The 111020-nt window shown below is 49.9% G+C and overlaps 1 protein-coding gene and 1 long non-coding RNA gene across 21 annotated transcripts; both read right to left on the bottom strand.

Moving 5' to 3' along the window:
* Positions 1-486: 486 nt before the first annotated feature.
* On the bottom strand, positions 487-101063 carry PLCG1 (phospholipase C gamma 1). Of its 20 annotated transcripts, none has more exons than XM_043527423.1 (36): positions 100442-101063; positions 99610-99738; positions 97143-97280; positions 96516-96691; positions 95254-95606; positions 55730-55882; positions 54499-54592; positions 53726-53773; positions 41054-41138; positions 39383-39466; positions 36025-36047; positions 33813-33885; positions 32511-32612; positions 31614-31732; positions 30756-30841; positions 29395-29515; positions 26616-26784; positions 24513-24635; positions 23511-23612; positions 22312-22499; positions 20985-21185; positions 20357-20476; positions 18944-19124; positions 18427-18504; positions 15996-16099; positions 15192-15288; positions 14908-14977; positions 14212-14369; positions 13605-13701; positions 12554-12778; positions 11428-11576; positions 8348-8462; positions 6310-6471; positions 5079-5167; positions 3480-3658; positions 487-2153 (listed from the first exon to the last, which is right to left on the bottom strand). In XM_043527423.1, the coding sequence occupies exons 5-36, from the start codon at positions 95453-95455 to the stop codon at positions 2111-2113; spliced, it is 3840 nt and encodes a 1279-aa protein (XP_043383358.1). In that variant the 5' UTR covers positions 95456-95606; positions 96516-96691; positions 97143-97280; positions 99610-99738; positions 100442-101063; the 3' UTR covers positions 487-2110. The 20 variants fall into 20 exon arrangements, with proteins under 20 accessions (XP_043383358.1, XP_043383362.1, XP_043383356.1 ...); XM_043527427.1 differs by having other exon boundaries at positions 3480-3655; positions 14908-14980; positions 100442-101052; XM_043527421.1 differs by lacking the exons at positions 99610-99738; positions 100442-101063 and having other exon boundaries at positions 14908-14980; positions 97143-97254.
* Positions 71363-89759, bottom strand: LOC122462772. Its single transcript, XR_006285525.1, has 3 exons — positions 89750-89759; positions 83638-83647; positions 71363-71606 (listed from the first exon to the last, which is right to left on the bottom strand). It is a non-coding gene; the product is annotated as an uncharacterized LOC122462772 (long non-coding RNA).
* Positions 101064-111020: the final 9957 nt, after the last annotated feature.

Raw genomic sequence — 111020 nt, forward strand, 5'->3', positions numbered from 1 at the left:
CTGATGTCACCCCCCTTCCAGTGAGCCTGGCTACTCCCGAGAGTGCAGTTTGCCCAACAGAGCATGAAGACACACACTGGCAGTGCCCAACGCCCAGCAGCAATGCTGCTAGACTCCCCTACATAGACTTAAAAGAAAGTGATGGCTCCTAGGGCGCATGGGAGGGTCTCAAATGCTCAAGGACCGTCTGGGCTTCCTACTGCATTGGTCCACGGAATCAAATAACTTACACATCGTGCACTCTTCCATCCCCTTGGAAAACAGCACAGAATTTCCTCAAGCAGCCTGGTCCAGGCTTTGCAGGATCCATATTCCTCTGCAGCCTTCCTAGGTGTCTTGTGCTACGTTCTCCCTGACTGTTTATCACTGTTTCAGCTATTTGTCTGCACTTGTGCTCCTTGTTATAAGAACATATCAGGGCATATTGTTTGCTTTGCCGATTCTCCCTACCCAGCCCCCTCTGCACAAAACACAATGAGGAAAAAGTAAGTTGAGGACTTTTATTGGACATTCTGGTCTTTAAAAGCGTGACCTGAACACAATCCTCAGGCTGAGTGGGGAGTATGGCTCTTAAGTAACACCAGTCAAGAGTCAAACACAATATAGTGCACTGCAGTGGAGCATACAGCCTGCCTCAGGGGCTGTAGCATGGTCTGTTATCCTGCCTTGTCTTTCCACCCCCATGATAAATACAGTCCCTTTGGAAGGCTGGAATAACCTATCTTTCAGGCACCAGCCTAGAGAGCAGGTACGAGTTCCTGTTGTGCAATTGAGTAGCCATTTATCACTAGCCCTGGAGCAGCTGTGTTTGGAAAAGGACACATTCACTCTGCAGATCATGCAAGCGCTCGGCCACAGTTGTTCTTCCTCTCACTCTAAAAGAACAGACAAAGCTTTGCCACCTCCAAAATAAGGGTGGCAACAACTTGTCTTAATCTCAGCTGGAGAAGCCACCAGTCAAAGCAGAATTTGCAACTGCCAGCTCCTAACCTAAACCAGAGCTACTCAGTCACGTGAGTTTCAGCAGCCTGGAGTGTTCCTTTAGAGGCAGCACTGCCAGAAACCACCAGACAGGTGGCTGCACGGCAAATAGGAAGAAACTTCTGTGGAGCTGCACCTGCTGCCAGCAGGGCTCCATTTGGCTCAGTATCTTGTGTAGCTTCTCTGGTGAGCCTCAGCTTTCTGCACTCCATTTTCTTGCTACATGGTCAGTTGGAAATGCAGGGCCTCCGCAGCGCACGTTCCCTACCTGGTGTGCCGTTTGGGTGACAGAGAGCGAGAACCCACAGTACTTCAGACCTCGTGCCTGAACTGTTTACAAGGCAACATGAGGGCAGAGAGAGAGAGAGAGAGAGAGAGAGAGAGCGCGCGAGCTCCAGGGTCTGCCTGAAGGCGTGAAAGAGACTGCCCGCAAAAACCACAGCTAGCTGCTGGCGTGAAACACACTGAAGAGTGGCCACTAGCCCGCAAGGTGCTCTTCTGCAGTGGAGCATGAACTCGGCAGCTTAGGGCAAACCTCGAGAAAGTGGAGACGTTACACACTTAACACTGACTTTTTTATTGTAACTTAAAGCTAGAGGGGCCTTGTAAACTTTGAGTTTCACTACTGGACCCAGAGGCAGAGGCTATACAGGTACTTTGATACAACAACAATAGGACTGAGGTGCATCCTGCCTGGTTCTTAGGAAGTACCTCCCTATGGGGGCATGTAAAAGGAGGGAGAAGAGGCAGGTCCCTCAAGGGAGTGGGAAACATTTACATTGAGTTAATGCTGTAAAAAGCTTCCCTACCAGCTTCCGAGCAGGGCTGGGATCTAGATTTCTCAGGATATAGGCTCAAAGGGAGTTTGTTTGATTATAGACACAGTTTTGTCTCCAGCCTTAATAGCTGACAGGCTATACACATTAATACACTTCATTATGGGCGTAGTAGGAGGAGGTGGTTGGGTGGTGGGGTTTTTTTAATTTCTCCACTCAAACACACACCAGCAGAGAAACTGGAAAAGCTGCCTGAAAGTAGGCCAAAGCAGTGACGTTTCCATAGAAACCAGTTCACAGCGTTCCGTGATAATCACAAGCACTATTGGTGCTTTTCAGCAGGCGAAGTTGGGCTAGAGCCGGTTGTCCCCATTCACCCTGGTCCTTCGCAGTACCCTGCAGGGGAAGAGAGGAAAGGGGAGGGGCTTGAGATGAATTCTGTGGCAGCGACCTTAACAAGCAACTGTGCACTACTCATAACCCCAGTCATTGCAAGGTCCCCCGGCTCCAGCGCTGGGCCGCAGGCTGGGCTGCTAAGCCCTTATGCGTCTGTCTCAGAATTGTTCGATAGAGCTGGCAGAAACGTGTGTTTTGGGGTTTGAGAGACATTTCAGGTGTTTGAAATGTGGGCTCTGACGCTGAATGAAACCCAATTTGCTGAAGTTTCTTGGCAAATAGAAAATTTTGTTTCAGAAACACCAAAACCTTCTGGTTCTCAAATGAAACATGAAACTGACATTCTTGTCAGTTTCATGGCTGCTAGTCACTCAATGTCCCTTTCACAGAGCTGCTGCTGGGGCTCCCAGGGTCTGTTGCTCTGGTGCAGCCCCATAACATGGACTGGCCAAGGACCTTGGCTTCCAGACTCCTGGCCCAGGAGGCTGCATGGGTTGTGTGACTCCTAAGCGGGGCAGCCCAAGCCGGGAGTCTGGAAGCCCTGAGGTCTCCAGCCCCAGGGCAGTCTGCATGGCTGGGCTTCCCCAAACCTTGTACGCCAGTCCCAGAAATTCCAGGCTCCCAGCTTTATGGAAAGGAGCCCTCAGAGACTCAGGTTAAGCCAGGACTCTCAGAGCTTTCAAGGTTCTCAGCTCCCAGCCAGGAGCCTGGTAACCCGACTGTGTGACAGGAAGCCTGGCAGAGCTGGAGTATAGCCAGCCCTGAGAGCCCCAGCTACTCCTCGCTTACTGTTAAATAGCATGAGGACTTCCTTCCTGCCCAAGAGGGTGAATGGCAACCTGTGAGATACACACCTATCCTGCAGGCCAGGACTCTGCAGATGAACCTCGCTCCTCCACCCTTCAATATGAAATACAGGCACTTTGCAGGTACCTGACGCACCAGCGTGGGCAGAGAAGTCGCATTGCCCGCTGGGCAGGTGGGGACTGTGCTGCAACAGCCCTGACACAGGACCTACATTATGACAACAGGCTCTGGTGCCTCTCCATGAATGGTAGGATGTCCCCTGCCTTAGCTCTGCCACTAAACCAAACGCCTCCCTGGTTCACACTGGACTCCTGGTAACTTTCTCCGTGGGCTGTTGAGATCAGGGCGCTTACATTCAGACAGCGTCACAGGGAGACAATACGGAAAACTGACAACTAGGCAATAGAAGCTGCACTGATTAAAATCAAGGGTAGCTTGGATCCAAGGCCATGCTTGGTTTGCATTATAGGAGCTCAAGGTAGAGAGAACAAGTCCCTTTCCAAAACTCCACTGCGTTACCTTCGCTCTCGGCTGTCAAAATGGTCTGCTAGCTGCTCCCGGAAATCCTCAAACGGCTGTTGGTAGCGAGCGTCGAAGGACCCTTCCCGGGCTCGGTTTGTCAGGAGCTGACTTGAAGGGTCTCCTGTCCGTTCTCGGAGGGCCGAGGCACCGAAGAGGTGAATTTCTCCATTTTCCTGCTTCAATCAGAAACAAGGGGAAGTGATTTTTAAAGCACAGCACTGGGACTGCATGCACATTCTCTACCAGGGGAACTGTGCTGCAAGGAACCAGAACTGTCTGTGTAGTTGTGCAAGCATGAAGATGGTGTGACCCAGTCAGATGTGCAAATGCGCATGCAATCGTGTGCTGATGCTCTTGAGACATCTGCCCCAATTTTAACAGACAAACACTGGCTTTAGGGCAAGGTTTTGTTTTTTCAAAGACCTTCTGGTAGAAAGAGAATTACCAACCCTTCAGGCAAAACTTGTGCATGGCAGAACTACATGAATCAGCCCAATGGAGATGAGATACCAACCTCTCTCCCTCTTCCCTGCCCCAGAGGGAATAAGTTTAGAAGCCAGCGGGGCTCCTGGGCCTGGAAGCTAGAACTATACCTGGTCAGACGGGAGGTTTAGAGTGGAGGATCCAGTGAAAACCAAGTGCAGCACAGGTAGGTGTGTTCAAGCTTCATCCCCAGAGCTCTGTTCAGCCCTGCCTCCCCTCACTGGGATAAACCCCGCTCAGGCCAGAGGGGCCCACGATGTGCCATGCTTGTTCCCTGAGCAGGGGCTGCCAGTTATTCCCAGCTGTGTGGTGGGTTTTGCACAGGGACCAGCTTGGAAGAATCAAGCTGGTTTGCTGTGAGAGACGAGGGGGATGTTCTGGGCTAAAGAACAACACCTGTTAAGTCTTTAGGATGGCGGAGGCCATTCAAAACCCCGCTTGTGCCGCTGTGCAGTAGGCGTGGCAGAGAAAGCAGTGGACTCTTTAACCAGCGCCAAGAGGTCGGGGCCTCATCCTTAAGAGCCACCCAGGAGATCGCACCTCCAGCACAGAGGGCGAGTCAGTGCTGACTCACAGCGGGCAGTGCCACCCTGCTTCCTGGAGCGCCAAGCTGCTCAACAGAGGTCTCTCCTCCAAGCACGGACCAGACGTACCCCGGCTTAGAAGGGAGATCTGTTGAGATGAGACGCTCAGGCTGTACAATAGCAGATGGGAAGTACGAGGAAACAAGGAATCACAGTCTCACTTAGAGTGTGGGTACACTGCAGTCCGAGGCGCGAGGGCAGCACGTGCAGACAAACCCGAGCTAGCTCTGATCTCGCTAGCCCAGTGACAGCAGTGAAGAGGTGGCGAGCTGCTTGAGGGTGCAGGCTGGCCTTGTACATCCGTGCTGCTGCGGTTTTGCTGCTGTTATCGGAGCTAGCTAGATCAAAGCTAGCTCGGGTACGTCTCCTTGTGCTGCAGTCACATCTCTCATTGCACTGCAGACGTACCCTTAGTCATCAGGGGAGCTCAAAGCCTTCTGGACCAGCCAACCTTTGGTTTCTAAGCCCATCGGTGTATCCGCTCTCCTGTGTTGCGGAGAAGGACAATATTCAAGTGGACCAGCCTTACCTTGCCAGGGAAGATCTCTATTTTAACAAGCAGGGAGGCCAGCTCCAGGTTCTCGCTGTAGTTGTTCTTCAATGGCACGGCTCTGTACCCTGATACAAAGAGAGCACAACCGTTACTGTGGGAAAAACCAGGGAAGGGCTGGCTAACGGGGGCCATGCACAGCACAAGCAGAGCCTCATGCACACGGCCACTCCCTACCGGGCACACACCTGCTTGCTCTAATCAGCACAAAGCAGATGGGGCATTTCTTACACACCCCTGTGCAGAGGAGCCAGCACTACGTCTGTGCCCACTTAATCCTTAGGTAGAGGCTGTCAAGGAAGCTTGAGTGGTGTACAGACTTCATGCTGGCCCCTCGGCATAGGAGGTGAAATTCATCAATTTTAGGGCCAGAAGGGACTGGTCTGACCTTCTAGTGTGACCTGCATAGCACAGACCAGAGGCTCTCACCCAATATGTCCTGCATCAAGCCCATCACTTCTGTCTGAGTTACAGCATCCCTTTTAGAAAGACATCCCATCTGGATTTAAAGATTGCAAGGGATGGAGAGTCTACCATGTCCCTAGCCACATGGTTCCAATGGGTAAATACCTCTGTTAAATGTCCACCTTATTTCTAGTTTGACTGTGCCTAGCTTCAGCTTCCAGGCAGTGGATCTCATTAGGCATTTTCCTGCCGGATTAAAAAGCTGCCTACTATCTGAAAAGCTCTTCCCCATTTCAAGCCCTGTGAGCGTGACCCAAGGCAACAATGGGTGCTTGTTGCACCAAGGCCACATGCTCAGAAGTAAATTGAAGGAATACAGGCCTCATCCTTCCCCCAGTGCCCTCCTGAACCCAGAAACCAAATAACTGATACATCCCTAAAGGCAGCAGGGCACCAGTGGAGCCCTCCACACAATATGCATGGCCCTGCAGTTAGGAGGCTAGGAGAGCAAAGCTCAGTCTGTTGGTTGCATCCCACGTGCAGCAGAATCCTAGTGATTTCCTATGTAGGAGGGTTTGGACACAACCCAGGAAGAGGGTGAGTTGATGGACCTGGAGCAAGGACCGCTGGCCTACGCCATCCCCAGAAGGTGACCAGGGGACTTAGGGACAGAGGGGCAGATCAGAGGGGATGTGAGCACTGTTTTCTGCCGTGCTGCCGACCCACCCTGAGACAGGTCCTTCCGCCACAAAGTCTGCGTGACAGCAGGAAGGACACACACATGCGTGGAGACACACAGCTTTACCCGTCTTCAAGCCTTTCACTGGGAACGTGGCCTGTGCCAAGAAATTCTCGTCACTGAACATGTCCTCCTCATACACCACGAAGCGCAGGAAGGCGAAGTCGGGATTGCTGACCTGGAAGTTGAAGAGCTTCTGGGGCCAGAATGGGTTCAGGCCATTGTCCGCTATTTAAAAGCACAATCAATCAATCAAAAACCAGCCCCAACATTCACGTTGCTGCGGTATGGAGCATCCCCACGCTTCTCCCCGTTTGATTTCTCAGAAAAATATACTTGAAGTTTGGCTCATTTAGTGTCTGGAGTGAACCCTGGAAACTGCTCCCTTCCAGAAATCTTGTTTCCTTTGGCACATACAGATCTAACAACAATTGTCCAGGAGCTCTGGGCTTTGAGCTCTGTTTGTACAGCACCTAGCGCAACAGGGTCCTGGCCCATAACTGAGACTTCTAGGTGCTACCACAATACAGCTTTCCTTTCTAGCTGGCCTTGCAGTTAGCCTACTGTATATTCAGGACACAAAATCAAAACATAAGAAACAGCAACCAGAGTCACCTTTGTTTGTGGAGCGCCTCAAAAGAAAGTAGCCAGCAGCAGACCAAAGGTTCTCAAAGCTATTTACAAGCATTCATTAATCATTCTGCTCAGTCAGGCAGTTCAGCGTTTATAAACCTCAGAGAGGGAAACTGAGGCACAGACAGCTCAAGTGACTTGCCCCATTTCACGCCTCAAGTCCATGGCGCAACAGGGAGTGAACCCAGGACAGTGGACACCCACTCCCCCGCTGTAACGGTTAAACAAACATTCTTTCACGCCTCCTTCGACGGTATGGCACAAAATTCAAAACCCTGCCACTGGGCCTTGGCGTGTGACTGAGTCCAGCAAACTTGCCAGTCACCCTCAGTTCTACATTAGCTGGCATTTCAAACAAATGGCAAATCATTCAAAGAGTCTCCGAGCAGCCCAGCATGCTTTGAGGCGAGGAAGAATTCTCCTAACGCTTCCCTCAGGAGAACAAGCACCTGCAATGTGGCATGGGTTACACTCTTTAAAGGGACAATGTCAACTGGAATTCTTTAATGTCGGCCCCTTTAAAAATAGATATCCATTTTCTGACGGTGCCCTTCCCCCCCTTTAAATAGCAAGTACTAGAATTAAAAGTTATCCCTTCAAAGGGAACACAGATAAGGGTTTCTGCTCCTCTGATGGAGGTTTCTTTGGATCTTTTCAGCCAGAGGGGCAAGTGACTCATGGTGAATTTCACCCCAGCTGTCTATAGAGGGGAAAACCATGAAAATGGCTATCCCCGAAGTGCTCTCAAATACAGAGGAAACACATTGAAATAACAGAGAAAATGTGTGTGTGTTGGGGGGGGGAGGAGGGGGAGGGCAGGTTTGCTAGCTTCTTTCATTTACAGTCTTGGTCTCTACAGGAACTGTGGTGTTTGCAGGTGGAAATGTGCTTCTCACATTGACATGTCCCCCAGTAGCACTGAGCTCACACCAGGCAGTACCGGAACAGAGCCCCTGCTTGGCTCAGTGAAGCTTTGAGCTATCTGCAGGGTGTGCAACGCTGCTCACCACATCAAACGGCGCCCACGGTACATTCAGGACGAATGTTTAGCATGAACACGAGGCTTCCCAAGCCTCTCGCTGGCCCCATGCCTACAGGCTCAAAGGTGAGAGCCGCAGTAAAGCGTGTGTGTGGAGGGGGGAGGCAGAGGCAGCTAACACGAGGCAAGATCCTGGTGAAGAGCGGCAGGTCGATGTACAGACTGTGGAGAAGCCTAGCCTAACTCCTGTTAAAACTACAAAGTGCTGGGTCTTCAAGAGGAATTTCCCTCGTATTCGCTAACACACTATCTTCCCCCAGTGAAGATGCATGCCCAAGTGTCAGATCACACACCAGGGTCAATGGGAAGGGAAACCGTTTACAAACAGGGAGAAGCACATTCTATCAAGGGCTCCCTTTTCGCAGGCACAAACTGCACCCGAGATTGTTTTGCGCCCGCGGCTCTATTGGGAGAGCCAACCCGGGTACTCACCCACGATCTCCGTCTTCTGTTTGGCATTGTCGTACTCCGCTCCAGACATCTCGACCTCCACAAACGGGCAAACGATCCCCCTCCCGTTTTTGGGAAGATGTCGTGCCCCAAGGATCTAGAAAAAGAAAGAAAGAATTTGCGGTAATGAGGAGAATGGAAAATCGCCTTCTGACCTGTGAATTGTCTTACACCCGCTGTGTCTGACAATCTGTACTGCAGGGTGCTCCCCCTCCCCCTGCAAGCAGAACAAAGATTGACAGCCAGCCCAAAGGCAGGACCACCCTCTGCAGAACCCCAGAATGACAGCTTCCAAAGCTGAACATTATTAACTACATATACCACTATGTCGCCCAACATGGGAACCTGTAACAGAGCCCTAGGGAACAGACCAATATTCCCTAATGCAAACACGCATGGTCCATGCTAACGTGGGAAAACAGAGGATAGAAGCAGCACCTTCAATTCTAGAAGTGAATCCTTCTCCAGGTGAGCCAGACTGTCAAACAGGGAAGGTATTAGAAGGCAAATTCACAGGTAAGAAGAAATTTTTCCTCTCTTCTCCCTCACCCCCGTTCAACACTCTATATTGCGGGATGTGCTAAGTAGTTCTCAACCCCAGGGTGGGAGGAGGATTAAAACCGTGCGCTGAGCCTGGATTACTACTGGGGATGCACATTCAGAAGTACCCTGCTCCCAAAGCTGCATCCGAAGAAGAAAGGACATCACCCTTGAGTGTTTTGTGAATGCTGATTGTCACGTAGCTGCCTGACAGATTTCTTTATGAGAAGAACCAGATCTTCTGCCAAGAGGTCGCTGAACCCCTCGGGGAGTGGGCTCTAATGCTGTCTGGTGGACTCACTCCAGAGGCTCTATCGGCTTCGACAATAGATGCCTTGATGCTTTTTTGGTGTGGAGGAGTTAGAGGCCTCCTTCCCTTTGACAATGATACAAGATGAAAAGTGCTGTGGACCTCCGATATGGCTCCATGTGCTTGAGGAAGATTTTGAGTACTCTCCTGACATCTAATATAGGCCATTCAATCTCCTAGGGGTGCTTAGTATTGGGGCAGAAAGACAGCAACCTGGGGAAACCTTGGGGGTTCTCCAGTGGAGCGGCCCTGGCTCCAACCCGCAGGGAGAGGGGCACAATACGACTGTCTGATGTGGAGGGGTAGGAATAAATGGACTGATGTGGAGTGGGGCGAGAACAACTCTGTTCCCTTGCACATCTCGCTCAGGATCACAGCAAACTTTACTGAATACAACATCCCTGAACAGCAGGATCAGCCCTATTTCCGGTCCAGAAGATAACCCTGTTACACACACTGGGGAGAATGTGGCCCAAGGGCTAATGTCACGCAGAGAGCCAAGGATACAACCCAAATGTCTCGCCTTCCAGCCCCATTCATGGAACCCACACTTCCTTCCTTTTTCATTCGACTGCAAGGTTTTATCCCTTATTAGCCAATTCAGAACCACTAGCTTGGTGTGGATGACCAAGGCCCCCTCACTGCGGAGGCCATCCTGCCTTACCGGTACAACAGATGCTACAATTGAAGGCAACCTTTCCCCAGTGCACCTGGTCTGTACAGCAGTAACTATCCTCCAGGAAGGGGAATTCCTTTTAGACCCCACATGACATCAGGGGGTCTTTGCTTGGGAATGATGTAATATTATTATAGCTAAATGCTTAAGGACAAAGGACACAGTGTCAGATGCCTTTACCCTTTAATAGGCCATCAGTAGCTCAGGCAGGACTCAGGGAGGGATACCATAGGGGAAGCCATGCCTGAGGTGACCCCACGTTCCCTGTGGATAGATCTCTCGCTGGCTCTGAGGCCCCGTAAATCTTGTGGGCATCAAACCTTCCAGGACCCAGCTTTTCTTCAGCCCCAAGGGGAATCCTCTCACTACCATGAAATGCCTGAGAAAGTGCAATGGGTACCACCTCTTACCCCCAGCATGTTTGATCCCTGCTGAGCCTCAGACGCGCCCCAGGGAGTAGCTGGGCCAGTGAGTTAACAATTGCCGCTCCGTGCCTCAATTTCCCCACCTAAAATGGGGATAACGATACCGACCTGCAACACTTTGCTGAAAGGCAGCTGAGATTTAGCCCTAAATTCTTTGAGTCCCTGCTCTCTGGGAAGTTGCCTCTCTCCCCCCTGGGCAATATCCTGGCAGTAGAGACCAGCTGAGGCTTGCGGGCCTCTCTTGATCTTTGTTAACCTTCAGGTCGCACTGCAAAGCTAGTTTACTTCCTCAGGCTCCTGGGGGGGGCTTTAACTGAGGGGAAGGGGAAAGCTTGCTTTGGGTTGCTTGGGAAAGATCTTTATATCTGGGGGAATCGGTTCGTGTCTTGCCCTACAATTTTCGCAGGCCTGGAGCAAGGGGTCATGGTGTTTTTAATCAACCTTAATGAACCACGTGTGAGAGCATCACTCTGGCGACAAGTCGTGTGTGCGTGCATGCGTTTTCCCTCCCTCACATACACTTCTAATTGAAGCCGGAATCACACTGGTGATTGGACAGCAGCTGTCCTAGGAGTCTGTGGTCCTGCAGGGGCAGAGCACCACCTGCTGGTGACAGAAGATGGTCATTTTTCTCCTCTGCTCCTCCCTGGCAATTCCAGGGGGTGTTTCTCCTCTTCTCTCTTATGCTTGCAAGCAGACCCTGCCACTAGACTCAAGGCAGCATACCGCATCTGGGCTTGGTTCTGGCTCAAGAGTTGCTGCCCAAATCCAAACCACGCAGGTATTAACGGGGCCAGGACAAAGAGCACGTGACAATCTGAGTGAGAAGAGGCCAGAGGATGACAGGCCTAGGGGAGGAACATAATTCTCTACCAGTGTCCCCAGGTAGGATTAAAAGGACTGATTCCACATGCCTCTCCCACGCAGTCAGCCAGGCCCCTCACCTCCAGCAAGGGCTCAGTCAAACCAGGAACAGAGCTGTTGGCAGATGTCCTCTGCTCCCCCCACACAACAGGGGTGGGGCACTCTGGGGGATCGCAGCAGGGACAGCCATTCCCTTCATAAGGGGAAAAGTAACCAGGTAATGGCAGGGCCGCAGGCCAGTACAAACCTCGATGGAGACCGAGAGCGGCTCCAGCCCGCGCACTGTGCTCTTGTCAAAGGGGTCAAAGAGGTCGTCCCGCATGTTGGCCGGCTGCAACACGTACCCACACTGGCCGCCGGACATGAACAGGGCCTGGTTCATCTGCATGGGCTTGTCTGAGAAAGACAGGCAGGGAGTGATCGCTTCAACATGGGCTGGCAGTCACAATCAGAGAAGTTACTGGAGTGCACAGTTCATTGCCCTGGCACCAGGATAGGCTCTGTCCCCACAAGGCACTGTATGACATGTCACCCAGCCTAGGCTTCAGTGTCCCAAGCCAGGGAGCTCCTCCACCTCTTCCCTTCTACAGCGTGGTACATCACACGCTGTTTGCCCCGACGTCCAGTTTCCCGTTTAACTCCATCCTGTTACTACTGGGTATCCCCTCTTGTAGCACCCTAGAGCAGTGGTTCCCAACCTGTGGGCCATAGACCCCTGGGGGTCCACAGATGATATCTAAGGTTTCCAAAGGGCAGCACTTCCATTTGAAATTTTTTAGGGGCTTGCAAATGAAAAAAGGTTGAGAACCATTGCCCTAGACGATCCCCCCCACCCCCTAAATACCTATAGGCTTCCATCCCCCCTGCACGCATTGCAACGCAGGCCCTCATTCATTCCATCTCTCCCCATCGGTCTGTTCCTGCAGTCCTCTGCATTTCTGTTGCTGTTCCCTATGCAGGGGGTCAGTCTCCCCCAGTAATGTGGGGCCTGGGACTGAACGCCAGAATCGCATGGTGCACTAGAGAGGGAGGTGATCGCCGCAGAGCGTTCTCTGCCCCCGGGAGGAATGAAGTCCCTCTGCCTGCAGGAGGGAATGGGTCAGACAGGCTGCAAACGGAGTCTCACCGATCCCACTCGTCTACTCAGGTGTCAGCGATCGCAGGTGGCGTCGCATGCTAGTGACCCTGTGTGTCCTGAAGCGCTTATGGGAGGGGCAAGTGGCTGGGTGGGACTGACCTTCGACATAGGGATCAGGCTGTGACTCCTCAGGGAGCGGGGTTTGGCAGGGCACCTTTAACTGGGAGCTCTGTGTGGCACCCAAGCTATGCCCCCCGCCCCCCTCCCCTTCTCCCTCCTGGCAGGCAGCTCTTACCTGGGGTCTGGAAGTTGAGCGCCACCAGCTGGCTGCCACAGATCCACATGGGCAGGGGGTCGTAGTTGGAGGAGTCAAGGCGCTGGCCCTTGGGGTAGATGCGGGAGAGCTGCAGCCGGTTGTACTGCAGGAACTTTTTGCCTTTGATCTTGTTGACATACTTCTCCGCCTTGGTCTCGGGGAAGGACGACATGTCCCTGTAACAGGCCCTTTCTGTGCCGATCTCTGCCAGGAGACACGGAGCAGTCATTCATCATGCAGGAGCTCCATCGCCCCTGGACAAGGCTGGGTGAGCTGCTCCCACCTCCAGGAGACCACCAGGGTTTGCATTCCCCTTCCCACCTGCAAGCTGACTCCCTGACACAGGCCTGTTCAGTGTGTGACTAGCAAATACCCTGCAGTTGATGTGGCGGGAGAGGGGGGGTGACGGCTTGGAGAAGTGTCCAAATCCAAGCCCAACCCCTGGACCACTGCCCCCCTCCTCCAGCCCCTGCTCTAGACACTCTCCTGGCCCTCCCCTGGCTCTCCCTTAGGCAATCTGTGGCCACACAGCTCTTCCCTCCTCTAACCCTGATCTAGATCTGAGAAGCTTCTGGGCATCCTCCAGAGCCCTCCACCTGCTATTCCCCAGGGCTTGCGGGCACAGGGGCAGACAGCTGAGATTGCCAGAGCCACCGTTAATTCTGAGGGGAGCTCTGTGTCTCAATATCCCCCGGGCGGCTTTGACAGCATGGCGTGAATCCCCAGATCCGAACCCACTGTGGTGGCTTTGGTTCTGGGCCAGATCCCGTTGGCAGGTGGCTGAAATCTCTCGAGAACGGCTGGCTGTGGGAGATTTCCACCACCTGGGGCTTGGAATCTTAGGAGCTTGACCGCAAATTATTTCCAGTCTGGCCTTGAACCCCAAACCTCTGCTTAAATCGAATGGGGTCTGCGCCCAGCATCTCAGCCCACCTCTGACAGGCAGTCAGGCCAGGTTGTGCTAGGGGGCATTTTGTGGGGTTATAATGCACCTGCAGCCTGTCTGCTGTGTACCAGCACCCGCACTTACTCTCTTCATCGAAGGGAACAGGCCGGCAGTAGATGACAAGTTCCGATAGCTCCAGAGCGATCTTCTTCCTCCTCTCCATCATCTTCCCTTCAGAGAGCTGCCAGGAGAGAGACACAAAGTCACCAAGGCTCCTACAGTAATGGCAGCACTTGCCCAGCGGTGACCGTGGCTGCAGAGCTAGCACAGGTCACCGGATCACTAGTCACCCTGACCAGAGGCTGCTGGCTCTGCACTAGGAAACATCATGGTCCCTGAAAGCTTTTGCGGGGCGGGCAGGGGGACTTGAAAAGCCCCTGGCGTGACTTAGGAGCACAAGTCCTAGTGACCTTCAGTGGGGCTTGTGCCCCTCAATCACTATGAAAATTCATGACTACAAGCTGCCTCCGCCCTACTTCCACCCCACACTGTAGGGCTCTCCCTGGCCTGCCTCCACCCACCAGAGAACTAGCCATCTTCACCTCTCTGTGACCAGCCTGGCCTCCTAGAACAGCCCTCTGGGGAAAGGAATGCTCCCCGCTGTTCTCATGACAGCCAGCTTCAGGAGGGCCTGGCGTCCATCCCCAAGGATGCTAGGGCCCTGCAGGGCAAAGTGGCTCTCCAGACTCACCCTGGCGTCGGCAGTCTGGGCTGCCTCCCGGATCTTCTTCACCCAGTCCAGCAAGTCCTCGTGCGTGTCAGCCGCCACGTCCATGGACAGGCGCGACATGGACGCCTTGCTGATGGAGAAGACGAAGGTGCGGTTGTTCTTCCCCTCAGGGCGGATGGCTGTGATGGGAGAGGGAGGGAAGGGAAAGGTCACAACCACTCACACAGCCAAATCCTCTGTGCTCTGAACTGCGATTAGTGAGGGGAGGGGAAGGAACAAGTGCCGGGTGGATTTCCTATGCCCAGGCCCCAAGCTGCACCCAATCCGCTGGCCTCCAGGTTTATGATGACCAGAGATGAGGCAGCAGCTGTGGGGAGAGAAATGGGCCAGTGATCTAGGGGAGGCTTGGGCTTGATTCCTGGTCTCACTGCCCAGAGTTGGGGGAGCAGGCTCATGCCACCCCGGAGTCCATTGCTGAGCGCTGCTCCTGAGCTCAAAGCAGGAGATTCCCCAAGCCTCCAGACAAGACATGTGCCCCAGATGTCCAGAGGATGCAGGGTGGGGCAGGAGGGGAGGGGAGGCACTGGGCTCCAGGCACTGGGGCTGCTGTGGGCGGAGAGGGAAACCAGGCCCCTTCACACCAGGGAGCTCCCTGCAAGATCCATGCCCGGGTGCAAATGAGAAAGCTGCCAACCCCACCCCCACCCCAGTGCTTACCTATCTGGCAGGATGGCACATCCAGGGTGCCTCCGAGCAGGACTCCCAGGGGGCTGTTCTCATCTAGCTGCTGCTGGGAATGCATCACAGGCCGGCATGTCAGAGCTGACTAGTGCAGCAGCAAGCCTGCCCCCCGACCCCAGAGCCACCCTAGCACCCCAGCCCTGAGCATGGGGCATGTGTCCCAACAGCCTGGAGGACAGCACTGCCCTCTGGCTCAGACACAGCCACTTTCCCGCAGGCACCGCCGCCATCCCTTCCCAGGCACTTGGAAACGCGCTCACCTCCCTGTCAGGCTCCTGGCCACCGGGGCTGGCTAGTTCCTCCACGTAGTTGGAAGGAAACCACAGCTGCTTTTTGCCCCCATAATCGCCTCTCCACCTGGGAGAGACAAAGGTGCAGCCCCTGTCAGAACAGTCCCCAGTGGCCCCAGGGAGCCACCCCGGAGCTCCTGAGATCTCAGAAGAACACAAACCTAAGGAGGCTCCATATTGGGAAGGGCCCAGCTCCTGCAGCGGCTGTATGGCCACAGCAGCGTTGGCAGAACCTGGCCCCTCTCACCACACTCCTGTGTGAGCCCTGCTGGCATCGGGCACAGAGGGACACCCATGGCCCTCCAAAAGGGTCTGTGTAACAGCTTCCGTGGACTGTATTTTGAATGGCTCGTTACAAGCTGATGGGCGGTGGTGGAGTTTACTTCACTGACAGGCAGCCATTTCACAGCGAGGCACTTGTCCAGGCTCATGGGCCCGTCCCTCCCAACCCCTTTCCACCGCCACATTTATTGTGGCCCTGCAGCTTAATTTCACTCACTTCTTCTCCAGCCCCACGTGTCCCTCCAAAGTAGGAAGGGTTTGAGTGCTGGGGCCAGATGGACAGTCCTAGAGACCAGTGTCCTTTGCTCATCTACAGGACAAGGACAGGGCAGCAGCAATGCCCCCTCCTTCCCAACCGTCTCCATGACCCTGGCAGACCCCTGGCTTCTCCTTTGAGGCTGCTGGCTTTTGGGACCCAACTGCTAGGATGGGTGCAAGCTCACCAAGCTCATCCTCTGGCATCCACCAGGGGCAGACACAGCGGTCACTCACCAGCCTCCTTCCTGCTTCTCCACGTTCTGGATGATGGCGTTCTTCAAGAAGGTTAGCTCGTCTTCCCGCTGTGCCTTGTAGTCGAACAGGGCCTTGACGGCGCACTGCAAAAACAACAGAGGGCCACCAGGCATGAGGCTGGGCAGCTGACACCAAGGCCAGCATGTGGCCTCCTTCCTTCAAGTGCTCATCTTCCACTTGCCATGGCAGGTATGATCATGGGGTAACAAAGAACCTACGCACAACCACTCCACAAACAGGGCTCGCTCGCCTCAGGGCACCCACCAAGAGCCAGGATCTAGCAACCATCACAGGACAATGTGCAACCCACTGCTGAGAGTGTGTTACTGGTACCTAGCTGTGCCTGTCTATAGAGGCTACACATCTGTTAGGGAACCTGGGTTCCTTAGCTCAAGCTGTAGCAGCTTTTAGCTCTGGAGGACCCTGGTTCTACCCCTGGTGTGCTGGCCAAGATGGCAGCCATCACAAATGCAAAAGCCATTGATTTTCCCTAGCTTCTCTCTTCCTGGTTTGGTTTGCATTTTGTTTCTCTGTCATTCCTGTGCCTGGCTGCTAGAGAGGTGAGTAAAGGAAATATAGCTGCCCTGCCCGGCTTGATGGCGCTATTGGACTAAGCAATGACAGATACAGGTCACAGCTCGGCCTTGGTTTTCTACACGGCTTGTTCGCAATTGGGCACTTAGTCTCCCTGCACAATCAGATCAGGAGACATCACGTGCAAATGGACGTTTACACGGTCAAATGGTCAGACAGGCAGTGGCCCACACGCGCATAACAATGCAGTTTGCACTCAGGCCTTGCAACTGTGCTTTGCAGACGAGACACAAATGATACAAACTCGCACGCAGATTTTAGAAAAAGAAACAAAACAGGAACCCAACGTGTGGTTTGTTTCTTTCCTCTTACTGCTAGGAACCCCATGAAAAGAAATACAGGAGATTCCACTTATTAGCATCCCCCTGGGTTGCCCACAAAAAGTTGCCATTATCCGGCAGTTGCTAATGAGCGGAAGGCAGGTGCATGAGGCAGCAGCCAGGGAAGGAAATGCTGGGAGGTGCCTTTCCTGGCTGCAGCCCTGCCTGCTGGCAGGACAGCAGCAGGAAGGGGGGCACTGGGGGGCCGTTAGGCTGCACCGTTCCTCTTCCTGAGCTCTCCAGAGGCTGGAGCTCTGCTAGTCCCAGCACTTCCTTCCCTGCATGCAGTCCCCCAGCAAGGTGCAGCCTGAAGAGCACAGAGAGACCATGCAGTCCCAGCAGCTGGGCTGCAGCCCCCTTCCAGCTGCCCTGCCACCCAGCCCCTCACCTCCTGTGCAGTCCCTGTGTGCTGGCCGGTTTCAAGGGCTGCAGACAGGGAAGGCGCATCCCAGCAATTCCTTCCCTGTCTGCAGCCGGGGCTTTTCTTAAAAACAAACAAATAAAGTTGCTAGTAAGCGGCATGCCTGTTGCCAATATTGGAACCCCATTAATAATGAGGTTCCCAGCCAAAATGTTGCCATTAACTGGAAGTTGCTAATATGAACATCAGGACTGTTATGAAGTGGAATCCACAGTACGCAACAACAGCCAGTGGGAGATCATGCCCCTCCAGAACCTGCCAGCAGGGGGAGTCAGAGCAGATCATTTGAACCCAGGCACCCTGTTCTGATCACCAGGAGAAAAGCAGATTCTGCCCTCTCTTGGGAGCTCGACTGGTGGGGACTGAAGTGCCCTCCCGGAGATCTCAGAGGCAGCCCTCTGAAACACAGGGAGGGCCAAAAGCACTGCAGTCCCCGGAGCCAGCGCTGCCGCCGGGGGCTATTTGATCACATTGCACTTTTGCACGAAGTGTCACCCTCTTCTGACCTGTGGTGGTGCTGCAGGACAGATGAAGAGACCCATGAGATGCCACGGGGACGCGCGCTGAGGGAACCACGCTCGGCCGACTTTCTCGGCGATACAATAACAGACCCGACCTTAGAACTGGACCAAACCCACGCACACGCACTCTAGCAACGGGCTGGGACGAAGCCAGGAACACCCCCGCCCTCCCTCTCTCTGAGAGCAACAGAGGGGCCAGGAACCAGGCACAGCAGCACGGACTCCTGTCTAGGCAGCAGGCGTTGGGGGTGGAGGAGAAGGAGGTTTCTGACAGCAGGGCAGTGGGTCAGGTCCTCCAAAGTGTCCTCACGCAGCCCAGCCTTCCAGCCACCAGAAACTCCTCTTTTCCCCTCAGCAAAGGTCTGGCCTCTGGCAGCGGGGGCAGCCCCAGGGGCAAACAGAATGGCAGTGATGGGAGATGGGAGGCAGAACTGGGGGTGAGGGGGAGCCCAAGAGCAGAGCTGGATGGTGGGGCAAGCCTGAAAGCCCCAGGGGCAGAGCTGGGCAAGCAGGCCATTAAAATCGACCTGTAAAGACAAATAGCAAGAGAATACCTTGAAGGTTGGCATGGGATTGGCCTCTACGTAGAATCCTGGATGGCGTCCTTCATAAAGGGCTCCATAGTCTGGCTCCTACAAAACAAAAGCACATACGCTGTCACTTGAAACCAAGCATCTGCTGCGGGGAGAACTAGCCCCTTTTCTTGCTGCTACCAGGGAAAAGGGTCACAGACGCTAGAGGTGCAGAAGGGCTCTGGCGCGTAGGAAACAGACCCTGTCTAAACTCACGTGCTGACCAGAGGGTCTGAGGTGCTGAGCACCCACAAACCTCGCTGAAGCCCACGAGAGCTCTGGGGCTGCACATCAGGCTGTGCATACCCAAGGTATAGGGTGGGGGGATCCCAGGTCCTCTTGCTAATTTGGCTGTGCAGGTACCACACACTCGCTCAACCTCCGTATGGCCAGAGGCAGGCAAATGGCTCCAGACCAGGCCATCAGAGCCAAGCCCTCGCTCCAGATGGGCTGAGTCCCTTCCTCCCCCGACCCGTTAGCAGGCCTGCCTCGCGCTCACCGCTGTCCCAATCTTCTCCAACGTCTCCTCGTTGATGGGGTACCTCAGCTTCATCTTGCGGTACAGCGGGTGCTTCTCGTAGTAGCTGATCAGATCCACCAGGCTGTCGAACTCGGAGTTGCCCAGGAGCACGGTCTGGCCCTCCTGCAGCACTCGGCAGTGCTTGATCTTCCCTTCCGCCCTGCCAGGCCGAGACGACCAGAAACGCTGCTTGGCAAACAGCCAGAGAAACCCCCTCCCCAGGCAGCCACTTGGGAGAATGAGACCCCCAGCCAACCCTCACACCTTCCCTCCATGCCTGGGGCCACCCTGACTACCCAGCGGCACTGCTGAGCAGAGAACACTAGCACCAGTATTGAGGGAAGAGGCGCAGCCACCCCAGATCACCCAGGAATCGCTGTGGAGCCAGATGCCCATCACCCTGAGCTAGGGGCGATCTGAGCGAAGCACTAGGATGGCATATGCGGCACCACCACAGGTCAGAAGAGGGTGACAAACTCAGGGATGTGTCTAAAGCTTGCAATGAAGCCGAGTCACTATGAAACCCCCTTATAGTTAAAGCACGATCCCACCGATCCTGAAGGCCGCACCCGTTAATGAGACAACACAGGGACAAGAGCCGGAGAACCCCCCCCCCCGACATGGCAGGCAACTGGGGTGAACATCCCCAAAACAGGGCAGCTTCGTGAGCCACCCGCGTCTAAGCGCTGCGCCAGCAGGCCTGGCTCTTCTTCCCTGCAAGGTGAGGGTTGAGCAGGAATGGCTATTGGGACAGAGGGAAGGGATTTGGGCCTCCCCTGCTTGGCGCTGCAGAATCCAGTGGCCCAACTGTCTGTATGAACCAGCACAGCTATTATATATTATTATAACCAGCACAGGGTCCACACAGGGACCCTGAAGGCCCTTATCAAATGCAGCGCTTCATCACAGCAAATGCAGAGGAACTACGGTGCAGATCCTCAAAAGGCAGTTAGGCACCTGTCTCCCACTGAAATCAATGGGAAGTAGGCACCTGAATATCTCGGAGGATCTGCATGGGCTCAACTTTCGGCAGGAACGCCTCCCTGACCAGACAAACGGCTCCCTTAATGCAAACTCGCTGGCAATTTAAAGGGGTTTATAGTGCGCTAAGCACGAGCGGGCGAGGACTTCCCCCACACCTGGCGACACGCCGAGGGAGGGGCGCAAGGAAGGGGCCACACAGAGGAAAAGTGAAGGCGCTTGAGAGAGCAAACGGTGCGTCGTGGTGGAGATTCCCAAGCCAAACCCAAAGCAACAGAACCCCCTCGTAGCAGCATCAGTCCTGAGTGCTGAAGGCCAGGGCATAAACAAAACCTTCCCCATGAGACAGACGGAAGGATGCATCCACGAGCGCACAGATGCACACGCCCACTTTCCAGCCCGGGAGCTTACCGGAACGAGATCGCATAGGAGTTGGGCTCGCTCCTCTTGCGCACTAGGAAAGCTCCGTCCCGTGACACCCTCATCAGCATGTGCTCAGCCTGGGCCCGGGTGAGGTTGGCGTGGTACCACCTTTGGGTAAAGACACCATGACGTGAGTGAGTGCTCGTGTCCCAGACACATCCAGCTGAGCCCCAGAATCAATCTAGGGCGAGGTCCCTCTCATGACGCAATGTAACCAAATCCACTGGTGGCGGTTTCTCTGCTCACGTGGGAGCGCGTGACACGGACAGGAGGTGGAGAGAGGGACAGTATCTGTAGTGATTAAGGGCCATCTCACCCCCTCAGCAGAGATAGGCTGGGGATGAAAGGAGCACAGAAGTAGGACAGATCGGTCCGGTAACCATGGCAAGCGGGAGGCATCCTACAAAGCATCATCCCTGCCCTCTCCCCCCAAATGCCACATGGCTCAGGGTCAGAAGGGCAGGATAGCAGGCTGCAGATACCACGCAGAGCACTGCCTCACGCTCCAGCCCCTGGGGGGGCACAACAGGGCCAAAGTGAGGTGGAGAGCGGAGCGTGCTAGGAGATCACCGGGCAGCCACGTGGTTAGGAACTCCCCCAGCCCCGCTGCGCTCACTCTTTGCTCTCGTGGGCGTTGGTCTGCGGCACCGGCTCAGTCAGCTTCATCTCGAACTCGTTGCACCTCAGAGGCACCTGCTGGTAATGGGTGATGAGGTCGTAGAGGCTGTCGAACACCAGGTTGTCGGTCAGGAAGAACTTGGGGCTGCCGGCATCCTGCCGGGAATGGATGCGGCAATGCTGCACTTTCCCATTGCGCCTGGGTCAGAACAAGGAGAGAGAGAGACACTTGCTCTTAACTGCCTGCCCCAGCATCCAACCTGAGTGAGGACTCTGGGCAGGCAGGGAGAGAGCCATTCCCTAATGCAAACTGATTGGGCAAGATGCCATCATGTGACTGGCTCAAGCTAATCGCTAGCTGGTCATTTCTGTAAGGCTATGGCCCAGCTAAACTGGACACCAGCAGTAAAGAAATCTAGGATGCATGGCCCCCCTTGGTCCAGGGATTACATTAAACAGGACAAAGGCATGATCAATGTACACCCACACCAAAGAGGTCAGCAGCACACGGCAGAGGAAATCCAACATGCTTAAAGACATAAGCCGATGGCTAACTACCTGAGTTAGGAAGGATCATCTTCTGGGGCACGTTATTCATAATTGTAATTTATGTATCGCACAGGCCAGAGATCTGCCTCACCATAATTCCTAGTGCAGATCTTTTAGAAAAACATCCAGTCTGATTTAAAAATTGCCAGTGATGGAGAATCTACCACCACCCTTGGTAAACTGTTCCAAGTGGTTAGTTACTCTCACTGTTAAAAACTTACACCTTATTTCCAGTCTGAATTTGTCTAGCTTCAACTTCCAGATAGTGGATCGTGTTAGACCTTCCTCTTGCTAGACTGGAGAGTCCATTATTAAATGCTTGCTCCTCAAGTAGGTACTTCAAGACTGTGATCAAGTCACCTCTTAACCTTCCTTGTTAAGGTAAGCAGATTGAGCTCCTGGAGTCGCTCACTATAAGGCATGTTTTCGAATCCTCTAATAATTCTCAGGGCTCTTTTCTGAACCCTCTCCAATCTATCAACATCCTTCTTGAATTGTGGACACCAGAAGGGACACAGTATTCCAGAAGGAGTCGTACCAGTGCCAAATACAGAGATAAAATAACCTCAAGTTCTACTCTGGATTTCCATTTTTGCATCCCAGGTAGAGAAACTGAGGCCCTGAGAAGTCAAGTAACTTGCTTCAGGTTACACTGCACATCAGTGGCAGAGAAGGAATTGAACCCAGGAATCTTGACACAGAAGTTAGAGGTACTGATAAGGAGATCACGGATTAAGGCTACTTCAGAGCTGGTGAAAGGGGCTGCAAATCCTTACCAGAAAGAGAGGGTGTAGTCTCCTACGAAGGTTTCACTCTCTCGTACTAGGAATGACCCGTCAGGGGCACCTGTCTCTATGCAGTACTCCATCAGCAGCCTCTCTGCTATGTGGCGCCCATCACGCCCGGCCCCCAGCTTGCCATGAAACCACTTCTCAGTAGAGTGAAGTTCAGTGCTGTTGCTCACCTGGCAGGGGGCAGAGATACATCTCCCACTTCACTGAGCACCAGCACTTCAGCTGAGCCCACTGTGGAAGGGGCCTGCTGTTCTCAGAGGCAGAGGGCCTTCAGCTATGGACCATGAGTGTTTGAACTCCCTTCCCCTTCCCACTAAAATAAAATCCCTTGGGACTCCAGTTATTTACATCCATTACTCTTCAGCATAGAATGTCCCAGGGCCCAGACCGTCCCCAGGGTGGCATAAACGTCATTAACCGCATTGTACAGATAGGGAAACTGAGGCACCAGGGGTAAAGCAATAGCCTGATTTTCAGAGGTTCTGAGCACTGCTGAAATCAATGCTCAGATCAGCTTCTCAGACAATCAGGCCACTTAGTATACGCAAGGCCCTGAGAAAATCAAGGACTTTTTGGGGGGGGGGGCGGGGGGAGGGGAGAAATTCATGGTAGCATCATGGGTAAAGTAGTCAATTTCACAGAACTTGCACAGCCCCTGAGTCGCCCCCGCACTGCTGCGATTTTTCAAACAGTGGGGATGCAGAAGCGGGCATCTGATCTCTTGCTTGGTGTTGCTCAGAGCACGCGGCAGTGTCATGCTGGAGCAGCAGTTTTGGCGTAGGCGGGCTCCGGGGCTGGGTTTTTTCCGAGGCACAGTAGCCTGCACTGCTGCAGGTGGAACGAAGGCTACGAGCTGCACCGAGCGCGAGATCGGCATGTGCGGACGCCTGCCGAGGCCACGGCTGCTTGTGCGCCAAGCGGCGGTGGTAGCACTGGCAACTGTGCCTCTCGTAAAACCAACCGCTGAGTCCTCCCTTGCACAGCTACTCCGACATGACGCTGCCATGCACTACGCGCCGCACCGAGCACGAGACCGGGGTGTGTGGCTGCCCGCTTCCACTTCCCTGCTGCCGGAAAAGTCACGGTATTGGGCTAATTTCACGACTTCTGGGCAGTCCATGAAATGGAGGTTTTCAAGGGGCCCGGAGCATAGGCAACCCCTTTGAAAGCATCTCCCTCACCTCCTTTGGTTCCTCTTCATCCTCGTTTCCCTGGTGGCCGGTCGTCTCCTCAGAGTAATAGATCTTGCTGCTGGTCAGGACAAAGTAGTGCGGATTCCATTCCTGTAGGGAAAGACAAAGATCTGTACAGGGAATTCATTCAAACAGCACCCAGCAGACCTTATACCTTGGGATGGATTTTCAGCCCTGTGGTTGGTGGGGTTGGGGGGTAGCGAGGGAAGGTGATTGGTGAATTTTAAGGCTCATGTAAGACAATGATCAATGGCACTGACAAAAGGTACAAGCCAGGCAAGCTTCCAAGACACCACCAGCTCAACTACACCCTGCTAATTCAGTATCTCTTGAGCAACAACAGCATCAAAGCGTGGGTAGCTTGGTGATGCAATTGATGCTCATGCGGGATCAGCCTGAGAACTCTCCAGCACACTTCAACGGGATACGGTCAACTGGAAATCTAGTTAAAAAAACAACGTTCAGAGTAGATTCAGGTTCCACACTAGACCCGGAGTCACCCAGGCAATTCCTGTTGTTTCACCCTTGCACTTCCCTCCTTTTCAAAACATGCGTGTGAAAGATCCATACAAAAAACAAGGGAAACTGACTGGAGAAAAGGCCGTCAAAAGCACACAGTAAAACTGAAACAGCAGAAGTGCTCAGACCCATAAGAATCAGGCTGTTCAGTCAGGTGCCTGAATATGGATTTAGATGCACCCAGGTCTGAAAATTCTGGACTTAATTTATAACTCACTGCAGTAATGGAACCTGATCTATTAAACAAGGCACATTCAGTGTCACATAATCAGAGGAGTGAGAAAACCCCTAAGTAATTTTCACCATCCCCCTTCCCAGGCAGGATGGCTCCCTACCATGCACATGCTAATGATTTTCCCAGCAGAGTTATCGTTAGTTTACAAGCTCAGATTGGCTGAATGATCCCCAGCAAACAATCTCTAAGTAACCTGAAGGAAGTGGATGAGGTGGCAGCCGCAGAAAGAAACATACATGATTGATGGGATCTTCCAGGTAGAGGATCCCGTTCTTTATGGAGTTGCTGATATCGTTCTCCGAATACATTACAGACGTTGGCAACTCTTCATAAGCACTGCCCTCCGCCAGCTTCTTGTGCTGCAGAATGAGACACTCGGATCAAATACCCTAGAGGAAGCAGCGGCCCCAGAAGAGACCATGTTCACCTGTTTATGCCCCGATTTGAGCGACCTTAACGTTCTTCAGCTCTATTGCAAGGGTCCCTGTAGATCAGAGGTGGGCAAACTATGGCCTGTGGGACACATCCGGCCTGCAGGACCGTCCTGCCCGGCCCCTGAGCTCCCGGCCCCTCCCACACTGTCCCCCTCCCCTGCAGCCTCAGCGTGACATGACGCCAATGCTCTGGCTCGCTGCTCCTGCCAGGCAGCGTGGCTGGCTCTGGCCAGGTGACGAGGCTTTGCTGCTCTGAGCAGCATGGTAAGGGGTGGGGGGGGGTAATGATAAGGGGCAACGGGTCCTGGGGGGCAGTCAGGGGACAGGGAGCAGGGGGCAGTTGGATGGGGGGAGGTTCTGGGAAGGGGGGCAGTCGGGGAGAGGGGGCATTGGATGGGGTGGGGTCCTGGGGGGCAGTTAGGGGCGGGGGTGTGGATAGGGTTCAGGGCAGTCAGGGGACAGGGAGCAGGGGGGGTTGGATAGGGGGTGAGGTCCTGGGGGGCAGTTAGGGGAGGGGGTGTGGATAGGGTTCGGGGCAGTCCAGGGACAGGGAGCAGTGGGGGTTGGATAGGGGGTGGGGTCCCGGGGGGCAGTTAGGGGCGGGGGTGTGGATAGGGGTCAGGGCAGTCAGGGGTCGGGGCGGTTGGATAAGGGGTGGTGTCCCGGGGGGTGGTTAGGGGCTGGGGTCCCGGGAGGGGGTGGTCAGGGGACAAGGAGCGTTGGATGGCTCGGAGGTTCTGAGGGGGGCGGGAACCAGGCTCTTTGGCGGGGCACAGGCTTCCCTACCCAGCCCGCCATACAGTTTCGCAATGCCGATGTGGCCCTCGGGCCAAAAAGTTTGCTCACCCCTGCTCTAGATCATAATTATGGATAAAAGATCTCCCTCCACGCTGCAGAGAAGGGTCAAGAAATTCAGTGATGTCAAAAACCCCACTGGGCACTTTGTACTGCGGTGGTGCCAAGGAGACTCAGTCATAGACCAGAACTCCATTGTGCTAGGGGCTCCACAGACACATAGCAAAACCAGGCCTTGTCCCTAAGAGTTTCCAATCTCAGTCCCTACCAGATGTACGGTGGCTCTGGGAAGAGTCCTTTAGAATTTATAATAGAGATTATGTGACAGTACCATCTTGGCCAACATGCCAGGGATTGAACCAGAGACCCTCCAGACCTTAAAACATGAGCTGGCCACAGCCGGTTCTAAAGCTCTGTAGATTCCTCTGTGGCTTAGCACCCCGGGAGATCTGTAACACACACTCACCAGTGGGTTAGAATTAAACCACTGAGGTTCTAAAGAAATGACTCCAAAAAACTACAGAAGGAGATTCTGTCTGGGGGTTGCTTGAATTTCAGAGCAGGGATCTGAATTCCCTAATTCAGTCCCACAGGATATTTAAAAACAACAGTCTCTATCCATTTCCCAGGTGGCCTCCAGGGGGCAATAAGATAGAGGAGTTAGAGGCTCTCCCCAATTCTGTTTAGTTTTCAGCTTCATGCCCCCTCCCCACCTTAGAGCATCCTGCATTTCCAGCGGAGTAGAAAGCATTCTCTGCCAGCGCAAGGTGCCATGGTAACCAGACAGTGAAGCAGATCAAGGAGACCCACGGTACAAATACCAGATCATTGGAGACAAGGGGGAAAAAAAACTCCTGAATCCAAAGCACCCTGAACTTTGGGGAAATTAGTATCTGGATCCAGATTGGATCTTTTCTAGCGCCTCTAGGAAAAACCAACCTAATCCAACCTTCTTGGGAAATGGGCCCAAATAAAATCAACATGCACTGTCCCTTTAAGGTTCAAATCACTGATGAGCCCTTCCAATGCCTAGGTAAGCGTGCCTTTGATCCCATCCCCACCCCCTACTTTCCTTTGCATTTGAGATACCAGCCACAAGGGAAATTTTACCTTAATGAGAATCTTCCTCTTCAGCTGGTTCGGAGAGGGGAGCCCGTCAGCGGATATATCTACCGGCTTGGTCAAGAGCATGTCCCCAAAAACCTTCTTAAAATTCTGAGCCATGTTCCTCTGCTGGGCAATACTGCAATGATCTTCAATGGACAGGATGACAGGATATCTGGTAGGTGGAAAAGCAGGAGGGAACAAAGGGGTTAAATAACAGAATGGTGACTAGGGGACGGTCAACATTCTGTAATTGCATGCATTAACTACTAGCACCAACTTGCAGGAATTTCCCAGTTGCCAACTAGACAACTCTACAAGTTACTCTCCACACAGTCTCGTTTCAGCTTCCTTTGCATCCCCTGGACGTTATAGATTTCACTCTAATCCCCACCAAGATGAACAGAAGTTTTCTGCCCCTTGGCCCAGTAGAGTCTGTCTGTACACTGCAATTCAGGACTGGGCTGAGAGCGGGAACAGAGACACCTACCAAAAAACTGCAGGATGCTGCCCAGTTGAGTTTAACCTAACAAAAATTTTCCTCCCCACCAACACAGAGAAGGGCAATGACTTTCATGTAGGAACCAAACAGACTACAAATATGGTGAATGTATTCATAATACACAACACAAGCAGGCACTTTGGTGCCTCCTGCTGACCATGGCCCTCTTGTGGAGAAACAATCACATCTGTGCCATTGGTAGGACAGGAGCCCATAGTGAGAGGTTGTCCCCTTGTTCCTTTACCAGTTTAGCAAGAACTTCAGTGTCTGATCATTGGTGTACCGTCCATGTGTGCATGAGGGTCACATAAAAACCATCACGGAACACAGTTGTACATGATGAGTACAAAGGGGAAAATAAGCCCCTGGCTGCAAAATCAGAGGACACTAACTAAGGTTATAAGCATCACTTGTCCCAGAAAATCCCAGGCTACCAGAGAAATTACATTTAGTCCCTGCACAGTGGACACATTCATCTGCAGAGATCCTAGTTTTCAGGGATAAAAAAAACAAAATTCTCCAATAAAAACCATAGAACTCCGCATTTTTCCGCAATTAAAAATGTAACTCTAAACTTTAGTTTCCTTAGCCACAATATACATAGGTATCAGTTGAACACAACATTTTATTGATATGTTTACAACTTTTAAGCAAGTTCGAAGCCTACCAGTGCCATCAATCATTATAATAAAATACAATTAATAGAATGATCCAGACACAGTGCATTGTTTCTTTACTGCTATTAGTGGCCCTGCTCTTTCAGCATCTTGTTTTCGTTTCTTTTCATTCAGTTTATGTTTCGTGCTTTCCAGGTGCTCTACAACTGTCTGCCTTCTAATGTAATCTACAGCCTTGCTACATGCAGGAGGGTGCATGCAGGAGGGGTGCAGGGTGCGGCAGGAGGGTGCAGGAGGGGTGCAGGGTGCAGGAGGGGTTCAGGGTGCAGGAGGGGGCTCAGAGCATGGGGTTGGGGTGCAGGAGGGGTTCGGACTCCGGGGTGGCAGCAGCGCACACCGGGGCCAGGGCAGGCTCCCTGCCTGCCCTGGCCCCTGTGCCGCTCCGCTCCAGGAAGCGGCTGGAACCATATCCCTGCGGCCTGGTGGGGGCGGGGGGGGAAGGGCACAGGGCTCTGTGTGCTGCGTTGCTGCTCCTCCAGGTACCTCCCCCAAAGCTCCCATTGGCCACGGTACCCCGTTCCCGGCCAATGGGAGATGCAGGGGGCAGTGCCTGGAAGCCATGGCAATGCACGGAGCCTTCTGCCCCCCCAGCCCTCCCCGGGCCGCAGGGACATAGTTGTGCTGGCCGCTTCCGGGAGCGGCGCGGGGCTTGCAGGGTCACAGGGGGCAATCCCGTGGGCTGGATGCGGCCCGTGGGCTCTAGTTTGCCCACCCCTGGCCTGGAGGTAGGCTGGGGGCGGGCTGCTTGGTGGGCCGCATGCTTGAGACCCCTGATTTAGTCAATGGTTAATATATGTTTTTACTCTTTCACAAAATGAAAAAACTAAAAAGAGTCTCTGTAAAAATGCAAATTCTGTGCTTTTCTGTGTTTTTCCATGGCAAATGGATTTCTAGGAGCCCTGTTTATCAGCAAGGACACGAGTCAGACTTATCAAGTAGAGTCACCAAGTTCAAACCTAGAGAGAAGTTAGGCTCTACATTTTCAGAAGCGTTACTAATTCTAGGTGCCCAGTTAACACTCCCCCGCCAGATTTAGAGCATGCCAAGCACTTACAAATCCTACGGACTTCAGCCAGAGCTGGGGGCTCACAGCTCCTCTGAGTACCTGGACCAAAAGTGTCTCCAGTTGGGCACCCAAAGTTAACGGACATTTGAAAATTCAGGCATAAATACCATGCTCAGCATCACAAAGTGAGCCCATGAGAGAGCCAGGGACAGAACTCCCAAGACCTTGACCAAATGAGGACATTCTTTACGGGTGAAATCACCCCCGTGCAGTGGGGGCAACAGTGCTTAATTTGTGCCAGGGCTTGCCAGGGCTGAGCCTTAGCATCTCTAGGCTTGGCAGTTCATAGCCCCGGCACCTCTGGGCTTGGCACATCAGTTATGGAAGTAAAAAAATTGCTTGAGCCCCAGCACCTAACAAATTAAACACATTGGGGGGGAGAGGGGGGGAGGAGCAAAAGGCCTGCATGGGTCACTTCACACTCACTTAACCCTGCTTGGAGGCTTCAGGTGTGTCCTTTGCACAAACATGCGTTTCACGCTAGCTGAATCAGGATCAGACCCATGAGGATTCTGCCTTTTGTACACCTGTTCTACTTACTCAGAGGTCATGAAGGCATGTTCCTTGATGGTCATCAAGACGTCAGAGAATTTGATTTTAGTGGTTAAGGTGTGTCCATGGTAAATCACGGGCATCCCATCAGGGCCATCCCAGCAATCCACTAAAACAGAACCCAATGGGAAACTTAACCAAACTCAGTGATGCAAACAGAACGTCAGCGCAAAATGGGTCAAACCAAGCTAGCTCTGCAGGGGAATCAATGTTGGATGGGAAAAGGAGAGAGGTGAAAATCAAGGATCTTTCTGAGAAAACAATGACTTTAACAAGTACAAGACGGTTCAACAAACAAAATCTCCTTAACCCTTTCAGTGCGAGGGCACATGCAACCATAGCATTATGCTGGGTATTGCAAGAGTGTCAAAATGCAGCATGACAGGACAATAACAGTGCTAACAGCATTTCAGTGGCACCTTCCATGCAAAGATCTCATAGCTCTCTCTGAGACTGAGTCTCATAACAACCGAGAAAGTGAATCTCTTCATCTTACAGATGGGGAAACTGAGGCATGGAGCCATGATGTGACTTGCCCCCACTCACACAACCAGTCAGTGTCGGAGGGAGATTAGACTTCAGGTCACCTGATGGAGCTGCTTGAAATTTTTCGACTGAAGATCTTTGAGTTAAAAAATGGTTTGGTTGAAATCAAAATATATTCCACAAAAACAAGTGTAATTTTCACTAAATGTTCGATTTGCTGACAATCAAGATCCTCACTGAAAACAGTTTCATTTAGAAAAAAAATTTCAATTAAAAGAAAAATGCGGAATTTTCTGTGAAAAATTCCAAAAGAAACAGCTTCGTTAACATTTGTTGTGAAAATACAATTGGGTTTTTTAAAATGAACTCTGCCTCCCACTCCCCTGTTCTAACCACTGCAGCAGGCTGCCTTCTGGAATACAGCATAAGCATGTGAAGAGATGACAGGCCAGACTGGTAAAGGCAGGGAGGTGCCTAACTCCCACTGACTGCCAAAGGGAGTTAGGAGCCTATATGCCTTTAAAAATCTGCCCCAGAGTGCCAGGCTGTGGCGCTGTGGCATTAGGACAAGGTTCAAGTGGGTGGTAGCTCTATCCCCACCGTTGCTATTTGGTCCCAGGAAAGAGGGATGCGCTGTGACCCACAGGCCAGGCATGGCATGGAGCAGGATAGAAAGATGGGGCCATTCCTGCCAAAAATGTCCCACGGGACAGCCCCAAGGGCACACTCTTTCTAAAGGCGCTGGCTCACTCACGGCACAGCAGGCCCCATTTCACAAAAGGAACCAAGGGCCTCAGATGAGGGCAGCACAAAATTCATGGCCAGTGCTGAAAAACAGGAGCCAGCCCCTGCTAGGTACTCACACTCAATGCAGCGGCATCCCATACGCAGGCAGCGTGCGTAGGCTTCCAAGGAGGACTCACTGGAGAACTGATCCCCCGTCAGGTACCTTCCATGCAAAAAAAACACGCCATCAAAATAAAGTAATTCACCACGGAAGGGAACACGGAGATCTCTGCATGGGACATCACGGGAGTGAGCAGGACTGGTGCAAGCCACAACCTGGCTTCGTGCTGCTAGAATACGACAGAGACACTGTCCTCCTCTTCTACCCATCCCGTCTCTCGTGCTACCCACAGGAATGGTTCAGATCTACCCACCCTCAGTCCTGCTGGGCTGCAAACTCAATCTGCAGAGCTGTGCCCTTTCCTGCTGATGGCACCTGTGACTGAATAGACAGGGAAGCAAACCCAAGCTGCCTTCCGCTCCGTGAGCCACACAAAGCACCATCAGCATTTGCCAGCAGGAGGACGTTCCGTTTCCATGGTTCTAAGAGGGTTTTCCACACAGCAGCATTTCAAGCAGTCGATCTCACCCTTGCAGGCTTTTTCTTATAACCCTTTGGAGAGGCGGGGGAGGTCGATAATGCGGATGGTAAATAAAGCAATAGGACGACAGCCCATGCTCTCAGACTGCAGCCAGCGCAGATGTGCTCCTGACCATGCACAGAACGAAACACCACCGGAATCTAGCAGTGGGGAGGCCTGGAGTATTGGGGAGGTGTCTCTGATGAACAGGGCCACAGACTGAAACACCCAGGGAATCGTCGTGCCACAGGAGTTGGCACAAAAGGGAGAATTTCAGTACTGCGTAATGGAGCGGGAGGCCTGCAAGGATGGACGCATGAGGGCTGGGGAGAGACACCTCTCCCCCGTCCTTACGTGTTATGCGAGGAGGAGATCCAGTAATGGGAGAGGGGGTTGTTCATGTTCTCCGCGCACACTGCGTCCAGCTGCGAGTTCCAGATGCTGTTCTCTTTGGAGAAGAGGAAGGTGAGAATCTGCCCAAGAAGGAACAAAAAGACGTCAAAGGACAATAAGGATTTTACTTCTTGGGTTGTAACTGACGCAGATGCAGACACAAGCCAGATCATCCCCACCCTCACTACACGCAGTCACAAGGGCCGGGACAGTTCCTAATGCAGTGCAGGCCATACCTGGTCCCAGTGAAGCCAATGGCAGTCTGCCCATTCACTCCTGTGGCAGCAAAGTGATAAAGGGCCTGCTCTAACCCCAGTGAAATCAATGGGCAGACGGGGATGGGAGCTGATTGTTTAAGGTCTCAGTGCTGCGGGACTTTAAACATATTTACACACAGCAAGGGACATGACACCTTATTTAATCTCTGTCAACTAATAGACTATATTATGTGGCATGATTATTATTAATAATCACCAAATAATTCAATTAAACAAATAATTCTCTACCCCAAGGGGTCTTCCTAACCTTGCAAGATCAGCACAACCAGACAGAGCCCCATGGAGCATTCTGGTGGGGAGCTCAAATGCCCAGTGTTTGGTCCCAATCACAGGGAATTGGGGCATTTAAATTCTCTCATGCAACATGGTGACAATCGAGTGCTAGCTATTCATCGGGATGATCACATACAGCAATGCTATGTAAGAGAAACTCAGACCCTTCAAGCAGCATTACACATAACAGAGGTTAGGGCACACTCCCTATAAAGAACACTAGATCAACTGACTGAGCTGCCCCATACCTTATTCTGAGTCCCCCTCAACCCCATTTTTAATACCAAGCGCTTCCTCGGAGCCTCACCTCATCCAGAGAGAAATAAGGCTCTTCAATCTCTCTCAGTGGGTCTCTCAGAAAGTTAAACATGAACTCCTGAACCTGGAGGGTGTCTGTAGCCCAGAGTTCCTGCAAACACAGGGAGGGGGAAGAAGAGTTTTGCTTTGTGTGAAATGAACATTTTCAGAAGCTTCCATTTGAAAAGCACATTGAGTTCATTTAATTTGCTGATTTAAATTAAAAAGGGGTCTCAAAGGAAAAGGATCCAGGACTGGGAATTGAATTGTTAATACGAATCAAGTAAACTAATAGCGAACTCAACCCAAGAAACTCTCCCCATTGTTAATTAGATCTTATGATTTTTATGATTTCAGATATATTCCTCTCTGCTCATGCTGTCATCTGGTACTGAAAAACGCTCCCCACCCAGACAGACCCAGGTTGTGGAGGGAGGTGCCAGGCAACAGAAGCCAACCTGGCTCCTTTTTGTCAATTTCTCTCCTGGCACATCAGCATCTTTCATGAGGTCAGCCAGGGAGGCACACACGGGGTTGCTGCAAGGGGGGAGCTCCATGCTATGAAATATTAAGTATTCTCACTGGAGTTACAACCTGCACCAACAATGCCGGTACATGGTTACCGCAGTCAGCTAGGTTCTCCAGTGTGTGCTCTAACTGCCAGGGCCCCGGAGCATGAAGTCTAATTTGCACGATTGCATTAATGAGGGCAATAGTACAGTGGTGGGTGCCATTTATGAACCTAGATAGAGAGAGGTTGCACAGTCTGCAAAATACACAGCACATGCGTTAGCTTTCTGCTTTAGAAGATGCACTTTAAAAAGAAAAGTCAGCGATAAAAATCAATCAACTGCCTGTCAGACTCTGCTCAGGAGAGTGGTTGTGACTGCCAGCAGACAGGCAGAGACAAGCAGTGCTTCTGCTACCTTAACCCTTTTGACTGATCTAACAGTCATGATCTAAGGGAGTAGACCAAACCCTCTCCTCCCCACCCCACCTCCATCACGGAACCTCCATGTTCCCCAAGTATTTGACTAGGATCTCCCCCCACTACTTTCCCCTGTTCGCAGACCAGGATGGCCAGATGAGATGCCTTCTTAAGATGGTCAGTGCTCTTCCTTAATCAGCCTGCCGTTCCTGACAGGAAGCATTGTGCTCCCAGAAGCCTCAGGGGCAGAGCGCGCCGGTACCCGAGCACTCAGCACTACCAGATCAGAGTCATCCTTTGGACACTGGCTCCCTACAGATTGCCCATATCAGGGGAGAGTGGAGTCCCCTTTCTCCTCTCTTGCTTGACCTTTGGGGAGCTCACCATCTGATACTCCAGTAAGAACTTCTGGAACTCCAGCAGGGACACCTTGGAGTGCTCCAGTCTCTCCCCACACCTGGGGGGGAAGGACACAGAGAGAATCCACAATCAGTGATCTCATTGCTTTGCTGAATGGTCTCTGGGATCCATCGGAGACGGGAAGCCATTATAGATCAGGATGGCACATGCAAGTAACACACAACATCCCTCAGAGAGCAACACAGCAACCCCCACTGCCACCCCAGCGCCAAGAAGAGAGACACTTTTGGTGGTGCACACACAATAGAATCATGTCAGGAAACAAAGAGACAAGCGCTCCTCTCCCCAGCTTGAGCCACCTGCGCCTGGACACTGCATTTGCCTGGGGCACCATGTTACAAGCAATACAGCACCAAGAGAGTGGCAGGCCAGAGAAGAGCAACAAAATTAATCAAGGAGCTAGCGGGCTTGACTTGTAAGAAAAGATTAAAAGAGCACGGCTAAGGGATAACTGAGGACAAGGCATGGTAACAGCCTACAAACAGATGAAGGATATAAACATCAAGGAGGGAGAGGAACTGTTAGAGAGGCGGGGGGCAGAACGAGGGGTGATGTGATGAAGTCAAGAAAAATGTTGGCTGACTATCAAGAACTTCCTCTGAGTGAAACATACTAGAGGCATCAGGACAGTACGTAGGACTAGCAGAACTAGACTAGACAAGACGCTAGAAATCCTGCACTGGCTTCTAGGACAGTGACTCACTGAGCTGGTAGGTTTTTCCACCTCCAGCTTCCACAATTGCATTGAACTTCTGCTTAGCCACAGCACAGGGCAAGTGAAGGCATGGTTTGCCAATGTACCTCGAGCACCATCTGGATGGGATGACCTCTAGGGGTCAGAGGGGCGTTAGTTACCAATGGCTAAGCCCCTTCATTTTCAGTTTAAACCGATTTTGACCAAAAAATTCCCGGGTTTTACAAAAAGTATTATTCATTTTTTTCTGATTTTCACCCTACTTTTGTATCGTCCAAATATACATAAAATAATGTGTTTTATAAGGAAAATACAATACATTACATGAGCTATATGTATTACAATAATACGTTAGTCTGTGTGTATGATGCAAAGCTGCCTGTTGAAGTAAGGCTATGTATTAGTCTAGAAGATACACACACTAAACAAACAGGCAGGCACGCAAGCTCTGAAGTGTGTGCCAATCTGAACGTGCTGATGAATCTCACGCCCACAACGTACACATTTCAAGCTGTTAGCAGATAACGGTTTAAAGTTTTGACACACTAAAATGTGAGGAAAATGAAAATCTGTCTCTGGAAAATGAAAATCTGTCTCAGACTATGTTTCAGAACACAAGAAAGTATTCAAAAGTTAAAAAAAAAAACAGGAGAAAAGGACAAAGTTGAGTGTCTGCGCTGCAAATGGTGTGGCCCAATTATTAAATGTAAATATTTATAGGCTAACAGTTCTAAGTCTACAACAGTAAACTGTTCATTCAAAGGAAAAGTTCTATTTGGGGATTAGAGAGATATTGTTTTCTTAAACACAGAGGTGGCATTGTGTTTTGAGTTCTGTTTTAGTTCTGCAGCAAACCACATTGAATTCCACTCATCAAAGCATTAATCTACTGAATATTTTTTCCCCCAGTCCTTCCGTCCACCAAAATAAACCCTGATATTTACCCAGAAAAATTGAGTTTTTTGCACCTGTTTTTGTTGTTGTGGTAATAAACACTGACAAATTCCCAGGAAAAATTAAATAAAATAAAAACTGAAAACAAAGGGCCTTACCAATGGCCCACACAGTCCTTGGCCTCTCTGATGAGACTGTCAACATTGCAGCTGGTTAGCGTCAATTGTGGGGACAGCTTTTGAGATGTGGGCAGTTGTCCCCTAGGAACTGGATCAAGACCAAACTTAGTTCACACAGACCAAACAAACAGCCGTCAGAGGGTGATAACTTCTGGTTGCTAGTGACCTGGGCTGGATTGTCTCTGGTGAGCTAGAGGCAAGAGGCTCCAATACTCACCTCCTGAGCCCAGCGGTTCCGCAACAGAGATGCTGGTTTAGAACATGCGTAAGCATGAGCAGAATCCTCTCTGACGAGCAAGGTGCGCACAGGACGGCTCATGCTCCCACACAACTGCCGACACCCAAGCACACTGAAAGTGTAAGGAAATAGCCTTCCACCCCCCACGCCCAAAGTGAGAGAGGCATTTACCTTTCCAGGAACGGGAGCTCCATCTGCAACAGAAGAAACACGCACGTCAGCTTCTTTACAAGACTAGACCTCAAATGCAGCAGGGCTAATACCGTGGGTCCCTGCATGGCCCTGGAACCTGGGATCCTTTGCTGACCTTCACCAGTTGAATTCGGGTCCACAGTGCTTCAGAGGAAAGCCTGTGCTCAGCAGAGCTACTCAAGGCGAAAAGGTCTGTCTCTCCTTCTGCACATATAGGCTTCCTCCTGTACTAGGCAGCACGCCCCTGTCAATTAGGCAGACGTCCCAACGTTCCCGGGACAATCTCACTGTTAGCACAGAGTAACTGGGCTTGTTCACTGCTGTCCTGCGCCTTGTGCCATCATTTACACCAGTACAAAGTGAGTCAGTGGAGAATTTGGGTTTAGCAGCATTTTACATTCTCTTTGATCCAGGCCTGAAACACAAGGGGCAAGTTGGTGGGGAACCAGCCCCGCTGGGTGTTGATGACTGGAGTAAGGGGGCAGGGGCTCAGCCTACCTTTGACAGGCTCCACAAGGACAAGGAGCCTACATGCATCTGACGAAGTGGGTATTCACCCACGAAAGCTTATGCTCCAATGCTGTTAGTCTAGAAGGTGCCACAGGACTCTTTGCCACTTTTACAGATCCAGACTAACACGGCTACCCCTCTGATAAAGGACAAGGAGGCAATTCAGGTTCACCTGGGACTAATTAACTCACTGAGAAACGGGGAGGCAATTACTTAGACAGGAAAGTGCCTGGGCCTGATAAAAGGCAGCTTCTCCCAGTCAAGGTGAGCTAGAGACCAGGGGCTCCTGGGGAGAGGAACAATTCTCCACAATACAGAAGGAAAGCTCCCAAGGGGAGGGCTTCTCCGGGGAGCCTGGGGAGGAGGCTCACCGGGAAAGGAATCATGATGCTAGGTCGGAGAGGCTCCAAAAGGGAAGTGCTACGAATGCCGTGTCTTGGCAGAACCTGCCCATGGAAGCACTTCACCAGTGAGCAACAGAAGTCCTAGATCTTAGGGATTACAGGCTGTTCCAAGGAAGGGTAATCCCAGTTTGATCTCTGTGGGGACCCCGACCCAAGAGGAGAGACCCTTCTCCAGCTGATGATGAGAGGCCCTGGCTCCAGAAGAAGCTCTGAGGCCAATGGGACCTTGCTGGTAAGGGAGCTGGACATAAGTGGGATTGATGGATCATGATTAACTCAGCCCCTCTCCCCTCCAGCTAGAAAAGCTGGGGTGGGGGCCTATTTGTATAACGTGCCACCTTTGAGTTAAATAAACTACACCCCTGACAGGGCACTGCTCAACATACATGAGCTTCACTGGACTCACTGAAGCCCACTAGGGGAAACTGAGGCAGACACACAAATGCATTGCTGCACCAGGCCGCCAGGGACACCCCAGGCGTGAGGGCCTCTCATACACTGCCCCTCCATCTTAGCTGTATAGCTGAACAATGGTCTTCCTTGCTCCATCCTACCTCTGGAACCAAGTGCAATGATTAAGTGCAGCCGCTGGACCCAGTCTCTCACCAGGATCTGCCCAGCTTTGTTAAACATCCTTCCGACACAGCTAAGGCCCACAGACTAGCCCACAATGCTCTGATCTCATCAGCACGAGAGAGAACAGGAACCTACAGGCTAATCACACTGAAGTGATAACTTATCAACCTCTGAGCTTTGGAAGGGCCAAGGATGGGTCTGATCGTCCCATTCGTATTTGAATGGGAGAAAAAACATGGTTGGAGGATGATAGAACCTCCAAAAAAGACAAATCCCTGAGCTCTGGGCACATCACTTCGCTTAACAGCCTCAGGGGAATAATCCGGATGTGCAGCAGGTGAAGGCTACACCATGAAACACTTGATTCACTGATGCCAGATTTGCCAATTGTCTGGCAATCCATGGTAATCACTCGCACAGCGTGAAGTGGGGGGGAGTCACTGCCAGCTAACCTCCAAATGTGCATTCTTTCCCTTCCATTACTGACGTGGCTCTCCCCCGACCCATCCCTGTGCACTGAAATGGGCCAGAATCCCAACCTCCAGGGGCGCTCTGATAGTTGCAACCAGCCTCATGATGTGGCTAGCGTACACAAAGCATAGGGGAACGTTGGCCAGAGGGGCTAGAGCAGAGGTGGGCAAAGTATGGCCCCGAGGGCCACATCCGGCCCACAGGACCCTCCTGCCCGGCCCCTGAGCTCCTGCCCCGGGAGGCTGTCCTCCGGCCCCTCCCCCACAACCTCACCTCGCTCCACCACCGGCACAATGCTCTGGGCAGCGGGGCTGTGAGCTCCTGGGGCAGCGCAGCTGCAGAGCCCGGCCTGACCCGATGCCCTGAGCTGCGCGGTGGCTGTAGCGCCGCCAGAATAGCCAAGCGCGGTAAGGGGGCAGGGAGCTGGGGGGGTTGGATCGAGGGCAGGGGAGTTCGGGGTGGTGGTCAGAGGGTGGGGGTGTAGATAGGGTTTCGGGGCAGGAACAGGGGGTTGAATGGGGGCAGGGGTCCCGGGGGGGAGCAGTCAGGAAGGAGGGGGGGTTGGATGGGGCGGCAAGGGGCAGTCAGGGGACACGGAGAAGGGGTGGTGTGATGGGGCAGGGGTCCCAGGGGGGGCAGTCAGGAATGAGAGGAGGGGTTGGATGGGGTGGCGGGGGGCAGTTAGGGGCGGGGGTCCAGGGCCGGTCAAGGGGGGTTGGATGGGGCAGGGCTGTCAGGGAATGGGGGGGTTGGATGGGGCAGGTGTCCGGGGGGGGGGGGGGGGGGGGGGGGCTGTCAGGGAACAGTGGGGGTTGGATGGGGGAGGAGTGAATGGGGCAGGGGTCCCGGGGGGGGCTGTCAGGGAACGGGGGGGGTTGGATGGGGCAGGAGGGACAGATAGGAGGTGGGGGCCAGGCCATGACCCCCTCCCCTAACCGGCCCTCCATACAATTTCCAAAACCTGATGCAGCCCTCAGGCCAAAAAGTTTGCCCACCCCTGGGCTAGAGGGGCAACGTGTTAAAAATGGTAGGGAGGAGGGAGCAGAAGTGCAAATGCATGAATCCTGCAGCCATAATAAGGGTAGTTCGGCACTGGAACGGAAACATTCCCTTGCCCCACTCAGGCGGTTGTATCAGTGGCCAGGGGAAGGAGAAAGATGCAAGGCAAGGAATGCTCCCATAGTGAAGGAGAGAGGGAGAAAAGGGTGGAAGCATGCAGGACAGACATGTCCTGGGCAGACGAGTTCATGTATGTATGTGAAGTACCAGAAACACCAATCACTCCCTTTACCAAGTCACTCCAAACCATCTCTCACGGCTGGCAAGTTTCTGCCCCTCCTGGGCCCTCCCAGCACAGAGAACTTGAGCCATCTCACCGTTTTCTGGGCGTCGTACATCAGGCTTCGGTAAAGCTGGGCGAACTGGCTGTACGTTATATCCCCGTTCCTCTGCTCCACATCCTGCAGCCAAGAGGAGCAGAAATAGGACAGCAGCTGTGATCACACGCGACACCATGCTCTTCATGGCCTGGACAGCCCTCCCGTCACTGGGGTTTGCTGCAGGGGCAAGTGGTCCCTGCAGGGAGGGCAAGGTGAACATTTTGCCCAACCATGCCCACTGCCCTTTCATGCATGCGCTGCAACCAGGAGGGCCACCGCGGCACCACACAGGGTCTAGAAACATGTTTCAGAAACCTATCGCCCAGATCTGGGTTTCTGCCGGCAAGTATCACTAAGGCTGGGTCTCACCGATACCTCTGCCTGCAGAAGGCAAAGGGTGTGAACTCTGACTGATGCAGAACAAGCCTGCCACTGTAGCAGCATGCCAGACACTCTGCCTCCAAGCTCACACCCTCCCCCACAGCTTACAAGCTGGAGCAGGAGGAAACTCAGACATATTCTGCTCCCTGTGGGTGCCGGGAAATCTGCAAAGCAAAGAGTTCTGTGCAGTAAAAGCAACCTATTCCGCACTGCTGCTTCCGGGCAGGAGGCTACAGGGAGGGAAGCAGCAGTCTTCACAGGAAATTCAAACCCCAGCCAGGCCCTGGTGAGTGAGAAACAAATAGAGTCTTCACACACCAGCCATGCACTAAAGAGCAGGAGCATCTTGTGACTAGGGTAGGGGGCTGAGATCGCAGAACTCCTGGGTTCTATTCCCTGTCTCTGCCACCGACTTCTTGCAGCTGCAGGTAAGTCACTTTCACCTCTCCATGCCCCAGCTCTCTATCTACAAAATGGGGTTCATGCAGGCTTATTTCACAGTAGTCTTGTGAGGTGTAAAAAATTTCACATGTCCTTCGAGATCCTCAGGTGGCATCGTTTAGAACTGCCTGCCAATCGCATGGGTGGCGGAGCCTGCAGCGGCTCAGTGACCATGGGACAGGAGTGGATAAAGCTCCCTCATCCCAGATGATCATTGCCCTGCCCTCACTAAGGCAGCATGTTTGCGAGTTGCCCACGACCCGGCCATCCCTGGTTCTATGGTGACCTGACGCAGCCAGCTGCCGGATCAGCTCAGTGTTTGCACAAGGCTGCAGGGTCAGGCAGCAGCCTGCTGGGCTGAACTTCTCTTCTCCTGCAGTGCTCGGTTCAGCCAGGACAGGATGTGTGACGGGCGGCATGAGTATGTGCACCCCCACCTCTGAGCATGGGAGCATCTCGGAGACCAGGGACAACAAAAACATGGGAAAGGTCAGAAAGCCATAAACACCAGCTGGTGAGGAGGGGCATAAGGACGATAGGACAGAAAATCGAGCTGGCCACATAGGGGCCAGGGAGTGGCATGAACGGGGATTTGGCACCAATTCATTCATTGCAAGAGGGTAAGAACGGGCTGGGAAGCCTGGCACTCAGACATGCACAGCGTTATAGTCACAGGTGGGTCTGGTTTAAAACCAGGCAAAAGGCTGCCGTGGGTCCAGAGACAGGTGCCTAGCAAGGCAAGAGACCCTTTATCACCTCGCTACATACCAGTCTCTGGATCCTTGGGTTTAGAGTGGGGATGGGGAGAGGGATTGTGACGGGTCAGGGTAAAGCCTGAGCACTCACCGTTAATCTCTCCCGCAGGAACCGCATGTTCGGGACTCGGTAGTTGACCTGGGACAGCATGTTCTTCAAATCCTTAGCTGAAATCCTAGCTCAGCAGAGGAAGGGCAAGATGAACAGTTAGCGACTCTGCTTTCATGGACTGAAGAGCCCAACCCCCAAACCGCAATGCTCTGTCCAGAAAGCAGAATGTTTCCACAGGGGAGCAAGGAGAAGTAACCATCCAAAATACCCCAAGCTGGCATCAACCATCAAGCACAGAACAGATGGGCATCTAGCCCTGCCTGGCAGGAAGCCGGGGAGGGTCCTCAGGGTAGATTAACGAGGAGATCCTTAGCCATATACGCTTTCATGCCCACACAGTGCAGTGAGCCCCTAAAGCTCGAAACGGGATATGCAGTACTGAAGGGGCCATTAGAGGAGTCTGTATTGTTCCCTAGATTTGAATTACCTGGAGCTACTCAGAGACTTGAAGGCCAGAAGGGAACATCACAATCATCTAGTCTGATCTCCTGCACATCGCAGACCACAGAACCTCACCCACTCACTCCTCTAACAGCCCCATAACCTCTGGCTGCGTTACTGACGTCCTCACAACATAATTTGAAGACTTCAAGCTACAGAGAATCCACCATTTACTCAAATTCAAACCAGCAAGTGACCCGTGCCCCAGACTGCAGAAGAAGGCGAATAACCCCCAGGTCTCTGTCAATCTGACCTGTAGGAAAATTCCTTCCCAACCCCAAATATGGCAGCTAGTCTTGGAGCAGTGGGTGAGACCCACCAGCCAGACACCTGGGAAAGAATTCTCTATAATAACTCGGAGTCCTCCTTGAATAGTGTCTCATGTCTGGGCATTGGAGATATTTGCTAACAGCAATCACGGATGAGCCATTGTAGACAACCTCATCATACCATCCCCTCCATAAACTTATCAGTCTTGAAAGAAGTTTACATATAAAATGATGGGATCTAAATTAGCTGTTGCCACTCAAGACAGAGATCATGGAGTTACTGTGGATAGTTCTCTGAAAACATCCACTCAATGTGCAGTGGCAGTCGAAAAAGCTAACAGAATGTTGGGAATCATTAAGAAAGGGATAGATAATAAGACACAAAATATCGTATTGCCCCTATATAAATCCACGGTACGCCCACATCTTGAATACTGCGTGCAGATGTGGTCGCCCCATCTCAAAAAAAAAGATACATTGGAATTGGAAAAGGTTCAGAAAAGGGCAACAAAAATGATTAGGGGTATGGAACAGCTTCAATATGAAGAGAGATTAATACTACTTGGACTTTTCAGCTTGGAAAAAAGATGATTAAGGGGGGATATTGTAGAGGTCTATAAAATCATGACTGGTGTGGAGAAAGTAGATAAGGAAGTTATTTACTCCTTCTCATAACGCAAGAACTAGGGGTCACCAAATGAAATTAATAGGCAGTAGGTTTAAAACAAACAAAAGGAAATATTTCTCCACATAACGCACAATCAACCTGTGGAACTCCTTGCCAGAGTATGTTGAGAAAGCCAAGACTATTACAGGGTTCAAAAAAGAACTAAATAAGTTCATGGAGGATAGGTGCATCAATGGCTATTAGCCAAGATGGGCAGCGATGGTGTCCCTCGCCTCTGTTTGCCAGAAGCTGGGAATGGGCGACAGCGGATAGATCACTTGATAATTACCTGTTCTGTTCATTCCCTCTGGGGCACCTGGCATTGGCCACCGTCGGAAGACAGGATACTGGGCTAGACTCACCTTTGGTTTGACCCAATATGGCTGTTCTTATGTTAGGGTTTTTTGCCCCCACTACTCCCCTTGGAAGGCTGTTCCAGAACTTCACTCCTCTGACGGTTAGAAACCTTCATCTAATCTCAAGCCTCAACTTGTTGATGGCCAATTTATACTCATTTGTTCTTGTGCCAACATTGGCCCTTAATTTAAACTCCTCTCCCTCCCTGGTGTTTATCTCTCTCATGTGTTTATAGAGAGCAATCATATCTCCCTCCAGCCTTTGTTTTGTTAGACTAAACAAGCCAAGCTATTTAAGTCTCCTTTCATATGGTAGGTTCTCCAAACCTCAGATCATCCTAGTATCCCTTCTCTGTACCTGTCCAGTATGAATTCATCTTTCTTAAACAGGAGAGACCAGAACTGCACACAGCATTCCAAATGAGGTCGCACCAGTGCCTTGTATAAAGGTATTAATGCTTCCCTATCTCCACTGGAATACCTCACCTGATGCACCCCAGGACTGCATTAGCTTTTTTCGCAAACGTGTCACACAGGTGGCTCACAGTCATCCTGTGATTGACCAACACACTCAGGTCTTTCTCCTCCTCTGCCATTTCCAACTGATAAGTCCCAAGGTTATAGCAAATATTCTTGTTGTTATCCCCTAAGTGCATAACCGTACACTATTAAATTTCATCGCATGGGGCTATCAGGGGAATGATACAGATGGGCAGGTTATGGTGGCTTCAGTCGGTGTGGATCACCATGCCTTCCAATTCTGATGGGGCAGTGGCCTAGTGCTTAACAGAGACTAAGGACTAGACTGGCTGAGAGTTGGCAGAAACAGCCCAGTGAAATGAGTTGGGAAGGCTTGGGCCTACGAGTCAAGAGCATGTACCAACAGGTAGGCTTGGCATCAGCAAGCCAGCCATACACCATGCTCCCTCATGGAACCCAACCCTCATAGAATCTCAGGGTTGGAAGGGACCTCAGGAGGTCATCTAGTCCAACCCCCTGCTCAAAGCAGGACCAATCCCCAATTTTTGCCCCAGATCCCTAAATGGCCCCCTCAAGGATTGAACTCACAACCCTGGGTTTAACAGGCCAATGCTCAAACCACTGAGCTATCCCTCCCGCCTAAGTCAATGTCAGTCCCACGCAAGGAAGGGCTTGGGCCTACAACTGCCCATGCAACTACTCCAGGAACAACCTACGTGCCTCAGCCAAAAAGAAAAAAAAAAGCTGGCATTCAGTATTTGTCCTTCAGGCAATGCAAAGTCACAGTGCGATGAATCAAACCTCCCACTGAAACCCAGGAGATCCCCAAGGGGGAAGACACTAGGCTCTGTGGCAACCCTAGAGAGAGAGACAGACGGCCCAAGTGGGCGTTGTGAACAGCACAAGCGGGAACTGCCAGGACACAGTTTGGTATCGTTTTCCTGATGAGTCTGATGACACTACCAGCAAGGAGACTGTTGGTCTGGGGGAGACCAGGCATGGACGCCCACAGAACAGTGATGTGCAAAGACAGTTCATGTCTGCCAGGAACCCAGAAGGGAAGCCAGTGTGTCTCGTTCGCAGGCACCCTTCAGCACCAGCCCCGAAGCGATGCTAACCTGGGAGCCGTCTACACAGGGGGGAGGACACACTTCTGTTCAAGGAACAGAGAACGAGAGTCAGATCATTCTGCAGAAAAAGGCAACAGGCCCAACACATGGCCCCAGCCCTCCCCACCCTCCCCCTTCGAGCAGCAAAATAATCTGCAGAGCCAGCGACACGGAGTCACCCAGAAAGCTGAAACAATAAGATCACCTCCCCTACCAGGAAGAAGTTATTCCTAATGGCCAGTGCTTAATTTGTAATGAAAGAAGTGCCAGGGCTCAAGCAATTAGGTGCAGGTACTTAAGCAATTTTTTTACTTTCATAACTGATATGGCAAGCCCAGAGGTGCCGGGGCTACGAACTGCCAAGCCCAGAGGTGCTGGGCCTCAGCCCTGGCACAAATCCAGCACTGGTAATGGCACAAATCCAGCTTCCTCTGGAAAGACAGTGCGACAAAGATGGGGAACGAACATATTTAATGGAGCTATACAAGGTCTTGGGCAAGCCAGAGACAAGGCCCACATGCCCAAAACACAGCTACCAGGGCCTCAGGAGGACCGGGATTCAGCGGGCATCCAAGGTGGTAGCTCGGAGGTCAGACAGGGAAGGGATTCCAAGGGAGCGCAGTTCCAAACGCTGGAGGATGGAGCACGCACCGTGGCTGGATCAATGCCACCTGCGACTCCTATTTTGGGATCAGCCACAGGAAATGAATCACAATAGAGGAGCCACAGGATGGGGGGGGAGAGACAAGGGAGATTGTTCCTGTGTCATCATCCCGCTATTTGTTTGTCAGCTGCTTTTACCTTCCCTGCCATCCCCTCTGCGGGAAGCAGGGGGTCCTCTCTGTTCCCATCTGGGGATCCCTCGTGTTTCGCAGCTGTCCATCTTTGAGGCTCTGCATTGTGGCCAAGGTCTAGTTAGGATACCCTTTCGAGACTATTGATGCAGATCCTTAAAGTGGCCGCAGGGGTCACTGTGGAGCATGGCAAGGCGCTAATCCATCTCCTCCGCCTCTCCTGCCTGCCCTGTGCAGAGCAAGGCACGTAGGGTTGCCAACTTTCTACTCGCACAAAACCAAACGCCCTTGCTGCGCCCCTGCTCCTTCTCCAAGGCCCTGCCCCTGCTCACTCCATCCCCCCATCCCTCTCCCCACCCTCACTCACTCGCTCATTTTCACCAGGCTGGCTCTGGGGGTTGGAGTGGGGGGCAGGGAGGGCTCCAGGAGGGGTTGTGGGCTCCAGGGTGGGGTCAGAAAGGAGGAGTTCAGGGTGCAGAAGGGGGATCCGGGCTGAGGAAGGGGGTGAGGGCTCTGGGGTGCAGGAGGGGGCTCTGGGCTGGGACTGAGGAGTTCGGAGGGCAGGAGGGGGACAAGGGCTGGGCAGGGGGATCAGGGCTCTGGCTGGGGGTGTGGACTCTGGGGTGGGGCTAGGGATGAGGGGTTTGGGGTGCAGGCTCCAGTCTGGAACCAAACGGTTTGGAGGGCAGAAGGGGGACCAGGGCTGGAGCAGGGGGCTCTGGGCTGGGACTGAGGGTTTCATAGAGAGGAATGGGGCTCAGGGCAGAGGGTTGGGGCACGGGAGAGGGTCGGGGTGCAGGCTCTGGGCGGCACTTACCTGAGGCAGCTCCTGGAAACAGCAGCAGCATGTCCCCCCTCCGGCTCCTAGGCAGAGGCACGGCCAAGCAGCTCTGCACGCTGCCCCATCCACAGGCACTGCCCCCCGCAGCACCCACTGGCCGCAGTTCCCAGCCAATGGGAGCTGCGGAGCTGGCACTAGAGACAGGGGCACTGCGCAGACCCTCCTGGCTGCCCCTACACCTAAGAGCTGGAGAAGGGACATGCCGCTGCTTCCGGGAGCTGCAGGGAGCCTGCCCTAGCCCCACTGCACCGCCGATTGGACTTTTAATGGCCCGGTCAGCAGTGCTGACCGGAGCCGCCAGGGTCCTTTTTCGACCGGGCGTTCCAGTCGAAAACTGGACACCTGGCAAAAGGGCATGGCTTGTGCTAGGGGAATCCTTGCCACCAGCTCAGTGTTGAACACACATTGCTACAGCCAGGGAGTGACTTTCCCTGCAGAGCTTCCTCCACAAGCACACTCTCACCGGGAACTCCCTGCCCACCCATCACGTCACATGCTTGCGGCATCGTAGGTCCAAGAGACAGGAACAATCAGCTGGCCTCACTCAGAACAGGAAGAGGAAGAGGGGAGGAATGGGACCATCACCGACAGCCAGCAGAACACCTAAGGGGGAAGGTTGCAGGAAGCAGCTCTCACAAGCTACAGTCATGACCCGAAGCCATGAGATTACAGGACAGACCACAAGGAAGGTGGGCCCCAACCTGTCGCTCCCCATTAGTGCTAATACACGAGGTGCACTTTGTGCATTCAGTACTGATCTCAGTCCCGCCAGAGGTGAGGCTTGGGGCTTATGAAGGGGTGTGGGCATGGGATGGGGTGCGTGTAAGAGAAAACCTATCCCTACGTAGCCGTGGCACACCAGGCCAGTGCATTAGCCTTCACCGCTAGAAACAAGGATTCCAGCTCACAAGGGGACATGAACCTGGTTCTTGCTCACAGGGGGCATCCTGTCTCTATCTTCCAACAAGACACCACTTCATTTCTAAAGCGAAGTGAAGGGCTGGAAGCACCTGGGATTGAGTGGGTCAGGACTGAGGGGCAGATCTGGGTTTGTGGGGCCCAGGGCTGGACCAGTAAGGGACACAGCAGTTGAGGATGAAGGGGCAGGGACAGAGCCAGAGTAGGCATTCAGGACCGGAGCATCAGGAGGTGCTGTGGTCACAAGTGAGATGCATCAGCGAAGCACCGTGGGGATGGGAAAAGCAGGTGGTGTTACAGGACTGCCAGGTAAATTGGCAGAGCTGTTCTGGGGACACTTTCAGAGCTCCAGCTCCTACCATGCGGGACTCTAGACAGGGCTCTTACACCCTCACTTTCATATACAATAAACACACCCACATGGGAAAGACGAAAGATTATCCAATTACTGTACCACAGGCACTGAGCCAGGCAGCTCTCTTACTTGGGAAAGAGATAAGATCTGAAACCTACCAGTCAGAGGCGGAGACAAGCTCTTCATATATCTTTAAATATTTGCTCTAACTGGCACAGTCTGTCTTTTTCCAGCCTCCCCACTCTAATTTTCCATGATGCATGCATGAGAAACAGATGTGTGTATGTGTTTGCTTTCCATTCCCTCCCCACTATAGATATATATACACATACATTTCACACCCACCCACCGTACACCCTGCCAATGGAGAACTTAGCAGAAATTTCTCCCCGCCACGAGGGCCCTCTGAATAGCCAGAGACTCCCAAAGAGCTCACAGAGAGAGGGAAGACAAGAGACACAGCACACTGAGCATGAACCCAGCCTGTTATAATCCATGGCAGCTGGGAACCAGCTCACATGCCTATGTAACAAACTCTAATTCTCTGAGCAGGCCATTCTCAGAGCCCAGGGAAGAACCCAGCCATCTTGCCCCACAGGTCAGGGATGATAAACAGACTCGGTAAGGACTGTGTCACAAGATACTTATCAACCTCACTCCCCCGCCCCCGAGCACTAGTCATCAGTCACTAGATCACCTGTGGACTTCATCCTACAGCACTCAGCCCGCTCTCAGATCCTTGTGCAAGCCAGCCTGGGTGAGGTCCCTGGGAGCGAAGGCAAACAGCTCTGGGAAACCAGCCAGAAGTCTGAGCCCACCTGCAGACAGCCAAACTGGCTGCTTTAAAACTGGGGCTTGGAAGCCACGGCTGGCCCCTGCCCACCCACCTCCTGCAGTCACTGGGACTTGGAAATGACCAGTTCAGTGAGACAGATGCACAGCTTGAATTGTATAGATTGCCCCCTATGTTGGGAAAAACCTGTGCAAGGAGTAGGGACCCCCACTATGCAGAGAGGGCAGGAGAGTCAGATCTCCAAGCCAGCAAGCCTTGGGGATCAACAAGAGGTTGGTGCTATCCCTGTTTCCTCACTGGCTCCAGGGCTGCTTGCGAGCATATGTACGGGCTCTGGAGATGGAAATGTGATACCCAATGTGCCCTGCTCACTACATAACAGCCACCCAGCTAATTAGCTAACGTGCCCACACAGTCTCCATGCACAGCAGCCAGTGCAGACTGACATTCAGAGGGGAACCCCCACCCCTCTAATAATTCTCTCAGATTTGTGATCAGCCAAATGCTGACTCACAAAGCCCAAGCAAGTCAGTTTCAGATGATGATTTGCTGGCAGAGAACCTGTCTGCTCCTGGCAACATGCTGGTGCTGATCTACTCACCAGGCAGAGGAATGCAGAGAGTCCCCTGATAGTATAACAGGAAAGGGTTGATTTAATCCAGTTAAAACCCCTTTTCAGCTACACTCCAGAGATGCAGCTCACAGACGACCAGTCTTTAGGGCCTGCAGTTTGATGCTCAGGCTCCAGTGATTAGGTCAGGAAATGGAATCCAGTAATTATCTATTTATTATTTCCAGACCTCACTGGGTGAGCCAAGAGCCCTATGTCTGCCAGGTTACTGCTTTCCAACGTGGGAGGGAAAACAGAAAAGGATTAACCCTACCCCCAGAAGAGGAGGGACATGACTGATGGGGAAAGGGAAGCCTGCAAGGGTAGCATCTTCTCCCCAAGAGGGGAGGTTTCCACGCAAGGTTTTTGTTTAGCTGGTTCACTGCAGCATTCTGCTACATCTTCAAGACTACTGAGACAGCAGTGTTCCAATGAAATATTAGCAGGAGCAGATGACAACAGAGGAGGGCGGGTTCGCAGCACAGACCCGGGGTGGGTGTTGGCAGCACTAAAGCGGTCAGCCCAGCTGCGCTGGTATAAGAGGAAAAAAGGAAACCACACCACAATAAGAGAGGTGCCCAGCTTTCCACTCACAGCTTGCGGCAGGAGGAAACAGCTTATATATGGATTTTATGTATTGCATTATTAATTATGTGAAGGTGCCTAGAGCCTTGGACAGGTGTTTTTTTATTATTTTAAATCTCAATACATAGAAAATAAACTGACCTGAGTTTTAGGCTTTTTAAGGTATTTATACATAGGTGCAATCAGAGCAAAACTTGAAACACCCATCCCAAACGTCTCTGTAACCTGACACTGTAATTTCACCCCAAAAGGAGCAATTTTTCATAGGCACAGGCAAAGCGTTGTTTTCTGGACTGTATTTAGGGAAAAAAACTAACATCCTCCTCCGCTTACCAAAAACAGTGACCAAATAACCCCTGAACAGCCATTGCGTGTGTGTATATTTGTGGGATGCACACAAACACACCCCTGGGCCAGACTTGGGGGTTTGTCCTACAGCACCTGCAACTGAGGGTTGAGGTGGGGCGGGCAGATCATATACACACAATTGGTTTTAAAAGTGTTGGTATAAAACTAGGTCCTGCACGTGCAATTGGTTACACACCTGCTTAACTGCATACATGCAAGTAGCTCGTTGAAGCCAACAGGACTGCCCACGTGTATGTGACTAAATACATGCCTGTTCAAAGGACAGGGTCTCTAGTAAGTGGTGGGGATGGGGATGTTATTTTCCAGCTTCCAAGAACCTGCTACAACGGATAGTTGGTTTGTTGCTGATTTTTAAAGAACGTTATTTTAAAAACACAGCTCACTGCTCCCTTTTTAAAAGCCATTGCCAGCTTCAAAACCATGGATGAAATCCCAGCTCCATTGAAACCAATGTTACAACTCCCCACTGGGGCCAGGATTTCACCCCATACTTTTTAACTCCCCACAACTTCTGCAACTAATTTACCAAAAGTATGTAAAACTGTTATAAAACAAAAGGAACTAAAATCTTATTTACTTTCACTCTTTATGCTCCTGGCTTAACATTTTGCACCTCTCACAACTTGGACAACAGAAGGAGACTGGTCACTGTCACATTTTGCTTTTAGTCAATTTCATTTGAAGGCTCTAGTGACTTGCCTGATGCTACCACTGGCAAACACTGAAGGAGAAAGTTTATTTTCTTAATTTTATTTCAAATGCCATGGAGAGATTATATATTTAAAGAATGATAGCAATGTGTCTTCTGGATTTAGATAAGGAAAGAATTCATGTTCTGTTCGGGTGGTTTCTGGGTGGAGGGAGGGGTCAGGGTGTGTGTGTGTGTACACGTACGCACATGTAAATACACAGAATCTAAATTTTACACCACATTTTATCTGATGGTCTCTTTAAAGCTGCTGTGTGTGTGTGACTGGATCCATTGAAATAAGGGCCATGTTTTCATCTCTCTTTAATCTAGCCTCCAAATCTGTACCTCCACTTCTGCACCTGTTTTTCATCTACAGATTGAACTGCTGAACACCCAAACATCCAATTTTCTCACACAGAGTGCCAGCTAAACATGCAAAAGATATAGCATTTAGATTTGGAGGCCTGAGCCTGGTAATTTGGCTCTTACCATCTCATACAAAGAGAAACCCCATTAGCCCTCACTTTAACAAGGACTCTGTTTAAATGAGCCAATCAGTTGTATCTTTGCTCCCCCCCACCCCAAGAACACACAACGAGCAGTGGAAACCAGAAAACAGAGTTTTAAAATATTTAAAAAACAAGTAACAATTACAGAGGTCCATTAAGTGCATTAGCGCTGCTGGAATATATTAAAGACAACGCTTCTGTTCCTCTCTGCTGCACAAGCATTAATCATCTCTCCAGTCCTCTAAGTGGCACATTCAGCATGGACGAGGCAACCCTCTCACCACGCCATGAGACACGGACACAAGTCCGTCTGGATCCAAGCAACATGAAGCACTCCCCTCCCTCTCTTGTACATACTCTGCCCTGTATTTTGGCCAGCTTTGATTATGCCCATGCTGCTTGAGTTAAGAGGCCTGTTTCTGCCCAGAGCCAGCACTAGGTCATAATGAGCTACAGCTGAAAACCAGGTTCACAGACTGCAGAAGGGAGAGTGGGCAATAACGACAGAGGTCGCAGGCTCTCCCCTGGCAGGGCACAGATCAGCAGGGGACGTGAAATGTCAGAGGATGACGGATGCCCCCATGGGACCTGTTCATACCACTAGTTTCCCACTAAATGCAGAGTCGAGGGTTGTTCTGGTATTCGAGGCCTTCCGTGAAAATGGCCTGCGATACCCCACCACGACACAAACACACCTGTGACAACCCCAGGACAGCCTCATGCCACGGAGCAAGAGCAAAGCTCACGAGCAGGGGAGAGAAGTTCCCCGACTGCTGTGCCATGAGCGTGGCAGTGGCTTCCCGCAGGGATTAGAGTAACAAGCCTCAGGGTGGAACGTGGAACTCGCTGGCCTTCCCGCAATACAACACAATGAGCAGAACGGCGAAAGGACAAACAGGAGATCCTTTGGGATATTTAATCCCACCAGGTGCTCAATCACCATGGCAATAAGCATGGCATTAATGTCTAGATAAATAAACGGGGCAGATACAACCCTTGACAGATGGAGTCCGGCAGGTTTCTTATTGTAATGTGAGGACACACATTGCTGCATGAGCAATGCCTTCACAGCCTTCCCCCGCACCCCTTCTCTCACTGTTCAGCGGTAATGGACGAATGTTTCACATCTCGAGGGGAAAGGCACTTTAAAAAAATCAATAGCGAAAGGTTAATGTGCTCTGTTAACATCACTAAGGAGAACCGTGTCACAGAAAATGAAAGGAGGCAGGGAACAGTGCCCTAAGAGGAGACGGCTGCTGACTCTCGTGTGGAGGGCAGACTGAAAAAGAACACTGTACCCATTTAAACTCATGTCAGCAGTGGCGGAGTTCAGAGGGCAAAGCTCCTCTCACTTGGCGAAATTCACTTTTGTGCACAGATCTACACACCACTGAAATCCCAGCAGGGCTTACAGGTGCCCAGACCTCAGACCAGCCCTCCTCACGGTAGGAGAGAGTGAGGAGGGAGTCCCACCAAGAGACCTCAACCAGGAGGGGATCAGCACAAACACACTGTCAATGGCGCAGTCCGTGCCCCAAAGAGCTCACCGTCTAAAAGACAAGCCAAGTGGCTGAGAAACAAAGGGGTGATGGGGGCTGAGAATGGGGAGAGTAACAAAAATAAAATGTTTTAGCACCGACTGGGCTCTTGCTACTGTATATTGCTTCGTGTGGTGTGGTTCTTTGAGCAGAGACAATTGGGGCTCCATGGCTCAGTTTCCCTTGCTGGCTCCTAGGAGACCCCAATGCCCTGGTGTTTTGCATTCATAACTACAGGGAACGGGCCATAAGAATGGCCCTACGGGTCAGACAAAAGGTCCGTCTAGCCCAATATCCTGTCTTCTGCCAGTGCCAGGTCCCCAGAGGGAATGAGCAGAACAGGTAACCATCTAGTGATCCAACCCCTGTAGCTCATTCCCAGCTTCTGGCAAACAGAGGCTAAGGAAACCATTCCTGCCCATCCTGGCTAATAGCCATTGATGGATCTATCCTCCACGAATTTAATCTAGTTCTTTTTTTAATCCTGTTACGGTCTTGGCCTTCACAACATCCTCTGGCAAGGAGTTCCACAAGGTCAATAGAAAACAAAAACTGTTTACATGGAGTATTTCAAATAACCATGAAAAGATTTAGACTCCTATTAGGGTATAGAAAGCCTCTTAAAAAACCCCACACAGCCTACACTTTGGACTTCAGCTAAAACTGACAAAGCCCTTTAAAAGTCAGAGAGAAACACCAATACACTAAGCCCATATGCTGTCAGTGTTACAAGTTAGGAGTCTGATTCTACAAACCTAGCTCAGATGAGCAAGCTTCACTCAGGTCAGCAAGCCCCATGAACTTCAAAAGAATTGCTCACCAGAGTAAGAGTTGCAAGGCTTGTCTACACCAATATTTCATTCGCGATGAACTGGGGTGTGAATCAACCCCACACTAGCCTGCCTTGAAATGAATGGTCCCTGTGGATCCTGCTCATGCATTCACAATTCCTTAGTGAGCTTTGAGCTAGTCCCATGCCGAAGCAGGGTAGATCAAAGCTCACTAAGGAATTGTTAATGCGCTTTCAGCAAGATCCACATGGACAGTTAGTGCACGGCAGGCTACTGCAAGGTACATTTACACCCCAGCTTGACACCAACTAAATGTTTCTGTAGCCAAGTTTTGATCTTTAGAAGGAGGGACAGCACCAGGAGGAGGTGCGCAAATGCCCTTATTACACGTTTGGTTTCTAAATGCATTTCACAGTTTATGCCCAGTGAGGAGCACCTGAGACATCTTCAATTTTGAGACTTGAGCACTGAGTAAAACAGGACCAACTTTTCTAAATACATAAATCTGTGCAAACAAGAGCTTCTCTCTCCTTACCTGTCTTCTCGGTTGCGATCCAGCGAGTAGAACTGCTTCCGGAGCCACCTGAAAGGAAACACACACAGGTGCACACACACAGTCGTTTTACTACATAAATCTTGATTGCTCCGTATCAAACACTCTCTCCAGGCCTAATTCTGCCAGGTACTGAACTGTCCTCAACTCCCTTTGGTGTCATCCCCCAACTCCCATCAGAATGCCTGGCTGCAGCCGTGGGAAGCAGGTTAGTTTCTCACTGCAGACCTGTGTTCTGACATTTTTTATGCACCCAGCACTCCTACTGGCAGGCAGGATGAGGCGCATCCTGATCACGGAGCGAGTGGAGAATCACGTACCACAGCAGGTCAATGCAATGAAACCTTTCACTTAGGGAGTTCTGGGCTCAAACCCTTTGTAGTTCACAAGTGGAATGAGGTGGGCCTCTCTCAGCCTAAGCTCTAAGCGGCTCCTTACGCAGCTCCCAGACGCTCCCACACAATTGACTCAGCACAAAAGCGTGCCTGGAAAAGGCGATGCTGCCACTGAGGATGCGGATGCTTTCGCAGAGCGGGGTGGGGTTGCAGGGATGCTGCAGGGCAGGGCAGGGCAGACAGCCATCTTGGTGCAGACCATGGTGTCTGGAGCCACAGAAAAAGGGAGGAGAGCGAGGACTGAAGTGCATTGGCGGAGAAGGGCTCCGAGGACAAACTGGACCAAAGCAGCAGAGCGGCTGCCTGCCCTGTGCCGGCCTTGCTGTCATTAGCCCCTCACTTCCCTGAGGCTTGCCTTACCTTTCGATTTGCAGGGGGGTGGAGGCCCTGAGAGTATCCACCACCAGCCAGTTTAACCCTTTGATCCACATGTTGACTTCATCCTCGGATGTGGCTGTGAAAATAAAGAACAGGGCCTGTGAAGGTACGAGGCAGCCGCACTGACCCTGGCTTCCACGGAGGAAGCCCAGGCACAGCTGCAGCATGGCAGGAGGAAGTGGATCCAGCCAGGCCAGGGGCCTAAACATCACCATAAGGTGGATCCGTGTCAACCCCTGCTTCACCATCCATTGCCGAATATAAAAAAAATACAGCACCGCTATCTGTTCTCCCCTCTTGGGCCCATCCCTTCCCTGCATTGTCAGTAACTCCCACCTTGCTGATCTCCGAGCCCCTCCAGCGCCCCGTAACGTCTCCCTCAGACAGCAGTTCTCCCTGTGAGATTGTCTCCAGCCATCAGCTCTCACTACTAAACTCTCGCCCGCATCTCTCTCAATACACACGACTGGCCAGTTCCTATTCACCTCCATGCTCGGCGTTCTAAGCCACCTCGCTGACGAGGCCTTGGGGGTTTTTTGGGGCCTGTTTGTTTTCACGGAGCGACATTTCAGCTGCTCTGGAGATGTAAGCGAGAGCTATTTTTAGAATGTGCGCGGATTTCTTTTTAACCTCCCCATTGTTTGCTGTATCCTCTTTGAAGCTAGAAAATAACATCTCTCTCCCTGTGTGTTCTGGCAATCGTTGTGTAGAAGGCACAGTTGTCCTGCATATGCAGAAGCCAGTACGGCTGCCCACCAAGGCTTGTCTACAGGAGAAAGGTGCACCGATGGAACTTACACTGGTTTGTGAACCGATATAGCGAAAACACTGCTGCAGGCTGTTTGGAGCGGCTTGTCTCTGCTTGAGTTTAAACCTGCTCCTAACTGACCTATGCTAATCTGAAACAAGCCACCCTTAAACCAAAATGAGAACGCCTACACTGCCTTTGGCACTGATCTTAAGTTAAATTGGTGCAACTGGCTCCAGCAAACAAGCAATAGGAAAGGTGAAAAGAATATTTGAAGTTAGTGGCATTCAAGCACCCGCATCATCTTCATTTAATATTTAAGTATCCCCAAAGCTTGGATACTGTGTTGACAGATGGGCAGAACTGGGCATGCTGAAACACACAGGTAAACTATAGTCCCTGCCCTGAGGAGCATGCAATCAAAATGACCCTGCAAATCCAAAGCTAACAGAAGGGACTGCCCACCTTGCAGGCTGAGAGTTTTCAGCCTGAACTCCATTCCATAGAGGACGACGAAGCAGTGAGATGGGTCTGACCGGAAAGAGGGATCCTCCTGGTATCGGTCAAAATCTCGGGAATTATTTCCTGGACGAATCTCTTGGATTTCACGAATATCGACTGGGGGGAAAAGAGGAAGGAAAAGGGAATGAGAGGACTGAAAATGTAGCAGAACAGCCATGGGGTATCTGAGTTCTCAAACACACCAATGAAGGAGGGAACAGGAGAGAGGAGAGCATGCCCAATGGTTAGGCATTAGCCTAGGACTGGAGAGGCTGAAGTTGAATTTCTCTGCTCTGCCACTGATTCCTGCATGACCTCAGCCAAATCACTTCACTTCAGCTTTCCCTTCTGCAAAACTGGCTGTGATTAATCCTAGCCAGCTCACAAAGGTGTCTGGAGGATTCACTAGTAAATGGCCACTCAGTGTTCTGAAGCTGTACAGATACATGCTATCCCTAGGCTTGTGAAGGTAGGCTGCCCTCTCCAGGTAGCCCTGCGGCTTGCACTTTTCATTGGCATCATGGCTGTTGGAAAGCCCCCAGGATCCCTTAGTCACTAGAGAAGGCCCAGGGAAGGGCACCGATAACGTGACTACCATTATCCAAGGGTCTGGGTACACAGGTGACATTAGCAGCCATTACACGCTGTTGGTGCTAGACAAGGCCTAAGGGAGTTGGGCACCTAACTGTTTGAAAACCCAGACATGACCTAAACTGCATTTGCCTGGATAAGTCGAAGGGCAGGGATGCGGAGGCTGCTTTATAAAACCATTCCTCATTGCTTCACCTGCAGTAAATCCCGCTCCATTCTGTGGAAGGACAAGGAGCCAGGGCAGGAATGGTGGTGTGGGGGCAATTTAATGATCCTGTGCAACAGGAGTGTCTGTGTTTCACATGGAATCCAGTTTTCTCTTACACCTCCGCACAGTGAGGTGGGGACTGGCGGATCCACCATCATAGCTCCCTACAGAGCCAGGGAGCAACAGCAGCTGGGCCTAGCCCAGCTTCAGCACTACTGGTAGCAGACTCGGAGCCATTCCACTGCTGCTCCGCAGCCTGGAGAAGTGGCAAAGGAGGACTCCTCCCAACAACCCCGGCATTACCTCCTACTCCAAGCCTGGCACAGGGAGCGTTTGGCCCCTAGTTATTTTAACCCCCTTCCTTGTTCTTATCCTGACCTGCCTCTCTCCTCAAGAGGCTTTTTATCATTGATGGGGGTTACAGAGCCTTGCAGAGCCAGCACCAGCGGCTGAGTGCAAACTTCCTCTCACCCCAGCTGTGCACCTTAGCCCTGCCCTCGAAGGGGTTGAGAGGGCATTTCAATGTCCTTGGTTTCTCAGCTAAGAGACTCTCAGCTAGGGTCAGCTGTGGTGGTGGAAATTTCTGTGGTGGGATCCCTTTTTACTGGATTGAGATCCACCAGCTCTGTTCATGCAGGGGCTACTTGAGGTTCCACTTTTAAATGTTTTACAACTCTCTTTCCCCACAACCCCCTCCTCACTCAGGTCATCCATCAAACATGGTTTGGCCTAGAATCTCTAAACTTGGCTTACTCCACTGAAATCAACAAGGATGGTGCCTTTGGCTATTGCTGTGAAGTCTGGTGGGTTAGCTTTGGACATAGTCGGGACAACACTTTCTACACTTTGAGAATGCCACTGAGTTTATAAACCCTGGTTGCTCATACTCTGTTAGAGTTCATCACGCAGCTGCGAACTTTAGCAAGCCTGCTCGTGAACTGACAGTATGGAAGAGGGTCAAAAAGATCTGAACTGGACATAGTTTAATACACGAACCAAAATCCAGACAGATCAAACATATACACCAAGGTGTCACTGATCATGTATTACACTCATTGAGAGGAAAATTCTCAAAAAACTCCCACACTCCCAAATTCTCAAACACCCTCCCACCCAGTTTAGTTAAGCTGCAGTTTTAAAGTTCAAATCTATAATTCGTGGGACAGGGAGATTCTTAGACCTTTTTTAAAAATGTGAAAGCAAAGCCAGGTTGAAATTTACTTTTCAAGTTACGTTTGGATGGAAACGCAGGGGTAAATTACTGCAAACGGGCCTTCACGCGGCTTCCAAATCCCTGCCAAAATGTCCGACACAGTCTACCCTGCATATATGCTTTGCCACAATGCTTTGCCATGAAAGCTGCAACCTTCTGCTACGCCGTTTGATACTTGACATACCATCCTCTGCACCGATTGCCCACTACAGACAATTCCTACTGGACCACAGTCTGTTTTTCTCCTCCAGTTCTCAGCCCCTTCCCAAGATTGCTAGGCTAACGTCTCGGCCCTTACCCTACACGTACACCAAAACCTTTCCAAATAGAGTCAAGATCTTATCACGATTTTCTCTTACTGACTAATATATATATAGACACACACACACACACACAGTCCAGAGCCATCATTTCAACGGAAGTTGAAAAGCCACATCTATTGCCATCCCCGGCACCTCTACAAGTATCACTATTCCACACATTGTAAGTGGTTCTCAACCTTTCTATGCAGTGACCTCGTGTTACAACAGAAAAGTGTTTTGGGACCCTCCTCCTCGAGTCTGGCCATAAAAAAGGGAGTGTGATCATAACGTGACACCCCCCCACCACCACCCAATTTGAGAATCCATGTGTTACATGAAGGGGAGGGTAATTAACACTAAGTCTTACAGCCCAGCCTCTATAGCCAAGCACTTTGATCCCATCCACTCTAGCAACAGTAACCACAAACCTAACTGTAAGTATATCACTCACCAAACTGGGACACATGAGCACCTTAGCTCTTCCAGACAGAGTAGAATGAATGGCACTTTCACCCGCAAAAGATACAGAACTATTTGTGTCCGTTACACAACCAATGTGAAGCCTTGTCAAATTGCCATACTCAATCATAAGCATTCCTTATCTGCCAGATATGGATAATATACAAGAGCAGTGGCATACAGGGGCAGAGTTAAGATTATTTGGAGTTCCTGAACACTTCATTATCACATTTTCAAACAGTTTGGCCCCCTCCCCCAAGTTTAACTGCATCTTAGAATCATTTTACTATTTAGGGCTGTAGGTTTTTTTTCAAGAGAACAAACAAATAATAAATAATAATAATTGTATAAATAAGGTTTTTCCTCCCCTGAAATTATGGAAATGAACATAAAACCTGTAAAAAGAAAATAAATTTTCCACTGAATGCATCCGATGAAATGAGCTGTAGCTCACGAAAGCTTATGCTCAAATAAATTGGTTAGTCTCTAAGGTGCCACAAGTCCTCCTTTTCTTTTTGCAAATACAGACTAACACGGCTGCTACTCTGAAACCTGTCATAAAACCTGTAGTTCAGTTTAATCAAGTCCAGTTTAACGAAGTTCCATAGCCTTGGAGCCGCCATGTATTTAGAATCTGTTCCTCTCCTAATTAGGGGCTGTTTTTAGAACCATCATATTCTTTGGTTTAAACTACCGGCCAGTGTCCCTTTCACTCTTCCCTACAACCATTCCCACCCAAAATAGATCACACAGGCCACTTCTGTCCACCCCTCCCTTGCATGGATTCCCTAGCGAGTCGAGTTATGAATAGGAATCGCTGCCTTTGCCTCCCTGGGTGGTGCCAGGTGCCCAAGTGCAGTCTCCACGTTTGTATACATCTGCAAAGCTGCAAGCTCAGCTTGCCAGAGCCACTGTCTACAATAATGCAACACCAGCACATTTCCCTGGCCCTCCCCCAGCCAGATACGGCTGAATACCAAACACATCTGGACGGCACTCAACAGGCCACAGGAAAAGCACAATGTAGGAACCAACAAAACAAAACCTTCCGCGTTCTAATTGTGGCTTATTCCCTCCAGAACCAGAGAGAGGTTTCACTGAATCCAAGGTCTGTCCTGCTTCCAGAAAGGAACCCTCCCCACAACCCAACAGGAAAACTCTCGTATTTTACTGCTCAGCAGCTACCAGAGCGCAAATATTTTTTAAAAAGTACAAAAAGCAAAATCTCTGGAGATCATTTCAACGATCGAAAACAAACCCCTAACTGAAATCCTTGTCATGAAGCATTTAAAGAAATACAAGCCCCTGATTAGGATCAGGTGAGGAGGGAGATGGAAGGAGGATACAGGGTGGCCACCTGTCCCAATTTTTATAGGGTCTAACCTTCACTTGCTACATGAGTTCAACAGGCTTTGGATCTGGCTCACACAGAAAATCCCAACTTTGCTCTGGGGCAGACACAAGAGTATCATTATGGGACATGGAGATGACTGTACAACACGACAAATCTAAGAAGGAAGCAACCCCAGATGAAGGTGGCAGTGACTGAAAATCATGGCCCTCTCATAGCCCGTTGACAAGGTAACAGATTCCCACATCACCAAAATCACCAGCATGACTGACAACAGCTATTTCTTGGATCTGGAGGCTCATCATTATAAGCCTTCGATAATTTAGTGGAATCCCACTTGCTGTGGCTGGACCCGAGACACGGGCGGACTTCAGATGCTCGCACCAGGAATCTCACGGTACAGCTCTTATATTTGTCATTTATGATACATTCATCTCAGGTTATGAACAGCTGGTACGTCAGCCTGTTTCCCCCAGGCAAAAGGTCCAGCGGAAAGGCAGCAGCGAAATGTTAAGCTTCCGTCAGAACCTGAGTGCCCAAACCATATCAGCATGAAGACAGCACGCAGCTATCATGAATGCCAACAGCCTGCAGGATCAGACTGATTGGGGCACAAGAACAGGCTTACGGCTGTGGAAATCCTCACCACCTCAGACTCGGCTGCCCCAGCGTCATGCTGCTGGGACACAGTGCAAGCCATGAGGCGCTCCCAACACAGAATGGAGCGCCAGAACATCCCAGCGACAGTCCTCTAAACACACCCAGACAAGTGATCTCGCTTTAAGGCAGCATCTAGAACAAGGAAAGGGGTAGCGAGGTTTCATATTCGATGTGACCTATTTAAGTTGTGCCCTATTTAAGTTCACTGTAAATGGAGATAGACTGGCTGGATCTGAATGACAAGGGGACACCTCACTGGCTGTCCTCCCCAAAGCAGATTCTGGGAAAGGATTTTGATTACCCTCGGAAAACAAGAACCACTTGCTTCCTGGAAAAGTGTTTCTTTAATCCTCAGGGGAACCGAATAATGACATTTGTGAGTCACATTTTCTAGACACCCGATGTTTCCAAGCAATTCAGAATACAGCTTACAGCAAACGTGGGCTGTAATTCTACCCTGGTGAAACTCCACTCGCTGCACAGACAGGGGAGTAACATGTCCCTTCATTTTCGAGCAGTTTATTTAGCTGGGTGGAAATCTGACACGCCAGCCAACAGCAGCACCGATGGAAGGCTCTGGGCAGAACAGCAAACAAGCGTGCTCACTCCTGACCATGTATCAAACCATGGCAAGGAACACCTTACTAACTGCAACTCAAGTAACTTGGGAGTGACTCTTCATCTGTTACCAGTGGAGTGGATTATAAATATCATTAAAACAACATTGGAAATAGAGGCCACCACTTGGATCCATTTGTCACTGCACGCCTATACGTGCACACACGTTTCAGTGAAACACCCCAAAGGAAGAAGGGTGCGACTGATCCCCCAACTGCTGATTCAACTATTTAGGGTTGCCATCCGTCCCGGCTGTCTTGGAAGAACCCATATTTTTGACAGGGCTAGATACCGCTTTGAAGTTGATTGGCGTACACTGCCGCGTGCCTCCTGTTTGTCATAGGGCGCAGCTAGCCTGTAGTAAGAACTGTTAATGACTCCCCAGCCCACAACCTTCGCCTTCCTGCCAGTTCCCAGAGAGTGGCAGGGGATCAGTTCTCCCATTCAGGACTGTACAAAGCTCTCTGTAACACTTCTCCTCCCACCTCCTTTTCAGCCAAAGTAGACCCACCATCTTGGTCTAGTCACAAGAATCCCGACAGCACTGTCAACTGAGTCAACACAGAGCACCAAACTTTATATATATATAAATCAAATGGACTAACAGCTCCAAAAATAATTCTTCCAAACACACTGTTTCCATGTCATCACCACCCACAGTCTGCGATACAAGGGGAATTCCATTAAAAATTCCCTCTTCCTTAAAACAGGGGGGCCTTCCTTGTATTGAAGAGCAGCAGTGAAGATATGGTTCACCTAAAAGCTCTCTATATTGTTCATTCTTCCCTCCACCCCCCCACACAGTACTTAATGCGCAAGGAGCCAACCTCTGCTCTCTGTCGCACTAATTTCAAATCAGAAGTAACTCCCTGGAGAGTTCAGCTCAATGTGTTTTACTGGGATCTTTACAGGGTTTTATCCATTTTCAAGATGACACCGCATAGGGTGTCCAGATAGCAAGTGTAAAAAATCAGGACAGGGTGTGGGAGGTAATAGGTGCCTATATAAGAAAAAGCCCCCAAAATCAGGACTGTCCCTATAGAATCAGGACATCTGGTGATCTCAGTACTGCAGCATTGCACAGTAATGGTCCAGCGTGGCTTAAGAGAGCCACAGTGAAGGGCTACAGGTGATTCCTGCGAAGGACTTTAACTACAGGATGTGGCTAGAAGAAACTCAGCAGCTTGGTCTTCACAGGCTGAAAAGGTCAGTTTTTACCATGGGATCAACAATGCGCATTAGCTGTCCTGCTCTAAAAACAGAGTGGAGACAAATCACAGTTGCATTGTGTGATAAACTAGAGCAGGTCAACCCAGGCAGCCAGTATCATGCTGACCTCACCTATAGGCCTTGCAGTAAAACACAACAACTGCTTTGTCTCCATTCGGATTTTGCAGTGAGATAACTATCCTGCGTTAATTACTTCACTTTAAACAAAACAAAACAAAACCCCATGCCTCTGTCAGTGCGGAGAAAGCCGGGGTCTCAGTGCAAAGCTGACACTTGCATTCATGCAAATATAACACTTTGGGAGAAAAGCCAATCAAACCAGAAGCTTCTCAGAAACCCAAGCACCCACTCTTCTGGGAGTAACTGATGTCACAGCACAAACTGGTCTCTCTCTGCTCCCAAGAGGGAGCAGCGTGAGGACTGCTAGCCCCGAGAGCAGAGCTGCTCACTGCTGCCCGTTCTGCCCTCTCTCAGCCACACAGACACTCCTGCATGTGCACCTGGAGAGAACGCGGGAACATGCTGTGCGGCTTGGCACATACAACTTCTCTTCTCCCTTCTCAGCGGTTTCTTCTGTACCGTGCAGCAGCAGAGTACCCACTTTTCAGGGCTCTACTCATCCGCCACCCCTAGCAGCTCCAGAACCTCCCTGGCCCCGTCACACGCTGCGAGGAAGATACTCCTCGGAGAACAAGTGCACACGTGAAGGCCCTGGTCTGACAGACACCGGAACATCCAAGACACTTTCCTGAATGATTCTGTCTCCTTTCCATCTGATAAGCATCCATCCACCCAAACCTTCTGTATCCTCCCAAAGAGGGGAGATGCCGACATGACTTAGAGGTTACTTTCCTGTCCATAGCCAAGCTTCATCAGCCCCATACATATCAACAGATAGAGGGCAAGAATGCTCAGTGCTTCCCGCAGCCCCTTAGATTCATGCCTCGGTTCTCCCCCAAGGAGAATCCTCCAGCCCAAGGATTTTGCCCTCCTCTGTCCCTCCCACCCCTAGCAGTGACTGTCACATCCCGTCTGACAATAAAATAAACCCCATCCGCTCCCACCTCAGTTCACAAGAGCCACAAACAAACAAACACACACCAGCCGCCCACCCTGAAGGGAAACAGGAAGCCCAGAGCCTCTCCGCAGACTGCAAGCTTGAGCCTGTTTTCCAGAAGGAATGCGTTGGCCAGAGGTTATTGATCCCTCACGCTTGGGTTTGTTTACCCTTTCACTAAGCCTTGTTAGCACCTGCATTCTTGGGATGAGCAGAACGAGTCCTGCAGCTTTATTAACTAGAAGAGGGTGGTTGGGTCGGAGGATTGTGCTGGGGGAGGGAAGGGGGGGCGGCAGTGTACACCTAGACTGGTGGAGGGGATTGAAACAGAAAACAGAAGCTAGCCAGACTGGTGCCATCTGGACACTTTCCAGTGATTCTGGAACAGGGAACAACTCTGGGGAACATGTTCAAGGATGGAAAGCCTAATACTAGATTCACCCCCAGCTTTGCTTAGCCTCTCAAGTGCCACTCCAGGCACAGCTCACCTGCTTACGCCACCTCCCAACTTCTTCCATTCTGGCAAGCAGGTCGGGGTACTGACTTTAACAACATCCTGCCCCAGGGAGCGGCAGTCACCCCTTTGCTCATCAGAACAGCACGCAGCAGGGCAAACTGCGGGCAAACCTGCCTAAACTCCGACTGTGGGGAGGCGGGTGGTTTTCTCAGGCCTGCTCCAAGATCTGACCGCTGGCTGCCACAACTATGACCATGACGCTGCACCGGGCAGAGGAGGAAGAGAGCAAGGGGTCCTGTCCAGGAAGATTGACTTCTTTTGGGATGCCCGTTGTCCAGAGTCCCTTTCAGCCAGGTAATGGATGATTCTGGTCTTTAAAATATTGACAGGCATTAGTCATATGTCAATCAGCATCCATGGGGAGAGGCGTCAGCCAAGAGGAAAGAGGGGAGCAGAGAGCTGGGTGGCAAGATGAGACAGGGAAAAGGGGGCTCAGATCTCAGAGGAGGAGGAACAGAGCTGAAGGCAGATGTGGGGCAGCTCCAGGAGTGGAGTGCTGGTGAACTCCAGAGGACAAGAGAGGCTCATGTCCCCTGAAGAAAGTGGAGAGAGCTGCCCCTGACCTTGCTGCAGGGGCAGGACAGACCATCTGCGCCTGAAGATGGGGAAAATTTATTTTAAACACACCCTTTGTTTTCCAACAGGCCAAGAATAGTCAAATATATGTAAATTAGCAAGTATGTTTATGTAAATTTGACTGGCCCCTCACACACAACTTGGATGGATTACACTGTAGACATGCTGGGGCAGAGACCTTGGCTTCTTTGCTTTGCACAGCATGGAGAGCGCCAAGGCCCCGCATCACACTACTAGAGAGATGATCCACTCCAGATCCACTCAGACACACACAGTTACCCACCAGGCTTGGGAACCCAAATTTACCTCAGATCAAAGTGATGGCAGACTGCAATCATCATGAGTTTCTAAATCTTTGGTGCTGGTTTCCTATGTAAAACTGGCCTCAAAAGAGCCTGCAGCCAATGTCCCAGGGCACTGATCGGTAAAGAGGGAGGAGGCAGAGAAGGAAGCCAAATCACCTGCTGATGGCTGAGTAACCACAACATCCTCCCCTTGAGTCTCTAGCCTCCTTGGGAGCAGCAGAGTGAGCCACACGCAGATGGTGACCAAGGATTGATGCACACTGGTGGTTTTCTGAATTCCACTCAGCTGCGTATGGCTGGCTCCCACTTCAGCAGGAGCCAACACGAGTCTCCAAGTAGCTTGGCCCAACCATGCCATCACAGCGGAGTCAGTGTCTTTGTCGCTGACGTCAGTAAAGCCCATCCAGGGGTCCTTAACTTTGACTGAGGTCTTAAGAAGCTCTCTATCAGGGAATGGAGATGTGAAGTAGTGCCCATTGTCTCTTCACATGGAGAGAGTCCAATTCTCAAACTAGGTGACGGCATGTCAGTGTTTTACCACAGCATTCACGCCTGGCTACGGTACTTTGCTTTCGGAGTTTTGCCCCATGTCAGCTCCCCCTCATGTCGTGTCTAACCTGACCTGACCCCCTAGGAAGAAGTTTGAAGCTTTCTATGGACCAGTCAAATTCCTACAATCCATCCAAACTCCCCGCCCCAGGAACTGCTCTCAAAAAGCACTGCTTGGGGCTGGTTGAAAGCTTTCTCTTTACAGTTCGTACAGCATTTATATTTGTTCCTGCAGCTTTCCTTGTAAGTCAGGTCCACAGCTTGTCCTGGAACCTTGTGCTAGGTGGATCAGGGCAAGTTTAGCTTCACAGAGATGGGTGATGATGTTTTCTTAATTCCACAAAGGTTTCCAGCATCTTAATTTCCTCCCTTCTCATGTCCTCAGCAACAAGATGTTTATGGCATGCTAATGCCAACAGCACCTAGTGTAATTTGAAGAGCAGCTAGCAAAAGACACAAAAACTAACAGAAAAAAAAAATTGTTTAAGTACATCAGAAGCAGGAAGCCTGCCAAACAATCAGTGGGACCACCGGACAATTAAGGTGCTAAAGCAGCACTCAAGGAAGACAAGGCTGTTGTGGAGAAGCTAAATGAATTCTTTGCATCTGTCTTCATGGTGGAGGATCTGAGGGAGATTCCCAAAGCTGAGCCATTCTTTTTAGGTGACGAATCTGAGGATCTGTCCCAGATTGAGGTGTCATTACAGGAGGTAGTGGAACAAACGGCTACATTTAACAGTAATAAGTCATAAGGACCAGGTGGGATTCGCCCAAGACTTCTGAAGGACTCAAATATGAAATTGCAGAACCACTAACCATGGTACATAACCTATCACTTAAATCAGCCTCTGGACCAGATGACCGAAGGATAGCTAATGAAATGCCAATTTTTTTAAAAAGGGCTCAAGAGGTGATCCTGGTAATTACAAGCTGCAGAGACAATGAGTAACTCTTGATGAGTGGGAGGGCGGGGGGGCACAATTTAAAGATTTGAGGTGGGCATGTGACCACTCCACATGTCACCTCTGGGCTGAGGAGCCGCAGCGGAGCCAGGAGCACCAGCGAACAAGCACCTCGGGGAGCATCTCATGGCAGACAGGCTCCGTGGGCAGGGGCCAGCTCCAGGGGGCGTTGCCAGCTGGTGCTCGTCTCCTTCGGGGAAGAGGCAAGAGCACATCGGGGTGCAGCTATGAGCTATGCTCTCCGTCCTGCTGGGGGAGCGCCTGGCCATGCAGGGGTGGCACAGCTTGGGAAGCAAGGCAGGCAGGGCTGCTGGGCAACCAGCCAGCTCCCACAGTGCAGAGAGCCAGGGACCCAAGCAGCTCCCACCAGTTCCTGGCAGGACATGACCGTTTTCAAACTGTGGGGCGCATCCCCCTACGGCCACCACATAGTTTGAAAACCTCTGTGCTAAATGGAAGGCAGAAATCTGGGGGGGATGGACGGGGGGGACGGGACAGACATGACCTTGCGTGCCCCACCCCATGCATCGCCTCCGACAGGCTGGTAAGCCTAACTTCAGTACCAGGGAAACTGGTTGAAACTGTAGGAAAGAACAGAATTATCAGACGCAGATGAACATGATATACTGGGGAAGAGTCAACATGGCTTTTGTAAAGGGATATCACGCCACAGCAATCTATTAGAATTCTTTGAGGGTGTCAACAAACGTGGACAAGAGTGATCCAGTGGATATAGTGTCCTTGGACTTTCAGAAAGTCTTTGACAAGATCCCACACCAAAGGCTCCTAAGCAAAGTAAGCAGTCATGGGATAAGAGGAAAGGTCCTCTCATGAATCAGTAACTGATTAAAACATAGAAATCAAAGTGTACAAATGAATGGTCAGTTTCACAGTGGAGAGAGGTAAATAGCTGGGTCCCAGGAATCTGTACTGGGACCAGTTCTGTTCAACATATTCATAAATGATCTGGAAAAAGGGGTAAACAAACAGTGAGGTGGCAAAGTTTGCAGATGATACTAAGTTACTCAAAATAGTTAAGTCCAAAGCTGACTGAAGAGTTACCAAGGGATCTTACAAAACTGGGTAACTAGACAACAAAATGGCAGATGAAATTCAGTGTTGATAAATGCAAAGCAATGAACACTGGAAAATATAATCCCCACTACATATACAAAATGAGAGGGTCTAAATTAGCTGTTACCACTCAAGAAAGATCTTGGAATCACCATGGATAGTTCTCTGAAAACATCTACTCAATGTACAATGGCAGTCAAAAAAGCTAACATAATGTTAGGAATATTAGATAATAAGACAGAAAATATCATAATGACACTAAAGAAATCCATGGTTCGCCCAACCTTGAATACTTCATACAGCGCTGGTCACCCCATCTCATAAAAGATACACAGTATTAAAATTAGAAAAAGTACAGAGTAAGGCAATTAAAATGATTAGGGGTACAGAACAGCTTCCATATGAGGAGAGATTAAAAAGACTGAGACCGTTCATCTTAGAAAAGAGATGACTAAGGGGGAATATGACAGAGGTCTATAAAATCATGACTGATGCAGAGAACACGAGAACCAGGGGTCACCCAATAAAATTAACAGGCGGCAGGCCGAAAAAAAAAAAACAATAGGAAGTAAGTACTTCTTCACACAACGCACAATCAACCTGTGAACCTTGTTGCCAGGGGATGTTGTGAATGCCAAAAGCAGGGTGGATAGAAATCAATTATTTATTTATTTTTATTTAAATCAGATTTTTTTGATAAATTGCTTTTTGAGGAAAAAACCTGGCTAAAGATAGTTTTAATTAAGATACTATATTATAGCTCAAAGATATCTCATCATGGAATAGGGATTATAAATTCTAATTCTATAGTATGAGACAATATATGCATATAATGTTTAAGAAAAGTTTTGTAAATGAGTTCCAACAGTTCATGGATTAGGGACCCAATTTTATGCGGTTCCAGGGGCTTCTGTATAGATTATTTAGGTTAATCTTTCTATCTACCCAATGGGACTCAGGGCTCAGTCTAGGAGATATCATCAAAGATGCTTAATTTTGCAGTTCTCACACTGTGAATTTGTGTCTCCAGAGATAACATGCTTGTTAACAGCAAAAATGTTTTTAAATAAATAAAATACAGAGAGGTGAGAAATAACAGACCTCAACCCTATTGTCCCTCTGCAAATTTGTGTACACAGAGTCAATCCCTTACCTCTCTCTAAAATTGCAAAGTTTCAAAAAGTTCAATGAATAGAAGATTGTTGGGGGCGGAATAGATCTGGACAAAGAGAAGAAGTCTGGAGATAAATATGAGAAGGGAGGGACAGGCAGTAAAAACAACAGTGAAACTGTTTGAGCAGCATATTCCAGAAGTCTTGAGGTCTTTCTGAGTGTAGCCTTCATTGATTTGAGATTTAGCATACCATTCTCTCACTAAAAGGGAAAACCTATAATGGCAGCAGGCTGTAAAAGAGACCCAGTTTGGGAATATTTTAATGAAGTTCCTCTACCTGTGGGTAAGACAGGCATGTGTGCAAAATGCAAACAGTGCAACAAAGAAATGCAAGGCCTGGTTGCCCGAATGAAACAACATCATGAGACATGTTCCTTCTCAGGAAGAAGCGGCACTGAAGATGATGAAAGGAACATGTCTGAACATGCAGGATCTTCAGGTTGGTAAACTTTTTTATTTCATATTTCTTTCTTAAGGACTGCCTGTCTTCCTTCTGGACTATTCTTGAATTCTCATGTTTGAGCAAAATATATAGTTGTTACTCTATGATACTATCATTTTAGATGCAGTTGTGATAAAAAATAAAAAGCTGAAATAGGCAGATCTTCCTTTTACAGTTTCACCTTTAAAGTAGTACTGAGTGTCAGCGAATGCAATGAGTAATACTAGATGAGCAGTATGGTAATAATAATTAAATAACTGCATTGACTTATTTTGTTTAGGAGAATCCATCCTCAACATACAGGATTCTGAAGACTATCCACCTTCAAGATCACCATCGTTTTCCATAGTTTCAGAGTTATCTGCCAATGATAGTGTTTCAGTTACACCACGTATGTCACATAGCCACAGTATATCACCTGTAGCAAAAAGGAAAAAAAATCTCCATCATCCAGAAACAACCATAAATAAGTTTGTGATAAGAACCAGCAGATTACAAAAAGAGTTAATTGATGAAAAAATTGCCCGGTTTGTTTATGCAACAAACTCTGCTTTCCGTATGATTGAGAATCCACACTTCATTAACATGGTTCAGTCATGAAGACCAGGATACAGTCCACCCAACAGAGCAGATGTCGCAGGCAAATTGCTGGATGAAGCGTATGAAAGAGAAATTGAGCAGTGTGCAAAAGGTCTAGAGGGTAAAATTGTTAACCTGAGTGTTGATGGGTGGAGCAATGTCCGCAATGATCCTGTTGTATGTGCTTGTGTGACAACAGAAGAAGAGAATGTCTTCCTTACAGAAACAATTGATACATCAGGAAACGCACATACAGCTGAATACTTACAAGAAGTAGCAGTAAAAGCTATAAAACACTGAAAAAAATGTCAAATGTCCAGTACGCAGCTTGGTCACAGAAAATGCTGCAAATATATCCAAGATGAGAAGAAACTATTTAGAAGAGTGTGAAGAGAGTCCCAAGTGAACATCATACAGTTGCAGTGCTCATTTATTGCAACTCCTAGGCAAAGACTTCAGTGTTCCAGAAATAAAGGCTAATGTTGTTGAAATTGCAAAATACTTCCGTAACAACCACTTTGCAGCAGCTGCTCTGAAAAAAATGGGAGGAACCAAGCGAACTCTCCCACAAGACGTGCGATGGAACTCAGGAGTGGACTGTTTTGAGCATTATATCAAGAACTGGCTCATCTGATGACAGTTTGTGAACAAAATCGTGAAAAAATAGATGGCACCGTCACAGCCAAAGTTCTCGACACTGGGCTTAAGAGAAATGTGGAACACATGCTGAATACCCTGAAGCCTATTTCCGTAGCCTTGAACAAAATGCAGGGAAATCGCTGTTTTATTGCTGACGCTGTTGAAATTTGGAAGGAACTGAGGGAGATCTTAAACAGAGAAATATGCAATGACAGAGTTAAATTACAAGCATTAAAAAAACTAATGAGACAAGCACGATCTCCAGCTCATTTTCCTGCAAATATTCTCAATACTCAGTACCAGGGTCAAACCTTAACTGCCGAAGAAGAGGAGTTGGCTATGACCTGGACATCCAGCAATCATCCCTCCATAATGCCAACTATAATAAACTTCAGAGCTAAGGGTGAACCATTCAAGAAGTATATGTTTGCTGATGATGTTTTAAAGAAAATCACACCAGTGAACTGGTGGAAATCACTTAAGCACTTGGATTCAGAGACTGTTGAAGTGATAATCTCACTTTTAACAGCAGTAGCTTCTTCTGCCAGTGTAGAAAGAATATTTTCTTTCTTTCATTCCAAATTGAGAAATCGTTTGGGACCTGAAAAAGCAGGAAAGCTTGTTTTTCTTTTCCAGATTATGAATAAACAGGAAAATGAAGGTGAAGACGACTGAGTTGGCTGCAGAAGCCAATATTTTAAGTTTCTCATGTTGACCTGGCTGACATAGTCGATTTAATTAAAAAACAAAAACAAAAAACATTTAACTTAACTATTTTAGCTAAAAACAATTTTAACAAAAACAAACCTGATTTTAAAAACCTTGAATGTTTAACTAAATTCAAGAATGCATATGCGTGTTTTGTTAAAATATTATGTGTTTGCTGTTGAAGAAAAAAATCCAGAATACATAATGTTGTTGTTTTAGTTAAATAAAACAATTTAAATGTCTGTCTAGTGATGTTCTCCTTCTAATACAGCATGGCAAGAAAATCCTCCAAATATTAATGATTAACCTGTTGAATTGGAGATAGTTCACCTCCCAATGACTTCATAAATATCTGCTTCAATTATCTTTGGTAAATGAAATAACCAAACAATCATTCATTTTCTGATATAGCTGTAAAACTAATTTGAAAAGTTTTCAAAATAAATCACTTAAATTTATAGTGTGTACCTTCTAAAAATGAAACCTACATCTGCCTCTGAGTTATGAAGAATATGTATTGAGGTTATAACAACCAACAAGAATGCACTTTTATGTAGAAATCCATGATTAAATCGAGTCTTCCTGACTAGTGATTTAAATCATGATTTAAATTTAATCAAATCCACCCTGGCCAAAAGTATAACTGGTTAAAAATAGAATTAGATAAATTCACGGAGGATAGGTCCATTGATGGCTATTAGCCAGGATGGTCAGGGACTCAACCCCGTGCTCTGGGTGTCCCTAAATCTCTCACTGCCAGATGCTGGGACTGGAAAACAGGGGATGCATCACTTGATAATTGTCCTGTTCTGTTCATTCCCTCTGAAGTACCTGGCATTGGCCCTGTAGGAAGACAGGATACTGGGCTAGATGGACCATTGATCTGACCCAGTATGGCCGTTCTTATGTTCATTTATACCTGTGCAATCCACTGTCTTCCAATCTGGACCTCAGGAATGCCAACTCAAAGCCATTAGCATTCAGGGGGCTGCACAGATGTAACCCAGCACAGACATTACAGGAGAGGTGAGAAAAAGAATGGTCTAGTGGTTAAGGCACTAGCCTAGGCAGACCTGGGTTCCAGTCCATGCTCTGCCACAGACTTCCTGTATGACCTTGGCCCAGTCACTTAGCTTCTCTGTGCCTCAGTCCCCCATCTGCAAGATGGGGATAATAGTACTGTTCTACCTCCCAGGAGTGCTGTGAGAATAAATGTGGTAAAGATCGTGAGGAGCTCAGATACTAGGATAATTGGGGCCATATGAGCACCCTGGAGAGAGAGTTTTCTTGCACTCATGAGATGGAAAGAGCCCAGCTTGATGTTAAAACAAACACCTTGTCATCTGAGCCAATCCAACATGGACTCAATGAGACACAACATGCAGAGAGTCCCACAGTACCATTTTTTGCTGCCAGCTTACAGGGCAGAATCCCACATTAGGGTAGGTCAGATTTGGAGTCTGTGTACTGGTGAACAAAATTTCTTTGAAGTGGTCAGGTTATAACAAACCACAACCATGCTTAATGTCAGCCTCTGCTAGTCTCATGGACCCCACCTACCTATAGCCTTAGTCTTCTCTGCCTTTTTTTTACTATATGTGCTTAGGCTGCCCTACCCATAAGGAAGGATCCCTAGAGCACAAGTACTGATTTCCTGTCTCCAAGTCAGACTAACTGGATGATGTTAACCTTTACACCACAGTGTAATTACACTGATTGGCTTTTCAGAGTCAGGCAAGCACTTAAATAAAGAAGTCAACATTTGACCTCACAGAGAAATCAGCTTTACCTAAGCCCATTATACGGTCAAGTTTTTAGACATCATTCCTTAGCCTCAATTGACATGGGTTTAGGGTTGTTTTGGGGGGGATGGATTTTAGTTATTGATATTTTGGGTCATTTACAATAAGACAGTACATTGCTTTAAGAAATTTTAAAAAGTGATTCAAAGATCCCTATGGTCAAATCAGAAACCAAGAATCAAAACTGAATGGCTGGACCACCAAATTGAGATGGGAGGCCTGGCTCTGCCACATTTCAAAAGATACTGTAGGGTGGCACAAATTAGACCAGTACTGGAATGGATCTCTAAAAGAGAGAATCCATCATGGATACAGATTGAATAGAAACTGGCAAACCCAATCTCGTTATATAATTGTGCACTGAACTTGTAACCTAAAATTCTGTCACCCACGAATAAGCCCCGTCGTTTTCAGTTTAAACCAATTTTGACCGAAAAAATCCCGGGTTTTACAAAAAGTATTATGCGGGTTTTTTCCCCGATTTTTACCCTACTTTTGTATCATTCTATATATAAAAATAACTTGTTTTATTAGGAAAATACGATACATTACATGAGCTCTGTGTGTTACGATAATACGTTAGTCTCTGCGTATGCAAAGCTGCCTGTTGAAGTAAGGCTGTGTATTAGTTTACAAGATACACACAACAAACAGGCAGGCACGCAAGCTCTGAAGTGAGTGCCAATCTGAACGTACTGATGAATCTCATGCCCACATTTCAAGCAGTTAGCAGATAACAGTTTAAAGTTTTGACACACTAAAACGGGAAGAAAACGAAAATCTGTCTCAGACTATGTGTCAGAACACAAGGAAGTATTCAAAAGTTTAAAAAAAACAAACAGGAGAAAAGGATGAAGTTGAGTGTCTGCGGTGCAAATGGTGTGGCCCAATTATTAAATGTAAATATTTACAGGCTAATAGTTCTAAGTCTACAACAGTAAACTGGTCATTTAAAGGAAAAGTTTTATTTGGGATTAGAAATATTGTTTTCTTAAACTCAGAGGTGGCATTGTGTTTTGAGTTCTATTTTAGTTCTGCAGCAAACTACATTGACTTCCACTCATCAAAGCATTAATCTACTGAACACTTTCCCCCCCGTCCTTCCATCCACCAAAATAAACCCTGATATTTATCCAGAAAAATTAATAACTTTTTTGCACAGATTTGCACCTTTTTGGCTGTTGTAGAATTAAACATGGATAAATTCCTGGGGAAAACTAACTAAATAAAAACCGAAAACAAAGGGCCCTACCTATGAAATATCACCCACCACTTAAAGTGGGTTTAATTAGAAGGCATTAGCTTATCCCAGTCTTCCCCTTGTACCCCTTCTAAAATCAATCTCTAGTTGCAAGAAAACTGTACCAGTCCTTAAAGTTATTTCAAATGTAAAACTCATCCAACCAGCACATAATCTCCATGATACAAAGATGTCCAGGTACACAACATCTGAACCTTTTAGGACACCCCACATTCAACCAAGCACTGACTGCATGTTAATTTTAAAATTTCCCCATAGCTTGACAGGTTGATTTGAAAGACAATCTCCTGGGAAGGACCGGGAAGTGAGAAAGAAAATAAAAATGTGGTATGGTTTGAAATATATTTTGGTAGAAATAAGAGGAACAAATAATTAACCCAGTGGTAAGTTTCTCCTCAGTTAGCGCTAACGGGGTATGTGTGGAAAAGGGAATGTTGCAGTTTTCTGGGTGATGCTTCATTAGAAGTCTGACATGTCAGACATATGGGGGCCTTGTCTATACATGAAAGATGCACCAGTTGAACTAAAAATCAGATTTTAGAGCAATATCGTAAAGCTAGGTTCGAACCCCTGTATGGAGACACTTAAAACTGATCACATCTCTCCTTGTATCAAGTTAGCTTATGCCAGTTCCTTACATTAGACATAATCACCCACCTCCTGGAAAACACTCCACACATGACTTCAGTGGAACCGTTTACCTGAAGTCAAGCATGTGCTTACATGTTTTGCTTGGCTGGGCCAGAGTACTTAGTACCTTGCAGTATTGAGCCCTATATTACCATCATCTCACACTGACATAGCCCCTTCCATTTGCAGAGATTCCCAGGGGCTTTGCAGCCTGTGTACTATCTATGCATAAGTGACCCATGCAGCCACCTCTGGGGTAGAAGGCAGAAGATGCTCAACAGTGCACAGCAACACTGAACGGCGGCCCAGGTCAGGAAGTAAAGAATACCACATCCAACTGTAACTGCAAAGGGAATTTAGGTAGGCAGTGACTACTTGATTCTGAATTTGGCTAGGATGCTGGAATTAACATCACTGCTCTTAAGAAAAGTGTTGTAAGATCTTTAATAGCCATGAGGCACCACGACCTACCTTTTCCATCTCATTCAAAATAAAGAGAGAAATAACCTCAGCACGTGTTATAAACCAGAGTGGAGAGGTTTTGAATCAGACAGATTTTTAAAGATGGGGATCACGTCTCCCCCACTAACATTTACATGGTTTTAAAAGCTACAATAGCTCAAACTCCACGCACCTTCCTCCACCGTAAATCAGGCAGTGCCAGAATAACAGAGATCTAATTCAAAAAATAATTAATCCATAGCTTGCAGATGGAGGATTAGAAAGCACTGGGGTTACCGCTTCCTCACCAGCACTACACCTATTCCCCTACCAGTCTTCAGCATTTTTTGGTTCACCAGTGCTATTCAGTTTCTCAAGGAAATGCATATCCATATTGCTAGCCATAGGTGCTGGAAGCAGGTGTGCTGGGGGTGCTGTTGCACCCCCTGGGTTGAAGTGGTTTCCATCCTATACAGGGTTTACAGTTCGCTTCAATTGCTCTCAGCACCCCCACGATACAAATTGTTCCAGCCCCCTTGTTGTTAGCTGTCTGGTTTATTAAAGAGGGGCAAGAGTAACCCAGTTGAGGCCCCACACATCGTTGTTCTTCCTGGGTGAGAGATACCGCTAAGAGGAAGTTATCTCTGGATTCTAGTGTCTGCAAAGCCCCAAACCCAGCAATCCTTCCCCCTTCAAGGAGAAATAAAAATTAACAAGGAAAAGCTGCTATTTTAGTGCAATGCAATGGACAAGCTCCCCCTTCTGTTCTGCAGTTGAATAACCATCCCAGCACTGTCCCCAGTAACGCGAGTGCTCTCATGAACGGACGGTCAGATTCTGCCACTCTAACTTAATGCACAGGCAATAGCACGGACTCAGGTAAAGACATTTGCTTTGGGACTCAGGAAACCCAGGTTCAGTTGCCACCTCTGTCGCAGGATTCCAGTACGACCCTAGGCAAGTCACAATCTCTCTGGGCCTCCATTCGCCATCTGTAAAAATGGGGAGCACAATATTTCCCAAGCTCAGTGGTTTTCAACTTGTGGTCCGTGGGCCCCAGGGTTCCGCAGACTATGTCTAAGATTTCCACAGGGGTCCGCACCTCCATTCGAAATTTTTTAGGGGCTCGCAAATGAAAAAAGGTTGAAAACCACTGTCCTCAGATCACACAGGTATTGTGAAGATAAATACATTAATCCTGGCACTAATGCTACTATGAGGGATGCCATGTACATAAATAGACTAAACTTGGACTTCTTGCATTCACAACATGAATAAGGCTGGCAGATTTGTACCCAGTAGGAGTTCTATTAATGGAGTTATCAGAAAACAAATCAGCGTTTGCTCTAAGCTAGTGTATTTGGTTGACGTGTGCAGTTAGATGGCTGTTATAGTCCTCTTAGCCCCACCCCAGAAGTGGACGCATACATAGTGTGTGCAGGTATATGCCTTTGGGATGGAAGGTGCTATGCAAATATCATAAGATACTCGAGATGAGACCAACCTGGAACACCAGAGTTCCCCACTCACCCTGAACTCTGGGAATGTCCCAGTCTGGATCTAGATCTGAACACAAAGGCTTGAGTCCCTTGCTAATAAATATCTGCCAGGCAGTACAGAACAAAAGACGTCTACGGGGCAGGGTCTTTACTTTTAGGCTCCTACGATGTTTTGCATATCCAGGCAATGGCAGCGTCCCTCTAGCAGAAACACTGAACCTGGGAACTAGCCCTTTGTTCCCAACCCCTGTCAAGTGTGGTGCAGGCCAGCTGTGAGAAGAGCAATGTAGGCAGCACGTGGGGTACGCTCCCCCGTGCCGTAAGCGCATAAGGTGCTCCGTGTGGCTTCGCTGTGGGTACTGCTATTTCCTGCCTTAATCTCGAGATGTTGCTGCCTCAGCTTCATCTCTGGCTCATGTGCTCTGTGTCTTGTACACTCCAGCACTCGGTCCCCCCCCACCACCACCACCACCTGCACAAATCATTGTCAAACAAAGTGAAACACGTGATGCAAGGACAGACAAACAGTTTATGATCCCTGCTAACCGAAGCCAGCTGTCACACGCAACGGGCATTTAGAGAAGGCTTCAAGTGGGAGGAGAGGGTGCTCAGAAAAGAGTCTTCCTCTCCTTTCGCCCTGACTCCACGTGCCCCGTGCACGTCCAGCCCTAGAGCATTCACCTAGTGCACGTCCAGCCCTAGAGACAGCGTTCCCAGTTAGCTATGCAGCTCAGGAAAGGGATGGAGGAGGGATTTTTTTCTGAAGGGGCTGACTACCGATTGCAAACCACATGACTCAGCTCCTCAGAGCGGAGGATCCTTTTTCATTCCAGTTTATAACATGGTACAAGGGGAGAGAACTGTTCACAGGAGGCTCGGGAGAGAGGAGATCGTCTTATAGTCCAATTCCATGCATCCCCCCCACCCATGAACTGGCTTGGATCAGCATGCGTGTGCCATGGGCCCAGGAGCGGGTAGGAGGCAGAGAACCTCCTCAGCGATCACTCCTTTCCTACAGAGAAATTTACAAAATTCCTTTCCAAATAACCTGCTTTTCTGCAGGGCTAATAGGCAAACCCTTATCAGGCTGCCTCTGAGCGACTAGGTGACCCAAGAACCTGAATGATGACAAGCTTTCATTAAGCCCACGTGAAGCCCGAAGCAAAGGAAGTAAAGGGACAGGGACTGTACACACAGGCAGCTACTCTGAAGAGAGCTGGGCGTTTCCATCACACTTGTCTCAGGGTCAAAAGGCCAAGACTGTGACCAGGTCGACACTAGGAAATTAGGAGAGCATAAGCACATCGCTCAAGGGCGTGAATAATTCACACCCCTGAGCAGCGTAGTTAAGCTGACCTACTTCCGCACGTAGACAGCACTAGGTCATTGGAAGAATTCTTCCATCGACCTAGCTGCTGCCTCCTGGGGAAGTGGATGAACTACAACGATGAGAGAACCCCCCACCCCCAGGGGTAGCATCTACTATCTAGCTTTTGTGGCTCTTCCGGCTGGACTCGGAGAGTAGGGCCAAGTGGCTGGGAGACCGCATGAGCTAGTGAATATGGCACCGGCCTGGGAGTCAGGGGACCTGGGCTCTAAGACCTAGCTCTGCCGCTGGCGTGCTGGGTGACTATCCCCTCCCGGTGCCTCTGCTGCCCCTCCCCATCTCCATCTGTCCTGCCTACTTTACAATGTAAGCTCTTTGAGATGGGGACTGTCTCTCAGCACCGAGCATGACATACCTTCAGTCTTTGCTTGGGCATTTCAGTGCTAGTGGAATATAAACACACCACAAAAAAGCATCAAACCAGGAAGTGCCCTAAAACCCTTGTTTAGAAAAGCAAGCAAGCAGGGCCTGGGTCCTAGATTGTAAGAGGCTGGAGTTTGTTTTGTACAGCTTCACTAGACACCAGGACTAGGAGCCAGGACCTCCGAGTTATAAGCCCAGCTCCTCTACCAAAACCTGGTGTCCTTAAGCACCTGACTTCACTTCCCTGACTCAGTCTCCCCATTTGGGACAATACTCGTTTACCTGCCTCAAGGGGAAGCTAGAAGGGTTAAAGCACTTTGAAGATGTAAAATGCTGTATAAGGACTACAGGAAATATTACATTTAAATGGAATATATATAGGTATATATATGCGTGCACGTGACATGAGAGAGAGTTGAGACTTTCCACAAAACCCACCACCAGGACTGAGGCCAACTGGCAGACTTAGCAGTAGAACTATAGGTAGTTTGTGGCAAATAATTTATTCAAGGAATTTTCCTGTTCATCTGATGGTTTTTCCTCTAATGTGTTTACTTGAAGTTATTCTCTGACTAGTTCTCAGTCTTGTTTGGAGGCATGTCATCATGAATACTCCAGACAGGAAACTCAAGCTCTTCTTAATAAGGCACATGCTATGGTTCCATTCCCCGATTGGATGAGCTGGTACAAGGGGAGGTTTCTGGGGCAAGGAGGTGTTTGAAATTTGTTCTCCTACAAACACTCTTCAGTGCTCGCTTAAGATTTGCTGTCTCCACAAATGCTCCCGCCAGAAAATTCATGGCGAGTGAACATGAGAGGGGGGATAAACATAGACAAAGTGGCAGTGCTTAAAAAAAGTGAGTGAATCCTTGCAAAAAAATAAAATAACCCAGCACACCTGCACGTTTTGCTTTTTTAATAAAAACATTTAAGAGATGTTCCTGGTCTGTTAAATACATGTAATCAGAGCTTTCACTCAATTTCATAAAATCACTAGAAACAACATAGGTGCAATATGGTGACACCCTGATACACAGAGAGACGTGCTGACAATATTCCTGTGTAAGGTCTCTTTACACAAAAGCTCCCTGTTGTAATGGCTACCAGGGGTGTGTGCAGGAATTTAAATTTGACTGCTTTTGGAGGGGCATGTTCTGTGCCCCTGCCACAGCCCCAGGGAGGCGGAGGAGCTCTGTGCCCCGGCCAATTATTGCGGGATGCCCCTGCTTGCGCTCCCCCCACCCAACCCCGTGCATGCCCCTAATGGTTACTGTTTTGTTTCTGATATTTACATGGCAAGGATTTGTAAAGCTGTTAAAGCTTCCTAAGTAAATAAATAGTATAGAAGTGAGTGAATTCTCACTGAACATTGATACAGCTTTCACCCAGCTCAGCAGAGACCCGGGAACTGATTAGCCCGGTCATTTCTAGGCTCTGGCGACACTAGGGGAAACACATCGTCGTTCTCCCCTAGTGCAGCTCTCCTGGGGTCAGCAATGGTGGAAGCTGCAGTGTAGAGAGGGCGGCGGCATTTTGACCACCCTGGCAGCTAGACTTGCACAGTTGGGCAACGAAGTGGTAAAAGCACCAGACAAGAGCCCCGTGTATGCTACAGCATTCATCGCTCCCGCTACTAGAGGAACTGCCCCAATTGTGAATGATGGGGCTAAATTTTGCCAGAGCCGACGTGGACCTGGAGACAGTCCCTCCGGACCAGGTTTAAGGCAAAGCAGGGAGGCCTGCACTGGTACCTGCCATCCTGTGGCTGCACAGAGCACTTCAGTCCTCTGGGACTGTCCATCTGGCACCATAAATGAGCAGCACAGGCTTGATCCTGCTGCCACTCATGTCAGCAGCAAAAACTTTCCCTAACTTAAATGGAAGTGGGATCCGGCAGAAGTCCTGGGGCTGCTGGAAGGGTCGGCGAGCGACCCAAGGTGAGCTCTTCCGCACTGTACTTGAAGCCTTCACCCTCGACCCCCTCCCCTCCTCCTTTCCCAGAAAGATCATCATTCTGGAGGGAAAAAAATAAAACCGAGGGAAAGCAGCAGCCAAGGATTTGCGAGTACCACAATCTCGCCACCCCTCCAGCAGCCCTGTGTCATTCTCCAGAGCAGATGGTGCGACGGTAACAAGATCGGAAAGGTCCTGCAGAGGACAAAGACTGATCAATAGAGTGACTCTGATGCAGCTCTTTATCTCAGCATCCAAGGGGGTTGGGAGTGAGGGGCAGCGGGGTGGGGAGGGAAAAGAAACCGAAGCACCAGGTTTGATTCCAGGAACTGACACCAAGGAGCGGCACCGCTCTCTCCAGAGCCCAGGAAACCAGATTGCAGACAGTAACACCTCCACACAGCTAGAGGCCCGCGGTCCACTAGCAACACAGCACTTGACATTAACAGGATGGGGATGGGGCTGTACCATTCAACAACTGGGAGAAGAGACATCGGGAGCATGCCAGCTATGCCTCTGCGGAAATACTCTGGGGCTGGTCGAAGGCGTGGGAGAGGCGTCAACGCTGGGACCATGGTGATACTAATTAGGAAGTCATGACAGCAGCTCCAGGCATCAGTGCCTTTAAAAGCAGCTCGGATAGGATTTTGGCTCATCATTTTGTTTTGGGTTTTTTTGGGTGGAGGGATTAATTTAGTGCAGAGAGAGATGGTGACTTGATAGCCCGGGAGAATGAATCCGTCTGTCCCCAGAGCAGGTACTGCAGGGGGAGAGGTAGGGCAAGACATTGAACACGATGCAGGAAGACGATCGGTGATAAGGAAGAAAAGCGAGGAGAAGTCAGGAAAGGAAAAACAGTCCAATGAGCGGGGGAAAGGACAGTAAGTAAAGAACAGGAATAAATTCTGACACTTAACGGGCATCTTGCCAAGCCATGGACAGCAACTGAGCAAACTCCAACACTACTGACGCTTTGGGATCAGAAGCGGCTCAGGGACAGGTGTAGGGCCTGAACCTACTTTTAAATTCTTGTTTTGAGACCAACTGGATTTTGAGCTCACCAGGCCCCTCTGTGTGACTTGGCCAGGTCACGCAGCAAGTCAGGGTCCTGACTCCCAGCCCCTGCCCCTGCGACCAGGGCTTCTCATACTGCCAGGTCGCACCAACAGGAGCTTCTGGGTTTGTCCCCTCACTCTTGCTCTCTCTCTCGCCTGATACCGCCTCACCCCCACCCTCTGCCCTGATCCCCCACCTCACCGCACCCTCGGCCCGCACGATGCTCAGTTGTAGTCAAAGGGAAGGGAAGAGGCGCTCCAAAAGGCGGAGCAGCCCCTCAATGTGGCACTGTCCCCAGAGCCACGTGCTAGGCAGGGAGGCGTTTGTGGGTGCTACGCTCCCCTTAACACACCAGCCAACATCTCACCCTCCAAAACCACCAGCAGTGTCATACTTCCTTATCAAAACCCCAATCCTTGCTCGACACAGAGGGTTGTGAAATCGGGGTGGGTTACAATAAGAACCCAGGGTGTTTTCTAAGTTGCAGGTGGACAAGGTTTGAGAACCACCGATCTAGCCTACACAGGCATGAGAATCAATACAATGAACAATGCTGAGACTTTAGAGCAAGCCTGTGAAACAGATATTGGCTGAAAAAACAATTTAGAGGCGAGTTCTGCCCTCAGACGCACAAGCGCGGCAGCCACTAAGATCCGAGGGCAGAATGTGAACCTTTGATCCATTATGTCCTCGAAGTAACTGAAGCTTCTCCTAGATACCATGGCACCTGTCCTGAGGTAGTGCCCTAGCACCTCCCAAACAAAGCCTCCCCTCATCCTCGTGAGGTAGTAATGTCCTGTCCATTTTAAAGGGGGGGAACCAGGCACAGAGAAAGTTGCGTGACTTGCTCAAGGTCATAGACCAAGGCGGAGGCCAGCTCAGAAACAGAGCAACAGTACAAAACAGGAGAGGAGCAAATATAAGTAGATACAACACAAACAAGTGACCTAGTAAATGCCGAGATTTTAAGATTCACTGATAAACTGATACTAGATATTGCCTAAGGAAAACAAAGGACAAGGGCACAGAAGTGGGGGAAGAGGAAGAACATGACAACCACACGCATGGCTTTTGATCATCACCCGGCACCTCACCCAGCATGTAAACAGGAAAAAGCCACTCAAACAACGGCCTCTAACCAGTATCTCCCCACTGAGATCAGAGTGACCCAGCAATCTGCCTTGATGTCTTGCCAATCCCAGACCAAGAGAAATCCTTTCAGGGAGGAGAAGTGCAGGGAAATTAAATAGCCTTTAACAGGAACCAAACCTGCCAGCATCAGCTTGGAAATCAAGACGTGTTGACGAGCAAAGACCAGGGAAGGGGACTGATGAAGACAGCTTGGTCTCTGCACAGCTTGGACATGAAGAGGGGGAGGTATGTGACACAGCTGGGTGTTTAACATTTTATCCCTCCCAGTGGGAGAATATTGATTTCCTTTAATGGAACTGAAGCGACCACGAATCTGAAGGGTCCACTTTAAGATGCAACTAACTGTGCCCTTTAATTTAGGCCAAGGAGATTATGGTACAGCCGGGCTGGTCAGCTTCTATTTTTAAGCCAAAGCAGACTTTTGCTGTAGTTGGTTCCTTTCTGCCCTTACACAAACAGATGCTCTGCTGAAACAGAGTGCTAAGCGGTTTCTCCCTCAAATCCCTGCAAACAGGACCCAAGTTACCTCTTTCCAGCCTCTGACAGCCACAGCTCAGACCCTGTTCAGACCACAACTGAAGACACATCTCTAAACCGAGCCCCTAGTGGACACAGAGGCAGCGCACAGAAGTCACCACAGATTCTAGCACAACTGGTATTCTTAGCACAGGCCCAGGACTGGACTATAAGGGATGATGCAGGTCAGGACTGCAGAGGCCACTGACAGAGCTGGGAACAGGGCGGTACTGGATTATAAATGGGGCTGCAGCAGGTCAGGACCCAAGTGCAATGGCAGGTTGTGCTCCTCCCACAACAGACTCTCCTTGCCTAAGAACACTTTATCTGTATCTTCCTTGTGCTCCCACCCCAGGCAGTGCGTGCTAGACTGCCCGAGAGAAGCACAGCTGTTGCAGCGGATGGTGGATGGAGACACGGTCGCAAACACAATTGGTTCCTCGCCCTGCTGATGGCTTTGAAGCTCAGGACCAAGGTCTTAAACTGGAACAGCAGCGGGCTGGGAGCCAGAGGAGGGATGGGGACATGGGGGTGACGTGTTTGGGGAGGCTCTGCCCACCGAGGAGGCAGTGTTTGTACGTTCTGCGGAAAACTAGACCTCTGCCTGCCTGTGTGTGAGGGACAGTCCAGACAGCTGTGGGGCGAGACTGAGAGGCACTGGCAGGGCCTTGATTAACGAGGGTCCCCCCCAAGTGTCCACACAGCACCAAAAATCACTTTAAAAAACTGAACCTATTATTAAACAGAAGCCTGTCTGGTGTGCAGTGGTGGGGGAGGTATCAGCAAACCACATTTAAGCCATTTCCTGCCCCCACTTCTCCGGGGAAACGTTGTTCACCGAGGCCCCAGGTTTGCCAGCCAGCTCTATCTGAACACAACGTTCTGGCTGCACAAACCCAGTTGCAGGCTTGGACAATAAACTCTGTGGGGCAGAGAGGCGTGTCTTTTTACCTGCTACGTGCCAAGCACGTTGGGGGGGGGGCTTCATTTAATGAAGTGATAATTGCACCCACAAAAACCTCACCTCTGAGCTAGAGAAAAACTAGGGCCTGTTTCGATGTGGGGAAGTTCTACACAAATCTCGGTTCACTTGAAAGACTCATCCATGTCTTCTCTGAAGGTCTGCCAACCACACATTTACCAGATATGGAAGTTGAGAAGCAATTTATATCCACTGTGGACTTTTCCTTTTCACAAATAAGACTGTTTATTAAGACAACGGGCCATATATTTTTGCACAGCTATGTTGACTTTGGCAGAGCTGTGCCAGTTTACATCAGCCTAGAATCTGACCCTCGGACTTTTTCAGGAGCTGATCTCTCTCTGCAAAGCCACTTCGCACCGTGGACTGATCAGTTCGTTCCTCTGGAATTCTGCCAAGGGAACGCCCCTATTTTGACGCACCGCATGTGCAATAGCAGGACAAAATGTTGCAAAGTTGGCACTCCAGATCTCTAGAGCCACTTCCAGGGACAGAAGGAGAGAGAGAAAACACATCCTGATGCAGTTCAGTCACCAGCACCCCAGCTACACATAATGAATGCAAGGAAGACTGAGTTCCCACTTAGAGCGGGCCAGAAAATGTTTTTTTCCCCTGCAGAAAGTTGCTAATTTTTCGTGACACCCTAAAGACAACATTTGCAACAAAATCTTGAAGCTTTCTGCAGAAACAAATGCTTGTCCCGGAAAAATTCATTTAATCAAAAACCCAATTTTCCATCAAAAAAAAGTTTGGATCGAAAATTATTGACCAGCCCTATTTATACTTTTTTTCAGAATGGCCAATCCCCCTGCACCTCTCTCAGAGGCCTCTATCCTTTGCATAGCTAGTCAGCACAGCAGCGCTCCTGCTCCACTTGCCAATTCATCTGTGGGCAACATGTTCATGGAACAGAATCAGGGAAGCAACAGAGGAAACTATGAGATCTTCGCCTTCACTTGCATGCAATGCAGGACACAGACACGAGATAAAGGATGTTTTAGATATTAAACTGGTACTACATGTGATCCTAGCCAAAAGGTTGAGAAAGTGATAACAGACATCCCAAACAGAGAGAGATGTGCTAATAAGATTGACCCATTCACACCTGCGTGGAGGTCTTAGATGACCACAGGGTTCTGAGAGCATTTTTCATTTGCCAGTACAAATCATGCTGCGTGAGAGTCTGTGGATGTGCGACTTCTCCTCCTCGCCCCACCCAACACATTCTCTTTTTCCCTGTCCTCCTCCAGAATGTCACGAACGCTCGACACACACACTGGCATGATCAGGTTTTTACTTAATAAACAAAAGCTTCCCCTTAAATGTTCCAAGCTTGTTTTAGGGAGAGATGTTCAAAAGCACTGAAAGGATTGAGGAGCACGAGCCCCGCTGACTTCCAATAGGACTTGTACTCCTGAATCTCATGGGTCCTTTGGAAAAATCCTCCCCCCGACAAGACACAGTCTCAGGATGCTGCTTCCCTTCGGTTTGACAACAGGGTTTGGTCAACTCATTTACATGCGGGTGCTTTCTGCTGCAGCAAAATGAGAGCCAGACACCTTCTCCAACAGACGTGACAGGCTCCCATGGGTCTCCCCCCAGTTTGACCTTTGCAACAGGTCCTGCCTTATTTTCTAAAGAGCTAAGATGTGAAAACTTAGTGTGACAAATGCACTAAGCCTATGTCCTACAGGCAACCCCGCTGTCCCACGTGAGCGCTTTATTGCATCTCCAGGGTCTCCAGTGCAGCTTTATTTAACCTGTAATTAAATCCAGACTTCTGCAAGGAGATGGTTTGTGATGCTCCCTTTGACTGACGGGCTTCACTGCATCCTGAGCTTGTTACCACACAGTTTGGGGAATGGCAATAGCCACGTATCATCAGATTATTCATCTGGCAGGCAGGTTTCCTGGCTCCCTTCAGCAATGTTTTATGGACCGGATGATACAGGCACCAGGATTTCTATTGCCCCAGTTTTAGCCTAAGTGATGTCTTGCTTTGCCACAGAGAGATCCAGTTACATGCTCACATCGATCATCTGCAACCCAGGCTGCTAACAATGTTTGCAGCGTGCTTTGAAAAAAATCCCACGTGGCCGCTAGCAATCGCCATGCAGCTCGTGATCACAGTGCTGCTAGCTAACGGGCGCCAGGAGCACACAGAGTGGCTTGGAGAGGAGGGGAAAAACATAGCACCTGTTCAATGGCACACACAGCAACCCTAAGCAAACGGAGAGAAAGAAGAATGCCAATGGAAATTCCATGAGCGCATCCACAGGAAACCATCGATGTCCAGGACATTAACTGCCAACCTGGAGTTTGGCCAGAACATACCTGCTCTGCCAATGGGATCTTTAACAACCACAAGTGGTCAGGACCTCAGGTTTTACATCTCAGCTGAAAGATGGCACCTGTGACAACAATGCCACACCAGTCTGGTGCTGGGGCTGTGGATCGGAGAGAAGAGGGCTACTTACTCCAAGTTGCGAATTAGCAGGCACTAACCTATCCAGATCCTGCTTAGCATGGACAGACACGACTGTAGCACAAAGTAGCACAGCTGAGAACAAAACCCATATGCGGCCAAAGCAGAGATTTATTTTTTTTAATTCCATTTTATGTTGTTTGATATAGTTTCTCTCTGGTGTAGAGAAAAGATTCAGTCTCTCTCTTACTGGCAACTCCAGGAGACCCCAAAGGATACAGCAGCCGCATAAAGGATTTCCCCTCCACCCCACCAAGTCTCCCTGCCCAATGGTGCGTTTCATTCTGTAAAACTGTCATATCGTCTGTTTCACCCAGGGCAAGGAATGCGCTGCAGCAATCGGCATGAACTGGAATACTTCTGTGGAGTCCCAAGAACCCTCTCTCTTCCCCTCAACCGCAAAACTCTTGTTCCTAGAATTTTGGAGATTCCATTAGTTCCACGCAGCTTTGAGAACAGGCCACATTTTTTCTATCATATTCAGTATTCTGGGTTCCAGTCTGATCTCTGCCACAGACTTGAGGAGGACAAGTCACTCCTCACTACGTCCATCTCCCATCTGAAAAATACCAATGAGGCTTTTTTATCTGCCTTTGGGGAGGGTTAAGTAATATAAGGAAGAATACCACTAGGCACATGGCATTAGTAATACTCTGTCCTTCGCCCTGAGGTTCTCAAAGCACTTCAGAGTTATTCGGTAACCACGCCAGTCTGTTGGCACAGATAGAGAGTTACTGTTCCCATTCTACAGATGAAGACGCTAAGGCACAAAGCAGTGAAGAGGTCACACAGTGACTCAGATGACTGGTGCAGGGATCCAAGACCGTTTAAGGCTGTAAAAACTAAACCTACTGCAAAACTCCCGACCGAGACATAAGCTACTAAAACAATCAATGCAGAAGAGAGAGAGAGGCAGGCCAGCATTTCAAACCCAGTTCATTCAGGCTACATTTATTACCACGTTCATGTATCTGACAGGCAAGACTGCAAGTTTCCACACGGCAGAGTCGAACAAACATAAATCTTATTTGCATCAGCCCTGGAAAACTGGAAGTAAAGTGACAGCGACCGCACAGCTAATAAGACTTTGATCCCCGCCGCACGGGACCCACTGCAACCCTTCTCAGCCAGCAGGGCTTAGAAATTAAAACTGGCGCTTTACAACTCAATCACCCAGGAGCCAGGGAGGAGAAGGAGAAAGTGACGAGACCAACAGAACCGGCATGCAGTGGGCAGAGCAACGGTGCTGGTCGCACACGTAACACAGGTCTCTCTCTTCCCTGAAAAGCAACCCACAGAAGGAAAGCCTGCGTCCCTTCTTGGCCTCTCTTGGGTATCTAGAGAAGGCCTGAAAGATGGACAGGAGGGAGGTTGTTTTTGAAGGGCTTTTCGAAAACAAGTCTTGTCTAGCCTGTTCTTCCCAAAAGACTCGATGGAGGACAAGAAAAAGTAGCAGGATGAGGACACAGCAGACAAGCAGGCAGAATCTGACTGAGAGGGGAAGTAGCTTTTAATCAGACCGTTTCCATGTTGTTTTTTCTTTTGAGGAGACGAGAGTTCTTTGCTCATCCACATTTAAACACAAACACCTCACTAAGCAGTAAGGAGAAAAGGTCTGTTCGGTAAAGATGGAAATACCCCTCTCACCCCTTCAAATAATAACATCAGAGTCCTCCAGCAAAACCAGGGGTGACCAGATCATTTACACTTGACACTTAAGGTAAAAAGACAGGCAGAACCTCCCGCCACCAAAAAAAAAAACAAAAAACTTTTTTTTTGTGAGGCTTCGTTACCCACCACAAAGCAGCACCTTGTCACCTTTGCCACCTTGACAAATAGCTGGTAGCAGCTTCATGAACCACATGGGATAAGATACATGTTGCACAAACAGCAAAGTGGAGTATCTGTACAGAGAAGGGAGGTGGTTTATATTTCTCACTCTGGAGGAGCCATTGTGATGCAATAGTTGAGGCTGGGTTCTGTTTACAGTGGGCAAGGTTAATACCAAGACTCGCTGTTTAACAGTGCTCTGAAATCCACATTCTTTCTCAGACTGTCTCAAAAATTGCTATTCCTCATGGGGATCCAAGGTAGGGTTAGTGGTCTAAATCTGGATTTGTTTGAGCAAGGGGCTCCTGAGATACAGGCCCCCTAAAAGTCACATTATTTCAAAAATATATATATAGTTCTTGTAATGTTTTGCACACAGCTGGGGCTCAGACTATGACACTGATCCTCCCCAAACTGATATGACCCACTTGGGTCTCATTACACTTAAAGCAGGAGATCATCCTGTTTCTTTTACAGAAAAATACATTTATCTGCTCCAAATTCAGCTGAATCTCGGAACAAACCTTGAATTTTCCAAGGAGTTTCACGACAAACTCATTGATTAAAAAATGGCCAAAAAAATTAAAGTTTCACATTCCAAGTTATGATTTTTGAGCCCCTACAGATTAAAAAGTTACAAATGGCAGCTAGCTAAAAACATGCACTTGGTGGGAGTACTGTGGGGTCTGCATTGATTAACACAAAGAATGAAGAAGTAAGAGTTCTTCTTCATCATAACAGACAGCCTTATACACCACAATGGGCTGACAACCATTTTTTTTATGACCAGCTCTATTAGGAAGTATCAAGGGCTGATCTATCAAAGACCATGATCTCCGAGAGGCTGTGGAGGAGTTTGTCCTGCATTGAATGAACAATTTCATAATTACCAGGATCTTGTGTGAAGTCGCTCATCGAGAACGCAGTGTTTGGTAATAACTAGAGCTAGCTGAGTTATTTTAGCTGAAAAAAATATTTATTGATAAACGGCCTGTTTGCAGAATCTCTCATTTTTGGAAAGGGGAGCCACCATTTTGCAAATTAAAAGGTTTTTTGTTTGAGAAGTTTGATCCAGCTCCTGTCAGTGGATTCTGACCTTCATCAAGAGGGGCAGAGCTCTGGAGCTAACTGAATGGTTAACAGCAGGATCAGCAATGGCTCCTCCCACACAGAAAAGATTCTTCCTCAGAGCCCAGCTGGTTGAAAATCCTTTTCTGTCTGAAAGAAACTGTTTCTTTGTCGGAGAGGTTAACTAAACAAAGCCCACACCTGGGCAATTAACACCACCAAAACTGAGGGTCAGTTAAGGTTGCTCTTTATGTAATATACCTAACGCAAAACCTACAAAGCAAGGAAATGAAGAGTTTTGGGTACCAGCAATACGTATCCTCTACTCCCCATCCAGACATCCACCTCTCCATTAGCACCGTAGCCTTAGCTCTGCCCCCACAGGACTCCAGACTCCCTGCACGCCCTTCCCCAAACCTCCCGTATGTAGTTTCACAGGACTGTGCAAAAGGTGGCATGTGAGGAAGTCCAGTCTGTCCAGGGTGGAGGCAAGCAGATGGAATTTGGGGAAGAGGGTGCTGACAGGCTGCAGCCACGGCTGTGGTGCATTCTTAGCCTTGGGTCAGCCACAGACATGCGGAGTTCTCCACTCCAGCCTTTACAAACGGGTTAGCTGTCTCCAGTTAATTGGCAATCAAATCCAGACTACATTTAGGCACCTGAGTAAGAGTGCTGAGCACCTTTGAAAGTCAGGCCACTTTTACATGTATGACTAAATAGGGATTTATGAGCCTAACTCCAGGCACCACGTTTAAGAGCGTTGGCCTGCTAGCTCAGGTTCACATAGCGCCATTCGCCTCAGAATACCTGAAAGCACATTCAGGCCCCGTTCTTGTGACATACTGAGAACACACTGCACCCACAAGGACGCTCAATGCCTCACAGGACTGGGCCCTAAAAGAGCCCTTCAGCCAGGAGGGAAATGCAGCCACCTCTACGGTGGAACAAAACTAAGAGAGCGTCACGACACTCAGAGCTCAGGGCAGAACAGGAATAGTGACACGAACAACTACAAGAGAAGCTTGGGGAGGCAGAATGTAACCCAGCTGGTACAAGGGGAGGACCCCAGAGCTAAGAGTGCTACATTTGTGAATGACCACCAACGGGTCAGGACCTTTCTTCAGCCAAAGGTGCAAGGCCCGCTCCTAACTGGAGGTCACGGCCTCAAAGTCAGCTGCTGAGCCAGCCGGAAAGACGAGCAAGCTACTAAAACTGCCACCCCTAGAAAGCCTTACAAAGCAGCCACCCCTGGAAAGCCTTACACAGCAGCCTGGTGTGAGAGAATGGGACCTGAGCAAAAGCACAATACAGCTGTGCTATCTGCACCACTCCCATCCATGCTGAGTTCCCAGCACTGTTAGGAGCCCCCACTTTCCTACAAGTCATTTGTCTGTTATCCACCCCAGCTTGGTTCCTGGGAGTGTGTGTGTGTGGGGAGGGGTTTCCCAGCTTTACCTATCAAACTCAAACGTCTACAGGGAAAGGAATTAAGGCCTTCCACATTTCAGGCACCTAATTCCATATTTAGGTGCCTAAATGTAAGTGCCCTAAATCTCAGAGGCCACTGAATGCAATGGGAGCTGCAGGTGCTTAGCCACTCTGAAAAAACCAAGCCATTCTTATTTAGGCGCTTAACTTTAGAATGACCCATTAAAAATTCTTTCTTTCCCAAAGGAGCTGAAGGAAATTTGTTATCGAACAGCAAATGGTCTAGCTTGGACCCCAATCCTTCAAAGACTTATTGTGCCCCTGCTTAAATTCATACATGAATAGTCTCTTCAAAGTCAATGGCATTACTTCTGTGTAGGCGTTTAATCAAGTGCCTACATCTTTGCAAGATTGGGGCCTCAAAAATCTGAAAAATCCTGGAAACTTTAACATACTCTAGATCTTGAAACTCTAGATAACATATTGTCATTAGAAGGGGAAGAATTCTCATACACAGTCAGTCCCTCACTGTTTTACCTACTTGCTTAAAGCAAACAAACCTGTCTACTGGACCAAGGCAATAAAATAAAAATTCATTGGACACAGTTAAGGAAAAATGTAATATAGTGTTAAAGTCAACAGGAGATGTGCACCTAACTCCCTTGGGCCCCTTTGCAAATTCCAGCGTGAAATTAGGTAAGGATCCCCAGCACTGTGACTGTGCACTACAGAAAGCCTGGCATATTCCACCCCAGAAAGCTGCATTTCTGCGGCGAGTCCAGCGATCCCCGGACATGCAGAGTCTGTAAGTCCTTCTGTGATGCACCAGATGGAAGATGCTATTGTAAAAGAGAGCCAGATGACCTCTTGTTTCAATTGCTTCAGCCGCCTGAACTATCTCTGCAGCCTTGTGGCATGCACAGAACTGAACAACTCAGCCCTTTTCAGTCAGGAACCTGTCATGTCTATTTCCGCCTAACACTTCCCTTTCTAGTCTTCTCTCTGAAGTGGGAAATCACATCCCACCATCAGTTCTAACTGTTGCAGTTAAACTTTACCCTCCCTCACCTCTATTAAATGTTGGGGGTAAGGTTGGTTATTATTTGTATTGCAGTAGGAGCCCCTGTCATTGATCAGGACCCCACTGTGCTAGGTGCTGTACAAACACAGAGAGAGGAAAAAAAAAAAAGACAGTCCCTGCCCCAAAGAGCTCACAGTCTAAGTGTGAGATAAGAGACAACATATGGATACCGACAGGTGCGGGGTACGAGGAAAGGATGAGCCAATACTGGTCAGCATGACAGGCAGGGGTCTCAGCACACCAGCAGCCCAAAGAGCTTTGTAGGCATCACGGCAAAGGGGATTTTTGAGGAGGGATGTGAAGGCGGATAATGAGGGAGCTCTGCAACGTTTACGGGGAGCACCTCCCAAGTGCATGGGGCAGCACAGGAGAAAGCGCGGAGGTGCCTGTTTGCAAGTGTAACTGGAGGCTGGCAGCGTGGGCCAAGCACCACGAGCTCGAAAGGGAACGAGAGACGATAGGCACGGTGGGGATAGGCCGTGAAGGGCCTCGAAAGTGAAGAGCAGCAGATTATGTTGGATGTGACAGAGAAGAGGAATCAGGGGATGTACCTATTGCCCAACTCCCTTTATCGTGCTAATACATCTTAACATGCTGCCCTCCCTGTTACAGAGACAACGTGTTGCTTAGATTTCACTTACGCCCCTAACGCTTTTGGCGAGGAGAGGCCGCAGGGCTCCAGCCCTCCAGAGACTCGTCTCCTTTCATAAGGCATTAGCCTAACAAACAGGAACAGGCGCTGCTTGCCCTCCCTTGGTCCTGCAGGAAAAGCAGCTCCACTGAAGACTCCCGTGGCAATATTACATGTTTCAAACCTCTGTGTTTTGGGCATCAAGACAGAATCACAATAAGCTGCGAGGAGAAACTGTGATCTAGTGGCTAACACATGCGATTGGGACAACCCTTGGGTCTGTCACAGACTCATTGTACAAGTTAGTCATGACGCTCGATGCATCATCGGAAGGCGCTAATATATATGGTGACGAGGGCAGTATAAGAATCTGTGTAAAACAGACCAGACCTTGCGTAAGTCACTGTGTGTGTTTCAGTCCCTGTTTCCTCTTGCAAAATAGGGATAATATTTACTCGCCTCACATAGGGTTGTGGGACTTAATTAAAAAGGGCCCTGAGCAACTTGGAAAGAAGTTAAAAGTAGTTTCCGGTTTGACCCCAGTACCTGAGCCCCCTACTAGTCTTTGTGGGTTTACGTGCATTATTTCCTATGCTTTTCTCATTCTTGTCCTTGTGTTAAAGAGCCATATCAAAGGCCAAGGGAAACTGACTAAGGTCCTGAACCACCAAACAGGTCTGCTTATGGGCCTGCCTACACAAAGCAGCTTGCAGGATCAGGACCAAACCCTGAGGCCCACTACACACAAAGTGTTGTCAAATGCACAGAGGAAACAAATGGAAAAAAGGAAGGGTTCTTCTCTCATGGCTCAGGTCCTACATGTAAAAACAGAAGAGGGGTTTAAACTATTGGGTTGCCTTCTGTAAAGATGTTTTACGGAGCTTAGCTACCCTCAGATATAGAGGTGCTGTTAGTAAATATTTCATGGGGGAGGGGGTTTGTCAGAGACTCCAACCTTATCCTAACTTTCTGCAGTCACTTACCAAGATGAAAGTCAAATAAATATCCAGCATTCTAGAGTGCTGTTTAGTGTCTGATTTTTACAGCACCCATCTAAAGACTAACACACACCACTCTTTACTTATGAGCCATGCAAACTGATCAAATAGCAGGTGGTTAGCTTGCAGACAGAATTGTCTCAAGGAAGCAGAAACCAGATACCTTATCAATTATCACGCTGTTTCACGAAGGAGACAGGAGAGAGCCACTCTCCTTTAGAATTCAATATTGATGCCCAGTTTGTACTACAAACATTGCAGGGACAGATACAAAGGATGCAGCCGTGACTTTAGACCTAGCCTACAGGCACCGTTCTTACTGGAACCAACTTCATACCAGATTACAGCCCCTACAAGCTAATGCACATCAGAGTACTAGCCATATAATTATTACTGGCTATAATTATATTAGTATGTCACAGTTTAGCTAGCACAGTTTACAAGAGGATTATAACTCATCAATCCACCACCCAGCTGTGACAACATCTGCTTATGTGCCTGCAAGAGAGAAACTGGTCACTCAATAGCTTATTTGACAAGACAAGCTTTCTTGTTTTGCAGATTGTTATCAAGCTCAGGGAAAATGAAAAGCAGCAGAAGAGTCACTACCCACAATGTTAATTTCTTCACCCCTATTTGGCACTGAAATCTCTCTCTCCAGCCCTCCATTGCTTCAGGTCTGACCTCACTGTAGTGATCAAAATCAGGGCTGGACCTACCAACTCTGTCCACAACTTTAAATACCAGAGTAAACAAAGCAGCCAACTAATTAATGGCTTTAAGATAAAAATTCGATCTACAGACAGTTAAGAGTCATTTAAGTGGCTAGACTGCTGTCCTCGTAAGCAGGCACTGATAACAAAAGAAGTGTGTATGTACATGGAGTGTGATTCCCACACAACTAACACACAAATCAAAGATGGTAGGGTGTCTGTGGGGGGGAAATCCAACTTGCTAAAAGTGGGTCAGGAGGTTAAATAACCCAATTTAGCTCCAAAGACTTCAGACTTTTTGGATCATTTGCTCTCGCAAGTAAAACACAAAAATTTAAACTTCACTTTAATCCCGACCCCCTCCCCCCCCCCCACACACAAACATTCAGGTACTCAGACCATGAGAACTTAGATACACTACATTACAGCAGCAAGGATGGATTAAAAATACTTTTAGTTTTTGAATCCTGAGGAAACAGGAAATCTATTTTTCTCTTGCAGTTTGAAGTTTTAGGAGGTGGGGTGGGGGAGGGAGACAAAATAAAATGGGCCAAAACAGATGAATTATCAGATGATTAAGACAGATGTACTTCTTCCTCCGAGAGAAATAAGTGTTTATACTAAAACTGAATAAGAGTGATTCCGGATGGGCAAGAGGCCAGAATCTGGAGCTAGGTAGAAATGTAGGTGGCAGTTTTAGATCCAGGTTTGGGTAGCACTACCACTTCCATACCAGTAGTGCAAACAGGAGAAAAACGGTCAGGCGATTTTTAAAATAAACTGGTTAGTTTATTGCCTTAGGGAAACTTCCACTGCTGCATCTATTTTGCAGAGATCCTCGCTTAGCCAAAACACAGCCCGTCACAGGGCCAGCCTCACCTCCATGCACCCACAAGACTGCCAATCCGTATTCATATTCGGATGTTTGGGAAATCAGAGGCAATAGTGGTTAGTGTTGTTTAAAAAAGACAGACAGACAGACAGACGAATCCACTTACTCGCTCCTTCTATTTTCTCCGACCCTCTGCTCCAAGTGATCTGCCTGGTTTCTAGCTTCACCTGGAAAGTTTTCCTCTCCGGCCTCTGCGATTTCTTAGAGTAAAACAAAGTCATCACGGTGCCAACTTCCAGACTCCTGCAGAGGTGAACCACCTCCGCTTCGGTCTGGACGCAGGGTCCATTGGAAAAGCCAGACGCCATAGCGCCCCTCCGCCGCCTCCTTCCCCAAACGCGGCGAGATTTCCAAACACAAGGGATCTGCAGCTCACTTGTGGCGCTCGGAAGACTTGAAACACAAACAATCCAAGAAGCAGCTTCAGTTCATGGCTCGCCGGGCAACAATCGCCCCTTCCTACAGGGGGGGAAAATGAGCGTTTATATGGGGGGGGGGGAGGGAAGCTAGAAGGGCAAAAGCACAAACCGATCGCTTGTTCCCCCAGCTCTCCCCTTTTCACTCCCCCCCAGGCAGCAGAAAATCGCCTCTCTCCCGGTTTGAATCATGCACCATTTTTTTCCTCCTTCCCGAGCGGAGCCCAAAGCGAAAGCAGCCAGACACAAAGCATTCCCGAAGAGCCTGGCTCCTCCAGCAAGACTGGGTTGCAAAGAGCGCGTGCGGGGGGAGGGGGGGAAGGTTACTTTGTGGCCCGACTTGCCTTTTGTTCGGGGCCCCCGGTTACAGCCCGTCCCCCGCACGCCGCCACACACACGCACTGGCTTCCCACCCCCGCAGCTGGCGAGCCTCTCTCTGCATCGATCGGAGACGGATCAGATCTCCCGAGAGCTCAGCAAGAAATGGCTGAAAAATCCAGCTGCCTGCCTCAGTTTCACCCTCCAGGGCTCTTTTGTGTCAATTTCACCCACCAGCCGCAGCGGGGGATTATTCCAGCCCCTCCAGCTCCAACACGTGCATTAGGAAAAGGACACCCCCCACACACAGAGCCGGGGAGGCGGGGGGCCGGAAATATGGGGCTCCCGGGGGGCAGAGAGCAGATCAATGGCTGCGGGTTCGCGCTCCCATTCCTTCCTGGCCGCGGGTTTTCCGCCCCTGGCTGGTTGCCTCCTGTTTAATGTGCCCCCCTTGGGGGAAGTGCCATGCGGCGAGCGAGCTGGCAGAGGTGGTACACTCTTCCCCCTTAGCCCGTCCCCTCCCAGCCTTCGTGTAAAACAAAGCAGGGCAGAGAAGCCAGAGATCAGCCTCTTAAAGAGACACCAGACCCGTTCCCTCTGGAGCCCTAACCCCCTCCCCTCAGCACGCTGTTACCTTGCCTGGGGTGTGTGGACTCTGCTTCGATCAGGTCCACAGAGGGCCTCTTCTAGCAGGAAAGCCCTGGGTGGGTATCAATCATCTTCACACACAGCCGCACGTGCCGGGGGCAGGGGGGGAGGGCAACAAGGTGGCATGCAAGTGAGAGGCTGGAGGGGAAGGCACCTGTAGGACTGGGTGAAAGGGAGACAGATGGGGCAGCTTTCCTTCTTCCCCCTGTCCAAATCGGCTCTGGGAAAGCCCCCCTCCTTCCCCCCCCCCCCCCCCCTTAGCAGTCACAGGCCAGCCAGCCAAAGCTGTACTGCTTAAGGCTGGGGGTGGGGGGGTGGTCCTGGCACAGGGAAGCTTCCTTCTCTGCTCATGCCAGCCCCATGGCTAGGCTCCCAGGCTGGCCCTGCTCCTCCAGCTGCAGAACAGGGCAGTTTCTGCCTAATAAATCATCTCTCTCACATACACAGCTCACCGGAGAGGATGGAAGGAAGACAGGAGAGTTTAACAGGTGGAGAATTTAGTTCAGGACATATTGCTGGGTCCCCAGACAGGGATACCTAATGCGGGCTGCCCACCAGCTGCCCCCATGCTATCTGGGGACAGGCACAGCAGAGCCCCTCCCCGCCAAGATACCTGTACAAGCAGCAGCTTCAGTGCATGAGACTTTCTCTGCCAGGGCTTCTCCCCTATATTGTGACATTCACACTGCTCCCCACCTGTGTGTTCTTCCACCCTCTGGGATGATGATGATGTCATCACAAAGTAATCCCCCTGGGTTGAACAAGAGATGACTTTTGTGTTAGGCTAGAATCGGTGCTGAGGAAGGACACCCAACTCTAGAGAGACTCTGGGCAGTGGGGCATTGGAGTTTCACAGTGGTGGGAGGTAGCATGGGTCCAAATGGAGGGCAGGCAAGCAGAGAAGGGAAATGCCTGAACTCACCCAGCAGGTCCCTGGCCACGCCAGGAATAGAACCAAGAATTCCTGAGTTCCAGTGTAGCGCCCTCGCCACTAACCACACATGGGCCACTGGAAGGGGCACTAGGCTGTGAGTCAGAAGACCTGGGTTAGCATCATCATTTGTATTACGGTAGCGCCTAGTGGCTCTAAGCCAGTTCAGGGCCCCATTGTGCTAGGGGCTGCACAGACACATGGTAAGGGGCAGTCCCTGCCCTGAAAAGGTGCCAAAACAAGACAAAGGGTGGGAGGAAGGCGACATCATCCCCGTTTGACCAATAGGGAACAGAGATATTAAGGCCCAGATGCTCAAAGGTATTTAAGTGCCTGACTCCCACTGGTGTCTAGCAATGAGCATTGGGCCTTAGTGACTTGGCCCCAGGCATACAGAGAGTCTGTGCCAGAGCAGGAATTGAACCCAGCTCTATCTGAATCACAGGCAAATCCCTTAACCAAGAGCCCATCTTTTCTATCTGCTACTTCCCCTCCACACTGAAAAGTCCTTTACTAAACCCAAACCGGACGGAACTTCCTTTGCCAGACTGCTCCATGCCGTAATGTTTCATGAAGAGGAGGAGAGCCGCTTTCCTCTTCATGCCAGGTTTGTGTTAGCATCCAATAGTGCCAGGCCAATTGTGCAGTGCTACATCCTCATTCAGGCCAGTGGCAGGAAACCAAACAAAGAGAGGCTTAGTGTGGGGATAAGCGGTTGCTTTGGAAAGTATTTAAGAGCTGTTTGTCACTTTCATTCTTTGGAAGCCCCCCGATTTCCCTTCTCCTCCCCAACCCCAAATCAGCAGGATACAACACAATGACATTAGGGCAGGCTGAGTTTTCATCAGCCATGGTGCTTTTTTTTTTTTTTTTTTTTAAAGTGTCCATGAAACTATTTGCTCTGATTAAATTGGCCAACAGTCCCTCACTATGGTGCAAACACCGCACAGCAGCAGCCGGGAGGCTGTGAACAATTTTATTGATTCCTAACAGCATTTGCGTATCCAATACAGGGGAAACTAATAATAAATCACACTTTTTAAACACTAATTTGTCTTGCTGGTAAGAATTACTGTGGCCCTGTTTAACAGGCTGGTCTGTGTTTTTCGCCTTGCACAAGAAAATAATATGTAGAAACTGCGTGGGCACTGTGGGACTCCAAATCACCTTATCTACTTACTATACACAAAAGGCCAGGCCTAGCTACATACATGCTGCTGCTCTGACTGAGTTCTAAAGCATAGAACACAGTGAGCACCACGAGAGGGCTCACAACTATTTAAAAGGATACTATCCAATTCCTATACATTACAGAGACCAGGAAGGAAAGGCCATAGAGGTTAAGGGCCTGCCCTCACCCCTACTAAAATGACTAGGAAATGTTGCCATTGGTTGCACTGCAAGTAAAATCAAGGGTCTATATGATGTGCCCAACATGAGAGAGGAATTTGATTCCCATGCCAGGATTAAAACTCCTAAACTTCCTGGCTCCCAGACCTGTGCTCAGGTCACTAGTGCAGGCCTTATGCAGTGCAGAACAGTTTCAGCATTCTGCAGCTTGTCTCTCTCCCACTGCTTCTCTATCATAACTAAGGGACAAATCCTGCCCTTGCCCTTTCGGAGGGTATGGATGGCCCTGGGTAAGACAGAACTGGTGTGGTTCTGCTGGGCAAGAGCAAGCATGAGTTTGTGCAGAAAGTCCCAACTGCCTGTGGTTGTGAAGCACACCTCCACAGAAACGGACTATGAACCACAGCTGCTCAGATGTGCCAGCACATGCTTGAGCTACCACAGCCCTGAAACTGCAGAGGTGACTGCAGAGCAGCTGTGCTGCTACTCCATGGCCTAAGGGCAGATCCTTTTCCCTACCAGCCCACACAGGGAATTCCTTCTTCCAGCCCCTGTACTCAGAGCAGGTGCACAAAAGCCAGCCTGTTGCAGGAGCCTTATCCAGAGCATTTTCATACACAACATTATCCAGTTTCCATGTGCAATCATGGTATTTTCATGTGCAGTTAGTCATATATTATGTACATGCAACTGTCAGGTATTCTGCATGTGTTATTTTTAAAAATGTACAAACTACGCATTGGCAAAGCAGAGAGCTGCTATTTACAGCCACTTAAAGTCAGAAGTGACATGAAGTTACCTGCAGTGGTGGGTGAGGGGACTAATCCAGGAAATGAGTAAGTAGTCCGGTAAGACAGAGGTTCTTTGTACAGATCTTCAAAATGATCTTAAGATGCATCATTTGGAATTCAGTCCATTCCCTCTAGGCCTGGAGGATGAAATAATGTAAATGTGAAATACCCATGTAACTGACCCCAGAAGGGCCACAGGCAGGGGTTGGCCCTAGGACTCTCTTCACTCAAAGCATCAGCTGCTAGTGCTTGGGTTAAAGGATAAAATCCCCTTAGCTGGTGGCAGTAACAGATCCATTAACCTCTTCTGTGGGTTACATTCACAACATCAAAACAGAGAAGGTAGATTAAAAACCTCAAACATTCTTTCTGGAAGGTTGCAACGGAACACTACTTCAGTTCTTAAATTCCAGAATGTTAACATACAAGAAGCAAAAACAAAGAGAAAGCAGGCTGCTCCCTAATGTAAACGGAAGAACCTACTCTTGGCTTACAGGGCCCAGGTTCTTGTCTGGGACTCAAGGTCTATCACCTGGGGAGCAGCAATGTCAGTCCCACCTCCCACCAGTGTGGTGCAGCGAAATATAAAAGCGAGAGAGAAAGATATTCTTTGAAAACAAACTACAGGTTTATTAGGGATCAATAACAAAGTATGGGATATCAGAGGAAAACCAAACAATAATAAACATGCAGATGTGGTTGCTTCCCCGATTGAGCCTGAAGCTCAGGTCCCCAAACGACTCCTCCCTTGGTAACAGCCTAACATAAAAAATTAAAACCCCCAATACTGTACTGCAGTCTGATGACTTCTGGACAGGTTGATGATGGTGAGTGCCTTACTTGCAGCTTGAAATCGTTGGATCCAGGACCTTCAATTGCTGTCCCTGGCTAAGCTCAGTCCAAGGAAGTTGTTCCTGGATAGGTGGTGCTGGAACCTGGACCCACAGATGGAGGATGGATCAGGAACCAGGATACTACAGGTAAGGGGCCAGTAAGATGATGTTGCCGCCGTCTGGATCCGATGAATCTTGGTCTGACGCCCACGCAAACAATACGGCACTTGGCTGCCTTCTGAACGGACAGCAAGAATGTCCGTTTTGCGCAGTCTATTTATAACCTCGGTGGCGCAAAGATTCTGCGGTGGAGCCAGTTAGAACTGGTCACCCCACCGTCAGTTACTGTTCGGACAAAACTGTCCATGAAGATGGGGTACCAATATGGAGTCCCTGCTGTCCTTCATGGAAAACGCCAATTTGAATGTTCACTCCATCTTTGATTTGAATCCCCATAACCTTACGTCAACAACAAATACAGCAAAACATTCAGTAAATCATATGAAACCCTACAGAACCTTAGAGTAAGCAAAACCAAACATGAATTCAAGGGAGATTCCCCCACACTAAGGCAGAGAGGCACTAGTCACCCTACTTTGCTCTAGGCGGGCTCTTTGCAGACTGACTGCACAGTGCATGCACAACAAAACCCACACTGCTTACTTCCCTACACAGCCCCATCCCCTACAATCAGGACCAGGAAACCCCTTACTCCGAAAGTCATAGAATCATAGAATATCAGGGTTGGAAGGGACCCCAGAAGGTCATCTAGTCCAACCCCCTGCTTGAAGCAGGACCAATTCCCAGTTAAATCATCCCAGCCAGGGCTTTCTCAAGCCTGACCTTAAAAACCTCTAAGGAAGGAGATTCTACCACCTCCCTAGGTAACGCATTCCAGTGTTTCACCACCCTCTTAGTGAAAAAGTTTTTCCTAATATCCAATCTAAACCTCCCCCATTGCAACTTGAGACCATTACTCCTCGTTCTGTCATCTGCTACCATTGAGAACAGTCTAGAGCCATCCTCTTTGGAACCCCCTTTCAGGTAGTTGAAAGCAGCTATCAAATCTCCCCTCATTCTTCTCTTCTGCAGACTAAACAATCCCAGCTCCCTCAGCCTCTCCTCATAAGTCATGTGCTCTAGACCCCTAATCATTTTTGTTGCCCTTCGCTGGACTCTCTCCAATTTATCCACATCCTTCTTGTAGTGTGGGGCCCAAAACTGGACACAGTACTCCAGATGAGGCCTCACCAGTGTCGAATAGAGGGGAACGATCACGTCCCTCGATCTGCTCGCTATGCCCCTACTTATACATCCCAAAATGCCATTGGCCTTCTTGGCAACAAGGGCACACTGCTGACTCATATCCAGCTTCTCGTCCACTGTCACCCCTAGGTCCTTTTCCGCAGAACTGCTGCCTAGCCATTCGGTCCCTAGTCTGTAGCGGTGCATTGGATTCTTCCATCCTAAGTGTAGGACTCTGCACTTATCCTTATTGAACCTCATCAGATTTCTTTTGGCCCAAACCTCCAATTTGTCTAGGTCCTTCTGTATCCTATCCCTCCCCTCCAGCGTATCTACCACTCCTCCCAGTTTAGTATCATCCGCAAATTTGCTGAGAGTGCAATCCACACCATCCTCCAGATCATTTATGAAGATATTGAACAAAACCGGCCCCAGGACCGACCCCTGGGGCACTCCACTTGACACTGGCTGCCAACTAGACATGGAGCCATTGATCACTACCCGTTGAGCCCGACAATCTAGCCAGCTTTCTACCCACCTTATAGTGCATTCATCCAGCCCATACTTCCTTAACTTGCTGACAAGAATACTGTGGGAGACCGTGTCAAAAGCTTTGCTAAAGTCAAGAAACAATACATCCACTGCTTTCCCTTCATCCACAGAACCAGTAATCTCATCATAAAAGGCGATTAGATTAGTCAGGCATGACCTTCCCTTGGTGAATCCATGCTGACTGTTCCTGATCACTTTCCTCTCATGTAAGTGCTTCAGGATTGATTCTTTGAGGACCTGCTCCATGATTTTTCCAGGGACTGAGGTGAGGCTGACTGGCCTGTAGTTCCCAGGATCCTCCTTCTTCCCTTTTTTAAAGATTGGCACTACATTAGCCTTTTTCCAGTCATCCGGGACTTCCCCCGTTCGCCACGAGTTTTCAAAGATAATGGCCAAGGGCTCTGCAATCACAGCCGCCAATTCCTTCAGCACTCTCGGATGCAACTCGTCCGGCCCCATGGACTTGTGATAGCTTATGATTTTAAGCACAGTTTTCAATACACCACATGGACCAGCCATCGGGTCAGGGAGACACAAAGACTCTCACTCTATCTACTAGTGTTAATTACCCACCCTCATGTCTTTGTTATTTGTTCCAGGGAGCCATATCTAGTCTGTTCTCTGTGTCTGAGTGCCTTTGGAGTAGGGGATTGCTCACTGGCATTGCACTGGGTACAGGTGGGGGTTCCAGCACAAATGACAGAGCTGTGCAACCCCAGCTGGGATATCAGGTAACAACGACAGCTGTCCAGAGGCAGCTGGCTCTAACTCCTAGGCCACACTTCCACCTTGTACAAATATTGGGGACTGGCGGAGTCGGGACTCCTGGATTCTGTTCGTAGCTCTGCCAAGTCACTTAACCTCAGTGTGCCGGACATTCCCCTTCTGCCTCACCGGGGTGTTGGGAGGGATAATGATTGTTTGTAAAGCACTTTGAGATCTCCCAGCTGAAAGATGCTATTGCAATACAAACTATTAACGGGCTCATCTGCTCTCCTAGGGCCCAAACCTGTAATTCCTCAAGTAGGCACTGCTCCGAGGAGTCGACTCATTCTGCAATGACATTACTTGCATGAGTGTTACCAGACTGGGAACTGTATTTCTGTAGTGTTCAGGGGGCAATACCCTGCCTGATAAAAGCAGCTGATAACAGTGACCTGCAAATCGAAACCATTTGTTTTGCTCCCTTCTTATGTATAAAAAGCCCAAAGTGTTCTCCAGGGGTTCTTTGCTTGCTTATTTTTTTACATTGGGTCATTCCATTCATGTGTTGTCTACCCTGGACTCCTATGGGTAGACTCTATGGAGTGTTTGAAAACTGGTAGCATTGTGACATCACAGATATAAAGAAAGTGAAACCTGGTTAATTGAGAGGAAGACAGTTTTTATCTAGACTGTTTTTGTGAAGCCATTTGACTCAAATGCCTCACATACAGACGGAAGAAAAGAAGCCTCTGTTAAAGATTCAGCACCTCCACCTCTTTGGTTAACAGTGGAGAAAGTGCAAAATAGACACATCTGACACCCCCAAAAAACCCCAGCAGCTAGAGCTGGAAAGACAAGACTCAACATTCCTGATATTTCAATGGTTAAAAAAATAATAATAAAGGTTGAATTTCTTTTGGAATAAAAGAAGAGGTTACTTCTCTGGAACTGGAGGTTCTTTGAGAAGCGTGGTCCCTACTTGTATTCCAAACGCTAGTGCACATACGCGCCATGCGCTCAGAGCTGGAAGTTTTCATTAGCAGTGTCCATTGATCTGCCTGTGGGTCATGCGTTGCCTCGTGCTCCAGGTGAGGTTATAAGAGGCCAGGCAGGGCAATTCTCCTTCAGTCGCCCTCTTACTGCGGAGCAGCCCGGTCTGCAACAGAGGGGGTGGATACTGGAATACAAATAGGGACCACATATCTTGAAGAACCTCCAGTTCCAGGTAAGTAACTTCTTCCTCTTCTTCGAGTGATGGTCCCTATATGTATTCCAAACGGGGTGAGTATCAAGCAATGATCAGTTTGGACGTGGGTGCAAGGACACAAGAGGTATCACCATGTGCAGGATGGCATGACCCACGGCCACATCTTCTGCAGTTGCCTGAGCAATAGCATAATGGGCGGTGAAGGGGCGCCATGTCGCTTCCTGGCATATGTTGCCAGAAGATGTCTGCCAGGGAGGCAGAGGTGTTGCGTGCGACCGCGTTGAGGGGGCTGTAATCTGGCCGAGCGATGGGGTGTTAGACCACACACAGCACTCTCTGATGCATGTAGAGACCCACTTTGATATGCGCTGTGAAGAGAGGGCTTGGTCCAGAGCGCTCCCTGCAATGAGCAGGAAGAAGTGTGGAGTGGTGTGAAAGGTGCAGGTTCTGTCGAGGTCGAACACAAGTGTGGGTGGATGTCAAGTGAATGCAGGGTCCTGTCCACCAGTGTGGCGTGGCATGCAGCTTAAGATGGAAGACCGGGAGGTGGATGGACTGGTTGAGGTGAAACTCCGAGACCAGTTTGGGGAAAAACAGAGTGAAGGCCTAGGGAGACCTTGTCTTTATGAAAGACCATATACAAGAGGTTGACCATCATGGCCACCAATTTGCTGACCCACCTAGCAGAAGCGATAAGAGGAAGATGACCTTCATGGATAGGTGGCAGAGGGAGCACATGGCCAGGGGCTTGAAGGGGGAGGGGCTGGGTCTGGTGAGGGCGGAGTACAAGATTGAGTCCCACGGTGGTGTAGGTTAAGGACCGGTGAGAAGCTATTCATCAGCCACTTCAGAAATCAGGTGGTGGTCGGGTGGATGAACAGTGAGTGGCTATCCACCAGTGGGAAGGAGGCACTCAGCATCGCCAAGTGGACCAGGACTGAGCTGAGGGTGAAGCTGGAGGTAAGTTCTAGGAGATCGTCTCCACCTTCCTGGACTGAGCCGCCCCGAGGGGGAGGTGATAACGTTGCACCCAGAAGGTGAAGTGCTCCCATTTCATTGCATAGCACGCTTGTGTGGAAGTTTGTCTGCTGCATGTATGTGCCGCACCGGTGTAGAAAAAGCGTTGTCTACGTGCGAGCCCCATCCAAAAACCAGGTCGTCAGTCGAAGCAAGCCTGGGCTGGGATACTGCACTCTGCCCTGGTCCTGGGTAAGGAGGTCCAGCAGTGCAGGGAGATGGACTGGGGATAGACGGAGTGTCTGGAAACCAAAACTGATGGGGCCAGTACGACGCTATTCGTAGGACAGGGGCCTGGTCTTGGTGGATCTTGCACAGGACTTGGGGAAGAAGAGGAATGAGGGGAAAACGTGTAATGGAGACCGGCCTGCCACAGAAGGAGAAGAGTATCACTCTGGGAATCATGCCCCCTTTGCTTCCCTGGAGCAGTAGAGGGGAAACTTGCCATTTTCACGAGTGGTGAAAAGGTCCCAGCGAGGGGGCCCAGGCATGGCAAATGGAAGGGAGGTTGGGGTTATGTAGCTCCCATTTGTGTTGGAGGTACCAGGTCCGGCTGAGCACATCCTCCAGAGAGTTCTGCGTATCTAGGAGGTACGCCACGTGGAGTGTGACATTGTGGCAGATACACCAGTTCCAGAGGTGGATGAACTCCACATAGAGTGACTAGAACTTGGTGCCCCCTTGCCTGTTTATGCATACCAAAGCAGTCATATTGTCGCAGAGGATCTGAACCTAGCAAGCATGGAGAAGGGGCAGACCAAGCAGATCGCCAGCAGCTACAGGACATTGATGGCCCACAGGTGGGCCTCGCGCGGAGTCCAAGCCCCTTGGGTGGCATGCCTGTCCAAGTGTGCAACCCAACTGACTAGAGAGGCATCCATGGTGAGGGTGGAGGCTGGGATGGAGGTAACAAAGGGGGTCAGTCCACCAGGCGAGGAAGGCCCGGATCGGTCGTGGGACAATTAGCGTGGCATCCAGGTGGCCGACGGGGCAGTCAGGAGACTAATAGGAGCCACAGCTGTAGACAGCACACGTGTAGGCGGGCATATGGCATCTCGTGGGCGTAGGCCTCCATGTGACTGAGGAGATAGAGACTGCAGCGCGCCGTGGCACGTAGGTTGCAGCATAGGATCGCCACAAGGGCCGTCAAAATGGTCTGCCGGGAGAAAGGCCCAAGCTGCCACAGAACCCAAGAGTGCACCAGTGAAGTAGACTGTCTGCACTGGGACGAGCACAGATTTCTCCCTGTTGATACAGATGCCGAGAGCGGTGAGAGCACAGGTAGCCGATGTAGCCTCGGCGAGGGATGGCACAACCGGAAGCCAGTCGTCCAGGTAAGGGAACACAGAATGCCCCAGTTACCTCAGTTGAGCTGCCACGACCGTGAAAACTTTCATGAAGACCCTTAGGGCCATCGCAAAGCCGAAGGGGAGAACTCTGAACTGGCAGTAGTTGTCGCCCATGCAAAAATGAAAAACTTGAGATGAGCGGATGGATGTTGATGTGAAAGTATGCGTCCTTCACGTCGACAGCTGCGAACCACACTCCCTGGGCGCGGGAGGGGATGGCCGATGTGAGGGTCACCATACGGAACTTGGCTTTCATGAGGAAGGTATTGAGTAGGTGGAGATCAAGCATAGAGCCGAGTCCTCCTCCCTTTTTTGGGATAAGAAAGCATGGGAGTAGAAGCCCTGCCGACAACGAGGTTGGGCACTGGTTCGATCGTGCCCTTCATGAGGAGGGCGTCCACCTTGAGTTGTAGGAGGTTGTGATGAGAGGGACTCCCAGTAGGCATCCTGAGGGTGTGGGGGGGGGCAGTGTGAAGGGAAGGCAAGGAATTCGATGGAATAACCGTGCCGTACAACCTCTAGTACCCAACGCTCCATGGTGATCTTGCCCTAGTTGTGGGCAAACAAGGCAAGCTGGCCCCCAAAGGTGATGGGGGGAGCTCGCAGTTCTCGACACGCACGTCAAAACTGGACTTTGGGTTGATGCTGCGGTAAGGTGGAGGTGATGGTGGTGACTGATGGTCGTGGATGTTATGACTAAGAGTCCTGTCGTGCGGGTTCCTGGTACCAGGGACAGGTAGCCTGGTATGGTGTATAGGAGAGCAGTTGGAAGGGTGGTCACTGCTGTTTCTGCTGGGGCGTAAATTCAGAGAGACAGAAATGTCGCTCTCGAGTCTTTCAGGGAGTGGAGGGACTTTGCAGAGAATAGCTGGTCCTTGTCAAAGGGGAGGTCCTGGCTGCTGGTCTGGACTTCCCTCGGGAAGCCAGAGAATTGCAGCCAGGACTCCTGTCACATGACGACATCCATGGCAAGGGAGTGTGAGGATGTACCTGCCGGATTTACCACAGCTTGGAGGGCCCACCTTGGCCGTCAGGCAACTTTCCACCACAAGGGCCTGGAAGCGCCACTGCTTGTCCTGCAGCAAGTCCTCCAGGAACTCTGCTAGCTGGGCACAGTTATTGAAGTCATACTTTGCTAGCAGAGCCTGGTCACTGGAGATGCAGAACTGCAGGGCCGCGAAGGAGTCCACCTTATGGCCCAGGAGGCTGAGGCGTTTTGCTGCTCAGCTGTGGGGGGGGCGGGGTAGAGGCATACGAGTTCAGTCGCTGAGTGCGCCACCAGTGAAGTAGTGCAGGAGAGGAGCGGGGGAAGTCAGCTCCCCTTGGATGGGATAAAGTACCAGCATTCCATCCTCTTAGGTGTGGGGGTACATGAAGCTGGCAGTGCAGGCTGGAGGATAGTGTCATTTATGGGCACTGCCACATGAGACGGTCCCCTGGGCTGGAGGATATCCGACAGTTGGTGGTGGTGAACCTCCTCCAAGGGCTGAAGGCTCTGGCTCGGAGTGAGGCCAGAAATGAGGAGTTCAGGGTGTGGGAGGGGGCTGTGGGCTGAGGCAGTGGGTTGGGATGTGGGAGGGAGTGAGGGATCCAGGTGGGGGTATGGGCTCTGGGGTGAGGTCAGGGATGAGGGGATTGGGGTGCAGGAGGGAACTCTGGGCTGGGGGGTGGAGCCAAGGGGTTTGGGATATGGGAGGGGGTACAGGCTGGGACCGAGGGGTTCGGAGGGCGGGAGGGGGATGTGGGCTGGGGCAGGGGGTTGAGGCGTGGGAGGGTATTCAGGGTGCAGGCTTCAGTGGCACTTACCTCAGGCAGCTCCTAGAAGCCGAGGCATTTCCCCTCTCCGGTGCCTATGAGGGGGCACAGCCAGGCAGCTCTTTGCACTGCCCCGCAGCTTCCATTGCCGCAGTTCCTGGCCAATGGGAGCTGCGGAGCCAGCGCTTGGGGCGGGGGCAGCATGCGGAGCCCCCCAGCTACCCCAACACATAGGAGCTGGAAGGGGGACATGCTGCTGTTTCCAGGAGCCGCACAGAGCCACGGCAGGCAGGGAGCCTGTCTAGGCCCACTGTGCCGCCGACCGGATGTTTAACGGGCTGGTCAGCGGTGCTGACCGGAGCCGCTGGGGTCCCTTTTGGACCAGGCGTTCTGGTCAAAAACCAGACATCTGGCAACCCTAGCCGACACACCCTACAACTCACCTGTTAGGGAGCTGCTGGGGCTCCCAAAGGGGAATATCTTGTGTGCATTAGCGCAGGGCTAGTTTGGTAGGAGACAGATATGAGTGTGGAGGCCTCTGATGAAAGGTGAATTCTACTGGGGCCACTGATGTGTAGAGACACCTTCAAAACCCCCCGGGCTGGGAGGGCAGGAGAGCCAGGAATGCCCCCGGCACTGTACTGGTGAGGTGTGGGATGCTTGCAGAACCTCTGTCCTGGGCTCAACTGCAGTGTGAGCACTGCCCTCTAGCCGCAAGGTGCCCTTGCTGCAGGTTCTCCAAGGGCATGCTGCTAACAGCGGGACCCAGACAGAGAGATGGAAATGGGCACTGCTGAATAATTCAGCCAGCTGGATTTGTATTACAGGTGGAGCTGGCAGAGATGCCTGTAGTTAAGGTGACCTAATGCTTTCCATGGTCAGAGGCGTGCGTGTGTGTATACGCACAACATACAGAAATACAAACATAACTCTCGACCAGCGTCTTCTCCCTGTAGGCCCATACCTTAGGCACGGATTCACTGCAGGCCTAAGATTAAGCCTCAACCTGGCCACTGTTAGACGTGGCTGCAAGATGCACCTCTGTTTGGGTCTTTCCAGCTGACCTCCTCACTGCCTGGGCCAGGCTGCACGGGAGCCTGGCACCCTGAGGTGCTGAATGGTTCCGCAAAAGTCTTATTTGGCACCAGAAACAGATGCTTGTGGGAATAACTAACTAGAAGAAGGGATTGTGCCTGGGGAGCAGAACAGAACAACTTCTGCAGCTTGCACGGAAAATAAATGCCTAACACACACAAAGGGGGGCTGCTCTTCCCCAAGGTGCTACTGTAATAAATAACGAGCTCACTCTACAAATACTGGGACATTTCCGGGGGGTTCCACTGCAGGCACTTTTTTTACATTTCAGCAACAGAGGAATGTTTCTGCCGAAAGAGAAAGATGCCGAGAAGCTACTGGACGCTCCTCCCACACACTCTCAAGGCAACACAAAATTTAGAATCTAAAACTTCTTGCCGGGTGTAAAGATCGTCAGAAGACTCACAATTCCTTTGAAATGCGAGCCGAGGAAAATGTTTGGGAGATTCTTCCCAGGCCAGCTTTCAAAATAAAGAGCATTGTACCTCTCTTTTTAGCTTTGGACCCTGTGGTGCACCAGGGCTTCCTCTCGCTGTTCTATAGTGACTTCGCCTTTTCTGCAACTGGATTTGTATCTTGTGCGACACGTACGACATAATGACCCCACGCACCCGATCACTGTGTTAATTCTTCAGTGCCTTAGACTGGGCTTTGCTGAACTTGACCTGATAACTAATAAAATGCATGCAGGTTGAATGGACTTTAAGAAAACAGCCTGTCCCCCTTCCCTGGAGCTCTCCGACCAGCAGATCGAATTGTGTAGTAAAAGGAGGAAAGGTTCAATGAAAACTGAGCCTGACCATGGCTCAGCCGCAGCACAGTGGCCATCCCCAGGGGAAGATGACTCCTCTTTCAGCTCAGGATGTCTAGCTTGAAAACTCTCCATACTGCACTTGCTGAAGCTTTTAGATCAGTTTCTCCAGGGAGTCTGTAACTGCACTGTGGCTGCTGTTGGGAATATCTCCATGCTCACTACAGTTCCCAAACAGACCAAGCTAATGAATCATTTTAAATAGCTTTTTGCCTGGCTCAGCCACACCACCAGGCTGCAATCTTGTAAGCAAAGGCTGTCCAGTAAACAGGAATGGGAGAGATTTACAGTAACCCCGTGAAGAGGCAGCTTAGGGCCTCACCATGGGCAGAGCTTTCGCCAGATTCGGAAGCACAAGTGTGTGGGATTTTCATGCCATCTTAGTGAGCGGCGTGCAGAGATGAGATTCAGACACATGGAGTTGGGGTGGGGGGAGTGGGGAGGGGCTCCGCCCGGCCCATTTTTACTGTCCCTGGTTCCATTCGAGTCCCTCACTCCATCTCCACCATAAGCAGGTTGGCTGCTCGCTACTTTCACATCCTGTGGCGGACCGTAGCCGTAGTACGATCAGATGAGTAAAACACCAGACTGCTACATAAACAGGACTCCCCTCCCCCCCCCCAATTGTACAGCAGGGTCCCCCTCCTCATTCCTACACAGCACCCTGGAACCTCCCGATTTCTGTAAACAAATCCTCCTCCTCCATGCCCTCTTTCTCTAGTATGGATTGACATTCAGAGAGCCTCTTTCATACAGGAAACCCCGCACTGCTGCCTGGAGTGCGGCTACTTCTGGGGCAAAGGGCCTGAATCTAGAAGCAATTGGCGCACAGCATAAGCAGGGGTACCTT

This window comes from Chelonia mydas, chromosome 13 (genome assembly GCF_015237465.2).
Source record: "Chelonia mydas isolate rCheMyd1 chromosome 13, rCheMyd1.pri.v2, whole genome shotgun sequence".
NCBI classification, from domain to species: Eukaryota; Metazoa; Chordata; order Testudines; family Cheloniidae; genus Chelonia; species Chelonia mydas.

What these genes read in the sequence shown, in the direction of transcription:
- PLCG1 (XM_043527421.1), bottom strand. Translation starts at nt 95,455, where the DNA reads ATGGCGTCTGGCTTTTCCAATGGACCCTGCGTCCAGACCGAAGCGGAG. An exon ending in TCCTATGCGATCTCGTTCCG is followed by an intron (nt 19,125 to 20,356) that starts GTAAGCTCCCGG and finishes TCGGCCTGGCAG; the next exon opens with GGCGGAAGGGAAGATCAAGC. An exon ending in GCTCAACTTCCAGACCCCAG is followed by an intron (nt 11,577 to 12,553) that starts GTAAGAGCTGCC and finishes TGTCTTTCTCAG; the next exon opens with ACAAGCCCATGCAGATGAAC.